Source organism: Magnolia sinica, chromosome 16, assembly GCF_029962835.1.
Source record: "Magnolia sinica isolate HGM2019 chromosome 16, MsV1, whole genome shotgun sequence".
NCBI classification, from domain to species: Eukaryota; Viridiplantae; Streptophyta; class Magnoliopsida; order Magnoliales; family Magnoliaceae; genus Magnolia; species Magnolia sinica.
In genome coordinates this window covers 66,722,037-66,866,215 of record NC_080588.1, presented here as the reverse complement: position 1 = coordinate 66,866,215, position 144,179 = coordinate 66,722,037, and the positions used below count along the sequence as shown (strand labels likewise).

At 39.4% G+C, this 144,179-nt stretch overlaps 2 protein-coding genes, 1 long non-coding RNA gene and 1 other non-coding gene across 12 annotated transcripts in view; 1 reads left to right on the top strand and 3 right to left on the bottom strand.

Annotated features, from left to right (window-relative positions):
* Nucleotides 1–5,885, bottom strand: part of LOC131229332 (probable mannitol dehydrogenase) — a 10,100-nt gene extending 4,215 nt beyond the window's left edge. The window contains exon 1 of the mRNA XM_058225272.1: nucleotides 5,720–5,885. Coding sequence (XP_058081255.1) covers nucleotides 5,720–5,817 — 98 coding nt within the window. The 5' untranslated portion in view covers nucleotides 5,818–5,885. The remainder of the gene's footprint in view (nucleotides 1–5,719) is intronic.
* Nucleotides 5,886–23,125: 17,240 nt separating this feature from the next.
* On the bottom strand, nucleotides 23,126–23,232 carry LOC131230059 (small nucleolar RNA R71). The gene has a single exon (XR_009163786.1). It is a non-coding gene; the product is annotated as a small nucleolar RNA R71 (small nucleolar RNA).
* Nucleotides 23,233–50,877: 27,645 nt separating this feature from the next.
* LOC131229330 (probable mannitol dehydrogenase) lies at nucleotides 50,878–137,484 on the bottom strand. 8 transcript variants are annotated; one of them, XM_058225267.1, is made up of 5 exons: nucleotides 137,353–137,472; nucleotides 135,319–135,432; nucleotides 131,516–132,029; nucleotides 86,321–86,474; nucleotides 50,878–51,353 (listed from the first exon to the last, which is right to left on the bottom strand). In XM_058225267.1, the coding sequence occupies exons 1-5, from the start codon at nucleotides 137,448–137,450 to the stop codon at nucleotides 51,151–51,153; spliced, it is 1,083 nt and encodes a 360-aa protein (XP_058081250.1). In that variant the 5' UTR covers nucleotides 137,451–137,472; the 3' UTR covers nucleotides 50,878–51,150. The 8 variants fall into 8 exon arrangements, with proteins under 8 accessions (XP_058081250.1, XP_058081251.1, XP_058081252.1 ...); XM_058225268.1 differs by lacking the exon at nucleotides 50,878–51,353 and adding an exon at nucleotides 55,791–56,318; XM_058225269.1 differs by lacking the exons at nucleotides 50,878–51,353; nucleotides 86,321–86,474; nucleotides 131,516–132,029; nucleotides 135,319–135,432; nucleotides 137,353–137,472 and adding exons at nucleotides 55,791–56,318; nucleotides 56,522–56,675; nucleotides 86,674–87,187; nucleotides 87,536–87,649; nucleotides 96,516–96,670.
* On the top strand, nucleotides 79,587–83,490 carry LOC131229336 (uncharacterized). Of its 2 annotated transcripts, XR_009163263.1 has the most exons (5): nucleotides 79,587–80,337; nucleotides 80,618–80,695; nucleotides 81,070–81,191; nucleotides 81,286–81,347; nucleotides 82,480–83,490. It is a non-coding gene; the product is annotated as an uncharacterized LOC131229336 (long non-coding RNA). The 2 variants fall into 2 exon arrangements; XR_009163264.1 differs by lacking the exon at nucleotides 80,618–80,695.
* Nucleotides 137,485–144,179: the final 6,695 nt, after the last annotated feature.

Genomic DNA, 144,179 nt, shown 5'->3' with positions numbered 1-144,179 from the left:
TCATCCTAAGGCTTAAGATGAAAAATAAGACAGATCTAACTATCACGTGGACTACACTGCAAAGGTAGTGGAGGATTGAACGTCTACCATTGAAACACTTTGTAGGGTCACAGAATTTTGGGATCAATATGAAATTTGTTTTTCCTCTTCATTCGGGTCTTTATGAGCTTATGAACAGATGAGATGGAAAATAAATGTTATGGTGGGCCTTAAGAGTTGTTTAACTCCGCCGCTATTTTTGGTGTGGTCCATATGATCTCTAGATATGATTCATTTTTTGGATAATGCTCTAAAATGATCTATTTTTAATCTCTAAAAATAGATGAACGGTATAGAAATAATAAATACATCATTGTGGGGCCATGTAACTTTTGATCTCCTTTGAATCGTTAGTACAAATCATAGCTCTAAGAAGTGTCCATGCTCGTCTTCGCTCGATACGTACCTGCAGCAGCTATATAGCTAGTGTGTGATACACCAGCCAATCTTCTTTCAGCTATTGATAGTAGAGTTGGGCATCGAACTGAGTCAGATCGGATTTGATCCAACTCGACATGGTCCAAAATGTAGCTGACTTGATCCAAACTTGATCCGATCCGGGACCGGGTTCAGGACACAGGACTCGAACCGATCCGATACACGGTTGGCCTGACCCGAACCGAGTCCGCCTTGGTCAGGGAAACCGAGTCGGATTGGGTTGGGCACGATTCGGATCGGCTTTTTTTAACGGTGAAAATCATTATCTTCACTGCTATTTTCAGTGTGGTCCATTTGAGCTTTAGATATGATTCGGTTTTTTGTCCAAATGCTCTAAAATGATCATGAAAAATGGATAGACGATATGGATGTAATAAATACTTCATTGTGGGGCCCATGTGATGATAATCTCATTTGAGTGGAAACCGGATTAGCAACTCCCCTGCCACACCAGCCCCGTGGTTGGTGGTCGGTGCTCTGTGGAACCCACCATGATGTGTGGTTTTAATCCATTCCATTCATCCATTTTTAAAGATCATTTTAGCACTTGACCCAAAATATGAGAGGGATATAAATCTCGAGTGGACCACACCACAGGAAAACAATAGTGATTGAATATTCACAATTAAAATCCTCCTAATGCCCAATGTATTGTTTCTTTGAAATCCAATTTGTTGATTAGGTCATAAAGGTCCAGATGAATGGAAAAAATAAAAAATACATTGATCCAAAACTTTTATGGCACCCAAAAGTTTTTTAATGGTCAACGCTCATTCAACACTGTTTCTTGTAATGTGTTCCACTTGAGATTTGGATAAACCTCATTTTTTGTCTCACACCATAAAATGACCTGGAAAAATAGATGGACGGCATGGATGAAACACATACATCATTTTGGGGCCCACAGACCACCAACCACTCCATTCCAATTGGAGCCATTCATACAACTCGGAGCTCGGGGCGCTACAGGCTTTACATGTACAGCACGGCATGCAGTGTGCCGTGCACGAAAGTGCCTACATTGCTACCTTTATGTTAGCAAGTTTTGTGGGTCTGATCATGGAACATGTGTTATATCCAAACCATCCATCCATTTGGCGAGCTAGTTTTAAGGCTTGAGACGAAAAATAAGGTAGATCTAAGCATTAGGTGGACCACATTGAAAAAAGCAGTGGGGATTGAACGTCTACCATTGAAAGCCTTTTTGGGGTCACAAGCCTCACAAAAGTTTTGGATCAATTTGAAATTTGTTTTGCCTCTTAATTCAGGTCTTTATGACCTTATGAACAGATTGGATGGAAAATAAACGTTATGATGGGCCCTATAAATTGTTTAGCGGTGAAAATCATTATCTCCGCTGCTATTTGTGGTGTGGTCCACATGATCTTTGGATATGATTCATTTTTTGGATAATGTTCTACAATGATCTCTAAAAATAAATGAACTGTGTAGATATAATAAATGCATCACTATGGGGCCCATTTAACTTTGATCTGCTTTGAACCGTTCGTACAACTCGGAGCTCGAGGGAACGTCAGTGCTCATCTTCGCACGACACGCACCTCTAGCTATAACCTATAGCCTAGATAGCTATCCTATCCTACAACAGCTATATAACTATGTATATGGTACACCAGCAAACCTCTTCTTATTATACTAACTAGACTCTGTTGGGGCCCACCGTGAATGCATGTGGTTTATCCACGCCATCCATTCATTTTTCTAGATCATTTCAGTGGTTGAACCCAAAATTGATGCATATCCAAAGCTCTAATTGGACCATACCGCTGGAAAAGTAGTAGAATTACTGATAAGAACCACTCCGGATTGGGTTGGATAGGAATGTTCTGGATCCATTCAGATCGGGTTTTCGGTTCAAATTGGTCTGGATTGACCGTAACCCGATCTCGATCTGAAAACTGTCGTATCTGAATGGCCCTACCTGATCCGCACCGATCCAAGTCATCAGTTCGGTTCGAAACAAGTCGGATCGGGTCGGATCCACCAGATCAGGTCAAATATGCCCAGCTCTAATTGCCAGGTTAAGTAGCTAGTTTGGCTACTGAAATGACGTCACCCAGTCCTCTGACCCTAGTAAGTGTTGGAAGTAGATTGGCTGGTGGACCACACACCAGCTATATATATATATATATATATATATATATATATATATATATATATATGGTGTAGATACCTCTTGTGCAAAGATGAGCACCGACGCTACACGAGAAGGGGATTGGTGTACACCAGCTATATATATAGCTGGTGTATTGATGTCAGCAAGTTCCTTGGGTCTGATTATGAGGTATGCGTTATATCCAAACCGTCCATCCATTTGGTGATCCAGACTTAAGGCTTGAGACAAAAAATAAGACAGATCTAACTATCAAGTGGACCACACTGCAAAAAGCAGTGGGGGATTGAACGTCTACCATTTAAACCCTTTTAGGGGTCACAAAAGTTTTGGATCAATATGAAATTTGTTTTTCATCTTCATCCAAGCTTTTGTGAACTTATGAGCAAAGTGGATGGAAAATAAACGTTATGGTAGGCCCTACAAATTTTTAACGGTGAAAATCATTCTCTCGGCTGCTATTTGTGGTGTGGTCTAGTTGATCTTTGGATATGATTTATTTTTTGGGTAATGCTTTAAAATGATCTCAAAAAATGGATTAACGGTGTAGATATAATAAATACATCATTGTGGGGCCCATGTAACTTTGATCTCCTTTGAACCATTCGTACAACTCGAAGCTCGAGGAGTGTCACGCTCATCTTCGTAGGACATGTATCTACACCAGCTATATAACTGGTGTGTCGTATACCAACCAATCCGCTTCCCGCTATTCAAGCTCAAGTTGTATGAACGGTTTTAATGAGATCAAAGTTACATGGGCCCCACAATGATGTATTTATTATATCCATATCGTTCATCCATTTTTCAAAATCATTTTGGAGCATTAGACAAAAAATAAATCATATCCAAAGCTCAAATGAACCACACCAAAAATAGCAGCGATGATAATGATTTTCACCGTTAAAAAATGTAGCGCCCGTCGTGATGTTTTTTTTCCATCTAATCTGTTAATAAGGTTAAAAATACATGGATGAAGGGTAAAAAAATAAAAATAAAAAAATTCATATTAATCCAAAGTTACTTCTATAACACTAGAAGGGTTTCAATGGTAGACATTCAATCCCCCACTGTTGTTTGCAGTGTGGTCAACTTGATCTATAGCTCTGTCTTATGTTTTGGCTCAAGCCTTAATAAGAGCTCACAAAATGGATGGACGGTTTGGACATAACACATACCTCATGATGGGACCCACATAACTTACCGTCAATACATGGGCTATATAGCTAGTGTGTGCTACACCAGCCAAAAAGCTTCCGGTAAGTGTTGTATCCACACCGTACATTCATTTGGAAAGATCGTTTATAAGAAAAAAGAATAAGCTTTGCATTATTGAAAACTTATGTGGTTCACAAGAAACTTAATGGTAGGCGTGAGGACCTCACTTATTTTTTCTCATGTGTTCACATGAAGCTTAATTAATTTGGATCTGCCTCAGTTTTTGGCTCATAACCTAAAATAATCTCTACAAATGAATGGACGGTATAGATACAACACATACATCATGGCGAGGCCCACAGAACTTGGTTACGTCACTTTAATAGCAAAACTGCTACGGACGATAACAGTAGCGAATCTGCACCATTTAGGGCGGGAGCGAATAGGTGTTACCCTCACCATGGGGCCCACTTGATTATATGTTATATATCCACACCATACATCCGTTCCTCTAGCCCATTTAAGAAATTATTCCCGATAATTAAGCATATCAAAATCTCAAGTGGACCACAATATAGGAAACGGTGGTGATTAAGTGCCTCATCATAACATATTCCAAAGGCCTATAGTAAGTTTTAGTAATTTTTATTTTCCATCCATCCCGTTTATAATATCAAGAAGAACAGGATGAATGGGAAATACAAAGATCAGTTTAATCCAAAACTTTTATGGCCCACAAAATGTTTTTAATGGTCATTCATCACTATTTCTAGTATCATGGTCCACCTGAGATTTCAATGATCTGGATATTTTTAAGGTTTTGGATCGCATTAGATAAAACAATAGTAATTTATCATTAAAAATTTCTTGTGGGCCACAAAAGTTTTGAATCAAGCTGATATTTGTGTTTTCCAGTCATTCAAGTCTATGTTACCTTATAAGGAGTTGGATGGAAAATAAACATTAGGGTGGGTCACTGAGTTCTTAATAGACCACTCGGCATGTGGGCCCCAATATTAAAAGAGGTGTATGAGTTAAAAAGCTTCACCCAAAATTTCCAGAGCTCTACATTCTTGGGGTAGAGTTAGTTCTGGCGGATGGGATTTATCGTGCCACGTTGGGCTGGCACATGTAGGACGTGTAAATGAGCTTTAATGCACATGCGTGCCATACTTGATTATGGCCATTTATGGTAATTTCCGAAAATGATTTCACTCCTTTCTCCACGTTCCAAAATTACTCCTTTCTATTACTTACAAAAAAAAAAAAAAAAACATTGGAATTTATTATTTCAATTAAAATAAACATAAATTCATAATATCACGAATCGATCACATAATAATATAAAATACCAAAAACACCCAACAAAAAAAATCCAAAGAAAACTCTGCATTAAAACCAGATACAAAAGAAAATAAAAGAAAGTGACAGAAAAATCAAGAAAAGAGAGAGGGTGCCAGAAAAACCAAGAAGAGAGAGAGAGAGAGAGAGAGAGAGAGAGAGAGAGAGAGAGAGAGAGAGAGAGAGATCTCATTGCATTAAAAACACATACAAAAGAAACTACAAGAAAAGAAAAGAAGAGGCTGCGAAAGGCCCATAACATTCAGAGAGAGAATATAGAAAATACCAAAAAACCCACCAAAATAAGAAAAAAAAATTACAAAGAAAATAAAAAGAAAGATCTCGTTGCAATAAGAGAGAATAAAAATAAATAAATTAATAAAAACAGAAAATACAAAGAAAATAAAAACAAACATCTCATTGCAATAACAACATTCACAAAAGAAACGGGGTTCCAGCAAAAAAAAAAAAAAATCAAAAATAGAGAGAGGATGAAACAAACCACAGCATAGACAATACCAAAAGAGAAACACCCATCAAAAGAAAGAAAGAAAAATTCCAAAGAAAATAAAGAGAAAGGTCTCAAAAGAGAAGGAAAATGAGTAATACCTTCTAGAGAATTTGAAAGGGGAGAGGACTCCAGAAGTGTCTCTTGCAGCCCACCCAAATGCCTTTTGAGGGTGTTCTTCCTCTGGAGATTTCGACATTTCTATTTTCTTCCTTACAAAGGCGGAGAGAGAGAGAGAGAGAGAGAGAGAGAGAGAGAGAGAGAGAGAGAGAGAGGTGTAAGTGTCTGTGACACCTGAAGCGAGGCACTCCTTATATAAAGAGCCAGACGAAAGGAAGCCGTTTATATAAAGAGCCAGACGAAAGGAAGCCGTTTTCTTTCCATCTCTAGACGTAATTACTGATGTCCGTATATATATAGAGACATTGCAATTATTAAGTTTGCGCGTATCATAGAGTGCCCCCTGCCAGAGTATAAAAGCTTTTATCTTTAAAATGAGTTTTGACCCAAGACCGGTGGTGGGTGAGGGCTGGGATTGGGTAGTGTTGATGCATAAATCTGTTAGCCCCTTTCTGGGCTGTTTACCCTCACAAAGAGTGGACAAAGAAGACCCTAATTAGAGCAGGGGACCATCCGATGTAGAAGTCAGGGGCAAGATATGGGTCTTAGTTGAATATCGAAGGTTTAGGGCTAAAGATAGTGTGTACCTTTCACTATTGGAGACCTCTTTATTTATAGTTGAGGAGAGGCGGTAGTATAGAACGGATTTCCCTGTTGAGTAGGGGGATCTCCCGAGATCCTCATAAAGGATCTTGGGATCACGATTATGTCACCGGCGAATCTGGTGATCTTCAAAGAAGATCTCGAACCTATCTTCTCCAAATGAGGTCAGACCGCCCGGAATCAGCGTCGAGACGTAGTTGGAGACCGAGCTTAATTGGACCGACCTTCCCTTGAGGTCAGACCAAAGAAATAGTCTCGCACTGGAGACATGTTGAATATTGTTCGGGTTCGTGAAGGAGTTCGTCCATGTATGCTGTAAAAAGTAATGGCCTTCCATTTATAAAGAAAGTCTATGTGGTGTCCAATTTCTGTAGTCTTTAACTTCTTCATGAATCCTGATGACTTCTTCTCATTGCTTATGTATGAGTTCGGCCGGTCTTCCAATCTAGAGAGAAGTAGGGGATTTGGGCTGTGCCAACCTTGAGTGGTGACCATGAGTGCCAACCTTGTTGTTTAGTTGAGCGGCTGGGTTTCCTCGGGGTTTGTAGTACTTGCGCCATTGAACTCGATCTCATCCCTTAGGCTTTTGGAGCCCTTTGTTGAGTTAGATACATGAGTTTCTGACCTAACCTTTCTTTCATGGGTCAGCGCATTTTCCCCATAATAAGTAGAATGCATATATCTCGACGGGCCCCATGGAGCCCTATAAGACCGTTCGTCTCTAGCTAGCTCCGAGTGGAATACTATCCAAACATTTTTCAAAGAAATTTGGACGCGAATTTCCTGATAAAGCGGTGCACAGGAGCTTCCTTCGCTGATAAGCTAGGTGGGGCCCACTGTGACGTTTGCGAGAAATCCACTCCGTCCATCCATTTTGCTAGATCATTTTAGGTTATGTCACAAAAACTTGTCATATCCAAAACTCAAGCGGGCCACATAAGAGGAAATAGTGGGGATTGAACAGCCACCATTAAAACATTTGTGTGGCCACAAAATTTTTGTATCAAGCTAAATTTTTGTGTTTTCAGTTCATCTCAGTGAGAACGACCTTATAAACGGCTTAGATGGCATATAAACATAAAGGTGGAGGTAGTAAGGTTTCAACGGTAGGCATTTCTTTTTCCAATTTTCCCTCTCATATGGCCTCCTTGAGCTTGGATCCATCTGATTTTTGGTGGCATGTTCCAAAATGAGTTTCCAGAATGGATGGACGGGGTGGATCCCTCGCAAACATCACGCTATGTCTCACTAGCTTCCTAGTGAGAACTTTTGAAAAGCTTTCGCAGGAAATTCGGCTCCAGTAAATTCACTGTTGCTCGTCAGGTTTTTAGTAAGGCCATGCATGTTTGAAATGCTGCCCATTCACACGCAATCCCCTTACAAACGTGGCAAATGAATGCGAGATACGAACTCTCCGGAAGGTGGGTCACAATGTTTAGATATTCTTCCCTGTAATTCAGACCTTTTTCACTGCTCAGGTGGGCCACAGTGTATAGGGTAAGCAGATGACTAGAGTCGTCATGTGCCTTCTACGCTTATGGTCCTTAGTGGAAAGGAGAAAAAAAAAATGATAACGTTTTTACATAAGAAGATCTAAAGAATAAGAGCTCATTTGATGACCTCATCTTTGCACACACGCATTTTATATCGTAGTAGCAGGTTCTACTTGTGTTTGTGGGCCTGGCAACCACACTAAATTTTATAATAGATTTGATTGAAATTGTGTTGATTATCTATAATATCACACGCTATGTATAAAAGCTTGCGGAGCTTAGAATTACGGTTAAGTCCTAGAGGGGAGTTAATATGATCACTTAAAAATTATGTATCAATTAAAAATAATTAACACTTAAATGTTTTTGAGCTAAACTAGTTTAAATGTAGAGACTACAAAAGATACTAATATATCTGCAAAATAAATATCTTGTGTGTGCATGCACAATGAATTAAATGTCAAGCATATAATTCATTCAAACATTCATATAATTCAACGAATTAAACGCATAAACATGAATAGGAATGCGCACAATCATAAACACAAAGATATATAGTGGTTCTACTACTTGCCTATTCTACTCCCCATATATGCACTCTCCTCGAGTGTACCAGATTTCACTATCTCAGAGGTTTTAAATAACTTTACCTCTAACCTTTATAATTATTTTAATTAGTTCATCACAAACCTTTAGTCCTATACAAGAACATGCATGTATGTACCCATGCACACTTGTATTGGTGGAACACATACATACTTGTGTTAGTGGACCACATTTTAACCGGTGTCGGTGGATCCAATGGAAACTTAGTTTTTCATCGGTTAACCAACAATCACTACGATCTTAATCCAATTACCTGCGTATACTCTCGACGGAGGCTCTTATAGAGACTAACACGTATGCACTCATGTCCAATAGTGGTTATAAATATATGAGAACCTACGTACCGTCTTGCCAATGACAGTCCTACAAAATGACGTAGTTGAGTTTGGTTTACTAACTCTATACTCAATCTTACATAAAGAAAGAGTATATAAACTCTAAAATAACAACTTTAGTTGTCAGATTGAGCCCCGTTGTAGAGTCTTACTTGAGAGCTTATTCAATTTTGAATTGGCATATCAATTGTTCTTTCATACTTTAATGTCGATCTCCTTCGACTTCGGTTACCTTTCAGTACTTAATACTCCAATAAGACTACTAAGGTAATGTGAGTGTGGTTGAATATCTTACAACTATGGATAATTGATTCCAAATAGAAATTCACTTAAATGGATGCTATAAGTTTCTTGTATTTAGACCATTGGAGTTTTTTGGGCGTTCAGGATCCACCAAGGTGGGTTGATCCCTAACTTTATGACTCATTATGATATATTAAACTTACATACATGTCATCCGTCCATTTTGAAAAATCAGTTGAGAGAACAATTCCAAAAATGAAGCTGATCCAAGTCCAAGTCTTAGGTGGGCTATATCATAGGAAGCAATTGGATCCCGGATTCACTTCCTTATACACCGAGATCGGTGCATCCCTGATACTATGGCCCGCAGTGATAAATCCGTGTCGTTCATCCGGCCATGCTCTTCCTCCTCGCAAAATCAGAATTGCTGGAAATAAGCAGTGAGGTTGTGATGTCAGTGGGGCGAGTAATAGATGGGCCATGATCTTTTAGTCCGTTCATTTGTCGGTGATGAAAATTTTAAGTGTCTGATGTCTCACCTAGTAGTTTAGGCTAGGATCATAGCACCAAACAAATATCATGAATCGTGATCTTTGGTGCAGCCAAACGTAGCCTTCACTAAATATTTGAATTATACAAATCTGTAGGAGGTTAAAGACAGTGAAGGGGGTTTACTTATCAAAAATCAGCTTTTCATTAGTTTTCAATAGGCCGATCAACGGGAGGATTGGATGGACTACCGAACGTATCAATAATACCATCCATAATGCCCATGGCAGACTACACTATAAAATGTTAAAACATAATATTCTCAAATTATAGATTTGCAATTTCTGTGAAATAATGAAAGAAACAGAAAATATTAAGGATTGGCTGAAGCACGTGTGATCGTGCTGTCGTAAAAGCGTTATTTATCCATTCTCAAAGTAATTAGAACTGCTGATAGGTTGTAGGCAAATAGCTTTTAGGATACGAGCCTACATGTGATTCTGTGTTCAACAAGCACGAAGAATCCACTATTAGAACTTTATGAACACAGTTTGCTAGCAGATTTAAATAAAAAATAAAAAAATAACTTAAAAGAAAATTCCAAATTAGAGAAAAAGTCATAAAAGAAATTGCTAGATTAGATTACTACAATGGTTTGTTTCTTGAGAACTTGCTAGCTAAGGTTCGTATTGAACCTTGTTGGCTTGATCAAAGAGCACTTGAGCTTGTCCTGGTTAATTTGTATGAGAGAATGATTTGAGTGGTTGGTGATGGTGATATGAACCATCCAAGCTCTATTTATATAGGATAGTGTAACTAGACATTTTGGTCTAGGGTCGTTACTCTAAATGAGTGTTTTATTTTATATATATATATATATATATATATATATATAATACTGTGGGTGAGAAACTAATCATTATTTGTTAATTTTTTATCGTTTTGTATGTGGGAAACCAAATGCATGCTAGCCGTTTAGACTCAGTGGCTAGTCGTTTATGACTGTTAGGCTATCCATATGCAGCAGTTTCTGCACGGTCTAATTTAATACTACATGAACCGTTACATCAGGCCTCTTAAATAGCTAATTTTCACTCATATATAAGGTAGACAGGTCTCTCTTAGACCTCTCACCCACAACACTCTAGCCACCAGCGCCTCTACTGCCTCAGATGCCCACGCCCTCGCACTGAGCTCGAGCACGTGCATGTGTGTCCGCGACGCAAGTCTCGGTACTCCACGGATTCACCAAGCAAATAGTAAGGTGCTCAACACCCTACTTATAAAGTCAAAATTTTCTTTTTCCTTTTCAATATGGGACTATTCCCAAAACACCAAAAAACCAATTTTTTTAACAAACCTTTTATATATTTATATATTTTTATTTAAAATATTTTTAATCAAAATATTTTTTCATAACATAAAAGATGAAAGGACCAAATCATCACCTTATAATGTTAGGGATTTTGACCAAAGTAGCCTCATGGTATAGCCACGCAACGTAAGTAGAAGGTTTCTAAAATATTAGGTACATGGCACAAAGTGTCTTTTTAAAATTTTATAGGGACAAAACTGACCCTAGAGCGTTGCGTCCTTTAGACCATTGAAGTGGGAGCAAAGTTGACTATGCATAGTAGGTTAACTTTGTGGGGCCTATTATGGTGTTTGTAATAAATCCATCCCGTCAACTTGTTTTTCTAAATCATTTTATGGTGTGATCCAAAAAATGAGGTGGATCCAAACCTCAAGTGGCTCACACAACATAAAATAATAAATATTGTATGCCCACGGTTGAAACATTCATGGGGCTGCAGAAGCTGTGGATCAGGCTAATATTTTTTGTTCTTTTTATCCCGGTGTTAATGACATTATGAACATTTGGGCCCCTTTATGAATGGTTTGGATTGCATATAAACATCACAGTGGAGCCTATGAAGGTTTGAACAGTAGACAATTCCTTTTCACTATTTTCCATTGCATGTGCCACTTGACAAATCGGATGAACAAGGTGGATTTATCACAAATATCACAGCGGGCCCAACATAGCTTTCAATGGCAGGAACTTTCCATGGGACATGACATGGATTGGGTACCACCTTAGAAGGACTTGCCATGTGCTCTATAGGGTCCACTATATATATATATATAAACTTTTGATTTCCATATACATATATGCCAAAAATTACATTACAGGCTATCCCAGGAGAAAAAGGACCTAAGGAAAGCCTATCATAAGGAAATAGAAGAAAGGATAACGGGGGGAAACTGAGGCGTCAGGCCCAAGCTAAGTGGAAACAAAAAATCAAGGCTGAATAACTGGCCGAAAGCAGGGCCTCCTTAAAGCTCTCTGATCGTCCCCAACCCACCCTTGTTGAGGAAGAGTAACCCCTGACCTAAGCAGGGAGGTCAGCCTAGCTGTCCACCAGGGATGATGATTGGCTAGAGCTGCTTTTACGGGCCATGGCATATTCCGGCCCATTTCCTTCTTTGAAAATGTGGGCAAACTTGACCCAGCCTGAAAGCTTGAGATTTTCTATCTGGGAAAGCCAGTATTTCCATTTCCAACTAGGTGTGGCGGTACCCGATAAAAAATCGATTACCAGCTGAGAATCAGATTCAACAGACGTGTGACCCTTGGTGGTGTAGAGGCGCAGCCCATCGTGAATGGCTTGGAGCTCGACACAGATGTTAGAACCCACTCCATAACCCTCAGAGAACGCAAATAGCAAATCGCCTTGCCCATTTCTGCAAACTCCTCCCTCACTAGGCATACTAGGGTTGCCCCTTGTCGACCCATTGACATTAATCTTCACCCACCCACAGGGAGGCTTCATCCATCTCACTACCAGATATGAAGGAGGGCGATGGGTGGCATGGAAAGATGAAGAAGCAGCAACTGCATCTGAGCTGGGACTGCTGGATAGGCGAGCGCCAGTCGGACTGTGGAAGCTGAAAGAAGGGGGAGATTGAGTGATCCCTGGGCTGTTCCCACTAATGTAGGATATCCACCAACCAATGCGCGAGGTTAGCTTTGTAGGCGAAGGGGATTTCCCATAAAAAACTGTTGAATTCCTGGCCTTCCACGTTTCCTAGAGAATGATGCATGGAACCAGTTTCTGGACAAAGGAGACTGATGACCTGGAAGACAGAGAGATCCACCATTGAGCCTATCTATTCTCCACTAACGTGGCCCTCATAATGTCGATGTCAAACATCCTCCCAAAGAATGACCATGCAGATTTTGCTAGGATACTTTCCAGAAAAAGGTGTTGAATAGATTCACTGGATTGGCCCGAATGACTCTGGGTATCGCTGGACACACAACACACACACCTAGAAGCCAATTGAATACCCTTAGCTTGCATAGCCTCTTCTAATCCACTATGATATTTCTATTTTATCTACGCCATCCATCCATTTTGAAATATCATTTTAGGGCATGATCCCAAAAATGAGACATATCAAAGGCTCAAGTGGACCATACTATAGAAAGCAGTGAGATTGAAAACCTACCATTGTAAACTTTTTGGGGCCACATAATTTTTGGATGTAACTTATTCTTTGGCCCATTGCGTTAAATTAAAATTTGAATCTAATATATTAATAAATTTGACACATATCCCATGATGGCCCCACAACCCGTAACGCATGATAACCACAGCCAAGACCCTTAACACTTGACAACCTTGACCCTTATCACATACTTGGCCGTGGGCCCCACAGACGACGTACTTGTAGTGTTGAGGGTTAGGGTTAGGGTCAATATTGTCATATGTTAAGGGTCTAGGTTCATGTGTCAAGGGTCTAAGCTATTATGGTTGAGGTTGTCAAATCTTAAGATTCAAGGTTGCCACCATTGAGGTTGTCTTAGGGTAAGGGTTGTGGGCTTCAGACACCATCTATGGGGCCCACCACGGAGTATGTGTCAAATCCACTCCGTCCATTCTCGTTGGAATTTTCATAGAAGGCCATGATTTAAAGATTGAGTTACATCCACTGACATGTGAACCACGCCATAAGAAAATAGTTGACAATGAATTACCATAGTTAAGATTTGTTAGGTCATGTGAATCGTGGATCCATCTCATTTTTTATCTCATGTCTAAAATGAGCTTGCAAAATAGATGAACAGAGTGGATTTCTCACAAACACCTTGGTGGGGCCACTTAGGTGGCCAGCTGGGTGGCGTAGGATGCAATCCGTCTCCGTTGGTGGAAGGAAAATGGAGTGGATTTGGTGGGAGATCAGTGCATCCCTGATACTATGGCCCACAGTGATACATCCATGCCGTTCATCCCTGATACTATGGCGCACATGGCTCCAACATGCATTTGCAATTAGCAAACCTTATATTAGCATTTTGACAATGATAGGTTACTTGTCTCCATATGTAGCACATGTTGACCATACATTGTTAAGTTATGGACCGTCTAACAGATGGAACTACATTTCTAAGTTTGGCATAATCTACTTTTCACACCATCATTGACTATGCAAAGACAAAAGAGTGTAATCTGTTCCCATTCTTCGGGGTCACGTTTCTATGCATTTCTGGCTTTGACAAGAACACTCTACATAGAAAGTGGATTGGTGACCTTGCAAGATTTAAGGGGGCCATGTGAGGATGTGAAAGACGAGGACTGGCCAAATGTTTACCCAATAAATCAAATTTGAAACATACTTTGAATGAGGCTCTTCTCTCATAGCGACACATAGTTAGAGTCTAAAGAGTTTCAACACTTGGTTAAGGATTCGTGTACGTGAAATCCCGCTGTAGTGTGACTGTGTGGTGGTGTGTGTGTGTGTTAAAATAATAATAATAACAACAACATAGTTAGACTAGTGTAGGTACCTAATTAAATAACTTTCAAATATGCTTTGAATGAGACTCTTCTCTTACAACAACACATAGACTGGTATAGTTACCAACCGAACAACTTTCAAATATGTTTTTAAAAATGTCTAGAATCAGAGAAATTTCAATTGCTTTTTCTGTATTACACTTCACCCTAAATTGAGTTTAAATAAAGAACATACATATATATACAAGGAAATCTAATTACAACCAATCCTAATTAAAATATTTCTATACATGACTAATGGCTAATTATATTTAATGCTATACATAGCAAATGTACAACTACTGACATCTAATATAATTCACACCCCTTTTAAACTAATGTTAGAGAACCAACTAGCATACTACTGAGAAACTTATGTCGAAATGAAGTCATAGATTTTGTAAATAAATCAAAAAGTTGTACTTCTGATGACAAATGAGGGAGAAAAATAATTCCAGCTGTGTATTTTTCTCGCATAAAGTGGTAGTCAACTTCAATATATTTAGTGCGCTTGTGAAATACTGGATTGGAAGCCTACTAAATAGCACTCAGGTTCTTGGCATGTAATGCAGTTGGCGAAGACAAATGAATCCCAAGATTTGTTAATAATCCCTTGAATCAAGTAATTTGATGTGGGTTAACTTTGTTTGGGTTAGAACGATTCTAACACACATGCATGGCCATGTTGATTAAAAATGAGGTCTCACCTGCATACATCCTAAGTCACGGCTAACCATGACTGAGTCAGCACCCTATCATCCCTGCGCATAATAACCTAGTTTTGGATATGCCTGATTTTTAGACTTCTCTCCTTATCGTAGTCTTTCAATATGGATGGATGAAGTGGATTTGTCATGGACATCTCCGTGGCCCCACATAACCCCGGGCACAACAATATCTCTGTGCTTAGGTCGCAGGCAATCATCTTCCAAATGTGTGGGTGAAGGTTTTGGAAGAGATTCACTGCAAATGTAGCACAAGTTGATTATACATTTTTAACAATGTAACTGGTGTAGATACGTGTCATGCGAAGACGAGCGCCGACCCTCCTCAAGCTCCAAGTTGCACGAACGGTTCAAATGAGATCAAAGTTACATGGCCCCACAATGATGTATTTATTATATCTACACCGTTCATCAATTTTTTGAGATCATTTTAGAGTATTTCACAAAAAATGATCATATCTAAAGCTCAAATGGACCACACCAAAAATAGCAGCAGCGAAGATAATGATTTTCACTATTAAACATTCATAGGTGCCACTATAATGTTTATTTTTCTTCCAATCTGTTAATAAGGTCACATATGCATGGATAAAGAGGAAAAACCAATTTCATATTATCCCAGACTTTTGTGACCGCCAACAGGGTTTCAATGTTAGACATTCAATCCCCCACTGTTTTTTGCAGTGTGGTCTACTTGATCTTTAGATCTGCCGTATTTTTCAGCTCAAGCCTCAATACCAGCTTGCCAAATGGATAATATGAATATAACACATACCTCATGATGGGACCCAAATAACTTGCTGAAGTCAATACAACAGCTATATCGCTGGTGTGGGACGCGGATTAGATACTGGCAGGTTGAGTAGTGAGAGTCGCTGCTTAAGTGACATCACCAAGTTTTGTGGGACCCACTATGATGTGTGTATTGTATCTACACCATCCATTCATTTGGAGAGATCATTTTAGGGCATGAGACAGAGAATTAGTCAGATCCAAATCTGGAGTGGACCTACCACAGAAAACTGTGGGAAGATTGCCGTCCACCGTTGAAACCTTCCTAAGGGGTTTCAATCCCATCGACGTATAGGCCCTTCTTTGACAGCGGCACTTGGCCTAATCCAATCCCATCACGTGGGGTCACTAGGCAAGCCATGTGCACTTGCATGACACCGTATTCGTATCATACGTACACATAGCTAAAGTAATCCTATACGTCTATGCTGAAATTTTTTTCCCATTATAATGATTAATGACTAGGGGATACGGCACATCCGACTCACGAGAGAAAAAAGGTTGAGAGATGGAAGGAGAGGGTGGGCTAGACCGACATTTCCACATTTTCTAGTGGTGTGGGCCCACCTAAGCTGCTGCTTCTTTTTTCTTTTTTCTTTTTTACTTTCTTCTCATTTCAAATATTTTTTACAGCTGGCATCCTGACATGAGCAAGTGCAAAGTATGCGTGGTATGGAAAGGCCTTGTGGGTCCCACCCATTTGTACATGTATTATCCATGTTGTCCATCTATTTTAAGGGCATGATCCCACAAATGAAGCTGAGCAAAAGCTTATGTGAACCATACTGTAGAAAAAAATATATTAACCACCTACAATTAAAAATAAATAAATTGAGGGCTACAAAAGTTTTAGATCAAGCCTGTGTCCTATCACTGCCTGGACATTACCATCCAGGGCTCTGTGGGGTCCACCATGGTGTAACAGTCTTATCCACACCATTCATCATTTTTCTCGGATCATTTTAAGGTATTATCCAAAAAACAGGGCAGGTCCAAGGATTAGGTGGACCACAAAGTGGGGATTGAATGTCCACCATTAAAAACTTCATGGGAGCAGGAGAAGTCTCGGATCAAGCTGATATTTGTTTTTTCACCTCATCCACGTCTACGTAACCTTATGAATAAGTTAGATGGTAAAACGATGAACGGTGAACTGACAGTGGGTGTACTAACAAAAGAAAGAAAAAAAAAAGTTTGATGGTTAAAAAACATCGTGGTGGCCCTTAGAAAGGTTTCAACGGTCGGTGTCATTATCACTGCAGCTTCCTCTGGTGTGGTTCACTGGAGCTGTGGACCTGCCTCATTTTTAGGATGAAGCTTTAAAATGACCTGAAAACATCGATGAACGGCATGGATAAAACACTTATATCAAGGTGGGCCCTGCAGAGACCTGCCCGGACGGATTAGTAGGACGCATTCCGCGTCCGGCGACGACGATGGCCGACTCATCCTGATGGTTCCTCAACCCGAGGATCTACTCAACTGTAAGAAAGGGAAGCCGAATGATTGTGGCACAACGTGGCCCAAGCTTTATGGGACCACCTTGTTATCAATGTCGTCCATCCGTTTTGTCATATCATTTTAGTGCTTGATCCTAAAAATGATGCAGATCCAAAGCTCAAGTGAATCACACCACAAAAAACAGTGGGGATTGAATGCTTACTTTCAAAATTTATTGAGGCCACCGTGATGTTTTATTTACTATCCAACCTGTTCATAAGCTCACATGGAGCTGGATGAAGGGAAAACACAAATATAATTCCGATCCGAAACTTCCTTGGCACCCAAGAAGTTATCAACGGTGGGTGTTCAGTCCCCACTATTTGCTGGTATGGTCCACTTGAGCGTTGGATATTCATTATTTTTGGGCTCATTCCTTAAAATGAGCTGGAAAAACGGATGGACGGCGTGGATATCTCAGCAGCGGGTGCTACATAGCTTGGCCCACGTGCCACATGATATCCCCACCTTCGGTGCCACAGGCAATCCGCTGGTTCCAGGTCCTAGCCAAGTCGACCCCAGGATGTTTGGAATTTTGTATCGCGTCTTGCTTGTTGTGTAACTTGTGAACTATCTCATTTTATCGGACATGTCCCTGATCTGAGTGGTGTGCATCATTTAAACATTATATTGGACTCCATGAAAGTTTCATATCTCAGGTGTGGATCACAACAAAAGAAATCTCATCATTTGTGTAATATAACCTGGTCATTTTGCCCTATAAAGCAGGCACTTTGTGTAGTGCAGGTTTCTTACTTTATCCGAGCACCATGTATCACTTTGTATAGTGTAACACAGTAACTTTGTTTGGAAAATACCATCATTTTGTAAGCCAGTTCCATTAAATAAAGTAACGAGGTTAAATGAGACAAAACGATATGGTTCCATTAGACAAAATGACATGGTTGCTAGATAAAGTGATGGGGTTCACTCCACATAGTAATTTGGTTGCTGGACAAAGTGATGACGTTCTACTGGATAAAGAGATGATGTTGTATCATCCTACTTAAGGGGGTTTTAATAGACAAAGTGACGAGGTTGTTGGACAAAGTGACAAGATTTCACTAGATAAAGTGAAAGGGGAGCAAGAAAAAGTAACAAGTTTATTGTAGACAAAGTGACGTGATTACTGGATAAAGTAACGGGATTCCATTAAATAAAGCGATGGGGTTACCAAGTAAATTAACAAGGCTTTGGTTGACAAAATGATGAGTTTCCTTCAAAAGTAATATGGTTCTGCTAAACAAACTGATGGTGTTACTCCACAAAGTGACAATATTTCACTTGACAAATTTACGAGGTTCCATCAGGCAAAGTTACATGCCCATTTTATATAATCATCATGGTGGGTCTTATAAATTTCAATGATAGATGTCTCTTCCAAATATTTATATTTGTATGGGGCACGACTATTGATTTTATCGGGGCCCATTGCGATGTTTATGTAAGATCCACTATAACCATTGGTTGTTGAGTCCAATATTGAACCTAGAGATATGCAGTAAAGGAAATAGCTAAGGAGAGAGACGTTCACCCTTAATTTTAAAGGGTCAAGCATTATACTTAAAAGAAACTTCAATCCAACCATTAGATTGTTGAAAAAAGTGACGGGTTGCCGAACAAAGTGACATGGTTCCACTAAATGAATTGACGAGGTTACAGTACAAAGTGATGGGGTTCCTAGACAAAGTGACCAGGTTGCAGTACAAAGTGACAGTATTTAGTAGACAAAATGACGTGGTCAATAAACAAAGTGACGAGGTTGGTGGACAAAGTGACGGGGTTCACCCCACAAAGTAATTGGGTTGCTAGACAAAGTAAAGGGGTTCACTCCACAAAGTAATTAGGTTGCTGGACAAAGTGATAACGTTCTACTAGATGAAGAGATAATATTGTATCTTATTATTTGACAGGGTTTTAATAGATAGAGTGACGGGGTTGTTGGACAAAGTGACGAAATTTCACTAGATAAAGTGAAAAGGGTGCTAGCAAAAGTGACAAGTTTATTATAGACAAAGTGATGTGATTACTGGATAAAGTGACGGGATTCAATTAGATAAAGTGATGGGGTTGCCAAGTAAATTGATAGGGCTTTGCTTGACAAAATGATGAGTTTCCTTTAAAAAGTAACTTGGTTCTGTTAGACAAAGTGACGTTGTTACTGCACAAAGTGACAATATTTCACTTGACAAATTTACGAGGTTCCATCAGACAAAATAACGTGCACTTTTTATATAATCATCATGGTGGGTCTTATAAATTTCAATGATGGATGTCTCTCTTCTAAATATTTATATTTGTATGGGGTGCAACTATTGATTTTATCGGGGCCCACTGCGATGTTTATGTAAGATCCATTATAACCATTGCTTGTTGAGTCTCATATTGAGCCTAGAGATATGCACTGAAGGAAATAGTTAAGGAGAGAGACGTTCTACTAGATAAAGATATGATATTGTATCTTACTATTTGATGGAGTTTTACTAGACAGAGTGAATGGGTTGTTGGACAAAGTGACGAGTGTTGAGGGTCAAATATTGCATATCAGACCCAGTTATTGCATAGATTTATAATCATTGATACCGTTTAATAGCCTGATTTAATCGTGTTTGTGATGCAGAGTGTATTTACAAGCATGAACTGAAAAAGGGTGCTTAAACCATGGATTTGATGCTCTGATGACACCCAAGGCAAGGGACGGACTCCAGGGGACCAAGATCGATGGAATTACACACCAGGGATTTGAGAAAATCAAGCCATTCACGTTAAAGAGGCCCGAAATTGATAAAAAATGCAAGATCACATAGTTCTCATCATCTGATTGGCTCAAAACTTTATACATGGCCTAAGGGCCATAAATTAACCGTACATATCAAATTTCAGCCCTTGGATCACTATGAAAGTACCCCAACTGACAGATCAGCCCATAAACCGTTGATTCTGGGCCCACCTGATATCTGGAACTGTCTCAACTTTGGTCTCGGCGGTTTAAATAAGATGAGGAAACAAATGGATGGTTTGGATTTTGTAGGAACATCACAATGGGCCCCGTTTATATAGTGTGTGTACATAAGGTATACACGTCCACGGTGCATCGAACCAACTTGGGCGGGTCAGCGCTGCTTCCAAAACAGAAATTTTCGTTTTAAGCGCTGTAAAATGGACGGACGCTATCCATTTTTGCGGACGCTAGTGGGCCCCACACATTGTCCCAATGGACAATCCAAACCGTCCATCGTGTAGAGAGCCTCGACTACTACAAAACCTTGGTGAACTTTTGAACCCATGCAAGCACACGTGCGCGATACAAAGGCCACAAACAGGCGGTCCTGCGACGTTCAAAATGATTTTTGGGGTGATTTCTTCTCTGGGCCGCATCAATGGACGTTCAAAACCATCGATTCTTGACTGAAATTTTGTCCTGAATCTAATGGACGGGGTGGATTTCTTTGAAAACACCTCTGTGGGGCCCACCGATCACGTCAGCGCCAGACGTGCGAAAGGCTACGCACGTCCGCGAAATCGGATTTTTCGGGCAGTTGTGGCCCACCATCTTTGATCATATGGTAGATCTGAACCGTCCATCGTGTAGGCCAGCCAAAATACTGTCAAGAGACTGATTTTACAGAAATAATGTAAGGAACGCGAGAGTTATGAAGCCCCAAACTTGGCTGCGAAAAGGCTTTCGCTGCGCGTGCGATAGCTTCCCAAATCCGATTTCCACCACTCCAAAAGTTATAAAAAGAGTTCCAAATGTGGAGAAGAGGATATGCTTGAATAGGGACGTCAGATAGAGAGAGAGGCGGAGAGAGAAGTGTTTGAAATTTTTCTGTATTTTTTCTTCTTTTTCCTATGATTATGTTAGGCTAAATCCCTTAGCTAGGGCTAAGAGGTGAAGCTTGTGGCGTGATGAGAGCTTCTACAGGTTTGATTGAACTGAACTGATTGACTTTGTTTGATTTAAGAAATTCTTTTAGTCATTAATGGTTTGTTGTGATTTAAATTACAGTAAATCTGGGATGGCTTGAATAATTCTTTTCCTTTTATTTTGATGTTCGGAAACTCTGTTGTTCGCCATCGTCTCATAGACATGGGTGGATGATGGGATCCTTCTTAACACTCATACATCTTTTGGTTGGTTATGGATTGGTCTAAGTTCTATTGTTTACCTTGTCTCTTAGGCATGGATTTGTGATGGAATCATACTTAATTCTTATACCTTTCATCCCTTGAAAACTATATCAAGTAAGTTCAATATAATATCCATGAAGCAGGCATACGATCTCCCTGATCTCTACAAGTGGATCCTCTGAATCCCTAGTTCACTTTCTCTGAATTCTTTAAGTTTAAATTAATATTTCACCATTATTCCTCAAATCACAATTAGTTTAGATTTCATCTTAGCCTAGTTCTAGATCTGGTTATTTTCAGATAACGTACAGGTTTTAGTCCCTGTGGATTCGACCTCGGTCTTACCGAGTTTATTACTACATCACAACCCTGCACTTGGGGTGTGAACAAGTTTTTGGCGCCGTTGCCGGGGATTGACGGCTACGTTTCCTGAAGTTAACTGGTTTTAGGATTAGTTTAAGATTAGGACTTTTCTGATTTTTAGGATTTATTTTAGAATTTTTCTAATTCCAGGTTTTTCTTTAATTTTTAGAAATTTTTTTATTTAAGTAACTTTCTATTTTTAGATAGTTTTCCTTTTTTTTTTAGAAACTAATCCAACTTTCTTATTTTGTAGGATTCTAAGATAGGTTTCTAAATTGGTAATTTCTCTCTTCCTTACTATTTCTATATTAGGATTCCTTTTTAGTAAGTTTCTAACTCTAACTCTTTTAGAATCTAATTTTGTTTCCTATTTTATTTTTAGAAATTTTCTCTTTTAAGACTTTCTGTTTAGAAACTGACTTTCTTCTTTGTAGGCTTATTAGAAATTTCTAATTCGGTACGCTCTTTCTAAATTTCTACTTTCTAATTTAGGAATTTTTCCTTGTTTCTTTTTATTTCTATATTTCTCTTCTTAGGAATTTTATAGGCTTGCTATTCTTAGAAACTAACTTGTTTTGTTCTATTTTGCAGGTTTCAATTTAGGGACTCCAATTTGGTAACTTCCTTCCAACCCTCTTTCTCTTTTTAGATTTTTATTTTCCTTCTTAGGATTAGGTTTAGAATTTGATTGAGGGCTGCGAGTGTTTCATGCCCAAGTGGACTCATGACAATACTCGACGTCTCTTGATTGAAGGAGGATTAGTTGAGGGGTTAACTGTCCATCGTAGGACTAGACACCGCTCGAAATCCCCTGAGTTAATTGAGGATATGGCTGGAAATCAACCTCTTCTACCCCAACCTAGGGTAGAAGATCTCCAGGATGAGAATGAGGTGCATCAAGCACCCCCGCCTCGTACCTTACGAGATTACTTACAACCGGCGGGGGTGAGTACGCCCTCATGCATGGTTTTTCCTGAGAATGAAGGACACATGGATATCAAGCCAGGGGCGATCCAACTCCTCCCTAAATTTCATGGGCCTGAGTCAGAGAATCCTTACTTACATTTAAAAGAATTTGATGAGATCATAGCAACCTTATACTTTCTTAACGTGTCTGATGACACGGTCAGGTTGAAACTCTTTCCCTTTTCTTTGAAAGAGAAAGCCAAGACGTGGTTACATTCACTACGTCCTCGATCAATTGGCAGATGGAATGACATGACAAGGGAGTTCATTAAGAAGTTTTTCCCATACCATAAGACGAACACCCTAAGAAAGTCGATCATGAACTTTGCCCAAAGGGAAGATGAAACATTCTTCCAATGTTGGGAGCGGTTCAAGGATCTTGTCAGTTCATGCCCACAACATGGTTTTGAAACGTGGCGCATCACGAACTTTTTCTATGATGGACTGACATCTCCCATGCGCCAATTAGTCGAGACGATGTGTAATGGGGAGTTTATGAATAAAGGAGTCGATGAAGTGTGGGATTACTTTGATAAACTTGCTGATAACACACAAACATGGGACATCTCCCCTAGACCTAGTACTACGTCTAGGCCGACTCATTCCAAGGAAAGGGGTGGAATGTATCTCCTGAGCGAATACGATAATATTAATGCTAAGGTAGCTAATCTCACTAGGAAACTCGAGGCCATGGAATTTAAGAAGGATAAGGCTAAGGAAATTGTTTGTAGCATCTGTGGTTGCAACATTCATACTACTGAAAACTGTCCAATTATCTCTGCCTTTCAAGAGGTATTAAATGAGCAATCCAATGCTGTAAGCAATTACCAAAGACCTTTCAGTGGGCCCACCTCTAACACATACAATCCTGGCTGGAGAAATCATCCCAACTTCAGTTGGAGGAATGGACAAACCGTTACACCTCAAGGTTACCTAAATCAAAATCCAACTCAAGAGAAACCTCAAGAGGATTCAGTTATGAAACATTTTCAAAAGCAAGAGCTTTTCAATCAGGGTATGCTACAGGCCTTCCAAGACCTTACAAAAGCAATACAAGGACTTAAGGCTGAAAATACGATTGGGAACAAGGGGAGCTTCCCAGCTCAACCTCTTCCCAATCCTAAACCGCAATATGAAGTTAGCGACCCAAGCTCTTCAAATCAGATGGAGCAAGCTAAATCCATCACCACTCTTAGGAGTGGAAAGATCATTGACAAAACCATTCCGGTTAGGGCTGAAAAGCCTAAGGACCCGGAAGTGGATAAAGAAGATGGATCTAGCCATGCCCCACCAGAGTTAGAACCGGAACCTCAAGAAAAGCCGGTTGCTCCATTTCCCCAACGGTTGGTTGCACCAAAATCGCTCTCTAACTCTCAGGATATTCTAGAGGTGTTGAAACAAGTGAAGGTCAACATTCCACTACTTGATGCCGTGAAACAAATACCTTCATATGCCAAATTCCTGAAAGACTTATGTACGACCAAAAGACGGCAAAATATTCAAAAGAAAATCTTCCTGACTGAGAAAGTGAGTGCCATCCTAAAGCAAGATGTGCCGCAAAAATTCAAAGACCCCGGTAGCCCAACCATATCATGTGTAATTGGGGACCATCGAATTGATCACGCACTTCTTGACTTAGGAGCGAGCGTTAATCTTATCCCCTACCCGGTATATAAACAGTTGGGCTTAGGTGAATTAAAACCCACCTTAACCACAATACAACTTGCTGATCGCTCTGTTCGTATACCAAGAGGGATAATTGAGGATGTGTTGGTCCAGGTTGATCGATTTTACTACCCAGTTGATTTCATCATCCTGGATACCGAACCCATCGGTAACACAAGCACTCAGATTCCCGTCATTCTTGGTAGCCCATTCCTTGCCACTTCAAACGCAATTATCAATTGCAGGAATGGTGTCATGAGTATGTCTTTCGGGAATATGACATTAGAAATGAATATCTTTTTCAACACAGCCAGACGGATAGAGGAAGATGACGATATCTACGATGATCGATACTTTCGTGGATGACAGGACACCCTTTACCTTATCCTCTGATCCTCTAGAGACATGCTTGGCCCACTCCCATGAGTTTGATGATGACATAATTAGGGAGACGTGTGCCATGCTTGATGCGGTACCGGTACTTGAAGTTAACCGATGGAGGCCACAATTTGAAGAGTTACCCCAAACTGATGAAGTGCCTCTACCGTCTAACCTCAAGCCAGCGAAGCTTGACCTAAAACCTTTGCCTTCTGATTTAAAATATACATACTTAGGTCAAGATGAGACATACCCGGTGGTGATTTCTGCCCACCTTGAGAAAGAACAAGAGAGTATGCTCATATCTACTCTCCTGGAGCATAAGGGAGCCCTTGGATGGATAATCGCGGACCTCAAGGGAATCGACCCCTCGATTTGTACTCACCATATATATCTTGAGGATAATGCGAAGACCGCTCGGCAACCACAACGTAGACTAAATCCAAACATGAAGGAAGTGGTTAAGGTCGAGGTTCTTAAACTATTGGATGTGGGTATCATATACCCTATATCTGATAGTCAATGGGTGAGTCCAACTCAGGTGGTTCCTAAGAAGTCCGGGATCACCATCGTAGCCAATGCCAATAATGAACTCGTGCCGACTAGAGTCACTATTGGTTGGAGGATGTGCATTGACTACAGAAAATTAAATACCGTCACGAGGAAAGACCACTTTCCTTTGCCCTTCATTGATCAGATCTTGGAAAGGTTAGCTGGTCATTCCTATTACAGTTTCCTTGACGGGTATTCGGGCTACAACCAGATAGAGATCGCCCCTGAAGATCAAGAAAAGACTACGTTTACATGTCCCTACAGCACCTTTGCTTACCGAAGGATGCCGTTTGGACTATGTAATGCTCCTGCCACCTTCCAGCGATGTATGATGAGCATATTTTCTGACATGGTGGGGCAATATTTAGAGGTCTTCATGGACGATTTCTCTGTCTTCAGTCCATCTTTCAGTGAGTGCTTGGAAAGTCTTAAATACGTGCTGAAGAGATGTGAAGAAAAGAACTTGGTACTTAATTGGGAGAAGTGTCATTTCATGGTTCAAAAGGGAATTGTCCTTGGACACATTATTTCATCCAAAGGAATCGAGGTGGATAAGGTAAAGATCGATCTTATCTCTAACCTACCTCCACCCAAGAACATAAGGGACGTGCGATCCTTCCTAGGACACGCCGGGTTTTTACAGAAGATTCATAAAGGACTTTAGTCTCATCTCTCGTCCTCTATGTAATCTACTTCAAAAGGATGTACCATACGAGTGGACTGAACCATGTCAGGAAGCTTTCACTAAGCTTAAGGGCATATTGACTAGTGCACCCATCATACAGCCACCTGACTGGAGCATTCATTTTGAACTTATGTGCGACGCGTCTGATTATGCTCTTGGGGTAGTTCTAGGCCAGAGAAAAGATAAGAAACCCTACGTTATTCATTACAGAAGTAAGACTCTAAATCCTGCCCAAGTGAACTATTCGACTACGGAAAAGGAACTCTTAGCCGTAGTGTTCGCCTTGGACAAATTTAGGTCCTACTTGATTGGATCCAAGATCATTATTTACACTGATCACGCAGCGCTTAAGTATCTTCTGTCTAAGAATGATGCTAAGCCCCGCCTGATATGATGGATCCTCCTACTCCAGGAATTTGACCTAGAGATAAAAGATAAAAAGGGAGTAGAGAACGTAGTGGCTGACCATCTTTCTCGCCTTAATCCCTCTGATTCCCTTGAAACAACACATATCAATGACATGTTCCCCGATGAACAATTGTTCAGAGTCTCCCATTCACCTTGGTTCGCTGATATTGCTAATTATCTTGCCACAGATTCCATACAGACACATTGGACTGCACAAGATAAGAAGAAATTTTTCACCAAGGTACGTAACTTTTTCTGGGATGATCCGTATTTGTTTAAATATTGCCCAGACCAAATCCTGAGGAGATGTGTGCCAGACGATGAGCATCAAAGTATCATTTCCTTTTGTCACTCACAGGCCTGTGGTGGTCACTTTTCTGCTAAAAAGACCACGGCCAAGGTTTTGCAGTGTGGCTTTTACTAGCCCACTATGTTTAGGGACACTCACGAGTTTTGCAAAGCTTGTGAGCGTTGTCAAAAATTGGGAGCGTTGTCCCGTCGAAATATGATGCCTTTGAACCCCATTCTTATCATCGAGGCATTTGATTGCTGGGGCATCGATTTCATGGGGCCATTCCCCCAATCTTTTGGGAATTTATATATTTTGCTTGCCGTAGACTATGTCACTAAATGGGTCGAAGCGATTCCATGTCGAACTAATGACCATCGCACAGTCATTAAATTCCTTAAAGAAAACATCCTTTACCGATTTGGAACGCCTCGAGCTATCATTAGTGATGGGGGCTCACACTTTTGTAATAGACCATTTGAGAGTTTAATGAAGAAATAAGGTATCTCTCATAAGGTGAGCACCCCATACCACCCACAGACAAGCGGACAAGTTGAGATTTTCAATAGGGAGATCAAACACATTTTGGAAAAAACGGTTAACCCTGACCGTAAGGATTGGTCAATTCGATTGACCGATGCCTTATGGGCGTACCATACTGCTTTTAAAACCCCTATTGGAATGTCTCCCTTTAGACTTGTCTATGGGAAAGCTTGCCACTTGCCCGTGGAGTTGGAACATAGAGCCTACTGGGCAATCAAAAGTTTGAATTTCAATTTGGACAACGCTGGCTCGCTACGCAAACTTCAGTTAAATGAACTCGAAGAAATCCGGAACGATGCTTATGAGAATTCGAGAATTTACAAGGATAAGATGAAGGCGTTTCATGACCAACATATTTTACGAAAATCATTCACGCCAGGCCAGAAAGTCCTCTTGTATAACTCTCGATTACATCTCTTTTCGAGTAAGCTTCGATCTCGTTGGACCGGCCCTTTTACTGTTATCACCGCTTACTCTCATGGGGCCGTCGAGATAAGAGACCCCGACAATGGCAAGGAGTTTAAAGTAAATGGACATCGCTTAAAGCCATTTGTCGAGAAATTTAATTCAGAGGACATGTCCATACCTCTGACTGATCCTGTTTACCAGGATTGATCTCCTAGTCTGATGGAGGTATAGGTAGGTTTCCTGTTTTCATAGGAATAGGATAGACGGTGAACTTCGCGCTCCTGAGAGCCAACCTAGCTTTTCTTTCTGTTTCATTTTTCTAGTTAGTTAGTTCAATGTTTGTGGGTAACATTGCTGCAAACCCTCACGAGACTACAACTCGTCCACTAGGGGCAACCTAGGGGTTTAAAGGCTTGTTGCATACGCTAAATGCAATCGAGAGTACCTGCGAAAGTGGTGTAGGTAGGATTTCATTTTTGTTATTTTTATTTTACTTCTGTTGGTTTCTCTCTTGTGCTGACCCGATCTTACGTAGATATCTTTGGAAAGCCTTTTGATTCTTTCGTCCAGGTACTATCTTTCCATCACTCTTCTTATATTTTTGTTGTCCCATGTGCATTGCATGCTTATTTCTTTTACATTGAGGACAATGTAGATTTTAGGTTGGGGGTGGAGATTAGGTTTCCTAATCAGCATTTTATTGGTCTTGAGCAAAAAAAATTGTGAAATTTTTTTAATTTTTCTGGACTTTCTTGTGAATTCGAAGGGATTTTGCGGCCATCTAGGGCACTTGGAATTTCAAGATACGTGATGTTGGTAAATTAAGACACTTGGATTCAGTATCTGTCTGATTTCATAGTTAAGTTTGAATTGTTAATCCAAAATTAGAAGTTGTAAACATTGATTGAGTTATGATCTCACATGTCACATCTCGCTTTCACATTAAGGTTTCAGTTTGATATTGAAGGATTTACTTGGTACTCACTAAGCTTGAAAGGAACCAACCTGAGAAATTGAAAGGATTGGGCGAATGGTCTACACCATAGGTTTGCTCCCTATAGGTGTAGATTTAATTCCCTATGAGATATGTGAAAAATTTGGGTGTACAGTCTTCATCATAGGTTTGCTCCCTGTAGGTGAGGATTTGATTCCCCTTCTTGGCGTTACTTTTAATGAAAAAAAATCAAAAGCTGAAGGAATGAAAAGATGATCTGTGAAGCAAGTTTTGGTTATCATGAATCTTCTTATTGGTTACCAGTGATATCCTGAAATAGAGAAGTGAATTTTAATGATGATAAGCTGAGATTACACTGTACGCTCATAGATCTCAATGATTAGAATTTTTCTAATTAATGGAATAATACTTTGAACTTAATTGTGAAGTTTACCGTGCACTTGAGTCTAGGAGAAAGTAATATCCAACATTCATGAATCTGGGAATTCTCATATCTGGATTATTCTACAAAAAATCACTCGAGTTTATAGAAATTGTTCTGTAATTCTCAACTTACTTTTCGCATATTTTGCTCGGGACTAGCAAAATGCTGGTTGGGGGTTGTGTTGAGGGTCAAATATTGCATATCAGACCCAGTTATTGCATAGATTTATAATCATTGATACCGTTTAATAGCCTAATTTAATCATGTTTGTGATGCAGAGTGTATTTACAAGCATGAACTGAAAGAGGGTGCTTAAACCATGGATTTGACGCTCTGATGACACCCAAGGCAAGGGACAGAATCCAGGGGACCAAGATCGATGGAATTACACACCAGGGATCCGAGAAAATCAAGCCATTCACGTTAAAGAGGCCCGAAATTGATAAAAAATGCAAGATCACATAGTTCTCGTCATCTGATTGGATCAAAACTTTATACATGGCCTGAGGGCCATAAATTAACCGTACATATCAAATTTCAGCCCTTGGATCACTATGGAAGTACCCCAACTGACAGATCAGCCCATAAACCGTTGATTCTAGGCCCACTTGATATCTGGAACTGTCTCAACTTTGGTCTCGGCGGTTTAAATAAGATGAGGAAACAAATGGATGGTTTGGATTTTGTAGGAACATCATAATGGGCCCTGTTTATATAGTGTGTGTACATAAGGTATACATGTCCACGGTGCATCGAACCAACTTGGGCGGGTCAACAGCGCTGACCCGCGTCTTCTTCCAAAACAGAAATTTCCGTTTTAAGCGCTGTAAAACGGACGGACACTATCCATTTTTGCGGACGCTAGTGGGCCCCACACATTGTCCCAATGGACAATCCAAACCATCCATCGTGTAGAGGGCCTCGATTACTACAAAACCTTGGTGAACTTTTGAACCCATGCAAGCACACGTGCGCGATACAGAGGCCACAAACAGGCGGTCCTGCGATGTTCAAAACGATTTTTAGGGTGATTTCTTCTCTGAGCCTCATCAATGGACGTTCAAAACTACTCATTCTTAATTAAAATTTCGTCCTGAATCTAATGGACGGGGTGGATTTCTTCAAAAACACCTCTGTGGGGCCCACCGATCACGTCAGCGCCGGACGTGCGAAAGGCTACGCACGTCCGCAAAATCGGATTTTTCGGGCAGTTGTGGCCCACCATCTTTGATCATATGGTAGATCTGAACCGTCCATCGTGTAAGCCAGCCAAAATACTTCCAAGAGACACTGATTTTACAGAAATAATGTAAGGAACGCGAGAGTTATGAAGCCCCGAACTTGGCTGCGAAAAGGTTTTCGCTGCGCGTGCGATAGCTTCCCAAATCCGATTTCCACCACTCCAAAAGTTATAAAAAGAGTTCCAAATGTGGAGAAGAGGATATGCTTGAATAGGGACGTCAGATAGAGAGAGAGGCGGAGAGAGAAGTGTTTGAAATTTTTCTGTATTTTTTCTTCTTTTTCCTATGATTATGTTAGGCTAAATCCCTTAGCTAGGGCTAAGAGGTGAATCTTGTGGCGTGATGGGAGCTTCTACAGGTTTGATTGAACTGAACTGATTGACTTTGTTTGATTTAAGAAATTCTTTTAGTCATTAATGGTTTGTTGTGATTTAAATTACAGTAGATCTGTGATGGCTTGAATAATTCTTTTCCTTTTATTTTGATGTTCGGAAACTCTGTTGTTCGCCATCGTCTCATAGACATGGGTGGATGATGGGATCCTTCCTAACACTCATACATCTTTTGGTTGGTTATGGATTGGTTTAAGTTCTATTGTTTACCTTGTCTCTTAGGCATGGATTTATGATGGAATCATACCTAATTCTTATACCTTTCATCCCTTGAAAACTATATCAAGTAAGTTTAGTATAATATCCATGAAGCAGGCATAAGATCTCCCTGATCTCTACAAGTGGATCCTCTGAATCCCTAGTTCACTTTCTCTGAATTCTTTAAGTTTAAATTAATATTTCACCATTATTCCTCAAATCACAATTAGTTTAGATTTCATCTTATCCTAGTTCTAGATCTGGTTATTTTCAGATAACGTACAGGTTTCAGTCCCTGTGAATTCGACCTCGGTCTTACCGAGTTTATTACTACATCACAACCCTGCACTTGGGGTGTGAACAACGAGATTTCACTTGATAAAGTAAAAGGAGTGCTAGACAAAGTGACAAGGTTCTTGTAGATAAAGTGACGGGATTCCATTAGATAAAGTGATGGGGTTGGCAAGTAAATTGACAAGAGCATCCAATCAACCAAGCTATGGATAAAAGCCGTAGCTAAATATCTATGACTACAGATTAGATCCGTAGCTATAGAATCGCTGTCTACAGATCTAATCTATACTTTCTGCACTACATGCCCTGATAGATCAACTTATTTAAGCTAATAAAGAGTAGCTAGTTCTCTTTGATGGCTTATGGAGGTCTTCAAGATGTGAGAATATGTGATTTTATTTAGTTTAGCAAGTTGTGATAATCCAACCAGACATGTTGATTGTCGAGTGCTGTTAGGAAGCTTCTATGCTACAATCTGGGTTATAGTATTCCACATTTCTGCATCATCTTTTTTTTTTTTTTCTTTAAGGAAAGAAAAAATACTCTTATTTCTTCCAAAAGGGTGTGAACTCCAAAATTACATTTGTCTGTTCACGCTAGCCAGATATTATTTGGATATGGGTGAAATAAACACAACAATGCTAGCCAATTAGAACTGGATTAATTAAATTTTAAAAAAATCACATTTGTCTTTGCATGCTTACAAAAAAATTATACAAAAATGCTTTAAAAAAAAATAAAGTAAATAAATCCCTCCATCCAGCGAGCTTGTGTCTCTGCCTGCAACCTTCCTAATTGCATCCAACTCACAAAGCAAAATTTGATTGAACTGGCCTTCACTCACAACATCCCTATAAAAATCCAAATCATGAGACATAATACCAAACAGTTTCTCATCCAAGAAATTATATATATATATATATTCTCATCTAAGAAAGATCATGAGCCAAAATACCAAACAGAAGCAGAACTTATTGACTCAGATGGAATTGTGACTCAAATTCCTGCACTTGGAAAAAAGATCGGTTGGCAAATATGAACTGGCTACTCATAAACTAGAGATTTTAACACCCTCACAAATTACAAGAACTTACAAATAACGGAGAGATTTCAAGGAATCTAAGGAGAATGGAATATTCTGACTAAGCCGATTGAATGCCAGGTTTCTGCATTGCAGGAAGAAAAAAATAATAATAAATGTTGGAACTGAGATTCAGATAAATAAATAAAATTTTAATCCTATATAGGAAAAGGAAGCTGTAAAAAGTTATAAACATCTTACATATGGGTTGCACTGAGGGAAAAACAAAGGAATTATGCCATGAATGCTATTGTTACTGACATCCCTATACAAGGGAATTATAGTAAAGATAAATGGACCCAGATCAAATAAAAAGCTTTGTATGTTAAGATAAACTTACAAAGTGCATCTACGTTTATCGAAGTGAAGTTAATCTCGTCCCACATGGATACGAAGATTTACTCACAAGAAGACCAGCATTGTTTTATTGTGTAAAAGAGCACTAAAACTGTAAAAAGAAAAACAAGAACCAGCCAATAATCTTCAATGCATTATGAAATCCAGCTCATAGATAAGAGCACTAAAACAAGAGAACTAAAACTGTAAAAGAGAACTAAAACAAGAACCAACCAATAATCTTCAGTGATGACAGTTGGATTTTCCATGCTCCTTTTCTCTTGAATTTTAAAAGAGGCCCTTTTGAGGATTTGAAATCCAGGATTTAAAAGAGTCCTCTGATTTGGATGGTTCAGGTTGCATGTAAGAATATCCATACATTTATGCTATGTGGAGGTGGATGGGTCATACCATTTTAAATGGTAGTGAACTATCACTTTAGTAGTCCTGTCATTTGGGTTCAAGCCTGTGGCTTCCTGGTAGATAGGTGGGTTCAACATTGAGGAATTGGGTTTGAGCCCAACTTACCTGTAAAAGAAAGTATTCTCGTTTTTTGTTTGAGGAGGAATGCTAAGTGAAGTTGTGCCTTGCTGCCGGCACATTGCCAATGTAGCAAACATGAAACATGTGAAAGATCTGGAATACTCATCTCGTAGGACTTGCTCTTAGGATCCCTGTCACAGGAATCAGACTGGTGCACTCATTAAATGGTCAGCAGTAGTGTGTGAAATATGGATGATGAGAACAAAAGACCAGCTGTTCATATACAAATTTACAAGTCTAGCTTTCTTGACAAGTGGACCAATGTGATTTCTTTGACACATGTTCAGACTGTACCATACGTAATGAATGGAGGCCGATGACGAACAGAGCATAGTTCTGTCCAACGGCAATGGCTCATCCACCTTACACATGGCACAAATGAATTCTATCCAGAGTGTCCCAATTGTGAGCCCCAGTCTTATAGAGTATTTGTGAGTCAATTAAATTGAATGGAAACAGACAAAACTATGATAAGAGTTTGGAGTTGGTGCACAAGGCGCAAGCACTACAAGAAAATGGAGCTTTATATTACTTTGAGCATACACTTCTTGGAAAAAGAAATTATGTTAAGCACTCTCACTTTACACCAATTTACTCTAATAATTGTCCAAAAAAGAAAATTAATATAAATGGCCATCGTTTCATCAATGTGTGCGCAGCCATCATTCCACTGTACATCAATTGTACCTCTAATTTATAATACAATGAAGACTTCAAATTTTGAGACACTTTTTATAACCTCTAGTAGTTGATCAGAAGTAACAGGAACGACATTTTTTTTTTCTTTTTAATAACCTACAAAAGAAAAAAGAAGAAGCCTATATGCATCATACCATCATGGCTCAGCAGTCCATGACTGGTATGGCATCTTCCAGTAATTCCAAATGTTAAATCCCTCGATGGTTGCATTCCTAGAGCAAATAACTGAAGCAGAAACTGTGAAGGCTCACCAATTCATTTGCACATTCTCCAGAAAGAACAGTAATATAATAGAAAAGCCCACAATTAATTAAAGACCAATGACATGAAGCTCAGAACTAATATCTGATGGTTCAGCAAGCTGGATTAGGTAAATCTCTCATAAAAATTCTGACAACAAATAAAAACATAACTGATCAACAATCAAAAGTTAGCATAACTTCTACCTGTATATTTCTAATCTTCATTGTTTATGTTAATAAAAATAAGGATAAATTACAAAGTACCCTTGGATATGCAACAAATAACATTTTAAATCTAGGGCTTCAATGCAAATCATTCATCCAACTGGCACTCCACCCCAAAATTGGCAAAAGCTTATCAGAGCAAAAAGACACATATGAACAGGTCCAGTCCAAAAAGAAGATTAAGCCCATGTGCAATGCCCATGTGCAATGCCCAAAAAAAAAAAAAAAAGCCCATGTGCAATGCCAAGAATCTGGTATAGTCAACGTAAATAAGTACGATAGAGATATCCAAAAACGATTCCGTATTTCAGAGGCACTAGCCCATCTCTCTGGTTTAACCTTTCCAGAAAGAGTCTGCAACGATGATTCTTGTGAGGATAGAGAAGTGAATCACGGCACACGTGCCAACTTGGGCACAAGTGTGAGAGATCATGGCCATTCTTAAGGTGTGGCTGACTGCAAACTTGCCCTCATAATAAGACCAATCCACTCATCAGGTGGGCATTCCTAAAAGGCATGGACAGTTAGAAATCAAGACTTATATTCAACATAGACATGAAGACAACCTGATCCCTCGACCAGCCTAGATTTTGCAACAAGGTATGTTACATCAAACCCCACCTAGAACAAGGTCTCCAAATAAGCCAATTTCCTATATCTGAAAAGGAAGCAGAGGGCATTGAATTGCAAAAGCCTAGACTATATATATATATATATATATATATATATATATATATATATATATATATATATAGAAAGGTATTTTTATTTTACCAACAATGGCTTATGCAAAGCACTAGAATATGCTTTTAGGGAATCAATATGCCAAAATACCTTCTTTTTTTTCCTTTTGATTTTCCCATAAAAAGTGTCAACGTAAAGCATTTTTAGGCTCTCATGGTGTGTTTAGCACATTCAATCCATACAATAGGTTCATTCCACCATGATGATCATGTGAACCCAAAAAACTAAGTCCAATAATCAGGTAGGCTACATATGAATTTGAAGGTCTTTGGGTGGTTTAGGCCAATCTTTTATTCAATTCCAATACAATAAACATTGGATTTAGCAGACAAGGTAGAAGAATATTTGACACTTCAGGTGGTTATCAGGCCAATCTTTTATTGGCATTCAACAGGGAATCATGAACCCTGTATCATCCATAATTTCCTTAATATGAAAGGAAACAACATCATGACACATAATACCTGTTAGGGGTTAACTTGGATAATCCAATCCTTCCTGTATCAGAGAAACAGATTCAATCATCTTCACTAGTTCAAGATTAAACGTATCATGCCAGCTTGAAATACATTTCTGTCCAGACCTGTTTCTTCTTTGTTGTCCAATTCTAATTGGATCTGATATCCGGTTGTCATCGGTGCAATGGATCTGAAAATCAAACCATTGTGCTTGCATACCTGAATCCTGTGCACTTATACCTTATGCACATGAAGTAGTAATTACCATCTGCAAACCTGTTTCTGTTTTGGCATGTTGTCAATTCAATTGCTAGTCATTGCAACTGAATTTGTGTCAGAGCAACCTAAATAATCAGATAATGATAAGCATGTCTATTAGGATTCCCATAACATACACCAATCTTACCAAATCCAATAGAGTAACAAATTACTGGTTTTTGAAAGAAAACTAATCACAACAGGAAAAAAGAAAGAAAGTACCTTAATATCTTATTTGATTCAAGAAAATGAGAGTAAAACCAGATTTTGAGGCATTGCCCGACATCTTACGCAGTGCTTGGCTCATAAGGCGTGCTTTCAAACCCATTTGCTGCATTCCTATCTCACCCTGCATGACATTCCCATTCATGATGACTACTCGCAAGAGTAGGATTTCATTTCCTATCCACTCCATTCACTCAACTAATGGACCATACCATCTAGAGTTGTGACCCAGATAAGAGGCTCATGTCTATGAAAGAAATGAACAGCTAATTTTTTTACAAACTATCAACATTTACTATATGCATTCAGTAAACTTGACCATTGTACCAGTCTGATTTTGTCCACAATACATAAACAATGCATTCAGGAACATAAACGACAAAAAAAAATGCCCATTAATTTCTTTCCTTAATAGAAAAAAAGCAAAATCCTAGATAGTGAGAGAGAAGATACATACCATTCCACCTAAGCTGTCCAGAATAGTGAGAGAGAAGCATTGTAACTTCATCTCGGCACTTACATTTTCACGTGTCAAACATCTGTACAAAAAGAAATGTGCATCTTAAAAAAGAAATGACTCACAATCCAAATTCAACATACATGCGTAGCTCACAGGATGAGTACATGGAAAAGTCAACAAAAGTTGAGCATGAAATGAACAGAAAGAATACTTGATCATGGCATCTGAATGCAAAACATTGGACAAATGTAAACCTACACTAAAGTCAAAAGGAAAGAGTAACTGAGAAGCAGATCATTGCTGAATTTAGGATCTGAACCGAAAATGGTAAGCGAAGAATACAAAAACCGCACAAGAATTGCCACAGCCTATGTTAGCCAAACACTATGAATTGCAATATGAACAGTACCAATCACCATGAGGAATGGTTGACAGTCCCACACAATCTAGACCAGAAAATTAATCCAGAACCACAGACCATCCTACACCTTGTTGGACAAGCTGAAGATAAGCTTATTTCGATCCATTTATATTGAACCTAGCCCAACATATGTCGTATACAAATGCCCAAAAGCCAAAACCTGTGTATATATGTATATATGTATAGTGTGGAAGCAAATAACTACTATATTACAGAATGCAACTATGATGTTTCTGCGTGAATGCAACCACAATCCAATCAAGGGACATAACAACTATTAGCACTGTGGTGGATGCTGCCCACCCAGACAATTCTGTATGTTCATGAGTTGTATTTCGAGCAGTGAAATCTGCTTAGAAAATCTATGAATTTTAAGGCCTGCCCATTTTGGGGTTGGTGAAATGTGTGCAACTAACTTCATGGTGGTGGCATTGACTTCATTCAATGGCTCTTCTGGAAAAAATGATCACCTATAACACTTTAAGATGGGAAGTTCTGGAGTGTAAATCATATGAACTTTTTTTTTTAATTATTAGTTCAATGTGGACCGGTGCTGTATTTCACTTATTAACTGTCCATGTGTAGGTCACAATCAGAAGGTTACAGTGGTCCTATTAGGGAGATTTTGGGAGTGTATCATCCATAGTGAGAGGCAACATAGTAATAGGTGTTTGTAACTATGGACCCACCTCTCATAGTTGTAAAAACCAGTATCCTCAAACACAAGGACAAAAAGACTCAACAACTCAGATGGACTCATTCAGCCTTGAGTTGGGTCTAGATCGTCCGAGTCAAGTGTTACCACAGGATGACTCATAGTGTTGAACCAGAGGGTCTCGAATATCCTCTAATTCCCATAAAATTCACATCTTTTTTATTTTTCTTCCATTGCAGCAACCAAATTCTTCCCAACATTTCTAGAACATAAATAGACCACTTACAGGCCTGATGAGAAAACCAACTAGACCCAGAACTTCAATTCCGAAATGGGTATTCAAATTCTTCTAATTCCCATTAAAATCCCATATCTCCAATCATTTCAGCAACTAAACCATCATGTGCTCTAACGTACACTACTGCAAATGACACATACACCCCTATACATCATAAATACAAAGACATGTTAATTCCACCAATAAAAAGAGACAGAAACAGAGAGAGAGAGAAAGAGAGAGAGAGAGAGAGAGAGAGAGAGAGAGAATGCTCCATTCGCTTGTAGTGAGAACGTACAAAACAAAATAGCTTTGAATACAAATTGCAGAATTAACATGACACCGTTACTAAAAAAGCCACTAATTGTGCAGCAATCTAAAGGAACTCAATTATTTTAATTAGAAAGTAGGAGTAGAAAATCAATGTCATTTAGATTATAAATTTGTCTTAGAACATTCATATGTCATGAGGGTTATTGTCATTTTTTTACAATTGTTGAACTACCACTACAACCTGCCACGGGATGCTGGAATACTGCGTAATTTATAGTATTTTGCAGATTAATCATTCAATGAATCCAACTTAGTATCATTATTATATCAGAGAATAAATATATATTATATAAATTTTCCAAAAATGCAATTCCTCGCCTCAAGTAATTGAGTGAAACTTAAATTATCAGGAAAATGAATTGAGGATTGGAGATGGTCCTACTCGGATTGATGTGGTTGAATGACGGAATGAAATAACTCTGATTGAAAGTACGTAGTCACGGGATTCAAACAAACACCATTGTATCCCTAATACAAGTAACAACTCAAAATCAAGTTCACAAATAAATATAAAATTATCATTTGATTTTTTTTTTCATTGCTTCTAATATATTTAAATTTCTATATATTAATTCAAGATCATTACAATGTACCTTTGTAATACATGTATGATGATGGATTGGATTTGATGCATTTCTGATATCTTCGATAGTAGCGTCTAGCGTTGGTTCATTTTTCTGCACTTTCTTTTGGCGTTTCTTCATTTTTCCTTTTTTCAAACAATTCTTAATTCTACATTTACCACGACATTTCTCATTTCTCTTAATTTTATAAGCTTCTTCTTCACCTTCATCAATTTCAGCTCCTTTTCTTTTAATTCCATGATCTTCTTTGTTAAAGCCATTGAGATTCTCCATTCTTGTTTCATGAGCTTCATTTTTTATTTCAACGATTTTTTCTTTCAACTGTGCATTGTCAACATCAGCAATTACATGATCAACCTGTCTATAACTCTTGTTATTTTCGCAATTATCATCAGTCGATGATGGTTCTTTTAATTTTGCTTTTTCTTTAAATATTTTTTGCAATTCTTGATACATCAATTCTGAGTATTTAGTAACATATTGAATTGACTCTTCACTTTCACAACCTATTGATGACAACTTAACAAAGTTGGAAATCAAGTTGTTATAATGTTGTGAACGCAATTTCTTAAAGTCTCCATCCAATCCACATCCACTAATAACTGACGGAAAGGAAATGGAAGCAACTTCTCTAGTTCACCTCTTTAAGATGTATTTCGCTGGCAGTCTTGTGACGGTATGATTTGTTGCTTTTATTATATGGAAAATAAAATACTAATAAATTCAAACTTTCTACAATTGCATTCAATAAACTCATCCGTTGAGTTCACGGTAACGATGTGGAATCTGTGCTTTTTTACTTTCACGTACTTGGTATTTAATTATCATCCTAAACTCTTCTAGATTTTCAACAGTTTGACCAAGACTGTTGATATACTCAGACTGGAATAATTTAAAAATGCTCGTTGTGTAGACACTAGTTGCATGCTCCAAGATATTAATAGGAAACAACACAGTTGGTGAACTTTGTGTCATTTTGAAATTTAGTTCTAATTCGATGTTTTTTTTTTTTTTTTTTTTTATCATCCACTAATCGTTTAAAGTATTCAAAAAATCTGAGAATATTTTGTCTTGTATATAAGTATCTCTTCAACTCTTTATTCAAACTTTCGCAACATTGTGTGCTTTTCATATCAGCACAAAATACATTTTTTCCATACATTAATGCCACTTCTCTTTTTCATTGAATAATTGTTGCAACCATATATTATTTGTACGATCATATTTCTGAATCATTATTTCCCATGCATGGTGGAATTCACCTTCATTATTAAAATCATAGACACATTTACTAAAATCGTTGCCAAAAGATTGAGAAGAATTAAATAAATGGCTTAGGTGTTTTCATGCATTCTGAAACATATGTTATACACAAATACAGTGAATTGTTCTTATTAATTCTATTTTAATCACACTTAACATCACCTTATCCTGATCTGTGAGAATGTTTTAAGGTGTTCTTCCACACATTGCATAACAAAAAGTTTTAAACAACCATCTGAAAGAATGGTTTCATCGTATAGAAGTGCAGCCCCCCCAAAAAAAAATTTGTTTGTCTATGATGATTAACACCAAGAAATTGTGCAAATGGTCATCTATACTCATTTGTTCTATACATCATGTTAAAACAAATCACATCACCAAAACGATTGTAATATAAAATCATTCTTCCATTTGCCCAAAAAATGTTGGTAATACAATCTTCAGAATCAATTTGAATAGAGTAAAAGAACTATGGATCTTTAACTTGCTTTGTTTTGAAAAATTGCAATAGACCCTCAACATCAAATTATTTCATTGCATTCATCCTTTTTGTCAGTAAGTAATTCTTGTAATCTACTATATTATGTTCAACATATTGTCAACCACCAGCTTGTCTGCTCATTAAATCAAATGTTGCTTTTGGCTTTATACCCGATCTGTCGCAATTATTAGCTACCATTACTTGAGCTAAAGAAAGTTTTCGTTGTGATCTTAGTAAATGTGATTCTTCTAGAGATGCAAGTATATGATTATGATCACTATTAAAATTATTAATTTGATATTTATTGTTGACTCCCAACCTAATAATCATGTATGCCTTACAGCCTGTTCTTGTTTCATCACGGTGTTGCTTCATATTTATATTACATTTATCAATTGATCGTTTACCTTCTCTAGAGTAGACAAACTTTCTCGTTTTCACTACTCTCGTCTTGCGGTATATACTTCTAGTATTAATTCGAACATTAAAACCGACTTTCCGTCCATAACTGTGTAAAACTCGTATATATCTTTCTCTGTTTAAAATTTCATACCAATTTTTTGATTCGATACATTTTCATCCTTGCCTAAATTACCCTTAGATGCATTAGAGTTTCTTAATTCATTTATAACCATTTCTAATTCAATGTCTATATGAGGTCATGATTGAGACGTGTCCTTCACCTCACATGATGTGCATGATTTGAAGAAATTTATATTTTCTATTGACCTGAAAAGGTAAAAACAGTGTTTGATCAAGACTATATCTGTGTTTTCTCATGTACTAAAATCATCACCGAAAAAGGATAGACATCATGGATATAACATGGATAGGGATTTATTAGGACAACAAATCCTTTGATATGAGTGGGACGTGTCCTTGGAGCCCACTTTGATATATGCATTGCATGTATATGAAGCCAATTAAAATAATCTACACACACACACACACACACACACACACACACACACACACCCACCTATAAATGAAGTGAATCGTCGAGGGAGGAATGTCAAAACTCCGAGGTGAATAACCATACATGTACTCGAGATGGCATGAGAGAGAGAGAGATGGAGGGAGATTAAGGAAGGAGGAGCCATGAATAATGGGCATTTTGCTTCTAAAGGAAGATCTGATGGAAAGCATTGCTAAAACTGGAATCATTTTGAAAATCAAATCTATGAAATTTGATAGAAAAGGAAGGTTTAAGGGGAAAAAACGGGAGTTGAAAACCCAACTTAGGAAGGGCCGAGAGAGGGGCAACCCTCTCTTTCAAACGCGAAAGAGTCTACTGCCCATCGTGATGTTAAGTATTTTATCAACGCTGTTCATCTCATTTCTCATATCATTTTAAGGTATGATGTTAAAAATTAGGCAGGTCCACAGATCCAGTGGACCACACCAAAGGAATCTACGGTTATAATGACACTAACCGTTGAAACCTTTCTAAGGGCCAGTGATGTTTTTTTTACCATCCAACCTATTAATAAGGCCACTTAGATGTGGATGAAGTGAAAAAACAAATTTCAGCTTGATCTGAGACTTCCCCAGCTCCCAAGAAGTTTTTAATGGTGGACGTTCAAACCCCACTTTGTGGTCCACTTAATCCTTGGATCTGCCACGTTTTTCGGTAATACCTAAAAATGATCCAAGAAAAATGATGAACGGTGTGGATAATTACATCACGTGGACCCCACAAAGCACTACCCGAACAATAATGTCTGGGCTAGAGCTAGGCAAAACAAACCCGATCTGGCGGATCCAACCCGATCAGAATTGAACCGATGGTTTGGATCGGTGCGGATCGGGTAGACCCATCCAGATTCGAAATCTTTTCGGGTTGAGTTCGGATTGGCCCTGATCCGACCCAACCTGATCCGATCCTACCCGATCCAGAGTAGTTCTTATTAATCTTTTACTTTTTCCTGTGGTATGGTCCGCTTGAGCTTTGGATATGCATCAATTTTGGGTTCAACCACTAAAATGATTTGCAAAAATGAATGGACGACATGGATAAATCACATGCATTCAAGGTGGGCCCCAACGGAGTTGAGGGTGTACAATGATAAGTGGATTTGCTGGTGTACCGCACATACCTATGTAGCTGGCGGTATGCGCCAGTAATAGCTACGTGTCATGCCAAGACGAGCACTGACGCTCCTCAAGCTCTGAGTTGTACGAACGTTTCAAAGGATATCAAAGTTACATGGGCCCCACAGTGATGTATTTATTATATCTACACCATTTATATATTTTTAGAGACCATTATAGAGCATTGTCCAAAAAATGAATAATATCCAAAGATCATTCAGACCACACCACAAATAGCAGCAGAGAATGATTTTCACCGTTACACAATTTATGTGGTCCACATGATAGTTAGAATTATCTTATTTTTTGTCTCAAGCCTTAAGACAAGCTCGTCAAATGAATGGACGGTTTGGATATAATACATAACCCACCATCAGACCCATAAAACTTGCTAACCTCAATACAGCAAGTCACGTTAAAAAATAGTCACTGCACTTTCATGCAGTGCACATCAACATAAGTACTTAGAGAAAATGGCACTTCTTCCATAGTCATGTGGGGCCCACCTTGATGTATATGTTTTATCTAACCCGTTCATCCACTTTGACGTATCATTTTAAGCGTTGAAAACAAAAGTACAATATATTGAAGATTGAAGTGGACCACACCGTATTAAACGATCCGAATTGTACCCAACCCGATCCGACTCGGTTTCCTTGACCGAGTCGGACTTGGTTCGGGTCAAGTCAATCAGGCATCGGATTGGTCCGAGTCAGGTGACCCTGATTCGGTGTCGGATCGGATCAAGTTCGGGTCAGACTATTGGAATTTCGGATCGGACCGAGTTAGGCCAAATCCAATCCGAACCGGACCGATGCCCAACTCTAGTCCGGGCGGTGGTAGAGATGCGACCGTCAGTCTCTCCATTAGTAATTTTGATAGATTTTTTTTTTTCATTTGCTAATAAATTTCCTACGTGGCACTAGGGTGGAGCTGGACTAATGAAAACCCTAGAGTCAGGGAACACCAGATCCGCACTCAAACTACATTATTATCGAAAAATGCCATAGTACCTGAGAATGTGATACTCATATAGCTTTTAATACCAATAACCGAAGAAAAAAAAAAAACAGTCTCTGTACTAAGCAACAATCCAGGTACACCAACGTAAAGATGCTGACTCAAACCAACAACAACATAGCAACGTTAAAACATGTGACCACACACATGACTTGGTGGGTCCACATAGATGCTGATTCAAATCAACGCTTCATGAGCTTTCAAGGTGTTCCCCACGTCAATGACGAATCGGTATCATACTTCCGCCTTCGCGAGCCGGTCCTTGGCCATGTTCACAGTCCATTGGAACAACCTCAATGTCCGTTGTGATGTTGTGCTTGGCCGCCAAGTCAATCATTTCTTGGCTCTCTTTAATTCCTCCAATGCAACTTCCAGCCAACATCCTCCTCCCTTCAAAATCAGAACAATAGGAAAAGTAGTAGATGCCTCACCTATTAGCTTCGGAGGGGTTCATTGCACCAAACAAATATCATGAATCATGATATTTGGTGCAGCCAAACGCAGCCTTCACCAAATATTTGAATTACACATATCTATAGGACTGTTGGCTTGATCAGAGAACACTTGAGCTTTTACTGGTTAGTCCGTATGAGAGAGTGATTTGAGTGGTTGGTGATGGTGAAATGAGCGATCCAAGCTCTATTTATATAGGCTAGTGTAACTGGATGTTTTGGTCTAGGGTCATTACTCCAAATGACTGTTTTTTTAACTGTTGGTGAGAAACTAATCATTACTTGTCAGTTTCTGATTGTTTTGTATGTGGAAAACCAAATGCATGCTAACCGTTTAAACTTAGTGGCTAGTCGTTTATGACTGTTGGGCTATCCACATGTAGCAGTTTTTGCATGGTCTAATTTAATACTGCATGAACCGTTACACCAGGCCTCTTAAACGGCTAATGTTCACTCCTATATAATGTAGACAGGTCTCTCTCAGACCTCTCACCCACAATACTCTAGCCATCAGTGCCTATACTGCCTTACATGCCCACGCCCTTGCACTAAGCTCGAGCTCGTGCATGTGCATGTGCGACACAAGTCTCAGTACTCCACGGATTCACCAAGCAAATAGTAAGGTGCTCAACACTCTACCTATAAAGTTAAAATTTTCTTTTCTCCTTTCCGATATGAAACTATTCCCAAAACACCAAAAAACCAATTTTTTTAAACAAACCTTATATATATATAATCAAAACATTTTTCCATAACATAAAAGGTGGAAGGAACAAATCATCACCTTATAATGTTAGGGATTTTGACCAAAGTAGCCTTGTGGTATGACCAAATGCAACGAAAGTCGAAGGTTTCTAAAATATTAGGTACATGGCGCAAAGTATCTTTTTAAAATTTTATAGGGACAAAAATGACCCTAGAGTGTTGCGTCCTTCGGACCATTAAAGCAGGAGCGAAGTCGACTGTGCATACTGGGTAAACTTTGTGAGGCCTACTATGGTGTTTGTAATAAATCCATCCCGTCAACTTGTTTTGCTAAATCATTGTATGGTGTGATCCAAAAAATGAGGCTGATCCAAACCTCAAGTGGCTCACATAACAGAAAATAATAAATATTGTATGCCCACAGTTGAAACATTCATGGGATTGCAGAAGATGTGGATCAGGCTAATATTTTTGTTATTTCAGTTTATCCCAGTGGTAATGACATTATGAACATTTGGGCCCCTTTATGAATGGTTTGGATTGCATATAAACATCACGCTGGAGCCCATGAAGGTTTGAACAATAAGCAATTCCTTTTCACTATTTTCCATTGCATGGGCCACTTGACAAAACGGATGGACAGGGCCCGACATTGCTTTCAATGGTAGGAACTTTCCATGGGACATGACATGGATTGGGTACCACCCTAAAAGGGATTAGTCCTGTGCTCTATAGGGTCCACTATGATATATCTATTTTATCTATGCCATCCATCCATTTGAAATATCATTTTAGGGCATGATCCCAAAAATGATGCATGTCAAAGGCTCAAGTGGACCATACTATAGAAAGCAGTGAGATTGAAAACCTACCATTGAAAACCTTTTGGGGCCACATAATTTTTGGATGTAACTTATTCTTTGGCCCAATGCGTTAAATTAAAATTTGAATCTAATCGATGAATAACTTTGACACATATCACACGATGGCCCCACAACCTCTAACACATGACAACCATGACCAAGACCCTTAAACACTTGATAACCTCAACCCTTATCACATACTTGGCAGTGGGCCCCACAAATGACATGCTTGTAGTGTTGAGGGTTAGGATCAGGGTCAATATTGTCATATGTTAAGGGTCTAGGTTATCAAGTCGAGGTTGTCATGTGTCAAGGGTCTAAGATGTTATGATTGAGGTTGTCAAATCTTAAGAGTCAAGGTTGCCACGATTGAGGTTGTCTTAGATTAAGGGTTGTGGGCTTTGACCATCTGTGGGGCCCCACCACAGAGTATGTGTCAAATCCACTCCGTCCATTCTCATTGGAAATTTCATAGAAGGCCATGATTTAAAGATTGAGTTACATCCACTGATCATGTGAACCACGCCATAAGAAAATAGTTGACAATGAATTACCATAGTTAATGTTTGTTAGGTCATGTGAATCTTGGATCTGTCTCATTTTTTGGAAAATCTCATGTTCTAAAATGAGCTTGCAAAATAGATGAACAAAGTGGATTTCTCACAAACATCATGGTGGGGCCACTTAGGTGGCCAACTAGGTGGGGTAGGATGCAATTCGCCTCCGTTGGTGGGAGGAAAATGGAGTGGATTTGGTGGGAGATCCGTGCATCCCTGATACTATTGCCCACGGTGATACATCCATGCCGTTCATCCTTAATACTATGGCCCACATGGCTTCAACATGCATTTGCAATTAGCAAATCTCATATTAGCATTTTGATAATAATAGGTTACTTGTCTCTATATGTTGTGTTGAAATTTGTGGTTTTCTGAAAATATTCAAAATTTCAAATTTTTGAAAATTTGCCGCTAAAACGGTTTTCGAGATTTCAAATTTAAAAGTGCGGTGTGTGATTTTAGTTTCACATCAGAAATGGTAGAAAAGTTTTTGGGGTTTATATGTGGATTTGTGGGTAGTATTCTTACTTGGATGTTTTGGAGATGGAGATTCTTACGCACTGGAACACACACATGCATGCACGCGTGCGCGCTCTCAGGCACGGGCACGGGCGTGGGCGGTGTGGCTGTAGTGGCGCTAGTTGGTGCACTTTGCACTTCAAACATTTTTCAAACGTTCTGAACTATTAATAGTCACCTAGCAATGGTCCACTACCTAGTGCCTACATAAACTGGACCATTCTGGTCCAAAATCAATCATCTCAACACCATCTCTCCCGTCAAATACTCAAGATCTCCTTTTTTAGAATACTGTAAACATTTTCACTATCCGATTCTACCCGAATAGATTTACTGTGTTAAACTGTTCCATAGTGGACACATTGTAATTGCTGCACGCCGGATCCAGATAAACTTGTCTTATCCTAGAAGCAATTCGCCTGTAACCCATCAGCAATTGATAAGGGGACGAATCACACTTTAAGGACAGCATATTATTATACGTGATTCAGCCTGGTGAAATGAATTGCATATTTTATTTTATTTTTCTATTTTCGGTATCTAACAGATTATTTTCTAACATGTAGCACATGTTGACCATACATTGTTAAGTTTTGGACCGTCTAACAGATGGACTTACATTCCTAAGTTTGGTATAATCTACTCTTCACACCATCATTGACTATGCAAAGACAAAAGAGTGTAATCTGTTCCCATTGTTGCGTCTTCGAGGTCATGTTTCTATGCATTTTTGGCTTTGACAAGAACACTTTACATATATAGAAAAGTGGATTGGTGACCTTGTAAGATTTAAGCGGGCCATGTGAGGATGTGAAAGATGAGGACCGGCCAAATATTTACCCAATAAATCAAATTTAAAACATGCTTTGAATGAGGCTCTTCTCCTATAGCGACACGTAGTTAGAGTCTAAAGAGTTTCAACACCAAGGGTTCGTGTACCCATAGGTGGTGAAATCCCACTACCGCGTGAGTGTGTGTGTTAAAATAATAATAATAATAATAATAATAATAATAATAATAATAATAATAATAGCAACAAAACAAAAAACATAGTTAGACTAGTGTAGGTACCTAACCAAACAACTTTCAAATATGCTTTGAATAAGACTCTTCTCTTACAACGACACATATACTATTATAGATACCAAACTGAACAACTTTCAAACATGCTTTTAAAAATGTCTGGAATCAGAGAAATTTCAATTGCATTTTATGTATTATACTTCACCCCAAATCGGGTTTAAATAAAAAAACATACATATGTATACAAGGAAATCTAATTGCAACCAATCCTAATTAAAGTATTTCTATACATGGCTAATGGCTAATTATAGCTAATGCTATACATAGTAAATGTACTATAATCTCACACCCCCCTTCAAGCTGATGTGGGAGAATGAACCAACATTAGTTTGCTTCTGAGAAACTTATGTCGGAATGATGTCATAAATTTTGTAAATAAATCAGAAAGTTGTACTTCTGATGTCACATGAGGGAGAGAAAAATATTCAGTTGTGTATTTTTCTCGCATAAAGTGATAGTCAACTTCAATATATTTAGTGCACTCGTAAAATATTAGATTGGAAGCCAACTGAATAACACTCAGGTTGTCGGCATATAATGGAGTTAGCGAAGACAAATGAATCCCAAGATCAATTAATAATCCGTTGAATCAAGTAATTTTGATGTGGATTAACTTTGTTTGGGTTGGATTGACTCTAACACACATGCATGGCCATGTTGATTAAAAATGAGGTCTCACCTGCATACAGCCTGAGTCACGGCTAACCATGAATGAGTCAGCACCCTGTCATCCCTGTGCATAATAACTCAGTTTTGCATATGCCTGATTTTTAGACTCCTTTCCTACTGTAGTCTTTCAATACGGATGGACGGAGTGGATTTGTCATGGACATCTCTGTGGGCCCCACACAACCCCGGGCACAACAATATCTCTGTGCTTGGGTCACCGGCAATCATCTTCCGAACGTGATGGGTGAAGGTTTTGGAAGAGATTCACTGCATATGTAGCACACGTTGATTATACATTTTTAACTATGTAGCTGTAGATACGTGTCATGCGAAGATGAGCGCAAACCCCCCTCGAACTCTGGGTTGTAGGAACGGTTCAAATGAGATCAAAGTTACATGGCCTGACAATGATGTATTTTTTATATCTACACCGTTCGTCAAGTTTTTGAGATCATTTTAGAGTATTTCACAAAAAATGAATCATATCCAATGCTCAAATGGACCACACCAAAAAGAGCCATGAAGATAATGATTTTTACTATTAAAAAATTCATAGGTCCCACCGGAACGTTTACTTTCCATCCAATCTGTTAATAAGGTCATAAATACATGGATGAAGAGGTAAAATCAATTTCATATTGATCCGAAACTTATGTGACCCCTGAAAGGGTTTTAATGGTAGACATTCAATCCCCACTGATTTTTTGTGGTGTGGTCTACTTGATCTTTAGATCTGTCTTATTTTTCAGATCAAGCCTTATTGAGATCGCCAAATGGATGGACAGTTTGAATATAACACATACCTCATGATGGGACCCAAATAACTTGCTGACCTCAATACACCAGCTATATAGCTATACAGCTGGTGTGGGAGGGGATTAGATACTGACAGATGGAGTAGCGAGAGTCGCTACTGAAGCGACGTCAATAAGTTTTGTGGGACACACAATGATGTATGTATTGTATCTGCACCGTCCATCCATTTGGAGAGATCATTTTAGGATTTCAGGGCATGAGACAAAGAATTAGTCAGATCCAAATCTGGAGTGGACCAAACCACAGAAAACTGTGGGAAGAGTGATATCCACCGTTGAAACCTTCCTAAGGGGTTTCAATCCCATCGACTTGTAGGCCCCTTCTGTGACAGCGTCACTTGGCACTCCCCCTACACCAGCTCCGTGGCTGATGGTAGGTGATCTGCGGGCCCCACCAAGATGTATGTGTTTCATCCATTTTTACATATCATTTTATGGCTTGATCCCAAAAATGAGAGGGATGTAAATCTCAGGTGGACCACACCACATGAAAACAATATTAGTGATTGGATATCCACCATTAAAATCCTCCTAAGGCCCACTATACTATTTATTTGACATCCAATCTGTTGATCAGGTCATACAGGCCCAGATGAAGAGAAAAAACAAAGATCAGCTTGATCCAAAACTTTTGTGGCCCCTGAAATGTTTTCAATGGTCGACCATCATTCAACACTGTTTCCTGTAATGTGGTCGACTTGAGATTTGGATATACCACATTTTTGGAATCATACTTTAAAATTATCTTTAAAAATATATGAATGGCATGGATGAAAAAAGTACATCATGGTGGGGCCCACATAGCACCGACCACCAGCCATTGGCTGGGGTCGGGGAGTAGGCAATCCGTTTCCGCCTAATCCGATCCCTTCACGTGGTGTCACTAGGCAAGCCATGTGCACTTGCACGACCCCCAAAGTATTCACATCATACGTACACAGCTAAAGTAATCCTATAAGTCCATGCTGAAATTTTTTTTTTCCCATCATAATTACCAGGGCATATGGCACATCTGACTTACGAGAGAAAAAAGCTATAGAAAAAAGGTTGAGGGATGGAAGGAGAGGGTGGGCTAGACCTACATTAACGCCCAAAAGATGGGTGAGTCATTTCCACATTTTCTGGTGGGGTGGCCCACCTAAGCTGCTGCTTCTTTTTTCTTTTTCCTTTTTATTTTCTTCTTATTTTTAATATTTTTTTCAGCTGGTATCCTTACATGAGCAGGTGCAAAGTATATATGCATGGTATGGAAATTAAGGCGTTGTAGGTCCCACCCATTTGTATATGTATTATCCATGTCGTCCATCCATTTTAGGGCATGATCCCACAAATGAAGCTGAGCAAAAGCTTATGTGAACCATACCGTAGAAAACAACAGTGATTAAAAAATTTTTGAGGGCCACGAAAGTTTTAGATCAAGCTAATGTTTGCTTTCCTTTATCCAAGCCTGTTTCCTATGGTGTGGGCTACTTGAGCTTTGGATCTGCTTTATTTTTGGGCTCATGCCGTAATCAAAGTGAAGGGGTTAAACAGACTAACCACATAAATATAAAACACATACATCAAGGTAGGCCTCACAAGGGATAACTGATTAGCAGGGGCATCACGGAATCCGTTAATTCAATCTCTGATTATTCCCCATATGTTAAATCATTGTTTCCGGAATACACCAAAACTGCATTATTAGATAATCGTTTAATAGCAAATAACAAAACACAATGTAAAAACATGTAACCACACGCACGTACTACTCAAACCAACAACAACATAGCATTGTAAAAACATGTGACCAGACACATGACTTTCATTGATGCTGATTGAAATCGACAGTTCATGGAGCTTTCAAGGTGTCCCCCACGTCAATGACGAATCGATATCGTACATCTGCCTTCGCAAGCCGCTCCATGGCCGTGTTCACATAGTCCATTGGAACAACCTCAATGTCCGCTGTGATGTTGTGCTTGGCCGCGAAGTCGATCATCTCTTGGGTCTCTTTGATTCCTCCAATGCAACTTCCAGCCACCATCCTCCTCCCTTCAAAATCAGAACAATGGGGAAAATAGTAGATGCCTAGCCTATTAGCTTCGGGGGGGTTCATTGCACCAAACAATTATCATGAATCATGATATTTGGTGCAGCCAAATGCAGCCTTCACCAAATATTTGAATTACACATCAATAGGACTGTTAAAGACAGTGAAGGATGTTTACTTACCCGCAATCAGAGGGAAGACGTTTAGCTCGAGAGGCTTATCCGGTACACCCACCATAACCATCTTCCCACTATTCTTCAGCAGGTTGATCAACGCCACGATTGGGTGGACTGCTGAGACTGTATCGATGATACCGTCCAGAGTGCCCATGGCAGCCTACACCACAATAGACCCATTTAAAGTCAAATGGACAGTGAAGAGTGGTGGGACCCACTTACATTGCCCTTAAAATCAAGTGGGGCCCACTTCTAGTCATGGTCCTATTTTGATGTGGGTTAACTAATTTGTTGGGGTTGGGTCGACTCACCTGCATCTGGGCCGGGTCACGGCTGACCAGGAATGAGTCAGCACCAAGTCGTTCGATTGCTTCCTTCTCCTTGCTGGGGGATGTACTGATTACAGTGACCTTCAACCCAAAAGCCTTGGCAAACTTAACCGCTACATGACCGAGCCCACCCAGCCCAACCACTCCTAGATGCTTGCCTGGCTCACTGAGTCCGAAATACTTCATTGGGCTGTACACCGTAATACCGGCACAGAATAGCGGCACCGCCCCATCAAGCGGCAAGCTCTCGGGGAAGCGGATCACGAAGTTCTGATTGACCACCAGCATATCAGAGTATCCACCGTACGTCATAGTGCCATCGTGGTACGTGGAATTATAGGTGAACATCATCTTGGGACAATGGTTCTCCGAGCCTTCCTCACAGTCGGAGCATGATTTGCAGGATCCAACCATGCACCCGACGCCTGCCTTGTCTCCAACCTTGAAATTTGATACCTTTGGTCCTACTTGGTTCATTATACCAACGATCTCATGCCTGCAGGAACAGATCTATTACAGTAATTTTGATACCTTGGGCCCACTTGGGTCACTTTTGTTATTTTTGATAAGAGAGATTATAGGGAAACGGATTGGCTACTCCCCCTGCCACCAGCTCCCTGGCTGATGGTCGGTGCTCTGTGGGCCCCAACATGATCTATGTGTTTCATCCATTACGTTCATCCATTTTTACAGATCATTTTATGGCTTGATCCAAAAAATGAGAGGGATATAGATCTCGGGTCGACCACACCACATGAAAACAATAATGATTGGATATCCACCATTAAAATCCTCCTAAGGCCCACTATACTGTTTATTTGACATCCAATCTGTTGATTGGGTCATACAGGCACAGATGAAGAGAAAAAACGAAGATCAGCTTGATCCAAAACTTTTACGGCCCCCCAAAATGTTTTTAATGGTCGACCCTCATTCAACACTGTTTCCTGTAATGTGGTCTACTTGAGATTTGAATATACCTCATTTTTGAACTCATAGCGTAAAATGAGTAGTTATCTGCTAGATGAACCACAACTTGTTGTCCCAGCAGTTGGATTTGAGACCTCTCTCTCTCTCTCTCTCTCTCTCTCTCTCTCTCTCTCTCTCTCTCTCTCTCTCTCTTTATATATATATATATATATATATATATATATATGGAAAAGGTACCGGGCGCTCGACCTCGCGATAAGCTCCCGTGAGGTCGAGCGTGTGGGCCCCACCTTGATGCGTGTTGACCAACAACACCATGCATTTGATGGGTCCCCTCTAAATTATGGGATATCCCAAAAATCAACCGTTTACGGAACTCAGGTGGGCCATACCATCTAAAATCATGTGAAGACATTGTTAAAACATATAAAAGCACTTGGTGGGGCCCACCTGAGTTTTGAATGCTACTGAAACTTGGTCTGAACCCTCATCCAAGTGGGACACACATAATGGATGGGTTGGATTTGCAAACCACATCTCGGTGGGCCCAAAAAATGATTATAAATGTTTTAATGGTGCACGGCCCCTCCCCACTTCTGTATGTGGTGTGGCCCACACAAGTCACGGATTGACTTGATTTTTGAGACCTAGGCCCACGATGGAATGGTGCATTTGACTGATGGGGTAGATGTTCGAAACGCATCACGGTGGGGCCCACACAGCTCGACCTCATGGGACAGACTCGTGAGGTCGAGCGCATAGTACCTTTTCCCACATATATATGTGTGTGTGCGTGTGTGTGTGTGTGGATGTGTTTACATATATGAGATGTTTACATACATGCTTGTTTGGTAGATCCCGTCCAATTCTCATAAGCGTTATGATGGTTGGCACACCGACCGACGTCAATTGGAAATAATGCCAAAAGCACGAGTTAAACCGTGAGAAGAAAAAAAGAAGGTGGAGAAAAGGAAGCAATGTGGTGTGATATTTTTTCGAGTTGGAATATACTCCCAACGCCTTCCCTCTCTTTCCTTGTTGGGGCCCATTTTCTCCTTTTTATTTTTCTTTGTTCTGTTGCACAAGGTCTCCACAGGCTTCGATTGCCTTCTGTACACGTGTGTTTTATTCATGTTGTTCATCTGTTTCCTAATGAATTTTAGGGCATGATTCCACAAATAAAACAGATCCAAAGCATAATGAACCACACCACAGGAAACAATGGTGATTCAACACCCACCATTACAGGCTTCCTGGATCACAAAGGTTTTGGATCAAGCTAATATTTGTATTTTCCCTTCATCCAGGTTAGTGTGATCTTATCAACGGGTAAGATGGTAAATAAATATCAAGGTGGGCCCCTAGGAATATTTCAATGGTGGGTGTCATTATTCCACTGTTTCCAGTGGTGGTCTCGGCCACAATATCGAGATAGCGTCAGCAAAGCATGTTGAAAAGGGGTGCGGATTAGGTGCGGCCCCGGCCTCACCCAACATGGTGTGGGCCAGACTATTTGGCCATCCTTGATGTATGTGTAGTATATCCACGCAGGTTAACTGCTGCTAGCCTCACCTATCATGGTCTGGCCCTAACCATGCATGGGGTCCACTTTGATGTATGTGTAGTATATCCACACCCTCCATCGGTGTTGCCCGCTCAGATTGGGGCATGAGCCCAAAACTAAAGAACATACAAGTCTTACGGAAAATAGTAGTGATTGAATGCCCACCACTAAAAACTTTTCAAAGCATATGATAATGTTTATTTGCCATCCAACCGGTTGATAAGGTTATATAAATCAGGATGAATGACGCAGGGATGAACGTGATGAGGATAACTACTTCGAATCCACGGAGCTTCTCTGGACTCTTCACAGATACCTCTTAAATCCACGAGGAAAGAAAGCAGAAAATAGAAATAAATTCTAATAAATTCGAAATTGATTAATTGATGAATAAAAACGAGTTCACAACCCTTTAAATAGGGGTACCAAGCAATGAGAAAGAAATCAGAATCAAACTACAACTCAAACTCCTAGAATCCGTGACTTACTATAAATAGTAAACTTACTATTTATAGACGGCCGTGATGTCTACTAGTGCGCAAGGTTTTCGGCCAAAAATAATAAGTGTCCTATTTGGCTTCACCAAACCGTTCTCCTAATTATTCTAAGCTCTTTTCACGTTGAGCGTAATTCCTAAAGCCCGACGGATAAAGAGTTATAATCAAACTAAAACTTACTATTTATAGTAAAAATGAAATTAAAACAGGGAAACGACCATTGATCCAGGGGTTTTTTGCAATTTCGGGCTGCGCAACCCGGTATAGTAGGGTTGGTTGGCTAAAGTAGCTCGTTCTACCCCAAAATCATATATTTTACATCACATAACTCATTCCAGATTGTGAGATACGCCCGATCTAAGGTCCGACGGTCCGGATCACTTCTATCATCTACCGGGCCTTTTCAGATCCATCTTGGCCATGAAACTGTCTACGACCCACTCTACATCAATGAAGGGAAAAACCGAATATCATTTTCATTCAAAACTTGTGGCCCACAAGAAGTTTTTAATGGTCACTATTGTTTCTTGTAGTGTGGTCCACTTGAGATTTGGATTTACTTCATTTTTTTTTGTTTCATGCCCTAAAATGATCTAGAAAAATAAACCAATTGCATGTGTGGACTATACATCAGGGTGGGCTCTATAGTCATAGCCGCAAATAATCCACTCTACATTTAAGTAGTTGGCTTTATTATTATGGCCAAACTCTCAAAGCACCACCGGACCCAATCAAGTCTCAGGGCCTAACATGGTTCTCAAAATTCATTGAATCTACATCATAAAACACACACACACACACACACACACATCTGGTTATCCAAATTCATTGAATCTACGTCATAAAACACACACATCAAGGTGGGGCAAGGGTCACCCTACAACCTTTTTCGAATAATCCCCACGTATTAAATCATTGTTTCACGTGTTTGATTTATATTACCTTCTTCGACTAATCCCCATGTATTAAATCATTGTTTCCCTTGTTTGATTTATATTACCTTGCAGCCATGTTGACCCCTACAAACCAAAATTATTGAAAGATACCAATAGAATGTGATACTCATGTAGCCTTTAATAGCAATGAAAACCTAAGGAAAAAAGGGTCGTGTACCTAGCAAGAAGCCGGGCATATGTAGCAACAAAAAACAAGTGGCCAAACACATGACTATGTGGACAACGTAGATTCTGACTCAAACCAACGAAAACATAGCACCCTAAAAACTATATGACTGTTGGGCGACATGGATGCTGATTCAAATCAGCGGTTCACGGAGATTTCAAGGTATTCCCCACATCGATGACGAACCGGTATCGTACGTCCGCCTTCGCAAGCCGCTCCATGGCTGTGTTCACATAGTCCATCTGAATAACTTCAATGTCCGCTGTGATGTTGTGCTTGGCGGCAAAGTCAATCATCTCTTGGGTCTCTTTGATTCCTCCAATGACACTTCCGGCCACGGTCTTCCTACCTGCAAAATCAGAACAATGTCAGTGGGGAAAATAATAGATGGGCAACGATCTTCCAGCCCGTTCATTTGTGATCAGTGATGAAATTTTACAATTTTAAATATCATGATTCATGAAATTTGGTGCAGCCAAACGCAGCCTTCACTAAATATTTGAATTACATATTTATAGGACAGTTAAAGACAATTAAAGGATGTTTACTTACCGAAAAGCAGTGGGAATACCGGTAGCTCAAGAGGCTTCTCTGGTGCACCCACCATAACCAGCTTCCCATTAGTCTTCAGCAGGCCTATCAATGGCAGGATCGGGTGGACAGCGGAGACCGTATCGATGATACCATCCATGGTGCCCATGGCAGCCTACACCATAAAATATGAAACGAATAAATCATCACCGTATAATGTTAACTGGGTCATAATTACATGACCTTTTCAATCCTTACAACAGATTGCTAAGTAAATCATTGCCATTTTAATCGAAGAACGGTGGGCCCCACTTACATGACCCTTAAAATCAAGTGGGGCCCACTTCCAGTAGTCATGGTTCAATGTTGAATAGGGCTGTATATCGAGCCGAGTCAAGTCCGAGGTGGGCCAAGCTTGGCTCGACTCGTTCATGCTATACTCGAGTTCACCCTTGCGCTCAACATTGAAGCTCGGCTTGTTTGTCAAAGCTGTCGAGTTAAGCTAGTGGTTCGAGTCCAGTCAAGTTTCTCTCTAGTCGAGCTTCTTCATATGTCAATTTATTATGTTTTTGGCTAAAAAATACAAAGAGAGGGAAAGAAAGAGAAGGAATGGGACGGTAGGGTTGGGTGGGGTTTTTTCATTTTAACTTTTTTTTTTTTTTAAGTTATATATATATATATATATATATATATATATATATATATATATATATATATATATATATATAACTTGGCTCGAACTCAACCCGAGCTTTAGAAAATAAGCTTGACTCGCCCCAAGTTGGCCTTTCAAGCCGAGTCAATCCGAGCTGACTCAGAAGTGAGTTGATCGAGCTTTTCGAGCTAGCTCTACTCATGCACAGCCCTGATTTTGATGTGTGTGGGTTTTTGGATAGACTGAAACACGCATGCATGGCCATGTTAGTCACACGAACCCTGACTCACCAGCATTTGGGCCGGGTCACGGCTGACCAGAAATGAGTCAGCACCGAGTCGTTCGATTGCTTCCTTCTCCTTGTTAGGGGATGTACTGATTACAGTGACCTTCAACCCAAAGGCCTTTGCAAACTTAACTGCTACGTGACCGAGTCCACCGAGCCCAACCACTCCTAGATGCTTGCCTGGCTCACTGAGGCCGTAATACCTCATCGGGCTGTACACTGTAATACCGGCGCACAATAGCGGTGCGGCCCCATCAAGTGGCAAGCTCTCGGGGAAGTGGATCACAAAGTTCTGATTGACCACCAGAAAATCGGAGTATCCACCGTACGTCATAGTGCCATCGTGGTACGTGGAATTGTAGGTGAGGATCATATTGGGACAGTAGTTCTCCGAGCCTTGCTCGCAGCTGGAGCATGATTTGCAGGATCCAACCATGCACCCGACGCCCGCCTTATCTCCAACCTTGAATTTTGATACATTGGGCCCCACTTGGGTCACTATACCGACGATCTCGTGCCTGCAGGGACAGATGGTTTACATTAATTTCTGATGCTTCTTTAAATGATGATCAGGTGGGTAGGGTCTTTAAATCCTTCTTTAAATGATGATCAGGTGGGTAGGATTTGATTCGAAAATCGGATGAGTCAACTTAGTGAAATTTCAAGTGGGGTCCCTGTGGAACGAAAGCGGATTGGCTGGTGTACCCACATCACCGATGTGGCTGGTTTGCTGACGTCACTAAGTTATGTGGGTCTCATCATGAGGTATGTGTTATATCCCAGCCGTCCTTTCATTTGGAGAGCTTGTCGCAAGTCTTGAAATAAAAAATAAGACAAATCCAAAGATCAAGCGGACCACACTGCAAAAAGCAGTGGAGGATTCAAAATCTATCATTGAACTTTTTTGGGGGTCACGGAAGTTTTGGAACTATACGATATTTGTTTTTCCCTTTCATCTAGGTTTGTGTGACCTTATGAACAGATTGGATGGAAAATAAACATTATGATGGGCCCTACTAATTATAGGATAGCTTTAGGTTATTGATCTATAACACGGTTTTCACGCATTAGAGGGACCACGTACATCACGCGAGAACAGTGATGGCGAGAGCTACTTGGCTGCGGTTCCGGAGCCAGCGATGGGGAGCGGATTTGGTGAGACCAGGGATCCACCTTGGGTGGGACCCCTGAATGTGGGGGCTCACAGTGATGAATGTACCTTAAATCCATACCTTCGGTTCAACCGTTTTGAAAGCTCATTTTAGGTATGATCTAAAAAATGAAGCAGATATAAATCTTATGTGTACCATGCCATTAGAAATAGTAATGATTGAATCCCCACCATTAAAAGCTTCATGGGGTCACTGAAATGTTTATTTTCCATCCAACCAGTTGGTAAGATCAAAAGATTGGGATGAAAATACTACACAAATATCAGTTTGATCCAAAACTTTTGTGGCCCACAAAAAGTTTTAATGGTCGATTACCACTGTTTCATGTATTATGGTCCACCTGAGATTTGGATCTGCTTCATTTTTTTATCATGCCTTAAAATGAGCTTTCACCATGGATGGATGGTGTGGATGTAGTTACATACATCACAGTAGGCCCCACAACTAGGGTCCCAACCAGTGGATCTCGGGTCTCACCTACAGGAAACAGTGGCACCTCGGGTCTCATCTGTTTTTCCGGATTAATTTAAGCCATGGTCCCAAAACTTAAATAGAAAGAAATTTTAGGTGACCACGCTACAGGAAATAGTGGTTACTGAGTATTAAAAACTTTTTGTGGCCACAAATTTTTTGAATTAAACTGATATTTATATTTCTTTTAATCCACGTATGTTTGACCTTATCAGCAGGTTAGATGGTCAACAAACATTATCATGGACAGTAGGAAGTATTAAGCAGTGTGTAGTTTTCTACGGTGTAGTTCACCTAAAATTCGTATCTGGGACCATATCCTAAAATATGGCATTGCCGACTGCCGGGGTACTGCCTTCCATTTAAAATAGACGTTGCTTCGGTGCACCCGAAAAGCCTCTTGAGTTGGCGGTCCTGGGACTGTGAAGCCCACCATGGTGTATGTGTTTCATATCTATGCCGTTCATCCATTTGCTAGCTCAGTTTTAAGATATGGGCCCAAAAATGAAGCAATTCCAAATCTCATGTGAACTACACCACAGGAAAAGTGTTGGATCTAGCTGATATTTGTGTTTTCCCTTCATCCATTCCAGCATGCTTGTGTCACCTTATTAATATGGATGGCAAATAAGATAGATTCATGGCCATCCAGAAGGTGCCACTGATCGGAGATCCTGACCTTCCAATCATGTGGTATGGATTGGGTTGCACTTATAAAAGGTGGATGATGGAGAAGTTAACAGTTACCTTTCACAAGGAGATAAAAAGCTTTTCTTGCCAACACAGTTGGCTCTGCACGTGTGCTTGCTTATTATAAGGGAGAGGGGATAAAGGGTCGTTCCATATGCTAGTGAAGCACACGTGTGAAATATCCAAGCCATTCATTGGCCCAGTTTTCCCTCTTTTGGACCATCCAGACACCATTTAGCGGTTCAGATCATGTTCAAAGTGAGTGGGCCTCACCAGTGAGAATAACCTTTTTGATATCCCCTTGCGCGAATCGCCTCTTCATTTTATATTCCCTTTCTAAAAACAACAGAGAACGGCGTTAAGACGATCTTACCCTGGGAGCAAGGGGTAGACGGAATTTCCCATATCGTTTCTAACGGAGTGAAGATCCGAATGGCAGATTCCGCAGTAGAGTATCTTGAGCGTGACATCATCATCGCCGTTCGCCCTACAAATACATCAAAAATCAGATTAAAATATTTTCTATTTAAAAAGTCTTTGGCATGCATTAACTTTTATCATTCACTCGGTCGGTAAAGATCCCACGAAAAATAAGACACGTGTCCAGTGCCCAGACACTTTCACCACGAAAGAAAAATAAAGTATCGGGCGCGGAGTTGGTGGATCCAGGGCGGGTGGGGACGTCTGAATGTGGGGCACACCATGATGTATGTGATTACATCATCCATGCCGTCCATCTATACTGAAAGCATATTTTAGGGCGTGAAAAGAAATAAATAAGTAAAAAATGAAACAGATCCAGATGTTAGATGAACAATAGTAAATGAAACAGAGGTAATTGACCATTAAAAATTTCTTGAGGTTCATCAAAACTTTGGATCAAGATGATGTTTGTGTGATCTCTTCGTTTAGGTTTTTGTGACCTTATCAATAGGTTGGATGGCAAATAAATATTCTGTTAGAATCTATGAAGTTTTTATCGGTGGGATTCAATCATGACGGCTTCCTCTGGTGTGGTCCACCTAAGATTTGGTCAGCTTTATTTTTGAGCTCATGCCCTAAAAATGTGCTTTCAAAATGGTTGGACGGTGTGGATTTAAGACATACATCCATGTAAGCCTCACAGGGTCCTTCGTGGATCCGGGAATCCACCGAAACCGCGCCCAAAAAGTATCTAGCTGACTGGGATTCGGCAACAATGAATGTTAGGAAAGTACACGAGTAATTTCATAATCTCTTTTTACTAATCTAATGGGATACGTTCACTTTATGACGCCAAACAATAGTGCAATCTGAAAATTTTAAAACCCTTTCAACGGTTGCATGTGTAACGTATATGTCACCGGACTCATTTTATTGGGCACATGGCCCACTAATGATGTCCCAAAACAATTAGATTATTAGTTGCATCATTATAATTATTTTAATATGATGATCACCAAGTTTGGTGGGCCCTACCATGATGTGTCATATGTTCACATCGATCTTTTTATTTTGCAAAATCACTTTAGGGCATGAGACCGAGCATCACGGTGGGGCCCACACAGCTCGACTTCCCATGAGGTTGAGCTGTGTGGGCCCCACCGTGATGTGTGTCAATTATCCCAATACTCAGTTGCACACCAGTTCTCGTGAGTTTCCATGAGCCCAAAATCTGAACGGTCGTTGAAGGTTTCATGGGGTGCCACATCACATGGACCGTTCGGATTTTAGGCGTACGACACGTATGGAAAGGTGTGCACGTGCGCATGGAAGGATGCCTCTGTGCATGTATATCATAGGGGTGGAAAATACCAAAAATTAAGAAGAGAGAGATGATCTCGTTGCACTAAAAACACATATAAAAGAAAATACAAGAAAAGAAAAGAAAAGAGGTTAGGAGAGGCCCAGAACAATGAGAGAGAGCATAGAAAATACCGAAAAACTCACGAAAAATAAGAAGAAAAATTACAAAGAAACTAAAAGAAGATCTCATTCAATTAAGAGAGAGAATAGAAATACGAAAAATACCCACCAAAAATAAAAAGAAAGATCTCATTACAATAAGAACACGCAAAAAGAAAAGAAATGAGGGTTCCAAAAAAATTAAGAAGAGAGAGAGATCTCATATACAATACCAAAAATACCCACGAAAAGAAAGAACAAGAATTCCAAAGAAAACAAAGAGAAATGTCTCATTGCAAAAGAAAAGGAAAGGAAAAAGAAGAAAAAGGGTAATGAGTAATACCTTCTAGAGAATTTGAAAGGGGAGAGGACTCCAGAAGAGTCTCTTGCAGCCCACCCAAAAGCTTTCTGAGGGTGTTCTTCCTCTGGAGATTTCGACATTTCTCTTTTCTTCCTTTCAGGGAGAGAGAGAGACAGAGAGAGAGAGAGAGAGAGAGAGTGTGTGTGTTGTGTAGCTGTGACATGATGCCAGGCGCCTTTTAAATATGAGGGGGGCGGATGTATAGAAATTAAAAAAGTTTGGTTCCGTCTCCTGACGTCTACACATGATGCCAGGCGCCTTTTAAATATGAGGGAGGCGGATGCATAGAAATTAAAAAAGTTTGGTTCCGTCTCCTGACGTCATTACTGACGTTAGCAGTCGTTCGATACTCTGGCTTCGCTGGACTCCTTGATACGTAGGCCGTGCGCACCAGAAATGCCACCGTGGCAAATATTGACTGGAAGTGGATTGGCTGGTGTACCACACACACCACCAACCTAGCTGGTGTGGATACGTGTCGTGCGAAGACGAGCGCTGACGCTCCACTAGCTCCGAGTTATACGAAGGGTTCAAATGATATCAAAGTTACTTGCCAATGATGATCTATTTATCATATCCACCCTGTTCATCTATTTTTTCAAGATCATTTTAGATCTTTATTTCAAAAATAAGTCATATCCAAAGCTCAAGTGGACCACACCATAAATAACAATGAGACAATGATTCTCACAATTAAAACCAACATAGGACTCACCATAGTATTTATTTTACATCCAAACTGTTTATAAGATCACGAGCAAACATAAATAAAGAAAAAAACAAATATAATATTGATCTGAAAGTCCTGACCCCCGAAAGGATTTCAGTGGTAGATGTTCAATCCCCTACTACTGTTTTTACAACGTCGTCCACTTGAGCTTTTGATCTTTCTTATTTATAGTCTCTAGCCATGCCACCAGCATGCCAAGCGGACGAACGGTTACCACGAGCTCATAAGTAGGCAGACGGTTGAGATATAACTCATACCTTAACATGGGACCCGCAGGACTTGGTGACATCAACACGCCAGCCAGATTGGTGGTGTGTGGTACACCAGCCAATCAGCTTCCATATTGACTCATTCTAATCAGATTAAATAGATTGATTTGTTGAACAAGCAGATTCGTTAGCACTTGTCCGACCATCCTGACCACTGATTCGCAGGCACTTGTATCTTGCATCAAGACCGTTGGATTTTTCAGCTTTAACCGTCCAATAAATATCCTCCGTCTGACAGTTAGGTAATAAAATAAGCATACTTATTTTTTCATGGTACATTTAAAAGCACCAATATCTTGTACGGTTTAGTTTTAATTTCTGGCTAACTTTGATGTCTGTATTCTGTATCCACGCCATCCATCTGATGTATGTAAGCATGGATAAAACACATATACCATGTTAGTGCCCATAGCACCGATCAGTACTGATATCACTTTCAAATTTAAGTCCTTGTGTTACACTTCAAACCTCTGGCCTGCATATAACACGGGTGCATTTGGCATTTTCATTGGGCAGCATCATGAGTTATAAAAAACCCACTAACTATTTACATGCAATTCACATCTGGTTTTGGAAATATAACTGTAACATTTATTTCTATAAAATCATTTTATTTATTTCGCTTCCTCCATCTCTAAGGATCCAACTAGGGCCACATTCATAGCGATGGGACTACCAGAGCTGTCCATGTTTTCATCTCTATCACATACACACCATCAACAATAACTCACATGAGGAAATGAGGTTGTGTAAATTTTAAAGGTAGCCATGTTTATACTTCTTTATCGGTAATGCATCTGTACCCATATTTATACCCATGTCAGGCCTAACATAGTGACACATACCCATATCCAATAGATGTTGGGTGTCCATTATGATATTAAGTACTCATTTAAATTTTATTATTTAAAAAGAATATTAATGTACATATTTATTGCGCACACGTGGCACATCACTCACCGTCCATTAGACTTTGCCATAATATCAAAGCTTCTCTCTTCCAGTTTCAATTTCCTTCTTGAGGTATTATACATTCTTGAATGTATGCCAACTCATGCCTCAAATGGTCTGCCTCATGATAATGGGATACCCTAAAAATCAAGACTAACAAATCATCAAGTGGGAAACCACCCAAAACCTTTAAATACATTTTGCAGCTAATATGATGGTTGGATCAGCTTGAAATTTGTGTGCCCCATTTTTATGGTAGGGCTTGTTTGCTAGCAGTGGCCCCACACACAAAGTGTTGCGTAGCGACCTTAACATTGTAGGGTGTTTACATTAATTTTAATGAGAGTTGAGATTCTATAAACATTCATATACATGATGTAATTTTAATGAGAGTTGACAAAAATTACAGTTGATGCATCCGTATTTTAGGGAGCTCATATCGGTACTTCTTAGATGGTTCAATTCTTACACACTACTTATGATCGGTCAGAAATCTCGTACAATAGGTCTGTTGGATTTTTCCCATAACAATTATTATTTAATATTTTATTAATTTGGATTCTTGTTAAACCCCAAGTTGTTGTCTGTCACTCGCCGTTTGTGAGAAAAACCCTTGATTCTTAGACAATAATAAGAAAGCTCTGATATACAAAAAAAAAATAAAATAATTAAATAAATATATATATATATATATAGCTTATTAATAAATATGAACGAAAGTAGAAAATGCAACCACACGCATGACTTGGTAGGCTACATAGATGCTTATTCATATCTCCATTCCTCGAGCTTTCAGGATGTTTGCCACGTTGATGTCGAACCGGTACCACACATCCGCATTTGCAAGCCGCTCCATGGTTGCGTTCACACAGTACATTGGAACAACATTAATGTCAGCCATGATGTTGTGGTTGGCGACAAAGTCAATCTTCTCTTCGGTCTTTTTGATCCCTCCAATCGAACTTTCTGCTACGGTCTCTCTCAATGGAAAATCAGAACCTCTTGAAAAAAGTTGCGGGGTTGCAATGCCAGTAGGGCAATTAATAGATGGGCCACGTTCTTTTAGCCAGTTCATTTGTCGGCGATGAATATTCGCAGTGTTTGATGCATCGGGTATTAGTTTTGTTGGGGATTTGTGCTGCGAAATCACACAGATCTAGATCTAGATCTAGGATAACAATCCAATGGCACCAAGCAAACACAAGATAACACACAGATTAACGTGGAAAACCCTTTCAGAAAAAAATCACAGCATAAAGCGACAGAATTTCACTATGAAAATAGAAATTACAAAGAGAAATGACCTACCCGATTTGAACAACCTCGAATCTCACATTTGCTACACCATTTAGAAATCCTAAAACCCTTTTAAGAACCCTTGAAAAACTTTTAAAATGCCTTAACATTAATTAGAAAAGCCCTAGAGACCCCTATTTATAATTTAAGAAACACCTCTTACGCACTTTCCTAAAAACCTACTCAAATTTATGCAGTCCGTACAAAATCCGCGCAGTATTTGTGTATCCCTCGACTAGTCAAGCCAGGGCCTCGACTAGTTGAAGGACCCCTTCGACTGGTCGAGCTTGACCCTTGACTGGTCGAGCAGCCCCCTCGACCGGTTGAGCAGTGCGGTCAGATTAAACAGATTTAAGACATCTGTATTACAATAATCTCCACCATGTCTTCAATCTTCAAACGTGCAGCTATTTAACATCTTCTCTTATCTCTGCATCACATTATAGCTTCTCGTGTACACTTCGTCTTTCTTTTTCGCCATCGCCAAGCCCAGAGAAGTTGCACAGAACTTGAAATTCTCTGTAGGAACGTTCTATGTGAGCATGCCTGCCGAATCAGAATCCACGTGCCCAACCACCTTTGATCCTGTCTTCTCAAAAGGAAGGATGTAGTTTTCTTACCATCTCACCGCTACCCAATATTGCTTGCTGGGGTATTTGCTCACAATACTGATAGCCAGTGAAATAACCGGTCTAATTCAGATCATGACATGCACTGCCAACCACATTCGAATAAAGCTCATGAGATATATCTTGCTTTTCCTCATCTGTTTTGGGATAAGTCTCGAGAAAAACTTGAGGAAAGACGCTTAGGGAATGCTTTCCGGCTTTGGTTGGTCCATCACATCGTTGATCAATACCTACCCAAGGTATTCTGCTTGAGATAATCAAAGTCTACTCCTCTTCTAGTCTCAATGCTGAGAACCATCTTTGCAGCCCCCTGATCTTTCATCCTGAATGTCCCACTTAATCAAGTCTTTAGTACATTGATTTCAGATATGTTATAATTGACGATCTACATGTCATTAACATATAATACCTGACTCACCATGAAGGAATCAAACCACTTGCTTAGGCGATAAGTCGTACCACGACCTCCTGCAAACTCTTTTTCTTAGCCCTTTTAACTTTTAACTACTCTGTTTGCTTCATGTAGATCTGCTCTTCCAATTTCCCATACAGAAGTACAGACTCCACTTCCATCCTTCCAACTCAAGATCATATTGACCAACCAACGCCAATCACGAATCTAGTAGACACCTGCTATACCGTCGGCACGAATATCTCTGAGAAGTCGATCCATTCTCTCTGAGCATAATCCTTCGCTACCAACCTTGCTCTATACCTATGTTGTATCTTCCTGAAGATCCATATGCATCTAACTATTTTTCAGCCCACTGGAAGCTCCACTAGCTCCCGTGTATCGGTATGGTACAATGAGTCCATCACATCGCCCATAGTCATCTTCCACTTCTCAGCATCAGGCTCACCTAGAGCTATCTGAATAGAAGATGGATCCCCTGTGATATTAGAGTCGTCCATGTACCTCGCTAATATCCTGCGATTATGCTGTGTGATTCTTCTCACATGTGGTTGCTCCACCTGCCCTGTATCTCTTTCCGTGTGTCTCAGCCTTCCTGCCTTGCCCGCTCATGTAGCCATACCCAGCATGCCACACATGTGTAGAGGTAGAATCCACTACAGTCATTGCAATTCCACCTTTTGAAGTGCTACCGATCAACCTGTACATGTTACCGAGTCATTGCGCTTTTATGATTATCCATGCCCCCTTAGATACCTTAAGAGCACCATCAATACCTGTAACTTGCAGCTCATTGCCTCAAGTACACCAAGAGAAATCAGATTCTTCTTCAAATCAGGAACGTGCCTAACATCAGTCAAGGTACGCTCCAGCCCATTAAATATCTTGATGCGCACCATACCAACGACCACAACATTACAGGGAATGTGATCACCCACAAACACCTGTCCACCATCGCATTCCCTGTAACTAGTGAACCAACTCCGATGAGGAGTCATGCGAAAAGATGCCCCTGTGTGTAGCATCCACTTGTACTTACGATCATCGTATGGTCGTCTGATCGTAGACACAGACAAAATATCACCATCACATCCACTCGATCCATCTGACGTGGCAGCATTGACCTCCTTGTACGAAGCATCAGAACCTTTTTTCTTAGATTTAGGATTTGTACAATCCTTCTTTATATGTCATTCCATCCCACAGTTCCAGCACTTTACCCTTCCTTTACCTTTACCCTTGGATTTGGATCTAAAACCTGAAGAATCTGTACCTTGTTTAGAATTCCTACCCCTTGTAAGCAGTGCATCAGAAGATATCTCCATGTCGACGTTAAGCTTTCTCATAGCCTTCCCTTGAAGGGCTGAGATAATAATGTTAACACTCAAGGTTTTATTCGTAGAGCACATTGTGTCCTTGAATGACTTATAAGATACCGGAAGAAAATTCAACAACATACATGCTTGTTCTTCATCTTTCATCACTTCCTCCATATTTAGTAATTTGCGAACCATTTTATTAAAGTTGCTGATGTGAGCCTCCAGATTTCCACCCTCTGCTATCTTGAAGTTATACCACTGCCGCTTCAAGTGAAGGCAATTTTCATAGGATTTTTTCGCATAAACATCCTCTAACTTCGCCCATAACTTAGCCACAATTTTCTCCCTCATGATGTTATAGAAAACCTCTCATCCGTGAGACATAAATGGGTCGATGATAAAGCTTATCAAGAGTATTACATTTATCATCAGTCATAGTAGACTTTCACTCCTCAAGAGCACCATCTTCGCCTTGCTTAATTAAGGAACTGATCATCTTAACCTTCCATAACTCAAAATTATTTTTCCTTGAGTACTTCTCAATCTCATACCTAGTGCTCGCCATTATGATTAATCGCTCATATTCAGATCTGTGCCCCAATGATTTCTCTGATACCACTTGTTGGGGATTTGTGCTGCAGAATCACACATATCTAGATCTAGGATAGCAATCCAATGACACCAAGCAAACAGAAGACAATACATAGATTTAACATGGAAATTTCAGAAAAAAGCCACGGCACAAAGTGACAAAATTCCACTATGAAAATAGAAATTATAAAGAGAAAAGACTTACCCGATTCGAACAACCTCAAATCTCACCCTTACTATACCCTTTAAAAACCCTAAAACCCTTTTAAGAACCGTTGAAAAACCTGTAAAAAGCCTTAGCATTACTTAGAAAAGCCCTAGGGACCCCTATTTATAGTTTAAGACACACCCCTTACGCATTTTCTAAAAAACCGACTCAAATTTACGCAGTCCACACAAAATCCACGTAGTATCTACGTAACCCTCGACTAGTCGAGCCAAGGCCTCGACTGGTCGAACGGCCTAGGACTCCAAAAAACTTTGCCGCTGGACTTCGAGTCGAGCAAGCCTCGACTAGTCTAGCAGCCCCCTCAACCGGTTGAGCAACGCGGTCAGATTAAATGGATTTAAGACATCTATATTACAACAAGTTTCGGTCGGGTTTCGTTGCTCCAAACAAATATCATGATTCATGATATTTGGTGCAACCAAAATCAGCTGCCTTCACCAAATATTTGAATTATACAAGGCTATAAGAAGTTCAGTTACAAAAAAAAAAAAAAAAGCAGAGGGAATACCAATAGCTCAAGGGGCTATCCGGTGCTCTTACCGTAGACCAGCTTTCCATTAGTCTTTAGCAGGCCGATCAACGACAGGATTGATGATACCATCCATAGTGCCCATGTTGGGAACCGTAGAAGCACACATAAATGAATCAAGCAAAGTACTCTAATCACACAACTAAATTCAAACACTAATAAATCGAATTTTACATGAAATAAGCCACATGAGGCATATCATGCTTTTCTTCATATATTTTAAGACACTATTTTGAAGTGAGCCGCGTGGAAAACGCTAACTGCTTTGCCTTGTCCATCCCATACTTCATCTATACCTTTTCAAGGATTCAATCTAAAATAACTATAGCCTGCTCATCTTCCTGTATCTGTGTATATCAATGCTCCTGTATCTATGTATATCAATGCCGATAACCCTCTTTACAGTCCCTAGATCTTTCACTCAAATATACCTAATAACCAGTGTTCGAGTTGTCGGTATCACTACAAGTTTCGCTGGCCGGGGATAAAGATATTATATCGTTATCGCCGCCGATAATATCGCTGATAACCAGAAATGCAGGAAAACGTGGGGGAAACATGGAGAAAATAGTGAAATTTTTCAGTGAAACTCCAGGACATGCCTAAATATACATATTTGCATATTTAGGAATTAAAAAAATTACATAATGAATGCATTACATAATAAGTTTTCATTTGATGGAGCCCATTTTAATGTGTTGTATATCCATGTCCATCCATCCATTTTTCTGGATCATTTTAATGCACAATCCCACAAATGAAGTTGATCCTAATCTTATGTGGACCATACCATAGGAAACAGTGGTGATTGACCATTGAAAACTCTTGGTGGGCCACATTAGTTTTGGTTCAAACTTAATTTACTTTTTTTTTTGTTCCTCCGAGTTTATCATACCTTATTGATGGTTCGAAGGGTTAACAAAACAATACAGTGGACCTAGCAAGTTTTCCAAAGATAGGGATGGGTGGAACCCTGACCATGGGCCCACCTTAATGTATGTGTTGTATATCTACACGATCCATCCTTTTTGCCAACTCGTTTGAGCACACGGCCCAATAATGAAGTAGATTCAAATCTCAGGTGGACCACACCATGAGAAAAACATACACATGAGCTTGATCCAAAACTTTTGTGGCTCTCGAGAGGTTTTCAGCACTAGGCAGTCGGTCCCCACTATTTCCTATGGAGTGGTTCACGTGGGCATTCAATCTGTCCCATTTTTGGGCTCATCACATAAAATGATTTTTCAAAATGGATGGACAACGTGGATAAAAATCATACATCACGGAGGGCCTCACAGCTAAGGTGTTGTCTGGGCTGTACCCAATCCGCTTCCCTTTGCCAATTCGCGGGATGCATACTGCTTACTAACGCTGCCAGTAAAGAGGTGCTACTGGTCAATGCTCCTTGGGCCGACCATGATATATGTGTTATATCTAAACCATCCATCCATTTGGCGAGATTGTCTTAAGGCTTGGGACAAAAAATAAGACGATCTAACTATCAAGTGGATAACACAACAAAAACCAGTGGGGGATTGAAAGTCTACCATTGAAACCCTTTTTGGGGTCACAGAAGTTTTGGATCAATATGAAATTTGTTTTTCCTCATATTTGTGACCTTATGAACAGATTGGATGTAAAATAAACGTTATGGTGGGTGGTGGGCCCTAAAAATTGTTTAACGGTGAAAATCATTATCTCCGCTGCTATTTATGGTGTGGTACAGATGATCTTTGGATATGATTCATCTTTTGCATAATGCTCTAAAATGATATCTAAAAATAGATGAATGGTGTAGATATAATAAATACATCACTGTAGGGCCCATGTAACTTTCCAGCCAATCCGCTTCCTCGGTACGCAACCGTGTCTTCATGGTTTTTTTTTTTTTTTTTTTTTAACACGAAAATATCAGGGCGAGAGGATTTCTCGCTGAGGGGTTTTTGACCGAGGGTTTCGAAACTCTAAATCAGACCCAAATCGAGGGGAAATCCGGCAAAATTTCATATTTTTCATTGAAATTGCCACATCGATATTCCAATTGGAAAAAAGAGGGAAATATGTAGGTTTTTCTTACCTACCAGGGCTATCGATCGAGGCCAAAGGGATTTTGTTCTTCCGAGTTCCGATCAGGTACGAAAATCGTGAAATTGAAGTTTTTTTCCCCTTTATTTCAACCACACCACGCCAATATTCTCGACAAGAACCCATTTTTATTAATGAAATCACCGAAAAATGGGTTCTTGCTGAAAATTTCATCGATATTCTGTAGAGAAACAAAAACTTGGGGTTTCGATGTCGCCAGTGCAGCGACACTGATATTATCGGCGATAATATCAACAAATCGTCAACAACACGAACACTACTGATAACTGATTCTTCAATAACTTGATCTAAAACATGTTGTGACTAGAGAGAAGCATGTCAGCGACGTACAATACAAGGACAATGAATTTTCCATCACCAAGTGTCCTGTGATAGACACAATGATCATATTCACTCCTGATAAACTTCTGACTCACTATGAAAGAATCAAACTTTTTCTACCACAACCTAGGCAACTGTTCAAGTCGTATAATGACCTCTTTAACATACAAATCCTGTTTTATGCCATTGTATTTCGTAACCTTATGGTTGTTTCATGTAGTTATTTTATTTCAATTCCCCATCCAGGAAGGCAATCTTCACATCCATCTGTTCCAGTTCAAGATCATATTAGGCAACCAACCCCAACACAAATATGATAGATACTTTCTTTACCACTAAATATCTATGTGAAGTCAACACATTTTCTCTTAGTATATCCTTTCGTTATCAACCTTGCCTTATACCTATCTTATTTCTTCTGGAAGATCCACTTGTACCTGATCACTTTACGGTCATCGGGAAGCTTCACTAGCTCTCACGTCTCAATCTTGTACAAGGAGTCAATCTCATAATCTATCGTTGTTTTCCATTTTTAGACATCTGGCTTATCAAGAGCCTCTTGAAGAGTAGACAGATCCCCCTCATCTGTAATGAGAGCAAATGCGATATTTATGACATCATTGTGTCTTGTCGATAACATGGGATGCCACGACAGATTCTTTCTCATAAGGGGTTGCTCCACCTGCTCTTGTACCTCTGTTTGCATATTTATACATGCTCGTGTCTCACATCTTTTTCTAATTGAACGTTCATAACCAACTTTTTTGGTTCCATATACTCATCTTTACAAACAAGGATTCTTCGTCGAATTTGACATCATGACTAGGAATGATTTTTTGTGTGACCCCGTCATATAGGATGTACCCCTTCACAATATCATTAAAGCGGATAAATATATACTTTAGTCATTTGGTCTAGCTTATCTCTCTCAACTGACAGTACATGAGAGTAAGCATCGTAACCAAATACTCGTAGTCTTGATTAGTCTACTTGCTAACCAGTCTATACTTACTGTAATTTAAATCACAACAAACCATTAATGACTAAAAGAATTTCTTAAATCAAACCAGAGTTAATCAGTTCAGTTTAAATCAAACCTGTAGAAGCTCCCATCACGCCACAAGCTTCACCTCTTAGCCCTAGCTAAGGGATTTAGCCTAACATAATCATAGGTAAAAGAAGAAAAATAAAGAAAAAATACATAAAAATTTCAAACACTTTTCTCTCCGCCTCTCTTTCTCTATCTAACGTCCCCTATTTAAGCACACCCCCTTCTCCACGTTTGGCACTCTTTTTATAGCTTTTGGAATGGTGGAAATCGGATTTGGGAAGCTATCGCACACGCAGCGAAAGCCTTTTCGCAGCTAAGTTCGGGGCTTCATAACTCTCGCGTTCCTTGCGTTATTCCTGTAAAATAAACGTCTCTTGGAAGTATTTTGGCTGGCCTACACGATGGACGGTTTAGATCTACCATATGATCAAAGATGGTGGGCCACAACTGCCTGGAAAATCTGATTTCGCGGACGTGCGTAGCCTTTCGCACGTCCGGCGCTGACGTGATCGGTGGGCCCCACAGAGGTATTTTCAGGAAAATCCACCCCGTCCATTAGATTCAGGACGAAATTTCAGTTAAGAATGGATGGTTTTGAACGTCCATTGACGCGGCCCAGAGAAGAAATCACCCCAAAAATCATTTTGAACGTCGCAGGACCGCCTGTTTGTGGCCTCTGTATCGTACACGTGTGTTTGCATGAGTCCAAAAGTTCAGCAAGGTTTTGTAGTAGTCGAGGCCCTCTACACGATGGACGGATTGGATCATCCGGACAGGCCATGGATGGGGCCCACTAGCGTCCGTAAAAACGGACAGCGTCCGTCCGTTTCAACAGCTTAAAACGGCAACTGCCGTGTTAGGAAGAAGACGCGAGTCAGCAGCGCTGACCCGCTTTAGTGGATTCGGTGCAGCTCGCGGCAGTTGTGTACCTTATGTACATGCTGTATATACGGGGCCCACTGTAATGTATATGCAAGATCTGATCCATCCATTTGTTTCCTCATCTTATTTAAATCGCCGAGACGAAAGTTGAGACAGTTCCAGATATCAGGTGGGCCCAGAATCAACGGTTTATGGGCTGATCTGTCAGTTGGAGCACTTTCATAGTGATCCGAGGGCTGAAATTTGATATGTACGGTTAATTTATGGCCCTCAGGCCATGTATGAAGTTTTGAGCCAATCAGATGGCGAGAACTATATGATCTTACATTTTTTACCAATTTCGGGCCTCTTTAACGTGAATGGCTTGATTTTCTCGGATCCCTGGTGTGTAATTCCATCGATCTTGGTCCCCTGGAGTCTGTCCCTTGCCTTGGGTGTCATCAGAGCGTCAAATCCATGGTTTAAGCACCCTTTTTCAGTTCATGCTTGTAAATACACTCTGCACCACAAACACGATTAAATCAGGCTATTAAACGGTATCATGCTTATAAATCCATGCAATAAATGGGTCTGATATGCAATATTTGACCCTCAACAATCGTCTTAAGGCTTGGGACAAAAAATAAGACGATCTAACTATCAAGTGGACAACACAACAAAAACCAGTGGGGGATTGAAAGTCTACCATTGAAACCCTTTTTGGGGTCACAGAAGTTTTGGATCAATATGAAATTTGTTTTTCCTCGTATTTGTGACCTTATGAACAGATTGGATGTAAAATAAACGTTATGGTGGGTGGTGGGCCCTAAAAATTGTTTAATGGTGAAAATCATTATCTCCGCTGCTATTTATGGTGTGGTACAGATGATCTTTGGATATGATTCATCTTTTGCATAATGCTCTAAAATGATATGAAAAATAGATGAACGGTGTAGATATAATAAATACATCACTGTGGGGCCCATGTAACTTTCCAGCCAATCCACTTCTTCGGTACGCAACCGTGTCTTTAAGGTTTTTTTTTTATTTTTAACACGAAAATATCAGAGCGAGAGGATTTCTCGCTGAGGGGTTTTTGACCGAGGGTTTCGAAACTCTAAATCAGACCCAAATCGAGGGGAAATCCAACAAAATTTCATATTTTTCACTGAAATTGCGACATCGATATTCTAATTGGAAAAAAGAGGGAAATATGTTTCTTACCTACCAGGGCTATCGATCGAGGCCAAAGGGATTTTGTTCTTCCTAGTTCCGATTAGGTACGAAAATCGTGAAATTGAAGTTTTTTTTCCCTTTATTTCAACCACACCACGCCGATATTCTCGGCGAGAACCCATTTTTATTGATGAAATCACCGAAAAATGGGTTCTCGCCGAAAATTTCACCGATATTCTGTAGAGAAACGAAAACTTGAAGTTTCGGTGTCGCCAGTGCAGCGACACTGATATTATCGGCGATAATATCGACAAATCGTCGACAACACGAACACTGCTGATAATTGATTCTTCAATAACTTGATCTGAAACATGTTGTGACTAGAGAGAAGCATGTCAGCGATGTACAATACAAAGACAATGAATTTTCCATCACCAAGTGTCTTGTAATAGACACAATGATCATATTCACTCCTGATAAACTTCTGACTCACAATGAAAGAATCAAACTTTTTCTACCACAACCTAGGTGACTGTTCAAGCCGTATAATGACCTCTTTAACATGCAAATCCTGTTTTATGCCATTGTATTTCGTAACCTTATGGTTGTTTCATGTAGTTATTTTATTTCAATTCCCCATGCAGGAAGGCAATCTTCACATCCATCTGTTCCAGTTCAAGATCATATTAGGCAACCAACTGTTTACACCCCAAGTATAGGGTTGTGATGTAGTAATAAACTCGGTGAGACCGAGGTCGAATCCCAAGGGACTGATACTTGTACGTTACCTAAAACTAGGTAGAAATAGAACTAGTCTAAGATGAAACCTAATTCAAATATAAATTGATGAATAATGGTGAGAGATTTAATATAAAACTTAAGAAATTTAGAGGTGGAAAACTAGGGATTCAGAGGATCTACTTGTAGAGATCAGGGAGATCTTATGCCTGCATCAAGAATCATGGAAATTAAACTGAACTTACTTGATCTAGTTTTCATGAGATGAAAGGTATATGAATTAGAATGAATTCCATCACCAAACCATGCCCAGGAGACAAAGCAAACAACAGAATTAAACTAATTACTAACCAATCAATCAATGTATGAAGGTTAGGGAGGGTACCGTCATCCAACCATGCCCAGGAGATGATGGTGAAAAATAGGGCTTCCTGACGTCATACACATAAAAGGAAAGGAACATGCTCAAAGTCATCGCAGACCCATTGTAATTTTAGTCACAACAGACCATTAAAAACTAAAAAAAACATTCCCTTAATTAAAACCAAAATCAACATCAATTCAGTCTAAACAAAAGGCACAGCAAAAGTCTCCCATCACGCTACAGGCTTCACCTCTTAGCCCTAGCTAAGAGGTTTAGCTAATCATGGCCATGATTTAACTCACCTCTCAATTTACAATCAGGATAAGGAGAAGAAGAAAAAAAAACTGTTAAATAGCCCTACGTCCAGCTCCACGTCCAACCTCCACGGCTGCCCTAAATCATCTCCTCCCCTTCTCTCATGTTTACAACCTCCTTTTATAGCTGCTGGAAGGCTGGAGTCGGTGGAAAAGTCGCAGCAGGAAACGGAGTGGAACTTTTCTCATCCAAGTTTTGGTATCTCAAAACTTACCACTTTCCTCGCTCAATTTTTAAAGAAACACCGTCTCTTAGGACGTTTTTGAGTGCTCTACATGATGGACGGTTCAGATTTACCATATGATGAAAGATGGTGGGCCACAACTGCCTAGAAATTCAGATTTTTGCAGATGTACGAAAGCTTTCGCACCTCTTCGCTGTCGTGATCGGTGGGCCCCACAGAGGTATTTTTAGAAAAATCCACACCGTCCATTAGATTTATGACGAAATTTCAGTTAAGAATGGATGGTTTTGAACGTCCATTGACGCAGCCCAGAGAAAAAATCACGCTAAAAATCATTTTGAACGTCGCAGGACCGCCTGTTTGTGGCCTCTGTATCGTGCACATGTGCACGTATGGGTGTAAAATTTCAGCATGATTTTGTAGTATTTGAGGCCGTCTACACGATGAACGGCTCGGATCCGTCGTACAGGTGATGTGTGGGTCCCGCAGTCGTCCGCAAAAAGGGCCAGCAGTCGTTCGTTGCGTAGCTGAAAACGGAGACTTCCGTTTCTGTGAAGGTTGCCGCTGGCACGGGCGGGCGTTGGTCCAGTGCGGCTCGCGTACATGTACCCGTGCAATGTACACACCTCATATACGGGCCCCACTATGATGTGTTTCAAAAATTTGATCCATCCATTCATTTTCTCATCTTATGTAAACCGTCGAGACCAAAGTTGTGACAGTTCCAAATATCAGGTGGGCCCCAAATTAAAGATTAATAGGATGATTTGTCTGTTAGGCTACTTTCCGAGATTTTCAATGGTTGAAATTTAATATGTACGGTTAATTTGTGGCCCCCATCACATGTATGAAGTTTCGTATCATTCGGATGGCGGGAACCCTGTGATCTTGCATTCTGGACCATTTTCGGACCTTTTTAATGTGAACGGCTTGATCTCCTCGGATCCCTGGCATGTAAATCCGTTGATCTCAGTCCTCTGGAGTCTGTTCCTTGCTCTGGTGACTTCGGAGTGTTAAATCCATGCTTTTAGCATCCTTTCTAGTTTAAGCTTGTAATTGCACCTTGTATCATAAACACGATTACAACAGGCCGTTAAACAGTATTATGTTCATAAATCCAGGCAATAACTGGGGTCTAATATGCAATATTTGACCCTCAATAACAACCCCAACACAAATATGATAGATACTTTCTTTACCACTAAATATCTATGTGAAGTCAACACATTTTCTCTTAGCGTATCCTTTCGTTATCAACCTTGCCTTATACCTATCTTATTTCTTCTTGAAGATCCACTTATACCTGATCACTTTACGGTCATCGGGAAGCTTCACTAGCTCTCACGTCTCGATCTTGTATAAGGAGTCAATCTCATAATCTATCGTTATTTTCCATTTTTCGACATCTGGCTTATCAAGAGCCTCTTGAAGAGTAGATAGATCCTCCCCATCTGTAATGAGAGCAAATGCGATATTCATGATATCATTGTATCTTGTCGATAACCTGGGATGCCACGACAAATTCTTTCTCATAAGGGGCTGCTTCACCTGCTCTTGTACCTTTGTTTGCATATCTATATATGCTCGTGTCTCACATCTTTTTCTAATTGAATATTCATGACTAACTTTTTTGGTTCCATATGCTCATCTTTACAAAACAAGGATTCTTCGTCGAATTTGACATCACGACTAGGAATGATTTTTTGTGTGACCCTGTCATATAGGTTGTACCCCTTCACAATATCATCAAAGCAGATAAATATGTACTTTAGTTATTTGGTCTAGCTTATCTCTCTCAATTGACAGTACATGAGAGTAAGCATCATAACCAAATACTCGTAGTCTTGATTAGTCTACTTGCTAACCACTCCATACTTCATTTGAAATTTTGCATTCAATGGCCATAAAAAGGGACCGATTCATGTAACAAGCCATGTTAATAGCCCCAATCTACAAGTCCTTGCTTACCCAACATTATTGATCATGCATCGGGCTCTCTCCACGAGAGTCTGATTCATCTTCTTAGTAACACCGTTCTACTCTGGTATGTGGCACACTGTGTTATGCCTCATGATCCTTTCATCTTTGCAATATTGATTAAATTTCCCGAAAGTGAATTTACCACTGTTATGTCCTTAATACCTTTACGTTTCTCCATCTCTGTTTTTCCACAATGACCTTCTACTACTTAATGTTGGTGAAAATGTTGGATTTATTTTTTTATAAAATAAACCCACATTTTCCTGAAATAGTCATCGATGAATGTAACAAATCATGACGACCCTTCACTAGAAACCACGGACAACGACCTCTATACATTGGAATGCATATAATCAAAAACACCCTTACATACATGTTAACTAAACTTAAAGTAACTTTAAATGTTTACCATATATGTAATGCTCGCATATATTAAAATTAATACCTTTAAAGAATGGAATTAAACAATGGTTAGAAAGTACCTTCATACCTTACTCGTTCAGGTGGCCCAAGCATGAATGTCACATACATGCAGACGTGGAATCCACCACAGATGTTACAACTCTACCTGATGAAGTGCTCACTATCAACCTGTAAAGATTTTCGTTCCAGTGTGCCTTCATAACTATAACTAGTGTCCATTTTGAAACTTTAAGGATACCATCAAAACTAGTGAATCTGCACCTAAGTGCCTCGAGTGCTACTAGAGACATCAGACTCTTCTTCAAATAAGTAACGTGTCTCACCTTGGTCAATATACACTCCATACCATCAATAAATAGATCATACATAATAATACAGACCCATTGCCATTGTCATCCTGGTGCACGTGGAATAAAACCATTCAATGCCAAGCTGATTAAGATGCTGAAATGCATTTCATATTCCAAACTGAAAATTCCATTTGAAATGCTGAGATAATATCATAACTCCATTTAGAAAGCCCATTTTGAAATGCTGAAATGCATTCCATATTCCCACTCATCATATTTAGGGCAGTTATTTGATATTCAGATTGTGTACAACTCTTGAAACATAGGTACTCAGAAATTGTACCCCTTTAAACTATTAACTCAAACTGAATCAATTAAATTGTAAAATGGTCACTAAGCTACATTCTAAAAATCAGAATGGTTGAACAATTATAACCTCTGATCCATGAAATTATAGAAATGAATTGTACATGACATTTAAACTTGTAATATACTTTGTGGACGTTTCTTTTAGATTTTTAATTATTATTATTTTCGAAAGATATAATGAGATGGATTTTTTTTTACTTAAAAAGTTATAATGCGAAGGTTTTTCAATCAAAAGGAAACGCAAAACTATTCCTTTTATTAACAAATGTCGACAGATCTCAGGTATTTTATTTTTAAAAAGAAAAATCTAACTCCCCTTTTATGGAAAATCAAGAAAAAACAGATGACTACACAGAAAATAGCCAATAGATTTTTATATATTTTTTAAAGATATAATATGACAATTTTTTTTTGTCAATTTCATGATCTCTCAAAATCTGATTGTTTATGAATTGGTTTTTTTTTTTTTTTTTTTCACATTACAGAAATTAGAATATGAAAGCTCTCAAAATCTGATTGTTTATGAAATGGGTTTTTTTTTTTTTCCCATTACAGAAATTAGAACATGAAAACTCTCAAAATCTGATTGTTTATAAATTGGGGGGTTTTTTTTTTTCCACATTACAGAAGTCAGAATATGAAAACACTCAAAATCTGCTTGTTTATGAATTGGGTTTTTTTTTCGCATTACAGAAATCAGAATATAAAAACTCTTGACTAGATTTGGCTCGTTGTTTTTGTTGTTGTGGTTAGCAATATCAATGCCATTTTGTCATTGGGAGAATCCATACAGCAAAACAGGTCGACTATCATATTTTTGCATGGCTCTTACAAAACCAATTAATGGTTGCGGCCATTACTCAAGGTAAAAGTCAAATGCTACTGAATTCTCCCATCCCTTTGTCATTATACAGAATTCAACTTAATTTGTACATCTATTTCAACTTTTTAAAACAGTTGGTCACACTATAGATGAGTCATAGCTCATAACCAAAAAGATAAAAGATAGAGAAAAAAAAAAAAGAAAGAAAGAAAAGATAACTAAAGGATGACTATGACCACCAGTAAGTTATGTTGAGGATGCAGGGGATCCTTATAGAGATCAAATGGAATATTGTATCAGTTTAATAATGGAAGAATTGAAATCTAGAGGAATTGCCAACAGTCACTCTTGCATACCAGGTAATTCATTTAAAATTTTAGCTTTTGGTTTCTAGGTTTGATTTCCAACTGCTTTATGCTTCTCAGTTCTTTAGTTTGTTTGCCACTTATGAGACATCTAAATCACCATCATCTAAGCCTTATCCCGACTAATTGGCGTTGGCTTCTAAGACATCTAAAAAAATAGTGAAAATTACATATATGCTACACCAACCAAGGCTTTAGAACTCGCCAAAACCAAGTGGACTTGGTTTCGCTAAGGAACAAATTGATAGGTCCCTTTGAAATATGTATGTTTCAGGACAAGTTGCTGTGTGACAGGTGGCAGTTTTAACTAACAGAGCCGCAAACTTACATATTCCTAACTACCCAAGTCTCGGTGAGTTTGGTATCCCTGATTCAGTGGTGTGTACAAGATTTCATATAGGTATTTAGCAAATTTGAGTTGACTCAGCATGTTTTCTAGAATTGTTTTCCATTTTGGGTTCAACTGTTCACAGTTGGATCTCTTTTTCATGTTTGAAACTGGCTTTCATTTTCATCAGTCTCTCACAGAGTCTTCATCGTCCTCTTACGTGCTTAATGTTGCGATGTTGCATCATATCCCTTTACTTTTCCTTTTTGTTTATAAACCATCTTTTGAGATGGTTGGCTAAGTTTGTTTTTTTTTTTTTTTTTTTTTGCATTGAATGGTTAGTGTAGACAATCACTTTTTTATTTGTTAATTTTAGTCATGGTCTCTTCCACATGCAGCTTCCTACAATTGCTATTGAAAAGGTCTTTGTTGCAAACAACACATTGTGGTCAAGTCCTAGATCATAGGTTGAGCCTTATTCCCATCAAAGCTGACCCAAGGCTGTTCGAATATGTTTCAGGTTGATAGTTCCTTGACTCTTTTTCTTTTTTTTTGCTTTCATTAATTTGAATTGCGCTTTTTTTTACATTGATTTTTTTGTATGTATGTATTAGGTACTTCTTCAAGGTCTAGCTTCGAGGGATTTAATGTGTGGAAGGAAGAAACTGTAATGAAGGTAAAAAATCAAAGATTATATGGTTTGCTAGATCTGTTTCAGGCATACGAATTACTGAAGAATAAGTGGAGAATTGTGAAATCTGAACGTTTGAACTTTTTAACGGTCAAAATTTTATTAGCTTCTGCTCGTAGTTGTACAGTTTTTTGGTTTAAAACCGTTCTGGAATAAGAAAAAATACCGTTCATCAAGGTTCATGTGACCTTACCAACAAGTTCAATGGCAAATAAACATTATGGAAATATAATGGTGGCCAGTAGGGCATTCGTATAGTATATTCCACTTGAGATTTGCATCTTCTTCAATTTTGGGCTTATAACCAAAATGATCTAGCTACGAAAACAGATGGACGGCATGGATATAGAATACATACATCAATTCCCTAACCTGCTACCTCCAACAATTGCAACCATAATAGTTTCTATAGCCATCCTTTTTCCAAGCCATGGATGAAATGGCTAGATTGCCTGACAAAAGTGATTCTTTAAAATCATAAGCAATCCATAATAGTTTCTCGCAAAAAGATGGATCAAATTGTTGCTTAGACATATTTATGTAAATGACCTTGACCATCCATATTTAAGGCCATTGATCAAATGGTTAATATGTCATATCAGTGCAATGTTTTAGAGGTAGCCCATAAAATGTACCTTGGACTTGATGAACAGTGTCCCAATGCAACTCGGAGCATTATAACTTATAGTGCTCTAAGAGCACTGGAGCATTAGAATTTGGACTTTTATCTTGAAATTTCCTTATTTCAACACTTTGAATTCAAGTTGAGATATTTTAGGAGAGTTTTATGTGTGAGCCGATGGGGTTGTAATATCGGTTGATTTGAGCTAGCAGTTAGCACTCAGTACTTTTTGTATGGTTTTAAAGCCAATTATTAGATCATGATGTTGTTTCTGAGTGAATAAATTGGTTTTTCTTGTTTCCTGCAATGGGCTTTAACCCTACAGTAGTGATTCTTCTAGAAACCCTTCGGTTTTATTCCTTAGGCCCTCCTGCGAACTGAGACGGCACATTTATTTTTATTTGCTGTTATTCCTCATTTCTTGGTGACCATTGGATTAATTGGAAACATATCGGAGCATCTAATGTGAAATCGATCATGTCGTGCTTCATGCAGGTAAAAAATCCATGGCCTAATTTGATGCTCATAGCGGGGTGTTGCCGAACCGTTTTGGTTTAACAGAGGCAAGGTAAGCAGTTCCAAACCTCTCTTAACAGAGGAGATTTAGAAGGGGAACCAAAAAAGAAACAAAGAAACAAGGAAAAGATCAAACTATTAGAAGTTGGGTGTGACTTCTGGCGACAGCGTGCACCAAGAGTTGGTGCACACATATCTCCCACCACCTAAAAATGATAGGTTATATGAAAAAAAAAATGGCAATCAGATTTTAAAAATCTATTTTTGAAACACATTTAGGGTCTCTTTGTTAGCCACTCTCGAAAAGAATTTTTTTGATGCATATTTCTATGAAAAGAAAATTATGAAAACTTTCCAGAAATTTGATTTTATTTTGAAGGTTGTTTGGTTCGCACTGCTTGTTTTTCCATCTTCATAGATAATTTGTTTTCCAACTTTGGCCCCTGCCATCAACTTCCTGATTTTATTTAAAAAGGAAAACTTTTTCAGAAATGATACTGAGCTCCCATCCAAACTAAGTTGACTCAGCAACTAAATCGAGAACTGATATGAATAATGACTGCTAAGAGTGACAAACCAGTCACGGTGAAAATATGGTGTAGAAAAAACATCTCATGGCCACCACACTACTAGCTGATATTTTATGGAAAGATATATTATCACAGCTTGCAAATTGTGGCTTCTAAGAGCTTCAGTGGTCTCCACATTAATGGGCATCATAATTTTTCTGTTTGCTCATGCACAAATACTAGTTTGCTTCATCAAAAAGCATGTTATTGACAAATGGACAAATGACATTTAATAATAGAATCCCAAGATGGAAGGCATACCGTCAGCATCAGATGCCACAAATTAATATCATGAACTCCCTCTAATACCACCAGTAAAACATGACTAATGGATACCAGTAAAACATGACTAATAGATGACTTGGTTTTTTAGTAGTATGCACAGCTTTTTGGCTTGCTATTTTGTACTTTTTCTTACTTTTTTTGGATTCTGTGACCAGTAGTTTTTGAGCCAGTCTAGTGTTACTTGAGTTAATCTGATTTTTAACATGGATGATTTCTCACACAAGAATGTTTCATGCAGATTCGAATGGCTAGCTAGGAGCACCATACAAACCGGAGTTGCTAAAGTCTGACTAGGCAACAATTAGAAAGTCTCCACCATAGGCGATTGATTCTTGGTATGATGGGATCGAGGCACGTACCATGTTTCGTCAACCATTTGTGTCTTGACCATAGTGGAGGTGAGACATAGCGACAACCAAATTATTCCTTGTTTCACGTTCAACTTGAAACTATTCGAATTGCTGTTTGGGTTAGCCCCACTTAGCCATTTCCTCCTTATTAAATTGAGTTGTTACCAATTTTGTGAATAGGATTCTTATTAAACAATCATGTGAATTATTTTTTGAATGACTATCAGGTGTAAGATTCAAATAAACAAATAAATAAATTGATGATATTTTTTTTTTTATTTGCAGATATTTTAGCGACGGACTAAATCCGTTGCTAATTTCTGAACACGCACTCATCGACGGATTTGAGGTCCATCACTTAAAATACGGTTTTTTCGAATTTTAGCGATGGATTTTTTTTTTATTTTTTTTTTTTGCGACGGATCTTATCCGTCGCAAACTAAACAACGGATTTTATCCGTCGAAAACAAAAAATGACCTAGTAAACAGCGACGGACGAAATTCGTCATTTATTTGGTTTTACGACGGATATGGTCCGTCGTAAATTCACAATTTTGACGTAGTGAAATCAACCGAAGAACTTTTCGAGTGCAAGCATGACTTTCATGTGTGCCAAACACAGTATCACCATGTGATGGCTTTCTATTGGATCATCAGGGCATCGAAAATAAGTGTAAACACCTACTACCAAGGATATCCCTAGTGGCATGACATGGCCAAAGCTGTGGTGCCCACCATGATATGTGTTTTATCCATGCCATCCATCCATTTTTTTTCTAGCTTATTTTAAGATTCAAGCCCAAGAAGGCAGATCAAAAGTTCAAGTGGACCACACTATAGGAAACAATGGGGAGGATGACACCCACTGTTGAAACCTTCTCGGGGCCACTGTATTGTTTATTTGCCATCTAACCTGTTCACAAGGTCACACGGACCTAGGTGTAAGGAGTATGCAAATACCAGCTTAGTCCAGGGCCCCTAAAAAGTTTTCAATCGTGGGCGTCTGTCCCCACTATTTCCTGGGGTCCACCTGAGCTTTAGATCAGCCTCAGTAGCTCATGTCCTAAAATGAGTTGAAAAAATGGATGGACAATGTGGATAAAAGATGTGTCATGGTGGGCTCCACAAAGCACAAAGCAAGGGCCACACCTGGTGCCTATTTTGTGGGATTAGGTAGTATGAAATTGCATTGTCCAATATAAATTCCATTCATTATTTGGAAATGATGGGAATTATCAGATTAATCTAAGTATCATATCATCCAGCCTCAACACAAGATAAGATAGGATAATTTAAATCTATTACATCTATGAGCTGCACGTTCATGCATGTAGTTTATCCACACCATCCATCCATATGCACCCTTTGCACAAGACAATTGAATTGCATATGCATACAGATGACCAACATTGGTTGTGAAATCTGTCAGTGGATTACAATTCCATGGTCCCCAAATACAGGTATTTGAAGACATCTAGTATTGGACAGTCAAAATACCATGGTATATATTTTGAGACATACAATCTTTGTGCAATAATAGTGTTAATTCTACCAAATGCAATTCAATACAATTTAATCCCACATGCATTGTGGGTTAGTGCATGCATTGTAGGGCCCACTGTGATCTATATGTTTGATCCACGCTGTCCATTAATTTTGCTAAATACTTTCAGGGTAGATCTAAATCTCAACCAAACAATACTGTAGGAAACAATGGTAATTAAACACCCACCACTAAAAGCATTTTAGGGCCACAGAAGTTTTTTTTTCTCCTTCATCCAAGTCTCTGTAACCTTATGAACAGTTTGAATGGCAAATAAACATACTGTGGCCCTGTGAAGGTTTCAACTGTGTATCATTATTAGCCTGTTTCTGTGTTGTGGGCTACTTGAGCTTTCAATCTACTTCATTTTTGGGTGCCCTAATTAAAGTACTGAACCATCAAAACAGATAGACGACTTGAATATAAAGCACATACATCAAGGTAGGCCCCACAAGGCATAACCTGGTGGGAGGGTCCCACTTCCATATCTCTAACTATTCCTCAGATATTAGATAATTGTTTAATAGCAAATAACAAAACACAAATAAGAACCAAGCAACAATCCAGGTACGCCAATGTAAAAACATGCAACCACACACACCTACTACTCAAACCAACAACAACAACATAGCACTGTAAAAACATGTGACCAGACACATGACTTTCATAGATGCTGATTGAAATCGATAGTTCATGGAGCTTTCAAGGTGTTCCCCACATCAATGACGAATCGGTATCGTACGTCCGCCTTCGCAAGCCGCTCCATGGCCGTGTTCACATAGTCCATTGGAATAACCTCGATGTCCGCCGTGATGTTGTGCTTGGCTGCAAAGTCAATCATCTCTTGGGCCTCTTTGATTCCTCCAATGAAACTTCCAGCCACCGTTCTCCTCCCTGCAATATCATAAAAATAAGGAAAATAGTAGATGCCTCACCTATTAGCTTCAGACGGTTCACTGCACCAAACAAATATCATGAATCATGATCTTTGGTGCAGCCAAACGCAGCCTTCACCAAATATTTGAATTACACATCTATAGGACTGTTAAAGATAGTGAAGGATGTTTACTTACCCATAACCAGAGAAAATGCTGGTACCTCGAGAGGCTTATCCGGTAGACCCACTATAACCAGCTTCCCATTAAACTTCAGCAGACCCATCAACGGCTCGATCGGGTGCACTGCTGAGACTGTATCGATGATACCATCCATAGTGTCTGTGGCAGCCTACACCATAATAGACAGTGAAACAGGTCCAATTTAAAGTCAAATGGACAGTGAAGAGTGGCGGGCCCCACTTACATTGCCCTTAAAATCAAGTGGGGCCCACTTCTAGTGATCATGGTCCGTTAACTAATTTGTTTAGGTTTTGGATTGACTGAAACACACATGCATGGCCATGTTAGTCACACGAACCATGACTCACCTCCATCTGTGCCGGATTACGGCTGACCAGGAATGAGTCAGCACCGAGTCGTTCGATAGCTTCCTTCTCCTTGCTGGGAGATGTACTGATTACAGTAACCTTCATCCCAAAGGCCTTGCCAAACTTAATTGCAACATGACCGAGCCCACCGAGTCCAACCACTCCTAGATGCATGCCTGGTTCACTGAGCCCGAAATACCTCATTGGGCTATACACAGTAATACCGGCACACAGTAGTGGTGCGCCGCTATCAAGTGGCAAGTTCTCTGGGAAGCAGATTGCAAAGTTCTGATTGACCACCAGCATATCAGAGTATCCACCATACGTCATAGTGCCATCGTGGTATGTGGAATTATAGATGGACATCATCTTGGGACAGTAATTTTCCCAGCCTTGATGGCAAGTGGAGCATGATTTGCATGATTCAGACAAGAACCCGACGCCTGCCTTGTCTCCAACCTTGAATTTTGATACATTAGGCCCCACTTGGGTCACTACACCGACGATCTCGTGCCTGCAGGAACAGATATCTGTTACGGTAATTTCTGATGGTTCTTTGAGTGATGATCAGGTGGTTAGGGTGTTTTAACCATAGTTCTAACACATGCTGATTTGACTCAGCGAAATTTCGAGCAGGGTCCCAGGGAAATAGACTGGTGAGCTTGGTAACTCAGCTGAGTTGATATGACTCGTTGTGCCATGAGTGAGTCACTCACTTTTAATGGGACCATATTCCAGACCCATTTTCAAAGTGAGTGGGCCTCTCCCGAGGTCACCTTTTCGTTATTACCTCACGCGAATCACCTCTTCATTTTATTCCACTTCCCAGAAACATAACATAAGGGCGTTAAGGCGATCTTACCCTGGGAGCAAGGGGTAGACGGAATTTCCCCACTCGTTCTTAACGGCGTGAAGATCGGTATGGCAGATTCCGCAGTAGAGTACCTTGAGCGTGACATCATCCTCGCCGTTCGCCCTACGAACACATCGCAATTGAGATCAAAATATTTTCTATTTAAAAGTCGTTAACATGCATTACCTTTTAACCATCGACTCAGCCTCGCACAAGATATCGGAAACGTGTACATTATTACCGCACACCAGTGATATGGATGATGTGTCTACGTCACCAAGTTCTGTGGTCTACTTAAGCTTTGGTATGATGCTCTAAAATGATCTCACAAAATGGATGAACGGTGTGGATATAATATCATTTTGGGGCAATGTAACTGTAATCTCTTTTGAACGGAACCGGCAATGTAGCGCACACCAGCTATATATGACATCAGCAAGTTCTATGGTCCCATCATGAGGTATGGGTTATATCCAAACATTCCATCCATTTTTTGAGATCTTAGTAAGACTTGAGCCGAAAAATAAAATAGATCTAAAGATCATGTGGACCACACTTTTTTTTTTTCAGAATCCAAACATTGCATGAGCTAATTAATAACCTGTTCGGCAGCAAGGGGAGGGATGTTCCTACTACTTGAGAGAAAATTAAAAACACTACAACTTCTCACTTCTCTCCAACTCCACTTTTATCACTTCTTCTCTCCACCTCCAGCGGACCTCATCTTGCGTAGAACATTAGACATCTCCTCACGCTTCTTTTTTGCCCTCTTGTGTGTGCCCAGCTTTCTCTTTGCCATTTTCAATGCCCGCTTGTCTTTCGTAAGGTGCAAATCCCACAACTTCCCTGATTATACTCCTGACAAAATGGACCCTTTTACTTGTTTTCCCCTTTCTAGCAGATGGGCGGGGAGCCAATTCTCTTCTAGTTACAACATGTGGACCACACTGAAAAAAGCAGTGGGGGTTGAGCGTCTACAATTGAAATCCTTTTGGGGTCACAGAAGTTTTGGATCAATATGATATTTGTTTTTCCTCTTCATCCAATCCTTTGTGACCTTATGAATATATTGGATGGAAAATAAACGTTATGGTGGGCCATGTGGATGTTTTAACGGTGAAAATCACTATCTCCACTGCTATCTGTGGTGTGGTCTAGTTGAGCTTTGGATATGATTTATTTTTTGATTCATGCTCTAAAATGATCTTGAAAAATGGATGAACATTGTGAATATAATAAATACATCATTTTGAGGACCATGTAAATCTGATCTCATTTGAGCCGTTGGTGCAACTCGGAGTGTCTGAGCCCATCTTCGCATGGCATGTACCCTCATCACCTATATTGTTGGTGTTGTGTACACTAGCCAATCCGCTTCCCTTTTGAAGCAATCGTACAACTCCGAGTTTGAAGAGCAACAACGCTCGTCTTCATACGACACGTACCCGTATACCAGCAAATCCGCTTCCTTATCAAGAAAGTTCGGAAAGGTGGGCCCCACCACTAAAGGGAAAATGATGCAGGAATGAACGTGATGAGGTCGATCACCATCTTCCTCAAGGATAATGATTCTGAGTCCATGAAGATTCTCTAGACTCCTCACAGAGACTTCTCATGATCTTCCTCAAGGATAATTACTCCGAGTCCACAGAGCTTCTCTAGACTCCTCACAGAGACTTCTCGAATCCATGAGGAAAAAAGTAAAAAATAGAAATAAATTCTAATAAATTCAAATTTTAATTGATTAATGAATTAAATAAATTCACAACCCTTTAAATGAAGATACCAAGTAATGGGAGAGAAATCAAAAGCAAACTATAAATAAAACTCCTTAAAATTCATAACTTACTATAAATAGTAAATTTACTATTATAGTAAGTGTCCTATATGGCTTAACCAGGTTATTCTCTTAATTATTCTAAGCACTTTTCATGTTGGACACAACTCCTAAAGCCCAACGGATGAAGAGTTATAATCAAACTAAAACTTACTATTTATAGTAAAAACGGAACTAAACATGGAATTCGTCCGCCAATACGATGGAATCTCGCAAATTCAGTGTGGGCAGCCAAGCCGGGTTGGTTGGCTAAAGTAGCTCGTCTGATCCCAAAATCATATATGGTACGTCGAGTAACTCATTCCGGTTTGTAAGATATGTTTGTTTTAAGGTTCTGATGGTATTGATAACTTCTGCCTCTATCCGGCCTTCTCTGGTCCATCTTGGACATGAAAGTGTCCGCGACCCGCTCTACATCGGAAAAGTATCGGAAGTCGCTAGTTCCCTCACAGTAATGTGAGGGCCCACTGTGAGACGCAGATTAGCTACTGATAAGTTTTGCAGCGAGACTAGCTACTGAAGTGATGTCCCCAAGTTTTGTGGGCCCCACCATGATGTATGTTTTGTATCCACGCAGTACATCCATATGGAGATATCATTTTAGGGCAAGAGCCGAAGAATGAATCAAATCAAACGCTTGAGTAGATCTCACCACAGAAAACAGTGGGGAGAGTGACGTCCACCATTAAAAACTTTTAAGGGCTACAAAAGTTTTCGATCAAGCAGATATTTGTGTTTTCTCTTATTTCATGTCTGTGTTAACTTGTGAACAGTTTGGATTTCAAATAAATATCACGGTGGGCCTTAGAAAGATTTCAATGATGGGAATCACCCTCAATAATTTCTGTGGTGGGGTCCAGTAGAGCCTTAAATCTGCTTCATTCTTTAGCTCATGTCCTAAAATAAACTCTCTGAATAGATGGCGACTACGTGGATAAAACACACATCATAGTGGGGATCACACAACTTGATGACTTCACTTCAGTAGGGAGTCTACTCTTAGTGGCTAATCCGCATCAGCATGATGTATGCGTCTTATATCACGCCATCCATCTAATTCGCCAGGACAATACGGATTAGCTATAAAGCGGATTGGCTGGGTACCTCACACCAGCTATGTAGCTGTTGTACCGACGTCAGCAAGTTCTGTGGATCTCATCATGAGGCATGTGTTATATCCAAACTGGTCATCCATTTGGTGAGATCGTCTTATGGCTTGAGACGAAAATTAAAACAGATCTAACTATCAAGTGGACCACACTGCAAAAAGCAGTGGGGGATTGAACATCTACCATTGAAACACTTGTTGAGGTCACAGAAGTTTTGGATCAATATGAAATTTGTTTTTCCTCTTCATTCAGATCATTGCGACCTTATGAACAGAATGGATGGAAAATAAACATTGTGGTGGGCCCTACAAATTGTTTAACAGTGAAAATTATTATCTCCACTGCTATTTTTGGTGCCGTCCAGATGATCTTTGGATATGATTAGTTTTTGGATAATACTTTAAAATGATTTCTAAAAATAGATGAAGAGTGTAGATATAGTAAGTACATCACTATAGGGCCATGTAGCTTTGATCTCCTCGAATCCATTTGTACAACTCAAAGCTCGAGGAGCGTCAGTGCTCGTCTTCACACGACATGTATCTACAGCAGCTATATAGCTGGTGTGTGGTACACCAGCCAATAGAGCTGGGCATCGGATCGAGTCGGATCGGATTGGGTCTAACTCGACTTGGTCCAGATTCTACATGGCCCAACCCGAACTCAGACTGATCCGGTACCAAGTTCGGGTCATATGACTCAGACCGATTTGAACCCCTGCTAGACTGAACCGACCCGAGTTCGACTCGGTCAGGAAACCCGAGTCGGATCGGATTGGGCAAGGTTCGGATCGGGCATCAGATTACTTCGCTCATCGTGGTTCATATAATCTTTAAAGACTCTGATTTTTAGAGAAATTATTAATATCAGAGAGGTGAAGATAAGATGCTCCTAGACGAATGTCTTGTTGATAACAAACCTTTTAGAAGACCCGTACGAGTTCTTCTTCCTAGGGTTTCTGGAGGGAGTCGGCCTACCGCTGCTGCCTTGCATTGGATTTTGCTTGCTGGGGGGTTTGGATTCATATTGGCAGATTAGGGTTAGGGTTTTGGGGTTTGGGTTGAAGATTTTGGAATTTGGGGATTTGAAGGGTTGGAACTTGGAAGAGGAAGGAAGAGGAAGAAGAGCAGAGAAACCCAACAGTAACGTTCATGGCGTTTTAGGAGGGATGGGTTTTGGTAGAAAAGAAGAAAATAAGAAATGGGTGAAATTTAAGAACTCTACGCACCCCTCTTATCCTATCATTAATGAGAAAACCTTTGATACTCGAATAGCGTGTGATGGATGATATGCATGTGTTAAAAAATTTACTTAAAAATAGCATATTTTGATTCAATTAAGTAAATATTAAAATTTCTAAATTATGAATCCCAGCCTAAATGTGTCTTGAAACTAAAATTAAGATTATTTAATCATCTAAGAAACGGATTGGTGGCATTTGATTGGACGGTTCAAATAAAAGCATCCAATGGTTTTATTTCACCGTACAGTTGTCCACAGATGAGAGGTTAGAATTATCAAAGAAAATGTATTTTGGGACCGTGACTTAGAAATTTCCACAGATTAGTCAGTTTTGTTTGAATTAATGCATGTAAACACATAACACATTTATGATGCATGCATATAGAGCTTTATAGGCTGCCAAAGTATCAAATAATTCTATCAGCACTATGGTGTGCGTCTGCCATAATTTTATTAAATGGGGAAGTCATACGCTGTACCCTTGGTGTGCATTTTTCGTAGATCCAGAACGTCCAAGTTGTGGATCGCTTTGCGGATGAGGTATTACAAAATAGTTTGATTGGATTGTAGTAACGGTCTATTGATAGCCATCAAACGGATGGGTGGGATAAGATAGCGACTAGGGATTATGATCTGATGTGCAAAATCAGAGTTCAGGAGGGACTAATGGCGTTGATTTGGATTTTTTAGATCGTTTCATAGCATGTGTACAGCAAAGGTTACATATACAAGCCACCATACACGCATAGAATTAGCAAACCTTACAAAATAGCTCTTTCCAAGTATCTTGCTTTGTAAGATACCCTTCGACTATTAACCGCGACTCCAAATGCCTTCATCATAAGAAACCCCTTCAACTATTAACAGCGACTCCAAATGCCTTCATCATTATCAGCGAGCCAGCAACTCCAAACGCCACTTGCTTCGTAAGAAACCCCACTAGCTTTCTGTTTGGCTATTTTCAATTGCTTTAAATCCCCATTGCACATAGATGATGGTGAGAAAGATCCACTGAAGAAATCCAAAACTGTCATTTCTCTCTCTTGAGCAGGTGGAGAAGAGGGTATCAGAGAAGCACATTATTGGGTTTTGTAGGGAACCCATCTACTAGCTCCGGATTAGATCGGTCTGGATCCTTTCGGATCAGATTGGTCCGGATAGACCACTACCCAAACCCGACCCGAAAAAATCGAATCTGGATGGCCACACTCGATCCGCATCGATCCAGGCCATCGGTTCGGTTCGGAACGGGTCGGATCGGGTCTGATCAGGTCGGATCCATTGGATCGGGTCAAACATGCCCACCTCTACCAACCAATCCGCTTCCAGCTATTGACAGGTTGAGTAGCCATTTTGGCTACTGAAGTGACGTTACCAAGTCCTCTGGCCCTAGTAAGTGTTGGAGGTGGATTGGCTGGTGTACTACACACCAGCTCTCTCTCTCTCTCTCTCTCTCTCTCTCTCTCTCTCTCCATATATATATATATATGGTGTAGATAAGTGTCGTGCGAAGACGAGCACCGATGCTTCTCGAGCTCGAGTTGTAGTAACGGTTCAAATGAGATCAAAGTTACATGGGCCTCACAATGATGTATTTATTATATCCATACCATTCATCTACTTTTCAAAAAATTTTTGGAGCATTAGAGAAAAAATATCAAAAGCTCAACTGGACCACACCAAAAATAGCAGCAATGATAATGATTTTCACCGTTAAAAAATGTAACGCCCACCATAACATTTATTTTCCATCTAATCCGTTAATAAGGTTAAAAACACATTGATGAAAAGTTTTTTTTTTTTTTTAAAAACAAAATTATATTGATCTAAAACGACTGTGATGCCAAAAGGGTTTCAATGGTAGACGTGGACGTTCAATCCCCCACTGTTGTTTGCAGTGTGGTCAACTTGATTTATAGATCTATCTTATGTTTTGGCTCAAGCCTTAATAAGAGCTCGTAAAATGGATGGACAGTTTGGATATAACACATACCTCATGATGAGACCCGTGTAACTTGCTGATGGCAATACACAAGTTATTTAGCTGGTGTGTGCTACACCAGCCAAAAAGCTTTCGGTAAATGTTGTATCCACACCATACATTCATTTGGAAAGTTCATTCTAGATATAAGAAAAAAGAATAAGCATTGCACTATCAAAAACTTATGTAGTTCACAGGAAACTTAATGGTAGGTGTGAGGACCTCACCTATTTTTTCTGATGTGTTCACATGAGCTTAATTTGGATCTGCCTCATTTTTTGGCTCATGACCTAAAATAATATCTGCAAATGAATGGAAAGTATAGATACAACACATACATCATGGTGAGGCCCACAGAACTTGGTTTCATCACTTTAGTAGCAAAAGTGCCATGGACTATATCAGTTGCGAATCGGGGCGACCATTTAGGGTGGGAGCGGATAGGTGTTACCCTCACCATGGGGCCCACTTGATTATATGTTATATATCCACACCATCCATCCGTTCCTCTAGCCCATTTAAGAAATTAGTCCCAATAATTAAGCATATCAAAATCTCAAGTGGACCACAATATAGGAAATGGTGGTGATTAAGTGCCTCATCATAACATATTCCAAAGGCCTATAGTAAGTTTTCGTAATTTTTATTTTCCATCCAACCCATTGATAATATCAAGAAGAGTCGGATGAATGGGAAATACAAAGATCAGCTTAATCGAAAACTTTTATGGCCCACAAAATGTTTTTAATGGTCATTCATCAATATTTCTAGTATCATGGTCCACCTTAGACTTCAATGATCTGAATATTTTTAAGGTTTTGGATCACATTAGATAAAACAATAGTAATTTATCATTAAAAATTTCTTGTGGGCTACAAAAGTTTTGAATCAAGCTGATATTTGTGTTTTCCATTCATTCAAGTCTATGTTACCTTATAAGGGGTAGCATGTGGGCCCCAATATTAAAAGAGGTGTATGAGTTAAAAAGCATCACCCGAGCTCTACATTCTTAGGTTAGGGTTAGTTTTGGTGGATGGGATTTATCATGCCACATTGGGCTGGCACATGTAGGACGTGTAAATGAGCTTTAATGCACATGCATTGTTGTCTTTTTGTAATAAATTTCAAAATTAAGAGTTATTTTTAAAAAGTAAATAAATATATTAATTATTTAAACTTTCTATAAATAATGTGTATAGCCATTCGGTAAGAGAATGGGTTTTTGCTTCTGCAACAAGGGTTCAAATCTCCTCGAGGACGGTACGTAGCACCTTTGTATTGATTGAGAGTAACTATGACATGATTGTACATGTGGCACCTCACTTATATGGAAACAATATTATATTGTTGGATAACTTTTTCTATTTAAGAGGAACAGAAATAACTTCCATGAGACAAAGGGTCATGTCCTTTCATGAAATGCTGTTTGCTGCGAACGAGTAGGAAGAATTTTGTAACCATTCAATTGCTATAAATCCTGAATACGATAATCCAGGAATATTATTACATTCTCTCCATTTTTAGATATATCATCCATTGTGAAGTTTTCTCAAATCTGATCTCTTGCTGTGTTTATTAAAAATCCCTTTTAAGGCATATTGATGTCAAAACTAGAGATATATTCAACACTTAAATGTGCAAATTTTTGTGTTGAAATTTGGATTGAGAGTTCATTGTATCCTGAAGACAATTTGCAGATTTCTTTCGTTTGCACTTGCTGTAACTACCAGAAAAATGGCAGCAAATTCAAGCCGAGCCTTGAACTCGATGATCCGATCGTCTCATTATCTTTTTCCTCTATCCTCTCTATGTTCTAGATTGTTATTTTTTTAACATGCCATACTTTTCTTTTTTTTTACACACGCACACACACCCCACACACTCACGATAGTAGAATTTCACCACCTATGGGTACTCGAACCCTTGACTGGGAGTTGAAACTCTTGGAAGTGTACCACCCGAGCAAGAGTAAGGACCCCTCATGATTTATAGTAATTTTTTAAACATGAGGAATTTTTAACTCCTGGAATTTTTTTTAACATGCCATACTTGATTATGGCCCATTTATAGTAATTTCCGAATCATGATTTCACTTCTTTCTTTATGTTCCAAAATTACTCCTTTCTATTACTTTATTTTTAAAAAAAAAAAAAACTTTGGAATTTATTATTTCAATTAAAATAAACATAAATTCATAATATCACGAATCGATCACATAATAATATAAAATACCAAAAACACCCAACAAAAAATCCAAAGAAAACTCTGCATTAGAACCAGATACAAAAGAAAATAAAAGAAAGTGACAGAAAAATCAAGAAAAGAGAAAGAAAGTGTGCCAGAAAAACCAAGAAGAGAGAGAGAGAGAGAGAGAGAGAGAGAGAGAGAGAGAGGAAAAAGAAGATCTCATTGCATTAAAAACACATACAAAAGAAAATACAAGAAAAGAAAAGAAGAGAGGTTGCGAAAGGCCCATAACAATCAGAGAGAGAATATAGAAAATACCAAAAAACTCACCAAAATAAGAAAAAAATTACAAAGAAAATAAAAAGAAATATCTCGTTGCAATAAGAGAATAAAAAAAAAAATACGGCAAAATACAAAGAAAATTAATAAAAACTAACATCTCATTGCAACAACAGCATTCACAAAAGAAACGGGTTCCAGAAAGAAAAAAAAAAAAAATCAAAAATAGAGAGAGCATGAAACAAACCACTACATAGACAATACCAAAAGAGAAACACCCACCAAAAGAAAGAAAGAAAAATTCCAAAGAAAATAAAGAGAAAGGTCTCAAAAGAGAAGGAAAATGAGTAATACCTTCTAGAGAATTTGAAAGGGGAGAGGACTCCAGAAGTGTCTCTTGCAGCCCACCCAAATGCCTTTTGAGGGTGTTCTTCCTCTGGAGATTTCGACATTTCTATTTTCTTCCTTACAGAGAGAGAGAGAGAGAGAGAGAGAGAGAGAGAGAGAGAGAGGTGTAAGTGGCTGTGACACCTGAAGTGAGGCACTCCTTATATATAGAGCCAGACTAAAAGAAGCCATTTTCTTGCTGTTTCCTGACGTAATTACTGACGTCCTTATATATATAGAGCCAAATGGACGGTTTAATTTTAGTTTTTCGATTGCAATGTATGCAATTACTAAGTTTGCGCGTAACATAGGGTACCCCCTGCTAGAGTATAAAAGCTTTTATCTTTAAAATGAGTTTTGACCCAGACCGGTGGTGGGTAAGGGCTAGGATTGAAAACCTACCATTGAAAACTTTTTTATTCTTTGGCCCATTGCATTAAATTAAAATTTGAATCTAATAGACGAATAAATTCGACACATATCCCACGATGGCTCCACAACCCATAATGCATGACAACCATGACCAAGACCCTTAACACTTGACAACCTCGACCCTTATCACATACTTGGCGGTGGGCCCCATGACGTACTTGTAGTGTTAAGGATCAGGGTCAAGGTCAATGTTGTCATATGTTAAGGGTTTAGGTTGTCACGGTCGAGGTGGTCATGTGTCAAGGGTCTAAGCTGTTATGGTTGAGGTTGTTAAATCTTAAAAGTCAAGGTTGCCACGATTGAGGTTGTCTTAGGTTAAGGGTTGTGGGCTTTGGACACCATCTGTGAGGCCCACCATGGAGTATGTGTCAAATCCACTTCGTCCATTCTCGATGGAATTTTCATAGAAGGCCATGATTTAAAGATCGAGTTACATCCATTGATCATGTGAACCACACCATAAGAAAATAGTTGACCATGAAATACCATAGTTAACGTTTGTTAGGTCATGTGAATCTTGGATCCGTCTCATTTTTTATCTCATGTTCTAAAATGAGCTTGCAAAATAGATGAACAAAGTGGATTTCTCACAAACATCATGGTGAGGCCACTTAGGTGGCCAGCTGGGTGGGGTAGGACGCAATCTGCCTCCATCTGTGGGAGGAAAATGGAGTGGATTTGGTGGGAGATCGGTGCATCCCTAATACTATGGCCCACAGTGATACATCCATGCCGTTCATCCCTGATACTATGGCCCACAGGGCTTCAACATGCATTTGCAATTAGCAAACCTCATATTAGCATTTTGACAATGATAGGTTACTTGTCTCCATATGTAGCACATGTCGACCATACATTGTTAAGTTTTGAACCATCTAACGGATGGACCTACATTCCTAAGTTTGGCATAATCTACTTTTCACACCTTCATTGATTATGCAAGGACAAAAGAGTAATCTGTTCCCATTGTCGTGTCTTCGGGGTCACGTTTCTATGCATTTCTAGATTTGACAAGAACACTTTACATAGAAAGTGGATTGGTGACCTTGCAAGATTTAAGTGGGCCATGTGAGGATGTGAAAGATGAGGACCGGCCAAATATTTACCCAATAAATCAAATTTGAAACATGCTTTCAATGAAGCTCTTCTCTTATAGCAACACGTAATAGTTAGACTAGTATAGGTACCTAACCAAACAACTTTCAAACATGCTTTGAATGAGACTCTTCTCTTACAATGACACATAGCCTAGTATAGGTACCAAACCGAATAACTTTTAAACATACTTTTAAAAATGTCTCGAATCAGAGAAATTCCAATTGCTTTTTCTTTATTATACTTCACCCCAAATCGAGTTTAAATAAAGAACATATATGTGTATACAAAGAAATCTTACAAGGAAATCTAATCATAACCAATCCTACTTAAAGTATTTCTATACATGGCTAATGGCTAATTATAGCTAATGTTATACATAGCAAATGTACAACTACTGACATCTAATATAATCTCACCACCCCCCCCCTAAACTGATGTGAAAGAACGAACCAACATCTGAGAAACTTATATTGAAATGATGTCATGGATTTTGTAAATAAATCATAAACACTACAAGAAAAGCCACTTTTACCAACGAAAATTTTCGTCTTTAAAAGTCAATTTTTCATAGGTAAAATGTTTTACCAACGAAAATTTTCATCGGTAAAAGTCCGAGGGTACAAGTTTTTTACTGAGCAAAGGTAAAACTTTTACCGACGAATTTTTTCATTGATAAAAAATAAAGAAAGAACTTTTTCCAATGATTTTTTTCGTAGTTAAAAATATTACAAAACTCTTACCAACAAATTTTTTTCATTGGAAAAAATAAGTAAAAACACTTTTACCTACGAAAGTTTTCGTAGGTAAAAATAATTACAAAACGTAAACAATCAATTAAAAACTTTTACCGGCGAATTTTTTCGTAGGTAAAAATATAGTTGGAATAAATAAGTAAAAAACCTTTACCTAAACAAAACTTTTACCGACGAATTTTTTCGTCGATAAAAAATAAGTAAAAAATGATTTTTAAAAAATTTTTCACGATACTTTTACCTACGAAAATTTTCGTAGGTAAAAAATGTGGACGACCTTTTTTTTCCCAATATTCCAGCACAAAATTCCTGATATACACCTGTCACAATATATTTTATCATATTCTTCCTGATATACACCTGTTATATAATATATTTCATCATATTCACATTCACATCCATCTAAACCCAAACTATGTAAATCCATCCAAACATAAACTACATCCATCCAAACACAATCAATCTTATCCATATCACATTCATCCATGCATAAATACATATAAGTTTAACATCATAAATAAAATGCAAAAAATTATTCATAACCCATTTCCTGGCGGGGCTTACAAAATTCAATGTGGTGAACACATCGCCGGCTGTGCACACACACTTAGGTCTTTACTCATGCCTTCATGGTAGATTCAAAATAGTTTCAATATAAGGTGACGAGTTCAAGTATCCATTGTGGCCGTAAGCGACTTTGGTGTGTGAGTGTGTGTTAAAAGAAAAAGAAAGAGAGAAAACATTGATTTATCTTTTTAGGTTGAGCCTAATGGTACTTGGTGATTTCTCATTAGGTAGAAATTATTATTAGTTGTTTTTAGAAAGGTGAGATTAGGCCACTTATAATTATATTGACATGATAAAATATTGTACATGAGCAGATACCACAAAATAAACAATCCTATGGAAAAAATAAATGAAAAGAGAGAGAACATGTGAGAGGTGATCCTTATCTCCTTTGATGGATTCAAGCTGTACGTACCCTACCTAACTTCCTATAAAGAAAAGTTATATGGGTCTTGGAATAATGTTGGTGACAAATCCCCCTTGTCTATTAATATTATCATATTGTGTTAGGACATGACTCTAAAAATGAGATAAATCCAAATCTCAAATAATCTATGCTACAAGAGATGGTGGAGATGGAAATAGATGCATTGTGATGCTTGAGTTCAAGTATTCTTGCCAACAAAGCAAGATTTTCTTGTTTGTTGCCATGTGATTGGGCTACATTATTACATCAATCGGGTTCGGGTTCGGGATCGGGTTTAGGTTTAGGTTTTAAGTTTAGGTTTAGATTTAAGTTAGGGAGTTGAGATTATGATTAAGTGTAGGTTTAGGTTTAGGGATTTGAGAATACATTTAGGTTTTAGGTTTAGGTTTAGGTTATAGGTTATAGGTTTAGGTTTTAGGTTTAGGTTAAGGTTAGGTTATATGTTATAAGTTTATGTTATAGGTTATAGGTTAAGGTTTAGGTTATAGGTTTAGGTTTAGGTGTCACGCCCCAAACTAGGAAACCGGGCTCACAAAATTTTTGATTGTCGAATCTGACGCCGACAGCCTCCACAGTATCCCATTCTCGGCTCCTGGCACCTATACACCAGGTTCCGATCCTGGAATGCTACAAGGAGGGTTTCAAATCATCAGTTCAATTGTAATGAGCATAACCAAAAGCATAACTCACGAACAATAACCACAAAAACACCACCACAAAATTCACTATGATAAAAAACTTTTGAGTACAATACGTCTGAAAGGGAAAATACAATGTAACGAAAGAAATAAAACTCCAGAAGCTCGGCTGCACGCTCCAACTATGGCGAGACTATGACTGCGACTGCGTCCTGGCGTCACCTGCACGCATCAATCATGCATAAGCTTATAGAAAGCTTAGAGAGTGGTGTAAGTATGTGCGCAATATAAGCGTGCTCAAAATGCAAGGTCAGAGTGATGCGGAATCATGGTGATGAGCACATGAATGCAATCAGCCGTACCAAGGCTATGCGGTGCAAGATATGAATATCATCGGCTATAACATGGCCATGCGATGCGAGATGCAACTCAAGCATGCCAATCCTCAACATGTATCAGTACAGTTCTCATTATGGATAATCACCGGGGTTCAATACACTCCAAATGGCACTGTCGCTCTCCTAGCTACACAGTCCAAGTGAGCGTAAGAAACCTCATTATCCGCCTGGCCAATAGTCTGCCAATACCTATCCGGCACGTCAATAGCGGACCCATTCACGAGCTGGTCAAACTCAGCCTAGTATTACCCCCTACCCTCGAGCGAGTAAGGCCACACCCCTTTCCAATCGACCACGACACAGTAGGAGATGCGGCCTCCTGGTATTCGGCCCTCGTGCGCTCATATATCCACTCGGTCTCGACGTTGGAGTCATCCTCTGGTACCATCGGGTTTAGGAATTTTCACCCAGGGACATCTATGGCGCCCGTATGCTAGAACCAAATATTTTCGGTATCCAATCCTACCATCCACGATGTGTCTGTGGAGGCTATGACCCTGATGTCGCTAGGGCATACAGTAACTACAATCACACAAATGCAAGTGCATGAGTCACACTACCAGTCATGCAACAGTCCTGCGTGTACCATGCACGTATATGGGGCAACTCTGCCTATCAGGGAGCCCATAAATAGTCCACCCGAAAGCATATGCTATGATCGGTCACTCCTCATATCAGGCACACATATGATGCGTATGATCATGAATCATGGACCTATACTAAACATGTATAAAGAGATGAGCTCTGTGTATAACGGAGATGGGCCTAGACGACCTACTTACCACAAATATGGGCCTATCAGTGGGCCTTAGGGAGAGTTATAATGCGAACATTTAACCAACATTAACCATTCAATGTGGACGTCAAACCAGCATTGCTCCCAAGGCGTGGCCCGTTATGAATGTCAATACATATGCTATGGTGGAGTCACACTACAAGGGACATTATGTACGTCCTATTGGGCCTCGACCCATGGGCCTCTAATACATCAAATGGCCTCATACATGGGTCTCACATATACATATCAAGGTGGGCTTCAATGACGGGCCATAAATACATCAACATGGGCCTAGTCGCGTGGGCCTTGCATTCGTCAAGTGGGCCACACCAGTGGGCCTTGTATACATTACAATGGGCCTCATAGCATGGTCTTAAAAAAATTTCCAAATGATTGGACGGGTTGGATGAAACACATGCATCATGGTGGGGCCCGCTCTAATGGAGGGTGTGGTTTTCAATACATACATAAGTGGGTCCCATGTGGGGCCCACCATAATGTTTATTTTCCATCCAGCCCATTGATAAGATTACTCAGACCTGGGGGCCCACGGTATTATTTATATGACATCCAAACTGTTCATAAGGCCACTCAGACCTAGGGCCCACTGTACTATTTATTTTCCATCCAACCTGTTGTTAGGGTCACGTGGACCAGGGTAGGGCCCACTGGACCGGGACTCACTGGAACGTTGGTTGGCCACCCAACGGTTTATAAGGTCACACGGTCAGCGGCGGGGGCCACGGTGATGTTTATTTGCATCCAACCTATTAAAAAGGCCACGAGGACCTGAGAAAACTAGGGCCCACCGAATGTGGTTCCCGAATCCAGCCCACCCATTATGTGTGTCCCACTTGGCTGAGGGTTCAGACCAATTTTCAGCGGCATCCAAATTTTAGGTAGGCCCCACCAACTGATTTTATATGTTTCAGCATGTCTTCACATGATTTTAAATGGTATGGCCCACCTGAGTTCCGTATACGGCTGATTTTTGGGATGGACGGCTGGTCCGTGGGGACCCATCAAATGCACGGTGCTGATGGACGAAACGCATCAAGGTGGGGCCCACAGTTGGGCCGTGAGGGCCCTGCCTCGTCCGTCCGTCCGCCAGCGCCGCAGGCAGCGCCTGCGCGTGCTCCTGACAACAGCAGCAGCGCTGCTGCTCGTTGTCCTTTTTTTTTGAAAACCAGTTTTTCCATGGTTTTCCTGGGGTGGGGCCCACATCAGATCGATCCGACCCAGCCACTAGTCCCTGTAGATCGATACAATCCCATAGAGTCCAATATTGGGCTGTTTCAGATATACAGGAGCATCAGGGAGTAAATCAAAGGTAGGAACATTGTTTCCTATACCATGGCCCGCCAGGAAACCAGATCAACCTCATTTTTCGGTTCAACGCCTAAAATGATCTGAGGAAGAGGATGGATGGCTTGGATTATATGCATACATCAAGGTGGGGCCTACATGAGTGGCCCACCATTTATTTCTCCTTTGGCTAGCTCGTTAGTACCCTCCCATGACAGTTTACACTACACTGTTCGGCCAATAGCACGTCCAGCGTCCAGGGACGTTGGATGGCATAGGAAGGCACATCATTGTGGTGGGTCCCACGTGGATGTGGCCCACCAACACCTATATACATATAATATTTGTGAATATATATATATATATATATATATATATATATATATCTTATATTATATATATATATATAATATATTATATTATATATCATATATATATTATATAAAATATATCATATAATAAGAAGGGCATTGGGCCCATTTTAACAGTGGATGGTGTGGATCTTCACCATCACAATGGAGAGAGAGAGAGAGAGAGAGAGAGAGAGAGAGAGAGAGAGAGAGAGAGAGACGGTGATGGAGAGGAGGGACCCCGCCACTATGGGCCCTCCATTGATACAACTCATACATCAAAATGGGTCCCACAACAAGTGGGCCCTAAAGATCAAGATTTCAACGGTGGATCACCCACCTCTAAGCCTCCTCCTTGCTCCCTTGGCCTCAAATGCTCCTTGCCTTTGCCTTGGACGGTGGATGATGGGAGATTAATGGTGTGGATGAGAGATGAGAGGGTGTAGATGGAAGATGAGAAGGTGGACCACACTTGGGAGGGAGAGGGAAGCTTGGACGTGTGAAATTTGTTGCTTGGAAGAAATGAGGGAGAGAGAGAAGTGATGGGTGATATGAGGTGATGGAGTGATGGGTGATGTAAGGAAAGGTATGGGTTGGGTTGAAATTTTGGGAAAAGAGGAATGGGTGAAGAGAGAGAGAGAGTTGACTTTGTGGAGAAAGAGGGATGGGTTGTTGTACTTGGGTAAGGTGTGACTTGACTTGTACTTGACATTGATTGATTGATTGATTGATGGGACATATCGTAGAGATTCCCTCGAGATTCGCAATGCGCGACGTTTCTTCAGAATGAACGCAGGTCCACATCTCCTAGCCTGGGTATCGGTTTGGTGCGCAAGTCACGGCATTGGAACCGCGGCGACGACGCGGTCGCTATGATACAAGTTTCGGATCGAGCCGACTTCGGTGTGCGAGACCTGGCTTAGGATCGCGCGCAAACGTCGGATACGGTGCGAAGGTTACCGAAATTTGACCGGAAGGACCGCGGAAGCCAACGGAACGGTACGGACTGGAACACGGGTCTTACATTAGGTTTAGGTTATAAGTTTATGTTAAGGTTTAGGTTTAGGTTATAAGTTATAGGTTATAGGTTATAGCTTTAGGGAATTGAGAATAGGTTAAGGTTTAGGTTTAGGAAATCGGGTTCGGGTTCGGAATCGAGATCGGGTTTAGGTTTGGGTTTTCAAGTTTAGGTTTAAGTTTAGGTTAGGGAGTTGAGAGATTAGGTGTAGATTTAGGTTTAGGGATTTAAGAATACATTTAAGTTTTAGGTTTAGGTTTATGTTTAGGTTATAGGTTTATGTTTAGGTTATAAGTGTAGGTTATAGGTTTAGGTTAATGTTGTAGGTTATAAGTTTATGTTAATGTTGTAGGTTATAGGTTTAGGTTTAGTTTTAGTTTTAAGGATTTGAGAATACATTTACGTTTTAAGTTTAGCTTTAGCTTTTATTTTTAGGTTAAGGTTACAGGTTTAGGTTTAGGTTTAGGTTATAAGTGTAGGTTATAGGTTTAGGTTTAGGTTAAGTTATAGGTTAGGATTTAGGGAATTGAGTTTAGGTTATAGATTATAGGTTTAGGTTATAGGTTATAGTTTAAGGTTTAGGTTTAGGTTATAGGTTTTGGGATTTGAGAATAGGTTTAGGTTATAAGGATAGGTTTAGGTTAATGTTGTAGGTTATAGGTTTAGGTTATAAGTTTATGTTAATGTTGTAGGTTATAGGTTTAGGATATAGGTTTAGGTTTAGGTTTAGGGATTTGAGAATACATTTAAGTTTTAGGTTTAGGTTTAGGTTTTACGTTTAGGTTAAGGTTAAAGGTTTAGGTTTAGGTTATAAGTGTAGGTTATAGGTTTAGGTTATAAATGTAGGTTTAGGTTATAGGTTTAGGTTAAGGTTTAGGTTAGGTTTAGGTTATAGCTTTAGGGAATTGAGAATAGGTTAAGGTTTAGGTTTAGGAAATCGGGTTCGGGTTCGGGTTCAGGATCGGGTTTAGGTTTGGGTTTTCAAGTTTAGGAGTTGAGATTAGGATTAGGTGTAGGTTTAGGTTTAAGGATTTGAGAGTACATTTAGGTTTTAGGGTTAGGTTTAGGTTAAGGTTATTGGTTTAGGTTAGGTTATAGGTTATAGGTTATAGCTTTAGGGAATTAAGAATAGGTTAAGGTTTAGGTTTAAGAAATCGGATTCGGGTTCGGGATTGGGTTTAGGTTTGGGTTTTCAACTTTAGGTTTAGGTTTATGTTAGGGAGTTAGATTAGGATTAGGTGTAGGTTTAAGTTTAGGGATTTGAGAATACATTTAGGTTTTAAGTTTAGGTTTAGGTTTTAAGTTATAGGTTTAGGTTTAAGTTTTAGGTTTAGGTTAAGATTATGTTATAGGTTATAAGTTTAGGTTATAGGCTAAGGTTTAGGTTATAAGTTTTGGTTTAGGTTAAGGTTAGAGGTTTAGGTTAAGGTTTAGATTTAGGTTATAAGTTATAGGTTATAGGTTATAGCTTTAGGAAATTGAGAATAGGTTAAGGTTTAGGTTTAGGAAATCGGGTTCAGGTTCAGGATCGTGTTTAAGTTTGGGTTTTCAAGTTTAGATTTAAGTTTATGTTAGGGAGTTGAGATTAGGATTAGGTGTAGGTTTAGGTTTAGGGATTTGAGAATACATTTAGGTTTTAGGTTTAAGTTTAAGTTTTACGTTTAGGTTAAGGTTACAGGTTTAAGTTTAGGTTATAAGTAGAGGTTATAGGTTTAGGTTTAGGTTAGGTTATAGGTTAAGGTTTAGGGTATTGAGTTTAGATTTAGGTTATAGGTTATAGGTTATAGGTACAGGTTTAGGTTATAGGTTAAGGTTTAGGTTTAGGTTATAGGTTTTGGGATTTGAGAATAGGTTTAGGTTATAAGTATAGGTTTAGGTTAATGTTGTAGGTTATAAGTTTATGTTAATGTTGTAGGTTATAGGTTTAGGTTTAGGTTTAGAGATTTGAGAATACATTTACGTTTTAGGTTTAAGTTTAGGTTACAGGTTTTGGTTTAGGTTTAGGTTATAAGTGTAGGTTATAGGTTTAGGTTTATGTTAGGTTATAGGTTAAGGTTTAGGGAATTGAGTTTAGGTTATAGGTTATAGGTTTAGGTTATAGGTTATAAGTTATAGGTTAAGGTTTAGGTTATAGGTTAAGGTTTAGGTTTAGGTTATAGGTTTAGTTTTAGGTTTAGGTTATAGGTTTTCGGATTTGAGAATAGGTTTAAGTTTAGGTTTTAGGGTAGATCCAAAGCTCAAGTAGACCTCGAAATGAATTGGTGCCACAAAAGTTTTCGATCAAGCTGATGTTTGTGTTATTCTTTCTTCAAGTCTAGGTCTGTGTGAACTTACCAACAGGTTGGATCTCAAATAACCACCATGGTGGGTCCCAGGAAGGAATCAACGGTCGAGGGCACTGTCCCCACCATGATGTTTAGTTTTAGGTGTAGGTTTAGGTTTAGGGCTATCTTAGGGTCTGCTCTAATAATTTTGAGCTAATACATAAACACAGCCTGTCCAAATGGTCAGGCCACTCCAATGTTGTCTATAGGAAATGGATAGCTTCATAATGATCATGACAGCGGTTCCTACCTTCCAAGGACTCCCGCTCAACATCCGGATAGCTCCGACGCACATCCGGATCTGCTCCATCAATTTCAAGCTAATATATAAAAATGGCCTGTCCAAATGGGCAGGCCACCCAATGCTGTCCATAGGAAATGGACAGTTTTATCATGGTCATAATAGCGATTCCCACCTTCCAGGGACCCCCGCTCAACATCCGAATAGCTCCAACGCACATTCAGGTCTGCTCCATAAATTTCGAGCTAATACATAAACACGGCCTGTCTAAATGGCCAAGCCACTCCAATGTTGTCCGTAGGAAATGGACAGCTTCATCATGGTCATAACAGCGGTTTCTACTTTCTAGGGACCCCCGCTCAACATTCGGATAGATCCGATGCACATCCGGGTCTGCTCCATCAATTTCGAGCTAATGTATAAACACGGCCTGTCCAAATGGTCAGGCCACTCCAATGCTGTCCATAGGAAATGGACAGCTTCATCATGGTCATAACAGCGGTTCTCACCTTCCAGGGACCCCCGCTCAACATCTGGATAGCTCCGACGCACATCCGGGTCTGCTCCATCAATTTCGAGCTAATACATAAACAGCCACCACCAGTCCCCTTAAGACAATTAAAGAATTAAAAATTCTCTAATAAGCATTTATGAGCAGTCTCTAAAGTAAAGATGATACCAGTGTCTAAATCTTAATTGGCATATAGTCATCATAGATTACACGCCATCTTGTCTGTGTTATAAAAAACTTTTTTTCTATTTATCATGAATTATGATTTAAAAAAACCATCTAATATTGTAACATAATTGCAATGAATTACCTCTAATGTCCCCAATAGCTGTCCCACTTAAGCAAACTCAGGTCTTCATCTTTCGGCAAGACTAAGGCCCCTGTTTGGAAGCAAGCACTAATAAAAGATTGTAACCAAGGTGGGAAAAAATAAATAGACTAAGGCCTTGTTTGGAAGAAGCCTTAGTTAGCTATTGCACAGTATATGAACCTCAAGGGTTAGAAAAGTTCTTAACTTTGATTCATATCAAATTGAAGGATAACATAAAGCAGGCCCTGCTAATCCGTTTGGGTATGGAAATAAGAGGATTGGACCCAATGGAGACGTGGGCTGGATTGAGTATCTTCACTTTCAAACCAATGCCAATTCCAATATTTCTCAGAGATCTTGGGCCATTTCAAGAGAAAACCCGAAAATCTCAGTCACTACAACTATTTCTTTTCTTTGATATCATTGTCTCAAGTAAATCAGGCCAAGCAGACCATCCATTGGTCCAACATGGATCTTAGGAACGCTTATGAATTAAAAGAATCTCTATTGATAGAACTTGGTAAAACATTAAAGCATGAAATCTTTTGTTGTAACAGAAGATGACCAGCCCATCTGCAATAATAACTAGCACAAGGTATCAAGCATTGAAAACCTCCTTGATAGGACAATCCTAACATATAAGGCATTTGATGGCATGAACCATATGTACATTTCTAAATGAAAGCAATACGAGGTTAAAGAAAACAATAGGAAAGAAGTTTAAGGCATTTGAATTTATAGATATGAACTAGACACAAGATTTATAGAAAGAAATGAGGATGCACTCCAAAGTCCAAATCCAAAGAAATGAACAGGTTTATGAAGTATTCCACAGAAAATCGCATTAGAATAAGGAAAGGATTGATATCCAGTGGACTAACACCGATCGCTACTTCATTCTTTCCCCAAGGACCCACAAGAGAGATTCCATAAGGAGCCCCTATATTTTTTGAACAAGATCCATCAACATATAACGTGAAAGATGCATTGTTAGTAGAAAACAATGCAAGTTCCAAGGCCAACATGAAAAAACCAGAATACAGTTTAAAACAACACCCATGACAGTTAAAACTGAATTAAATTACCATTTACACACCATGGCAACTCCATATTCTTCCAACTCATTGATAACAAAGTAAGAAATCAAAATAGGTAAAACAAAGTTATGTGAGACAGGTAAACAATCTAGTTAGATCAAGATAACAATGTCAATAAGGAACCAAACAAATGCAAGCCAACATGCAGCTGAGAGATAGATGCATGTCTCATGGCCAGTCCCAAATGGTAACAACAACAAAGCTATTGTACAAAGAAGCAATGCCCCAATATGCCTCTCAAAAGATCAAGTGATCAAAGCTGCAATTGTACATTCATGTAAAGAACGTAGACAGGCAAAGAAAATGGGGTCGCAGACTTTTTATCTGCTTGGATGATTTGACCATTGACTCGCAGATCTTTTATTCTATTGGCTGATTTAACCATTAACTCATAACAGAAAGTGACTATTTCTGGACACACTTGTAAACAACCAATCAGGAAAAAACTCCAAAAATAAATAAACAATATCCAAATAAGTGCTGGGAAATCCCATTTCTCAAGAAAGAAAGGACGAAAGAAAACATAATCTAAGTTAATACTTCAAAGCTCATCCACTATCCATCCTAATCTATAGGACCTAAACACCAATCAGTTCAAAGTATGGCTCTCGACGAGTGCAATCAAGGGTAGACTACTGCAAGTCCGATTAGCGAATCCTCCTGTCTTTTGGGATATAGCCTATCCATAAAGGAGTGATTAAAATATCATGAATATCCAATCCGCCATGCTGTTGGGCACTCTATTGGCCCATCAACTACATGATATAATGGCGTGGGGCCATGATATGTTAATCAGAATATAGCAACAAAATTAGCAGATATGAGGGCATCCAGCCGATCCAAAACCTGAGATAGGCTAAAAAGGGTAAGAAATTTCTTTACTCCAATTGCAAATGGAACATGGTAACATTTCTGGCCAAGTTTTTAATGATTTCTTTACTCAAATTAAAGTTAAAGATAAACATTTAAACAAGAACAAAACATGGATAACATTGCAGATGCTAAACATTTTAAGATAAAATGGAACAACACATATCCACGTCTCTATGCACATGGGAAAAAGAACAAAATGTGTGATAGAAGAAACTATGAGCCAGGAGAATGATAAGGAAGCCACATAGAAAATTACTACAATACCACTCGATAATCATACATAGACTACCCAAAAACAAAAAAGATACAAGTAAACATTTGAAGACTCGATATATGTTGGAAGCATATCCCCATAGAATAAAGAGATCAAAAGACTTCAGCTTGACTATATAAAAAAATAATGCATTGTTGGGGTGTAAATAAAATAATATAGGAGAGAAATTATGGGGCAAACGATTCTTTCACTAGCTGGAGAGATTATAAATTGAATGGTGAAAATTCAGGGATAAAAGTTGAATCATAAGCAAAATTGTGAGAAATTAAATACAAATGTAACACCACAATAGGCAAAATTTCAAGGACAAAAGTAGAATCATGAGTATAGGAAATGCATCAAATGCATCAACCATGTACTGGAAAACAAATGAATCACCCACATGTGCCAATGCCCACATGTACATATGCCATGTGCGACCATGCATCTTCATGCATACACACGTGCCACCATGCATCTTAAAGCAACCCACGTGCACGCATGCCAGAATCAATCCACATTTACTCTGCATGTCCACATGCCAATGTGCTAATGTTTAGAAGAGCCACATATGCTTGTCCATCCATCCAAATCCAGGGAGTTTAAAAAACAATAGTTGCCACCGCAGAATAGTCTATCTATATAAGCGACATCCAGAAATCCCTTAGCTGAACAGATATGTCCAAAATAGCCTATTGAAACAGAACCTTGACGGTAACCAAACGGGACCTGAAATTCCCAAGGAGCTCTAGAATTGGTTTTTTCAGAAATTTTCTAGCAGAGAAACCTAGCAATTGTAGCTGCATATGATGCATTCATTCGACCTTGCAGACTGATTTAACGTTGTTCCATATGGTGTGGCCTATGGGGTTTTGAATCGGCCCAAATGTATTATGAACAATGAACGGATGAAGTGAAATATATTATTTTTCCAACTTATTTGGAAACAAATCCAAATTTCCTAAGAAAATTGTTGTTAATGAGCAAAAGTGGGTAATGATGTTTTCTTTCTTGAAAACGGATTCTTTTCCCCACGCTTTCCACAAATCCAAACTAGGTTTATCTTGAAGTGATATCTGTTCTCCATATGCTTTCCACAAATCCCAACAGCTCTCCACATTTAACTGAAAATGGTCCTAATATTGGAGGCTGATATCTTTTCCTCACTGTAGAAGATTACTGGGGAATTGTCTATCAACGAGGGACAACTAATCAACAGTCTGGTTTACAGATGTTAGAATTGTATTAGAATTGAAAAACCATGTGCACCCTTGCAAAGTTGAGGTGTGCACTTGAATACAAATAGAGAACCTCTCCATCTCTAATTCATTTTCTACATGGAGTACTTTTTCTTCTTCTTTCTTCTTCTTCTTCTTCTTCTTCTTTATTTTTTCTTTATTATTATTTTTACAGTCAAAATGTGATCGTGGACCCTAAAATTACATGCATTTTTTTTAAAATGATAATAACAAGCATTAGGATCTCAATTTTCCAGAATTCCAAATCAAATACCAAAATCCCTCCAAACGGATACATCCTAAAAACAAAATCTCGACGAAAAAAAAAGATAGAGAAATTGAGAGGAGATCAAAGAAATCACCTCACTCTGTCGGGACCTCAACATCCCCATCAACGATCTCCTACTGCAGATCGTTTTAGGGGAGAGCCCCAACGGCCTAATCTTCGGGGTGAGTGAGCTCGCCGCTCCTACTTCTCCTCTTGTGACGCGGACGTACACGTCCACCACTTGAGATGGGTCGAACTTCGGAGGCATCCTTCCTTTGTCGCCGCTGAATCTTACAGTTTTAGGGTTTTTGGAGGGGGAGAAATGTCTAAATGAGAGAGATTGAGAAGGACTGTCTGCGCCGTGAATGCGGGAAATTGAGAGGTCGGGCGGCAAAAACAGCGCGAGAATGAGGGTTAGGGCGTTTTTGGTGAAAAAAAATAAAAAAAAAAATAAAAATAAAATAACACAAAGAAAATACTTTCAAATCCGAATATTGTGCGTTTACTATCATTTATAGCATACACCATATCAACAGCCGTACATGTAAGGGATCATTTACTGGATGGTTAGGATAGTTATATATAAGAAAATATATACATATTATCCATCTACAACTAGAACCATTATTTGGTTGGTCTGGATAACCCTATATCATGACCACTATTTCTATAAACGAGTCACCACAAATTTAGAGCAAATGCAAAACTCACACACATTTACCGTAAAATAAAAAACACGGCTTGATCATTGGATCTGGTAGGGCTCTATGGCCCCAATGTGATGCGTGTCGACCATCAACACCATGCATTTGATGGGCCCCCTTTAAATTATGGAATATCCCAAAAATCAGTCGTATACGGAACTTAGGTGGGCCATACCATCTAAAATCATGTGAAGAAATGCCTAAAACATTTAAAATCACTTGGTGGGGCCCACCTGAAATTTTGCTGCATATGAAACTTGGTCCGACTCCTCATCCAAGTGGGACACACATAATGGATGGGCTGGATTTGTGAACCACATTTCGGTGGTCCCAACAAATGATTATGAATATTTTAATGGAGGGTAACCCCTCTCAACTTTTGTATGTGGTATGGCGCAAAAAAGTCACGGATTGACTTGATTTTTAAGCCCCAGGCCCACCATGGAATGGTTCATCTGACTGATTAGGTAGATATTCGACACCCATCACGGTGGGGCCCACACAACACGACCATATGAGAAGTTCCCATGAGCTCGATCGTATGGAACCTTTTATATATATATATATATATATATATATATATATATATATATATATATATATATATATATATATATATATATATATATATAATAAATTATAAAATTATTATATATCCATCATTAAAATCCTCCTAAGGCTCACTGTGCTGCTTATTTGACATCCAATATGTTGATTAGGTCATACAGGACCAGATGAAGGGAAAAAGCAAAAATCAGTTTGATCCAAAACTTTTATGGCCCCAAAATGTTTTTTAATGGTTGACGCTCATTCAACACTATTTCCTGGAATGTGGTCCACTTAAGATTTGGATATATCTCATTTTTGGTCTCATACCATAAGATGATCTTTAAAAATAGATAGACAACATGGATTAAACACATACATCATGGTAAGGCTCACAGAGCACCAACCACCAGCCATTGGATGGTGTCAGGGGGAGTAGCCAATCCGTTCCCCTTATTTGTGGTGTGGTCCATTTAATCTTTGGATATGATTCATTTTTTGGATAATTCTCTAAAATTATCTCGAAAAATGGATGAACGGTGTGGGTTGATCACAAATTTTCGGTAAATTCAAAACTCAAGTGTACCATGCCATGCGAAACAGTGTGGAATAATGATTTCCACCATTGATACCTTCATTGGGCCCACAATAATGTTTATTTGACATCCAACATGTTCATAATATCAAAAAGATATAAATGAAGAGAAAACACAAACATCAGCTTGATCCAAAACTTCTATGAATGTTATTTTTAATGGTGGATGTTCAATCCCCACTTTGTAGTCTACCTAAGCTTTGGACTCGCCCCATTTTTTAGTTAATATCTTAAAATGATCCGAGAAAAGTGTTGAATGGTATGAAGAATGTCAATCCATGACTTGGGTGGGCCACACCACATAATATAATGAAGAGGGGTTTCCTTAAAACTTTCATAATCATATATTGGGCCTGCCTAAATGTGATTCACATATCTAACCCACTCATTATGTGTTCCCACTTGGATGAGGGGTCAGACCCAGTTTTAGCCGCATTCAAAACTCATGCGGGCCCCACCAAGTGCTTTTATATTTTTTTAAATATCTTCACATAGTTTTAGATGGATGACCCACCTGAGTTTTATATACGGATGATTGTTGAGATATCTCATAAGCTAAAGGGGACACATCAAATGCACGGTGTTGATGTTCGACACACATCATGATGGGCCCCACAAAACTTACTAACATTAATTCTTAGGTTCTCAGGGTGTCAATAAGTTGGGTCACAATTTTGACGATAATATTTGACCCATTTTACATGTCTGGTCCATTCACTCTATTTTACTGATCATTACCCTCAATTTGACTAGTTACTCGCCCCGATCGTGCTACATATGACAAAGATATTAGGCAAACAAGATTGATCAACAATTTGAGTGAATTTTGATTTAAACATCTGAAGTTATTTACTCTTCAATCTGGACTGATCAAATTGTCCAAAAACGGTTAAAGGTTGTTCGTAATATCAAAAATATATGAATGAATAGAAAACACAAACATCAGCTTGATCCAAAACTTCTATGGCCTCCAAGAAATTTTAAATGGTAGAGGTTCAATCACACTATTTCCTGTGGTGTGGTCCACTTGAGCTTTGGATATGCTTCCTTTTTGTTCTTTAGACCTCAAATTATTTGTTAACATGGATGCATGGAGTGGATAAAATAAATAAATAATGGTGGACCCCACAGAGTTTACTCTGGTAAGGGTAATGAGTAACTCACCTAAATATAGTGGAGAAGGGTTTCCTTAAAACATTCTGTAACGTCCTGTATTTTCACTGTTTTGGATCTCCAAAAATTCTTGAATTTTTTTAATGTAATTAACTTATATTATCACTTACTGGCTATTAGCACTAAATGTTAATTTATGCACGGGTGGAACCAGTAAAGAACTGCACAAGTCTGATTAATCAACCGTAGGAAGCCAATAAATTCGCTCGATCACTTGAACATCAAGTTTAGTCCCATGATTTACTCATATAGGGCCCAAATCTAACCGACCCATCACTAACTAATCAAGACAATTATAACTAAATTAAAGATCTAACCGAAGCTGAGTCAGATAAGGCCCAGATCTTGACTAATAGACCAAATCAACCCCGTTACTCTTTTAGCCTAAAACAGACGGTTTAGAGTGATCATGACCAAATCTCCACTTTCACTAGTTATAAATGGGCCACACTATGAACATAGTTAATCCAAACCCCAATCATTGCCCACGAGAAATCTCAATACCTAATTCATTTCAGAAATTCTCCAATTTTCTGAACAAACTCTAAGCTGCTCGTTAGTGGGTCATTAGTTCCAAAACTATAGAATAATGTCCGTCTTATTGGGCTCGACGTCCATCGCGAGAGTCGGACCTGGGTAATGTTCAGAACCGCTCAACTTGAGCCAAAGGACAAGTGCATGAGAAGTGCAAATACACTAAAGGAAGAAGCTGAAACTTAAGTGAATTGGGTCGTCCACTCTTAGGCAAAGTTGAGGATTTCAAACCGTAGGTTTACGACCAAACTTCACACGTGGAGTAAGGATATTTTCTTGCTCATATCCGTTTAGCCGCGGCCCCGATCGACCATCGGTGACCGTTGAACAGACTTCTAATCATATCTGTCGATCGGTGCATCCAAATGGCAGGCCGATCATATCCACATGTAGATCATCATTAGGGCTAACTATCTTATGGTGTACATTAATATGTATGCCCCATAGTGGGCCCTAGAGGTTAGAAAGACCCTCCCATAGGGCTAGTGTAATGCCCTGAAAATCGGGGGTCGTGCATACGCTCGACTTCCGAGTTCCCGGGGTCACTTATAACCAGTTTTCATTAATATGTGATTAATCCAGTCTAAATGCGCATTCTGGAATTTCCTGGAACACGAAGCACAACCACTCAAGTCTAATGAAAATCAATTATACCTATATATATACATGTCCAAAAGAATACAAACGGGCGCACAAGGTGATGCCCAACAAAATCACAAAAAGAATGGCATGTCTCAAGGAATAAAGCTGAGCCGCGGCTCGGCGATCCAACGACCCATCTACTGATCGACGGGGTCCCGCTCATCGACTGGAAGTAAGGGAACTCGTCCTCCTCCTCGAGGCTCGCATCGTCAGGCTCCACGAAATCTGTATCACCTGCATCTATGAATGGGTCTGGTTGGTGTTTTAAAACACCGTCCCAGAGTGGGAGTAAGTGATCAACTCAGTGGGTGCTATTAGCCATACGTTGTAACAAGCATCAATTATGATAAGAATTTAATGAAAAGTAATCAATCATAAACATCTATCTAGTCTTGTTAATGTTCATGCATGCAGGATGATATGATGTATGCCCTCGCCACAACGCTCCCTCGAGCGACTCCATCTAACGATCGCGTATGACAACACTCCCTCAGTGCGACCTCGACTGCCGAGTCGCCAACCTAGCTAATGCCATGCAATGATGATGTTAACCGGGTTCTTAGTTAAGTCCATTCATCCAGCAGATTTGAGAATCTGATACACCCCACGTATCAAATGTCCTGAACTAGTTGCGAGGCTAAGGCCCCCCAATGTGTGAGGCCAAAACCCCGCGATCCTTGACCCCGTCGGGTTTCCTCCATCCCCGACTTCAAGCACATGGGGGGTGCTGAATGTGGGGTGGCTCGCGGTCACTACGGGGAGGCGCGTCACCCCAGCGTAGGCCGACAGCTCGGACATAGTGTCCCATTCCACCATGCCCGGCTCACGAGACTGTGGATTAATATTCCATCCGGTATCGATGAGCTACAACGGTGGTGGGGTGTTCCAGTTTCCATACATATGTGAGCAAACAAGGTTAACAAACTAGGTGGGTCAGCCAGTGGACTAAACCGCACGAGCTCAGGCAAGTATGTGGTGGAACGACATCGGGTACAAGCGACCCATGTAGCCTAACTACTGCCGCCCACACGTACTCGTCCAAACCCATGTGTTTAGCCTCAAGGTGGTCCTACCAACGGAACCACCTTCGCTCTCCTCATGTTCCTGACCAACCCAAGGGTAGGAATAATGACTCATAGCATGCCAACTACTAATGTAACATCAAACTTATTCAACACCATATTCTCATGTTGCTCAACATACAATTCAAATTTCTCTAGCAAGCAAACTATTAATATCATGAATAAGGTGTATGTGTGTGGTGTGGGTTGGCGAGGAAGTTAAGCACTTCCTACACCTCAAGGGATCAAATATATAAGAGCAAATAAATCATACACAATGTGAAACAACACATATGAGAAAAAGAAATCAACCGAACATGAGCATGTAATCATCCATACACTAGATCATGAGAGAGGTAAGATTAACATCAAGATAAATAAACATGCAATTCATACAATTCCAACAATGTGTCATCCCTATGTTCTTCTAGATTCTTCCATACAACATACCAAGCAAACAAAATTATTAAAATCCAATTATAATTGGTGTTAGGCCACCTAAGGATAATAGTCCGCACCTATGGATCGTTGGAGGCTTGGAAAACCGACTTAGGAATGAGCGCTTTTGGGGTCGGACGACCGAAATCCCTAGAGCAACCATTCACATGTTAGAGTTTCAAGCAAATCCTTCCTCAACTCAAGGTTTTCAAGAAAAAGGGATGAGGGCTTTTACCTAGACGATCAACGGAGCGAATGTGTGGTTGTGGTGGAGCGTTCTTCCTTGAAGAAGAGGTAAGGAGGTGCAAGATTGAACTCCCTTGGGTCTCACCTTGCCTACGGTCCACCTTCACTCTCACCTTCACTCTCTTCTTCCTCTCTTCCTTCTCCTTTTTCTCTCCTCTCTTCCTTTGTTCCCTAGGGCAAATTCGTATGGGGGAGGGAGTGCCCCAAATAAGGCCTTTATATAGTGTCAGGTTTGGTGTAAATAACCCTAAGTGTAGAGTTTTTACTATACTAACCCTATGGGAGAGTTTTTCTAGCCTCTAAGGCCTACTATGGGGTGTACAAGTCGATATACACCGCATAATAGTTAGCCTTAATGATGATCTACGTATGGATACGATCAGCCCGCCATTTGGATGCACCAATCGACAGATATGATTAAAAATTTGTTCAACGGTCACCGATGGTCGATCGGGGCCGCGGTTATACGGATATGAGTAGGGAAATATCCTTACTCCACGTGTGAAGTTTGGTCAAAAACTGACGGTCCGAAACTCTCAACTTTGCATAAGAGTGGACGACCCAATTCACTTAAGTTTCAACTTCTTCCTTTAGGGTATTTGCACTTCTCATGCACTCGTCCCTCGGCTCAAGTTGAGCGGTTCTGGACAGTACCCCGGTCTGACTCCCGTGATGGGCTCAAGCCCAGTAAGATGGACATTATTCTATAGTTTTGGAACTAGTGGTCCACCAACGAGCGGTCTAGAGCTTGTTTGGAGAATCAGGGCAGTTCTGGAGGCCCTTTGGCCATGAAACTTATAGGATAGGTGCTCCATGTCTCGATGAAGGGCCATACAAAATTTGGGGATGATCGGATATGGGGTTTGGTCGCACGGGTCTGATTTGCGATCAATGGTCACCGTGCCACGATCGGGACCCAAATTTTATGGGCGGGCGTAGAAAAATACATTAGACCTTTACCGTAAATTTGAAAGAAATTCGACAGCTGAAATGCCTGAAATCTCAGTTTTATTTACCAGTATCAAATTCCAATTCTGGCATTGGTGGGTTGCATTTGGCAAGTGTCGTTGGGACGGCCTGAATAGTTTATTTCTAGGTGTCCACTGGGTCCGTGGTCCGCGATGGTCCCCAAGCCCAGTGAGATCTATGCTCTCCTAAATTTTTATAATTTTCTGACCTTCCCGTGTCGCGGTATAGCCTGCACGGGCTGTCGCTAGGTGTTAACGGCCATCTGACTTGGAGGCCCGCACCAGGATCTATCAGGACCCGTCTGACCTATTCAATTGGGCTAATCTTGGTTTAATTTATTTGTGATACCTCACTACGAGTGGCTTGAATGAACAGTCCTGTGGCAAATCCTAAGTGGACGCCCCAGGACATTGTTTTGGTTGGGTAGGACGTTACACTACACTTGATGTTCAAGTGATTGGGCGGATTCATTGGCTTTCTACGGCTGATTAATCGGACTAGTGCGGTTCTTTACTGGTACACCCTTGTATAAACTAACATTGAGTGTTAATGGTCATTAAGTGATATTATAAGTTATTTAATAAAAAAAAATTTAAGAATTTTTAGAAATCTAAAACAGTGAAAATCCAGGATGTTACAGCTAGTATAGTAAAAACCTAGCCCTTGGGGTCATTTACACCAAATCTGGCCCTATATAAGGGTTTCATTTGGGCACCCCTCCCCATACGAATTTACCCTAGAAGAAAGAAAGGGAGAAAGGGAGAAGAGAAAGAGGAGAAAGGAGGAGAAAGAGAGAGGGAGAGCTTGGAAGCATGAGGGTTTGTACACCTTCACCCTCTCATCTCCTCTATAACAACATTATCCTTCATTGGTGTCGATTCGGTGATGATTGAAGGTAAGTATGGAGTATGTTTGTAGGTTTAGGTCTTATGCTAAATTCCTTCTAAATTCTTACAAGCTTGTATGCTTATTTAGACATTTTAACAATGATTTCCTAACACCATAACCTTAGGGGCGTCTTGAATCGAGCGGTTTGTCACAAGGTGCGGACTATTATCCTTAGGTAGCTTAGCACTTTCGATTTCCTAACACCATATTTTCCTGCTCATTATCACTTACTGGCTATTAACTTATATTATCACTTACCATGAGTCTAATGATTTTGATTGCTTGGATGATGTATTGAGAGAATGTAGAGAAACTTAGGAAGGACCTCACTTTCGATTTCATTTATGGATTTTTATGGAATGTTGTTACTTCTCATGATTGTTATGGAATGTTGTTGCTTCTCACGATTAATAGGGATTGTTATGGAATGTTGTTGCTTTTCATGACTTGGTGCAAATGGATGCTTGCATGTTCATGTCGTGTCGATTCTTGTATGATGTTACCTTATAGTATGTATGATTCGTTACCCTTGTACATTTTTAGTTCTATGGGATATATGAAGTGCTTAGCTTCCTCACTAACCCACACAAAGCACATGCTCTTTTGTTTCCTGATATGGTTAGCTTTGCTTGTTAGGGAAAAATCTAAATTGTATGTTGGAAAAATATGAACTCATGATCTTGCTTATGCTAGTTGATAATCTTGATAGTTGACATGATACTGTTTACCATCAAACCCTCGGGTTGGTTAGGAATATAAGGAGAGTAAAGGTGGTCCCGTTGGTAGGACTATCTTGAGGCTAGACTCGTGGATTTGGGCGGGTGCATGTGGGCGACAGTAGTTAGACTATATGGGTCGCTCGTACCCAATGTCATCTGTCACGTACTTGCCTGAACTCGTACGATCTAGTCTACCTACTGACCAACCTTACTTGTTAACCCTGTCTGCTCACATATGTATGGAATCTGGAACACCCTTCAACCGTTGTAGTCTATCGATAACCAAATTGGAACCGATCTACCGCCTCTTGAGCAGGGCATGGTGGAATGGGACATTGTGTTCGAGCTGTCGGCCTATGCTGCTGCGACGAGCCTCCCCATAGTGACCGCGAGCCATCCATTTTCTCAGCACTCCCCATGTGCTTGAAGTCAGGGATGAGGAACCCGACGAGATCAAGGATCGCGAGGTCTTGGCCTCACACGTTGGGGGGCCTTGGCCTCGCAACCAGTTCAGGGCATTGATACGTAGGGTGTATCAATTTTCCCAACCTGCTGAATGAATAAGATTAACTAAGAACACAGCTAACACTATCATATCACATCGCACTAGTTAGGTTGACGACTCGGCATTCGAGGTCGCATTGAGGGGGTGTTGGTCATGCGCGATCGTTAGACGGAGTCGCCTGAGGGAGTGTCGTGGCGAGGGCATGCATCATATCATTTTCATGCACCTGCATTAACAAGATTAGTTAGGTATTTCTGAATGCTTGCCTTTCATTAAATGCATAATATAATTAATGCCTATTATAACTTAAGATTAATAGCACCCACTGAGTTGATCACTCACTCCCACTTTGAGATGGTGTTTTAAAACACCAACCAGACTCTCTCGTAGACGCAGGTGATGCAGAGTATGAGGAGCCTGGCGGCACAAGCCTTGAGGAGGAGGACGAGCCATCCTATTTCCAGCTGATGGACGGTTCCCCGTCGGCCCAGTAGACAGGATCTGGATTGCTGAGTAGTGAACTCGGCTCTATTCTTTTAGACACGACATTCTTTTTGGGATTTTGTTGGGCATCGCCTTGTGCGACCCATCTATATTCTTTTGGACCTGTATACATTGATCTCTTTTCATTTCAGCAAACTAGTTGCGATCGTGCTTCATGTTCAAGTAATTCCATATTGTGCATTACCCTGATTAAACATAAATTAGTAAAAAGATTGGATAAAAGTGATACCCGGGAACTTGGGAGTCGAGCGTATGCACGACCCTCAATTTTCAGGGCATTACACATTCATAATCACATATTGGGCCTGCCTAAATGTGATTCACATATCCAACCCATTTATTATGTGTGCCCCACTTGGATGAGGGTCAGACCAAGTTTCAACCGCTTCCAAAATTCATGTGGGCCCCACCAAGTGCTTTTATATTTTTTAGGATGTCTTCACATAGTTTTAGATGGTATGGCCCACTTGAGTTTCGTTTACCAATGATTTTTGAGATATCTCATAACCTAAAGGGGACACATCAAATCCACGGTGTTGATGTTCGACACACATCATGATGGGGCCCACAAAACTTACTAACTTCAATTCTTAGGTTCTCACAAGGTCAATAAGTTGGGTCACAATTTTGACCAGAATATTTGGTCCATTTTACATGTTTGGTCCATTCACTCTATTTTACTGATCATTACCCTCAATTCGACTAGTTACTCGCCCCGATCATGCTACATATGAGAAAGATATTGGGCAAACAAAATTGATCAACAATTTGAGTGAATTTTGATTTAAACATCTGAAGTTATTTACTCTTCAATCCAGACTGATCAGATTGTCTAAAAACAGTTAAAGGTTCAATTAGTGGATGTGCCTAGTAATTTAGTAATTTTATTTTTCACAGATAAATTTCAATTTCCATTTAAAAATAACATTTTTTTCAAAATGTATATTTTTTCTCTTTTAACAAAATATCATTTTTATTTAAAAAAATATTTCAAAAAATATTTAAAATACAATTTCTGAATTTTTATTTTCAAAATCTCAAAAAATTTCTCATATTTTAATTTCTTCTCAAAAATTTCAAAATGCTGATTTTTTTCTTTTTGTTCTAAATTTTTTTCTCAAATAGTTAAAATTTCTAAACTTCTCAATATTCTTTTTCATTTGATATTACAAATCATTTAAATATTACCTTTTAATTTTATATATATATATATATATACTCATATGATATAAAAACTAAATATATATATACATAAACATTCTACCCTTTTACCAACGGTTTTTGTTCATCGGTAAAAAACATTACCGACGGGTTTCATCCATTGGAAAAACTCTTACCATGAAACTGAGCGGGAAAATTTTATAAGTTAAATTATATCATTATTACTGACGAAATTTTTTTCGTCGGTACAAACATTATTACCAACGGTTTTGGTTCATCGGTAAACTCTTACCGCGAAACTTTTCAAGGCAGTGGTTTCGTGCTTTTTGCCGAAGAAAATTTCCGTTGGTACAAGTGGTTTCGTGCTTTTTGCCAACGAAACTTTTCGTTGATAAAAGTCAGGGTGAAAATTTTCTAACTTAAATAGACAACACTTTTACTGAAAAAATTTTTCGTCAATAAAAACATTATTCCCGACGGTTTTGGTTCGTCGGTAAAAGTCGGGCGAAAATTTTCCAACTTGAAATGTAAAAATATTATTCCCGACAGTTTTAGTTCGTCGGTAAAAGTCATGGCGAAGATTTAAACAGAACACTTACCGACGAAAAGTTTCATTGGTAAAAATATTATTCCCAACGGTTTTGGTTCATCAGTAAAAGTTAGGGTTCGTCGGTAAAAGTCGGGCGAAAATTTTCTAACTCAAACAACACTTGTAAAAATATTATTCCCGACGGTTTTAGTTCGTCGGTAAAAGTCATGGTGAAATTTTAAACAGAACACTTACCGACGAAAAGTTTCGTCGGTAAAAATATTATTCCCAATAGTTTTGGTTCGTCAGTAAAAGTTAGGGCGAAAATTTTGTGACTTACCACTTTTATGGACGAAAATTGAGTCAGTAAAAATATTATTGCCTACGGTTTTTGTTCGTCGGTAAAAGTTAGGGCGAAACAACACTTTTACTGACGAAAATTTTCGTTGGTATAAATATTATTCTCGACAGTTTTGGTTCCTCGGTAAAAATCAGAGCGAAAATTTTCTAACTTAAACAGACCACTTTTATCGACGAATATTTTCATCGGTAAAAGTATTATTCTCGACGGTTTTAGTTCGACGGTAAAACTCAGGGCGAAAATTTTCTAACCTAAACAGACCACTTTTACAGACGAAAAGTTTCGTCGGTAAAAATATTATTCCCGACGGTTTTGGTTCGTCGGTAAAAATACATCACATACGTCACCAAGGTGTCTGAACGGCTCAGATCTCAAAATCAGCTACTCCATTGTCCCAAGACTCAGGCCAAACGCAGGTGAGATATGTTTCCTTTCGCATGCAAATTCTTCTGTGTAAAAGAGGCCACCGACTCACGCCTCTTGGGGACGCACTCCATTCCACCGGCCTAGTTTTCTTTTGTCTATAAAAGGGAACATGAAGAGGGAGAAGAAGGGCATCCAATCTTTGGGAGGTGAGCAATGGAGGAATTGGAGCTGGGACGTGGAGCAGAGAAAGAAAGTGTAATTTCAGATTATTTTTTTAACTATTTCTTTTTATAATTTCTCTTGAGAGCTAGTCTAATCATGTTGGGCTGAACCTCTTAGCTAGGGCTAAGAGGTGAAGCTTGTAACGTGATGGGAGACTTTATCTTATGCCTTTGATTTAATTTATAAACTGAACTTGATATTAGTTTGATTATTAAGGGAATATTTTTTTTTTTAGTTTTTAATGGTCTGTTGTGACTAAAATTACAATGGGTCTGCAATAGCTTTGAGCATGTTCCTTTCCTTTTTATGTTTATGATGTCAGGAAGCCCTGTTGTTAACCATCGTCTCCTGGGCATGGTCGAATGATGGTACCCTTCCTAACCTTCATGCATTGTTGATTAGTTGGTAATTAGTTTAATTATGTTGTTTGCTTTGTCTCCTGAGCATGGTTTGGTGATGGAATCCATTCTAATTCATATACCTTCATCTCTTTAAAATTATATCAGAGGAAGTTCAGTTTAATTTCCATGATTTTTAAAATAGGCATAAGATCTCCCTGATCTCTACAAGTGGATCCTCTGAATCCCTAGTTTCCTACCTCTAAATTTCTTAAGTTTTACATTAATCTCTCACCATTATTCATCAATTTATATTTGATTTAGATTTCATCTTAGGCTAGTTCTATTTCTACTTAGTTTCAGATTACGTACAGGTTTCAGTCCCTTGGGATTCGACCTCGGTCTTACCGAGTTTATTACTACATCACAACCCTATACTTGGGGAGTGAACATTGTTGCTTTTCATGACTTGGTGCAAATGGATGCTTGCATGTTCATGTTGTGTCGATTCTTGTATGATGTTGCCTTATAGTATGTATGATTCGTTACCCTTGTACATTTTTAGTTCTATGGGATATATGAAGTGTTTAGCTTCCTCACTAACCCACACAAAACACATGCTCTTTTGTTTCCTGATATGGTTAGCTTTGCTTGTTAGGAAAAAATCTAAATTGTATGTTGGAAATATATGAACTCATGATCTTGCTTATGCTAGTTGATAATCTTGATAGTTGACATGATATAGTCTACCATCAAACCCTCGGGTTGGTTAGAAATATAAGGAGAGTAAAGGTGGTCCCGTTGGTAGGACTATCTTGAGGCTAGACTGATGGATTTGGGCGGGTGCATATGGGCGACAGTAGTTAGACTATATGGGTCGCTCGTACCTGATGTCATTTGTTACGTACTTGCCTGAACTCGTACGATCTAGTCTACCTATTGACCAACCTTACTTGTTAACCCTGTCTGCTCACACATGTATGAAACCTGGAACACCCTTCAACCGTTGTAGCCTATCGATAACTAAATTGGAACCGATCTACCGCCTCGTGAGCCGGGTATGGTAGAATGGGACAATGTGTCCGAGCTGTCGGCCTATGCTGCTGCGACGAGCCTCTCCATAGTGACTGCGAGCGATCCATTTTCTCAGCACTCCCCATGTGCTTAAAGTCAGGGATGGGGAACCCAACGAGATCAAGGATCCGAGGTCTTGGCTTCACATGTTAGGGAGCCTTGGCCTCCCAACCAGTTCAAGGCATTGATACGTAGGGTATATCAATTTTCCCAACCTGCTGGATGAATGAGATTAACTAAGAACTCAGCTAACACTATCATATCACATCGCACTAGTTAAGTTGGCGACTCGGCAGTCGAGGTTGCATTGAGGGGGTGTTGGTTATGCGCGATCGTTAGACGAAGTCGCTTGAGGGAGTGTCGTGGCGAGGGCATGCATCATATCATTTTCATGCACCTGCATTCACAAGATTAGTTAGGTATTTCTGAATGCTTGCCTTTCATTAAATGCATAATATAATTAATGCCTGTTATAACTTAAGACTAATAGCACCCACTGAGTTGATCACTCACTCTCACTTTGGGACGGTGTTTTAAAACACCAACCAGACTCTCGTAGGCGCAGGTGATGCAGAGTATGAGGAGCCTGACGGCACAAGCCTTGAGGAGGAGGGCGAGCCATCCTATTTCCAGCTGATGGACGGTTCCCCGTCGGCCCAGTAGACAGGATCTGGATCGCTGAGTACTGACTCAGCTCTATTCTTTTAGAGACGACATTCTTTTTGGGATTTTGTTGGGCATCGCCTTGTGCGACCCATCTATATTCTTTTAGACCTATACATATTGATCTCTTTTCATTTCAGCAGACTAGTTGTGATCGTGCTTCATGTTCAAGTAATTCCATATTTCGCATTACCCTGATTAAACATAAATTAGTAAAAAAGATTGGATAAAAGTGATACCCGGGAACTTGGGAGTCGAGCGTATGCACGACCCTCAATTTTCAGGGCGTTACACATTCATATTCACAAATTGGGCCTGCCTAAATGTGATTCACATATCCAACCCATTTATTATGTGTGTCCCACTTGGATTAGGGGTCAGACCAAGTTTCAACCGCTTCCAAAATTCATGTGGGCCCCACCAAGTGCTTTTATATTTTTTAGGATCTCTTCACATAGTTTTAGATGGTATGGCCCACTTGAGTTTCGTTTATCGATGATTTTTGAGATATCTCATAACCTAAAGGGGACACATCAAATCCACGGTGTTGATGTTCGACACACATCATGATGGGGCCCACAAACCTTACTAACTTCAATTCTTAGGTTCTCACAAGGTCAATAAGTTGGGTCACAATTTTGACCAGAATATTTGGTCCATTTTACATGTTTGGTCCATTCACTCTATTTTACTGATCATTACCCTCAATTCGACTAGTTACTCGCCCCGATCATGCTACATATGAGAAAGATATTGGGCAAACAAAATTGATCAACAATTTGAGTGAATTTTGATTTAAACATCTGAAATTATTTACTCTTCAATCCAGACTGATCAGATTGTCCAAAAACAGTTCAGGTTCAATTAGTGGATGTGCCTAATAATTTAGTAACTTTATTTTTCACAGATAAATTTCAATTTCCTTTTAAAAATAACATTTTTTTCAAAATGTATATTTTTTCTCTTTTAACAAAATATCATTTTTATTTAAAAAAATATTTCAAAAAATATTTAAAATACAATTTCTGAATTTTTATTTCAAAATCTCAAAAATTTTCTCATATTTTAATTTCTTCTCAAAATTTTCAAAATGCTGATTTATTTCTTTTTGTTCTAAATTTTTTTCTCGAATAGTAAAAATTTCAAAACTTTTCAATATTCTTTTTCATTTGATATTACAAATCATTTTAATATTACCTTTTAATTATATATATATAAAAATATGTACTCATATGATATATATATATATAAACATTCTACCCTTTAACCGACGGTTTTTGTTCATCGGTAAAAAACATTACCGACGGGTTTCATCTGTCGGGAAAACTCTTACCGTGAAACTCAGCGGGAAAATTTTATGGAAAATTTTATGAGTTAAATTATATCATTATTACCGAAAAAAAAAATTTCGTTGGTATAAACATTATTACCAACGGTTTTGGTTCATTGGTAAACTCTTACCGCGAAACTTTTCAAGGCAGTGGGAAAATTTTCGAAGTTAAACATTACATTATTCTTGAAGAAAATTTTCGTTGGAATAAGTTGTTTCGTGCTTTTTACTGACAAAACTTTTCGTTGGTAAAAGTCTGGGCGAAAATTTTCTAACTTAAACAGACAACACTTTTACTGACGAAACTTGTTGTCAATAAAAACATTATTTCTGACGGTTTTGGTTCGTCGGTAAAAGTCAGGGCGAAAATTTTCTAACCTGAAACAATAGTTGTAAAAATATTATTCCCGACGGTTTTGGTTCGTCGGTAAAAGTTATGGCAAAAATTTAAATAGAACACTTACCAACGAAAAGTTTCGTCGGTAAAAATATTATTCCCGATGGTTTTGGTTCGTCGGTAAAAGTCAGGGCGAAAATTTTCTAACTTAAGCAGACCACTTTTACCTATGAAAATTTTTGTCAGTAAAAGTGGTTTTCTACTTTTTACCGATGAATATTTTCGTCGATAAAACTCTTGGTGGGAAAATTTTCAAAATAGTGCGAAAATTTTCTATCTTAAAAATATAGCACTTTTACCGACAAAAATATTCGTTGGTAAAAACATTATTCCCGATGAACAAAAAATTTGTCGGTAAAACAGTACTTATACCGAGGAAATTTTTTTCGTTGGTAAAAAATTCGTCGGTAAAAACGTTGTTTCTTGTAGTGAAAGTTGTACTTCTAATATCACATGAGGGAGAGAAATAATTCCAGCCATGTATTTTTCTCGCATAAGTGGTAGTCAACTTCAATATATTTAGCGCGCTCGTAAAATACTGGATTGGAAGCCAACAAAATAGCACTCAGTTTGTCGGCATATAATGGAATTGGTGAAGACAAATGAATCCCAAAATCTGTTAATAATCCCTTGAATCAAGTAATTTTGATGTGAGTTAACTTTGTTTGGGTTGGATCGACTCTAACACATGCATGGCCATGTTGATTAACAATGATGTGTCACCTCCATACAGCCTGAGTCACGGCTAACCATGAATGAGTCAGCACCCTGTCATCCCTGCGCATAATAACCCAGTTTTGGATATGCCTGATTTTTAGACTCCTTTCATATCGTAGTCTTTCAATACGGATGGACAGAGTGGATTTGTCATGGACATCTCTGTGGGCCCCACAAAACCCTGGGCACAATAATATCTGTGCTTGGGGCACAGTCAATCATCTTCCGAATGTGATGGGTGAAGGTTTTGGAAGAGATTCATTGCATATGTAGCACGCCTTGATTATATATTTTTAACTATGTAGCTGGTGTAGACACGTGTCGTGCGAAGACGAGTGCTGACCCTCCTCCGAGTTGCACGAACGGTTCAAATGAGATCAAAGTTACATGGCCCCACAATGATGTATTTATTATATCTACACCGTTCATCAATTTTTTGAGATCATTTTAGAGTATTTCACAAAAAAATTAAATCATATCCAAAGCTCAAATGGACCACACCAAAAATAGCAGCGAAGATAATGATTTTCACTATTAAAAAATTCGTAGGTCCCACTATAACATTTATTTTCCATCCAATCTATTAATAAGGTCACAAATACATGGATGAAAAGGAAAAACCAATTTCATATTCATCCGAAACTTATGTGCCCCCAAAAGGGTTTCAATGGTAGACATTCAATTCCCCACTTTTTTTTTTTGCTGCGTGGTCTACTTGATCTTTGGATTTGTTTTATTTTTCAGCTCAAGCCTTAATATGAGCTCGCCAAATGGATGGACAGTTTGAATATAACACATACCTCGTGATGGGACACAAAGAACTTGCTGACGTCAATACACCAGCTATATAGCTGGTGTGGGACGCAGATTAGATACTGACAGGTTGAGCAGCGAGAGTACTACTGAAGTGACGTGACCAAGTTTTGTGGGACCCACTATGATGTATGTATTGTATCTACACCGTCCATCCATTTGGAGAGATCATTTTAGGGTATGAGACGAAGAATTAGTCCGATCCAAATCTGGAGTGGACCCCACCACAGAAAACTGTGGGAAGAGTGACGCCCACCATTGAAACCTTCCTAAGGGGTTTCAATCCCATCAACGTCTAGGCCCCTTCTGTGACAGCGGCACTTTGCCTAATCCGGAAACGGATTGGCTACTCCCCCTGACACCAGCTCTGTGGCTGGTGGTTGGTGATCTGTGGGCCCCACCATGATGTATGTGTTTCATCCATTCCGTCCATCCTTTTTACAGATCATTTTATGGCTTGATCCAAAAAATGAGAGCGATATAAATCCCAGGTGGACCACACCACATGAAAACAATAGTGATTGGATATCCACCATTAAAATCCTCCTAAGGCCCACTATACTGTTTATTTGACATCCATTCTGTTGATTAGGTCATACAGGCCCAGATGAAGAGAAAAAACAAAGATCAGCTTGATCCAAAACTTTTATGGCCCCCGAAATGTTTTTAATGGTCAACCCTCATTCAACCCTCTTCTCTGTAATGTGGTCGACTTGAGATTTGGATATACTCATTTTTGAGAACATACTGTAAAATGATATTTAAAAATAGATGGATGGAATGGATGAAACACATGCATCATGGTGGGGCCCACATAGCACCGACCACCAGCCATTGGTGGTGTCAGGGGGAGTAGGCAATCCGTTTCCGCCTAATCCAATCCCATCACGTGGGGTCACTAGGCAAGCCATGTGCACTTGCACGACCCCCAAAGTATTCACATCATACATACACATAGCTAAAGTAATCCTATACGTCCATGCTGAAAATTTTTTCCCCATTATAATGACCAGGGGATACGGCACATCCGATTCACGAGAGAAAAAAGCTATAGAAAAAAGGTTGAGAGATGGAAGGAGAGGGTGGGCTAGACCTACATTAACGCCCAAAAGATGGGTGAGTCATTTCCACATTTTCTGGTGGTGTGGCCCACCTAAGCTGCTGCTTCTTTTTTCTTTTTTCTTTTTATTTTCTTCTTATTTTTAATATTTTTTTCAGCTGGTATCCTTACATAAGCAGGTGCAAAGTTTGCATGGTATGGAAAGGCGTTGTGGGTCCCACCCACCCACCCATTTGTATATGTATTATCTATGTCGTCCATCCATCTTAGGGCATGATCCCACAAATGAAGCTGAGCAAAAGCTTATGTGAACTATACCGTAGAAAACAACATTGATTAAACACCTGCAACTAAAAATAAATAAATTTGAGGGCCACAAAAGTGTTAGATCAAGCTAATGTTTGCTTTCCTTTATCCAAGCCTGTTTCCTATGGTGTGGGCTACTTGAGCTTTGGATCTGCTTCATTTTTGGGCTCATGCCGTAATCAAAGTGAACTGGCTAAACAGACTAACCACATGAATATAAAAACACATACATCAAAGTAGGCCCCACAAGGGATAACTGATTAGCAGGGGCACCACGGAATCCGTTAATTCAATCTCTGATTATTCCCCATATGTTAAATCATTGTTTCCGGAATACACCAAAACTGCATTATTAGATAATTGTTTAATAGAAAATAACAAAACACAATTAAGAACCAAGCAACAATCCAGGTACGCCAATGTAAAAACATGTAACCACAGACCTACTACTCAAACCAACAACAACAACATAGCACCTTAAAAACATGTGACCAGACACATGACTTTCATAGATGCTGATTGAAATCGACAGTTCATAGAGCTTTCAAGGTGTTCCCCACATCAATGACGAATCGATATCGTACATCCGCCTTCGCAAGCCGCTCCATGGCCGTGTTCACATAGTCCATTGGAACAACCTCAATGTCCGCCGTGATGTTGTGCTTGGCCGCGAAGTCGATCATCTCTTGGGTCTCTTTGATTCCTCCAATGCAACTTCCAGCCACCGTTCTCCTCCCTGCAATATCATAAAAATAAGGAAAATAGTAGATGCCTCGCCTATTAGCTTCAGACGGGTTCATTGCATTGCACCAAGCAAATATCATGAATCATGATATTTGGTGCAGCCAAACGCAGCCTTCACCAAATATTTGAATTACACATATCTATAGGACTGTTAAAGACAGTGAGGGATGTTTACTTACCCGCAATCAGAGGGAAGACGTTTAGCTCGAGAGGCTTATCCGGTACACCCACCATAACCATCTTCCCACTAATGTTCAGCAGGCTGATCAACGGCACGATTGGGTGGACCGCTGACACTGTATCGATGATACCGTCCATAGTGCCCATGGCAGCCTACACCGTAATAGACCCATTTAAAGTCAAATGGACAGTGGAGAGTGGTGGGACCCACTTACAATGCCCTTAAAATCAAGTGGGGCCCACTTCTAGTCATGGTCCAATTTTGATGTGGGTTAACTAATTTGTTTGGGTTGGGTCGACTCACCTGCATCTGGGCCGGGTCACGGCTGACCAGGAATGAGTCAGCACCGAGTCGTTCGATTGCTTCCTTCTGCTTGCTGGGGGATGTACTGATTACAGTGACCTTCAACCCAAAGGCCTTTGCAAACTTAACTGCAACATGACCGAGCCCACCGAGCCCAACCACTCCTAGATGCTTGCCTGGCTCACTGAGCCCGAAATACTTCATTGGGCTGTACACTGTAATACCGGCGCACAATAGCGGCGCGGCCCCATCAAGCGGCAAGCTCTCGGGGAAGCGGATCACGAAGTTCTGATTGACCACCAGCATATCAGAGTATTCACCGTACGTCATAGTGCCATCGTGGTACGTGGAATTATAGGTGAAAATCATCTTGGGACAGTAGTTCTCCAAGCCTTCCTCACAGCTGGAGCATGATTTGCAGGATCCAACCATGCACCCGACGCCTGCCTTCTCTCCAACCTTGAAATTTGATACCTTGGGCCCTACTTGGGTCACTATACCAACGATCTCATGCCTGCAGGAACAGATCTATTACAGTAATTTTGATACCTTGGGCCCACTTGGGTCACTTTTGTTATTTTTGAGAAGAGAGATTATAGGGAAACGGATTGGCTACTCCCCCTGCCACCAGCTCCCTGGCTGATGGTCGGTGCTCTGTGGGGCCCAACATGATGTGTATGTTTCATCCATTCCGTTCATCCATTTTTACAGATCATTTTATGGCTTGATCCAAAAACTGAGAGGGATATAGATCTGGGGTCGACCACACCACATGAAAACAATAATGATTGGATATCCACCATTAAAATACTCCTAAGGCCCACTATTCTGTTTATTTGACATCCAATCTGTTGATTAGGTCACACAGGCACAGATGAAGGGAAAAAACGAAGATCAACTTGATCCAAAACTTTTACGGCCCCCAAAATGCTTTTAATGGTCGACCCTCATTCAACACTGTTTCCTGTAATGTGGTCCACTTGAGATTTGGATATACTCATTTATGAACGAATACCGTAAAGTGATCTGTAAAAATAGATGGACGGCATGGTTGAAACACATACATCATGGTGGGGCCCACATGGCACCGACCACCAGCCATTGGCCGGGGTCAGGTGGAGTAACCAATCCGTTTCCAGATTATAGGGTCATCAGCCTCATCACTGATCTAATCCCCATCTTTGGAGATCCTTCGGAGCATACCCTATCGACGGTGGGACCCGTCAGATGTAGTTAACTCACAGCATACAAATCAGAACTATCCACTTTATCAAGTTTTGGCAAGGAACCCGCTAAAAAGTGCACCGGCCTTTGCACCAGGCGATCCTCATGGCAGTATGGTTTGAACTGTTTTGGTCAGTCGTCAGTCATTTTCAACCAGTAGCTAGTTGAGTCAATCGGTTTTGGCAACGAACCGGTTCGACCCCTTCGGGTCAATGGTTCACTCAATTTTATCCAAGTGCCCGAATGAGTCAACCAATGAGGACAATGATTTAGTAAGGCCGTTGCCGTGGGGCCCACTTATATGTATGTATATTATGTCTACACCATCAGGCCACGGCTTCGGTGGCTCCCCGGATCTACTGAGGTGGGTGAGACCCTGACTGTGGGGCCACCTTGAGGTATGTGACTATATTTATGCCCTCCATATTGAAAACTCATTTCAACTCATAGTCCACAAAATAAAGTAGATCCAACTCAACTATAGTAAAGGAAACAAAGTAGTAATTGGCCATTAAAAACTTCTTATGGACCACACAAGTTTTGGACGAAGATGATATTGGTACGGTCTTTTCATATAAAATCAAGAGGTTGGAAAAAAAAAAAAGAAAAGAAAGTATTCCAGTGGACTCTGTGAAGCTTTGGATCAAGATGATATTTGTACATTTCTTCGTATGATTCTTTGTGACCTTATCAAGAGGTTGGCTGGAAAATAAACATTCCGGTGGACTTTATGAAGTTTTTAATGGTGAGGATTCAATGATGACCGTTTCCTGTGGTGTGGTCCATATAAGATTTGGGCATGCTTAATTTTTGGGATCAATCCCTAAACAGAGCTTTAAAAATGGACAGTTTGGATGTAAGGCACGTTGAGCTCCACAGTCAGGGGTTTAACCCACCTCGGTGGATCCGGGGTCTCACATAATACACTTCCTACACCGTTCATCTGCTTTGTCAGACTAAGCATGAGGTGTCGTTGATATTGAAACAATTTATTTTTGTTTGCTTATCTATGCTGAGCGAAGCTTCCAAAGTCCATCTTCATCCATAACTAAGGATTCACGCCTCAGAGAAAACAACGATAGCACTGGAGGAAACGACAAGGACGAAGGGACAGGCATCTCGTGAGAACAATGCAAGCATTGGGGATGTTGATGCCTTCCATATATATAGAATTTGGATGAAGGGAGTAACATCGAGTTTCACTCGTCAGGTTGTGACGGTATACCGTACATCATGGTGGGGCCACATAACCTGGTGATGTCACCACACCACATAGGTCGGCTCCGGGAACGGATCAGGTGATACCCGGATCCACCGAGGCAAGTGGGACTCTTGACCGTGGGGCTCATAGTGATGTATGTGCCTTAAATCCACACCATCCAACCATTTTGGAAGCTTATATTAGGTATGATCCCAAAAATAAAGCTGACTCAAGTCTTAGGTGGACCACACCAAAGGAAACGGTAGTGATTGAATCCTCACCATTAAAAACTTTATAAATTCCACTGGAGTGTTTATTTTTCATCTAACATGTTGATAAGGTCACAAACGCCTAGATTAAGAGACCACACAACTATCATCTTGATACAAAGCTTTTGTGGCTCATAAGAAGTTTTTAATGGACAACCACCACTGTTTCCATTAGTATGGATCATGCTCTAAAATGAGATTTGTAACTGATCCATTTTTTGGATCATGCTCTAAAATGAGCTTGGAATATAAATGGACAGCGTAGATGTTGTAACATCCATCACAGTGGGCCCTACAGTCATGGTCCCTCGCACTCAGGTGGATCCCGGGCCTCACCTGATCAGTTCCCGTGGACCCTGACTGTAGGATCCAGGGTGGTGTATGATACTTAAATCCTCACTGACCAACCATTTCGACAGCGCATTTAGGGCATGATCCTAAAAATGAAGCTTACTCAAATCTTATGTGGACCACACCACAGAAAACATCGTGATTGAATCCCCACCACTAAAAGCTTCATGTATTCCCCTGGAATGTTTATTTGCCATCCAACCTGTTAATGAGGTCATAAACACCTGAATGTAGAGACCTCACAAATATCATCTTATCCAAAGCTTTTGTGGCTCACAAGAAGTTTTTAACGGTTAATCACCATAGTTTCCTGTACCATGGTTCATATGGGATTTATATCTGCTTCATTTTTTAGATTATGCCCTAAAATTAGCTTTGAATACGGATAGACAGCATGGATGTAGTCACATACATCACAGTGGGCCCCACGAGGAGACAGAACGTAAGCTTCGAATACGGATGGACGGCATGGATGTATTCAATACATGTGAACATGTGCTTGCTTATAAAGGACAGGGTCGAAAAGGGCCAGTTCACATGCGCTAACGAAGCACGCATGTGAAATATCTAAGCCATTCATGGGCTCACCTTTCGAATTATCTACAGTAGAAAAGGTCATTTTTGGTTTTATCAGGTCCTTTTTAATGGGACCATCCAGACCCTATTTAACGGGTCAGATCATGTTCGAAGTGAGTGGGCCTCGTCATTTCATGTTCCCTTTCCAGAAACAATACATAACGGCGTTAAGACAGTCTTACACTGGGAGCAAAGGGTAGATGGAATTTCCCCAATCGTTCTTAACGGCGTGAAGGTCCGAATGGCAGATGCCGCAGTAGAGTATCTTGAGCGTTACATCATCCTCGCCGTTCGCCCTACAAACACATCACAACTCAGATCAAAATATTTTCTATTTAAAAGTCGATCGTTAGCATGCATTATCTTTTAACCATCAACTCACCCTCGCACAAGAAATCGGACACGTGTCCATTGTCTTGACCCTTCGCAAGGCGGGCCCATCCTCCATATGTGGACACGTGTCCATTGTCCTGACCATTCATTGGTCTAAAAATGAAGCAGATCCACCTGAGATTTGGATCTGCTGCATGTTTTGAGACCATACGTCCAGCCGGCCTTCTTTTTATTTTATTATTTTATTATTTTATTTTATTTTAACTTAATAGTCTGTGACCCGGGACATGGATATACCTGTTCCAGGGATGATTTATCTACTCTGTCCATCTGTTTTGAAAAACTCAGGAAACAGTGGGGAACAGAAAACGTCTTCCGTTGAAACCTTGTTGGAGCTGGCCATGATGTTTATATACCATCCAAACCGTTCATAAGGTTACTACCACTCGGATAAACTGTAGGAACTAATATCATTTTGATACAAAACTTCTGTCACCCCCGGCGTTCAATCGCCACTGTTTCATGTTTCTTGTGGTATGGGCCATATGAGTTTTGGGTCTGCCTGATTTTTAGAATCCTGTCTTGTTTTGGTCTTTCAAAACAGATGGACGGAGTAGATTTGTCACTTACATCTATCTGGGCCCCACATATTACCGGGTAACAGGCAATCCTCTCCTCCACATTAGCGCCAACGATGGTTAGAGGTCGACCAAAATGCCCTTCATATACATCCAACGGTTTTCTAAGTGCACACGCGTGTGCAATAAAGCATGGCATGTGGGTGCGAGATCCAATCCATCCATTGGTTGGTCCGACCTTGTACATACTTTCCAAAAGTAAAATCTGGTCCACTAATCATGTGGGCCCCAATATTTAAAGAGGTGTATGGGTTAAAAGGCTTCACCCAAAATTTCCAGAGCTCTGCATTTGTTTTGAAAAGTGTGGCCCACCCAACCATGGAGCATTATGATTCTTAGAGTAGAGTTAGTTCTGGTGGATGGTTTGGATCTCTGATCTATTGTGCCATGTTGGGCTGGCATATGTAGGGCGTGTGCGCGAGTTTTAATGCACGTGCGCGCCACACTTGATTATGGTCCATTTATCGTCATTTCCGAATCATGATTTCACTCCTTACTTCACGTTACATATTTCTAGAAATTACTCCTTTCTATTACTTGTATTGTTTCAATTAAAATAAACAAGAATTCATATTAGTACGAATCGATCACAAATTATAGAATGTAAAACACCAAAAACACCCAACAAAAAGAAAAAGAAAAAAATTCAAAAGAAAACTCTGCATTAAAACCAGATACAAAAGAAAATAGATACAAAAGAAAATAAAAGAAGGTAACAGAAAATTCAAGAAGAGAGAGAGAGGGTGCCAGGAAAATCAAGAGAAGAGAGAGAGAGAGAGAGAGAGAGAGAGAGAGAGAGAGAGAGGAGAGAGAGAAGATCTCGTTGCATTAAAAATACAAGAAAAGAAAAGAAGAGATGCTGCGAGAGGTCCATAACAATCGCGGATAGAGAGAGAGAGAGAGAGAGAGAGAGAGAGAATATAGAAAATACCAAAAAAAACTACCAAAATAAGAAAAAATTACAAAGAAAATAAAAAGAAAGATCTCGTTGCAATAAGAGAAAGAATAGAAAATACGGAAAAATACAAAGAAAATAAAAAGAAAGATCTCATTGCAATAACAACACTCACAAAAGAAACGAGGGTTCCAGAAAAATCAAGAAGAGAGAGAGAGGTTGATACAAACCACAGTGTAGAAAACAGCAAAGATACCCACCAAAAGAAAGAAAGAAAAAATCCAAAGAAAATAAAGAGAAACGTCTCATTTCAAAAGAAAAGAAAAGTAAAAAAGGAATAGGAGTGTGACCTTCTAGAGAATTTGAAAGGAGAGAGAACTCCAGAAGAGTCTTTTGCAGCCCACCCAAATGCCTTTTGAGGGTGTTCTTCCTCTGGAGATTTCGACATTTCTATTTTCTTACTTACGAAGACGCTGTGTGTGTGTGTGTGTGTGTGTGTGTGTGTGTGTGAGAGAGAGAGAGAGAGAGAGAGAGAGACAGAGAGGTGTGTGGCTATGAGACCTGAAGAGAGGCACTCCTTATATACAGAGCCAGATGGCCGGAAGTAGTTTTGTTTCCGTCTCCTGACGTCATTACTGACGTTAAGGACAGTTATTTGATACTCTAGTTTCGTTCGACACTTGATACGCAAGCACTAAGAAATTCTACCGTCGCATACATTAACAAATACTGAACACATTAAATAGTAATCCACCTTCTCTAATTCAATAAAGTATAGAAATTAATTTGATTAGTTGAGCAATCATATTCATTGGTAATTGTTGAGTGTGCCTTAGGTAAACTGGATGAAAAAAAATCTTAAATTAATTTAAGTACAGATCCATTGTGTACTAAATATGTACTGTCAAGTGCTGGAAGTCGGCCTGCTTAATAAAGTCGTTACTAAACACTAAAATTTAGTATTAAATCTAAAAATTTATGTTTTATAAAAATATCTTAATTTTACTAATTTTATCAAATTACCCATGTCCTATCATGATATGGAAAAATGGATTAAACTGATTGTCCCGCTTAACTTCCCGTGCTAGGACCACAGCACACGAAGGTAGCGGGTATAATGATTTCTACCGTTGAAAGCTTCCTAGAGCCTATCATGGTGCTTATTTGCCATCTAACTTGTTAAAGAGGTTGCACCGGACTAGGATGAAAGAAAAAAAAAAAACAAACAAACAAATATCAGATTGATCCAAAACTTCCACGGCTTCCTGGAATTTTAATTAGCAGATGCTTAATCACTATAAGAAAAGGGGGCTTTAGCCACGGTTCAAAACAGTGGTTAAAAAGGTTAAAAACTGAGGCTAAAGCCTTTAGCCTTAGTTTTGCCTCAGTTATCCAAACCAAGGTTGAAACCCCTGTGGCTAAAGGCTTTAGCCTCAGTTTTAGCAACCGAGGCTAAAATGACTTTTGTAGCCTCGGTTCTTCAAGTGAGACTAAAAGAACTTTTTTGGCTTCGGTTTTCATGAAATGAGGCTAAATCAAAATTTTAGCCTTCATTGTTTCCAACTGAGACTAAATCCAAATGTTAGCCTCAATTGCCTCCAACCGAAGCTAAATCTATTTTTAACCTCGGTTCTCAACAACCGAGGCTAAATCCAAGCCTCGGTTACAAATTGAGGCTAAAAATGTTTAATTTTTTTAAATATTTATTTAAACTACTAATCCATTCATTCAATCCACTCATGAAACAATCAATCATGAAAGCCATAACACCAACAAAATAGTTAACAACAGTCTACTTAAAGTTTTCAAAACAAACTCAATCAAACTGTTACACAACATTAGGTTCCACAAATATTTATATTCTTATCTCTACTATAATCTCTCTTTTTCTTTTTCTTTGACTTTTCCTGTATCTGTTTTGAATCATCCGATCTTTTATTGACATTTCTTTCATTTGGAAGCTCTTGTAAAAGAGTTTCTATAGCAGCATCAGATTTCTCTTGGGCATCTTTACCTGCTAGATCCTCCAAACGTTCCTGCCAAAGGAAGATAACCACCAACAACATTTAAACTCAAACCTCAATGAAGCGATTAAACTAAATCAATACAATCCAGCAAGAACTTCTTCACTAGGAATAACATAATTCCCCGGTAATCAATGGCAGAGATGGCCTCAAGCTCACATTCCAACTGCTGCATGGCAGCAAGCTTCTGCATAATCATTGCATCATAGCTACCCATCGGCAGGACAGCAACCTACTAATGAGACATCACTAAAATGCCAATTCTGTATTAAATATTCAACTAGAAAAAACTAACCTCCTTATATGAAGGCTGCTTTTGATTTTCCATTACGTCTAATACAACATTAGGTTGCAAATTAGGCAGCCCAAGAGTTTAGCACTTTCTTCTCTGCATTTGCTATCTGCACTGCTTAAATAGCAAGAGAAAAGTTGTGATTTGAATATTTCAAAGATAATGATGTGAAACAAATAAAAGGGCATCCATTTCCCCATAAATCAATAGTATTATTGGCAAGTAGATATCTTTCAGATTACCTTTGCTCAACATGCATCAACAATTGTATGAGATAGCGACGAAGTGCAGGCAGAACATATGCTTGATTCTTTTCAGACAATCTGCCAGTAACTGATATAGCAAACTCTCGAACATCAAAATCCCATGACATGGAAAAGAAGAAAAAAAAAAAGAGAGAGAGTGAACATGCCCCTATGTTCATAAACATTTTTCAAATAAAGATAAAAGTTCAAATGCTCATAGAAGAGTTATTGGCAGGTTGTGCCAAAAATTATACCTCATCATTAAGAGCAACAAAGATAGCACTCAAACTATCAGCCTGTGCCAAAAATTCATTGAAACCTCCATTTCCATGCAGAGATAGAAAGACTGACTGACGAACACTAACATCAGCATCTACAACAACAGCAATTAGAAGTTTCTCCACAATCTGCAGAAAGCTTAGAGTTAATGATCAAGATGTGCAAGCAAGACCATTTTGCAAATACATATTTGATTCACAAAAGAACCTAAATAGAAGCATAAAAATTTACTTCACATAATCTTGCAAAGTTTTCACAACTTCGAAAAAAAAAAAAAAAACGAGATAAAAATATCACTCTGAAAAGCTCCGAAGGCTGAGACATAACAGTGAAATTACAACCACACATTGCCTAAAAATTTAAAACCTTAAAATAGTAACAACTGGACAATGTTTCAGGTAAATTTATTGAAATAAATTGAACATTAAAAAAGGTGGATGATGTTACCTTATAATTCTACGAAACTCCCACTTGTTTCCTGTTTTCACAGGTTTCTTTGGAATGTCCCAAAGTTAAAAGTACTTGACATGAGCAGTGGAGTTGTATCCATCAGAATAGGCAGTGTCATCACTGCAAATTAAAGAAGGGCCCCAGTCGAGACGGTCGTCTTCTGTTCCACCTTCAAAGATGCAACATATCCCTCTGCCATCCTGCTTCTCGGTGCATCTATGGTTAATGACTATATTTGCAACACATTTGATTCCCTTATCATGCAATGCCGTTATCAATTGCTTCAATTCTTTCTTGTTTCCATATCTTGATGAAATATTGATGGGTAGATAAACATTACAAGAGAAGAAAAAAGGTCCATGCTCGCCCATAGCATGCATTGGGGATACAACTGCAATTTTGAAGCATTAAAAAAAATTAGGAAACAAAAAACACAACTAAACAATATAGCAATATGCCCTACAACATATCATTTCATTCCCCGCCTTATTTCATTTGTTCTCACTGCATACTAAGCAAAATTAGACAACTCGGTCCTCAAAATCATAGTACAACAACATCACTTCCCTCTATCACTGCTTTCTTTTTCCTGAAATAAGTAGGATATATATATATATATATATATATATATATATATATATATATATATATATATATATATATATATATATATAAAATCAGAGAAATCTCGCAACCCACCTTTCAAAGTGGAAGGATGGCCGCCTCAAGCTTTGGTGCCTCCACAGGTTCTTGGAGGCAAGAGTTGATGGGTAGCAGCTGGCATTGTGCATACTGCACCATCAGTTGATCCAAAATAACCAAAGCAACCATGGCTTCCACCATCGGCACACCTGCAACACCAGCAAGCAATTGTTAACATGAATCTTCTTCCATGATGTTTAAGTAGGTTAAATGTAGACTAAGAAAGCAAATGACAGATTGAATGATAGGGGGGACTTTCCTTGTGAAGGAAGTTTCTGAATAGACCTCGAGGGACCACACAAGGATCATGGCGTCCTCGTGCAATGAGTTCAGTCTCATGTCGGTATCTGGTCACTGTATGTTGTTTCCTCTGCAAGTGTCGCATAACAAGTCCGATAAGAAAAATAAAAAAAATTTAGCTGTTAGACTGACATAGTGTTCCCTTTTCAATCCATGCTGAATGTACTAGTGTTCTATCAGGGAGTCCAACTTGCTGCAATTGTAGAAGTAGGCTTGAAAGCTATCCTCATGGTTATCATTTCACCATTTGATATTCCACCCTACAAGAATTAGAAAAATAAAAATAAAAATAATCATGGAAACCCAGGAAACACCTTACAGTTTGAATCTTAATGGACTGGTGAGAAAGGAAAGTAAAAAAGAAAGGAAAAGGGAACATTGTAGTTAACTTCTATTGGTAGTTTTTTACTTGAAAAAGTTGACTAAAACTTGCATTAGTTTGATTGAAGTGGAAAGATGTATCAAAACATTATTTTATGTTAGAGAAATGCTCTAGTGCTCTCATAGCACTATATCATGCTCCTAGTTGAATTGGTTTGCTTGGACAGTCTATTCGTTTGATCTGAATTGTCTAATCCATTCTTGATTTGGCCTTTTGTCTGTCACTGTTAGGGTTGTTCACGAGTCAAGCTAGCTCGAAAAGCTCGCTCGACTCGGCTCGAGTCAGCTCGGATTGACTCGGCTTGAATGGCTGATTTGAGCCTAGCCAAGCTAATTATTTGAAGCTCAAGTTGAGTTCAAGCCAAGTTCGACCAGGGGGCATTTCAACTCGAACTCAACTCGACTCGAAGCTCGAACTCGAGCTCAACTCGGCTCGATTAATAAATATATTAAATATTAAAGTGTATATGTATTATATATATATATATATATATATATATATATATATATATATATATATATATATATATATATAAAAGTTTTAAGTTTAAACTTAAAAATAAAAAAAATAAAAAACAAACCCTAGAGTCTTTACCCGACCGCACGCACCCCCTTCCCTTTCTCTTTCTTCTCTTTCTCTACCCACTGCCAGTCTCACGCCCGCCCGGACCACCACCACCAGTTTTCATTTCAGCTCCACAATAGTATGATTTCAATCTCTTGAGATCTACTTCTTAGGCGAGAAACTCAAGAAATTCGAGATGGGTTCTTCTCAGATTTGTTAGAGCTTCAAGGAAATCCAATGATCTGATTGGCCAGAGCTCTTTACTTGGATTTCTAATCTATGTTCTGCTCTGTTTCTTTTCTAGTACTTAGATTTCTGCTGGTGGAAGAAGATCAAGAACAGATCGGTTCTTACAGGTTTCCTCATCCGATTCGAAGCTTTATTTGGTTTTTTCATTGGGTTTTACTTTAATTCTCTTAAGATTTTAAAATTTTTCATCAATAGAGGAGGATCAAGAACAGAATCCATTACTCTCTCACCCAACAAGCTCAAGCTTGACTCGACTTGAACCACTAGCTCGACTCGAACTCGACTCGACAGCTTTGGCAAACAAGCCAAGCTTCAATGTTGAGCTCGAGGCCAAGCTCGAGCTCGAGCTCGAACTCGAGTTCATCATGGACAAGCCAAGCCAAGCTTCGCCCACCTCGACTCGACTCGGCTCGATGCCCACCTCTAGTCACTGTCCCTTTTCCAATCCATGGATGGATGGTTAAGATTGCCTAACGAAAGTGGTTCTTTAGGATCATAAGAAATCCATGATGGGCCCTAACAAACATATGGATTAAATTGTTCACTGGACCCATTACTGTGTAAATGGTCTTGACAGTCCATATTAAAGGGCATTGATCAAATGGTTAAAACTAGTCAGATTGGCATGATATTTGGATGTTAGCCCATGAGATGTGCATTGGACCTAATGAACAGTCCATATCAATGGATTGAAATCAGTGTCTCAATGCAACCAGGAGAACTATAACTTAATAGTGCTTTGAAGAGCACTGGAGCATTTCTCTTTATGTCATATCTTTATCTAAATTTAAATAAAATATTTTACTGATTATATTTTCTCTAAAACTCTAGTGCTATCTTATCTTTTTGTTGATGCTTCTAACTCAACATGTTGGGATCATTTCGAGGTAGGTGGAGCTGATGGGGGGTCATCTTACAGTGACCAGCCGAGAGAAATATGGATCAACATTTACATTTGAATTGCCTTGTAAAATTTTTCTGATGAAGGAGCCTTCTGATCACTCAGATGAACTCTCAGATATGGCTGATCATGAGGCAGTTTCTGATGCCAACACCGATGAAACCAACATCGGTTATTTCCATTTTCAACCAAACAAATTGGGTTCTATGACAAGGACCAAGAACCTGCCATCAGCCAGCAAATTGTATAATCCTCTAGAAAAGCTAAAGGGAAACAATGGAAAACAAAAGCGCTGTTTTCAGGATTTCTAACATGAAATCAATGGAAAGGGAAGACAAGCTCCAGATTTTCAGCAAAAGGAAAAAAAAAAAAACCCCAATGATGAAAAATGTTAAAACAAGTATAGTATTTTATATTGCATGAAAAAGTGGGACTTTTCTTTTACTTTTGGTAATCTCGTGCATGCACCACATAGTAACGAGCATGCTTTGTCGAAGAACCATGATTCATTAAGATAATATAAATCTCGTGTCTTGATCTAAGTGGACCGTGGCCCATACGTGGATTATGACAATCAGAAGATAACAAGACAGCCCATTAAAATACGAACTGGAGCTCATGTGTTCCAAGTTGTTGGTTTGGTATAAACGAGATGGCATTGCACTGAAACAAGTTGCAGGACAAAGCGTAGGAAGAGAAAATTCAGCAAATGTCTTCCCACATGGATTAAGTTGTGAATTGGCAACAGTTTTGATAGCTAGAAGGGAAGCATGAGCAGAGATAATTTCT

Coding starts and splice junctions, on each gene's coding strand:
- LOC131229330 (XM_058225264.1), bottom strand. CDS start 137,450: ATGTCGAAATCTCCAGAGGAAGAACACCCTCAAAAGGCATTTGGGTGG. Junction 132,030..135,318: donor ATCTACCCTTTGCTCCCAGT/GTAAGACTGTCT, acceptor CTGTTCCTGCAG/GCATGAGATCGTTGGTATAG. Junction 131,024..131,210: donor CGTCTTCCCTCTGATTGCGG/GTAAGTAAACAT, acceptor ATGATATTGCAG/GGAGGAGAACGGTGGCTGGA.